The following is a 126,650-nucleotide window of genomic DNA, read 5'->3' on the forward strand; positions in this document are numbered from 1 at the left end:
ATGGAATCACTTTGCCATACACCTGAAACTACACAACACTGCACATTAACTATACGTCAAAAAAAAAAAAAAAAGGTTAAAAAGAATATGTCCAGGGAGTTCCTGCCGTGGCTCAGTGGTTAACGAATCCGACTAGGAACCATGAGGTTGCGGGTTCGGTCCCTGCCCTTGCTCAGTGGGTTAACGATCCGGCATTGCCGCGAGCTGTGGTGTAGGTCACAGACATGGCAGTGCGTTGCTGTGGTTCTGGTGTAAGCCGGCAGCAAGAACTCCGATTGGACCCCTAGCCTGGAAACCTCCATATGCCACGGGTGCGGCCCTGAAGACAAAAAAAGAAAGAAAGAACACATCCTGAAATTCGGATTCCTTTTTCAATATCCTGCTATTTGCCCTCATTTTGACCTCTCTCTTGATGTGACTGAACTTACTTCTATGAGACAGGCACCTCTTGTCCCCTCTTCCTCTCCTCTCTTTATGAGAATACCCTGGGGTCCTGAAATATGCCAAGTACAATATTTAGACACAGTATCATTCGGGTTAGTGCTTTATTTCATCCCAACACCAGTCAACTAGAGCAACAGCTCCGGTGCTGCCTGTGTCCTTTATTCCACCTCCTCGTCCTCCCCACCCCCACCACCATTGCTTCACTCGACTCCTTCCTCAACCGCCTCCTTTTCTAACTTCTCCTTCCTCATTCTCTAACACCTACGGAGAAACTGGGAAGGTTATTCTGGACCAATGGTTCCAGAACTACCGTATACATTTGCTAAAGTTTGGTAGAAATTCCTAGAGGTTCCTTCCCTCCCAGGGGGCTAGACCTTACAGGGGGGTGAAAAAGAAATCCATTTTTACTTGGAGGCAAGGATCCCCTGAGGGGAGGGTGGGAAAGAGGGCGTTATGCCTGCTGGAGGTCCACAGAATTGTGCAGGGTCAAGACGCTGACAATGTGCTTTGAGAGTTTCCCCTTCTGAACTGACCATGAGCGGACCTTTGAATGTGGGACACAGAAAAATGCAGTTCTCACCCATCAAAAGCCTTTAGTTAGTACACCTGAAACTCACACAACATTGCAAATCAGCTATATTCAAAAAAGAAAAAGAATAGTGAATCTCATAGTTTGGGGGTCTGCAAATGCCTTACGGAGTCAGACCAAAAAAATGTGGGCTATTATCTCAGTGTTCCCCTCTTGCTATAATTAATAAAAAATAAAAGACTGCATTATAATAGAAAAAAAAAAAAAGACATTAGTTAGAGTAAGATTTGACAAATCCAAAGCTGAACCACAAGGAAGAAATTTGTTCTGTTTTTTGAGAGTTCTGGTAATTCTCTAATTTTCTGAACATCAATGTTTTAGCCACTGGAAGTGACTGCTGATTCCTTAACTTGAAAATATGCATTGAGGAGTTCCCGTTGTGGCTCAGCAGAAACAAATCTGATTAGCATCCAAGAGGACGTGGGTTTGATCCCTGGCCTCACTCAGTGGGTTAAGGATCTGGGTGTTGCTGTGAGCTGTGGTATGGGTCTCAGACTCCGCCTGAATCCCGTGTTGCTACGGCTGTGGTGTAGGCTAACGACTTCAGCTCCGATTCTACCTCTAGCCTGGGAACTGCCATATGACAAAAGTGCGGCCCAAAAAGACCAAAAAAAAAAAAAAAAAAAAAAAAATGCATTGAGATTTTTTTTCCCTACTGCTAAGCACTTCATTCTAAACCAATGCTCCTCAAACTTTAGGGTGCCTGTTGTTGTTTTTTTTAATTGAAATATGGTTGACTTACAGTGTTGTGCTAGTTTCAGGTGTTCAGCAATATGATTCAGCAATATATATATATATATTCCCTTTCTTTAGAGAATCAGATTCCTGGGCCCCAATATCAGATTCTGGGATAAGGCCCAGCCCAAGAATTTGCATTTCTTTTTTTTTTTTTTTTTTTGCCATTTCTTGGGCTGCTCTCGCAGCATATGGAGGTTCCCAGGCTAGGGGTCGAATCAGAGCTGTAGCCACCAGCCTACACCAGAGCCACAGCAACGCAGGATCTGAGCCGCGTCTGCAACCTACACCACAGCTCACGGCAACGCCGGATCGTTAACCCACAGAGCAAGGGCAGGATCGAACCCACAACCTCATGGTTCCTAGTCGGATTCGTTAACCACTGTGCCACGACGGGAACTCCCAGAATCTGCATTTCTAACAAACTCCCAGTTGAGGCTGATGTTATTCGAAAGCAGAACCATGCTTTGAATAGCATTGCACTAGGTTATAGTAACAAACCAGATCTTCAAAGAGTTATTGTTCCAGCCAGGAATCCAAACACAAAAAGACCCATAACTGACATACAAAGTGACAATGGCTTGTAGGAGGGGTTTGGTACAGAAGTGGAACACCTAAGCCACTGGGAGAAGGGGTGCAGCTGACACCCCATCAGCATCTTGAAAGATAACTGAAAATGAACCAAGCAAAGAGGGAAGAAAACCATTCAGGGCAGGGGATTGCTTGGGGAGAGCAATTTGCCAAAGCTTGAAATTGGCTGGAGACAGGCAGAGAGTAGACTGTGCATTTACTTAGCAAAGACTTAAGCAGAGGGATAACACGGCTGTACTGAAGGGAAATCACTCTGGGACACAGTGGGTTCAAACATCCAGGGGACAGACTGGCCGAGTGTTAGCAAATAATATTATCATGACACAGTTATTATTAACTACATCAAGTTTCAGACATTGGAAAAAGGACTCAATGAGCTCCCACATACTTTCTTGTTAGATGAGTCTTTTATTGGACTCCAAACTTTTTTTTTTTTTTTGGTCTTTTTTAATCTTTTTTAAGGCCGCACCTGCAGCACATGGAGGTTCCCAGGCTGGGGGTTGAACTGGAGATACAGCTGCCAGCCAATGTCTCAGCCACAGCAATACCAGATCCGAGCTGCATCTGCAACCTACACCACAGCTCACGGCAAGGCCAGATCCTTAACCCACTGAGTGAGGCCAGGGATCGAACCTGCAATCTCATGGGTAATAGTCGGGTTCGTTAACCACTGAGCCACAGCAAGAACTCCCGGACTCCAAACTTGCACTCATGGTGAGGTCACTGATTAAATAAAACTGGCCATGAGTAATTTCATTACACTGGGTTTTGAGGGTCTATCATATTGTCCACTGTGTAAGAAGCTTCTTGGTGGGGGGGAGTGTTTGTGCTCTTATAGTTTTAACAGGCAAACTAAGTGAAGAATATATGTGTAATTCCATTTGTAATCTCTAAACCAGTGGTTTTGGTGGTTGTGTGGTTCATCTTTACAACACAAGTGATTTAAGAGTAATCTAGCTCCCAGAGGAGCCAGAAGGATTATTTGTTGCAAATTAAAGTCAAGTCTTTTCCAGGAGCTCCAGCTCATTGAATTCAGTTTAGGGAACCTGAGGCAAAGAGCATTGTTGTTTTTTAAGGGTTATTTAGTACCTCACTGAAATTGTTGAAGTACAATTAAAGATTTAAATGTCAGGAAATGGATCCTGCCCTCTATTTACTTACAAAGTGCTAGATTTTTAAAACCCCACTCCTTCATCAACAAATAATGGCCAAGATCACCTGCTATTTGCCTGTTAGGGTTCTCCAAGAAAGCGCAATGCTCAAACAACAGCATGTGAAAGATTCGCCTGGAGAACTTCTAAAACTTCCATTCCTAGTCATCCCCACCAGAGAGTCCCACTCAGCAGTTCTGTAGTAAAGCACATCCATTTCTGTCCTGCGCGCGCGTGCAACTCCTAAGTGATGCTGATGATGTGGCCAAGTCCACTCTTCTAGGACTGGAAATACCAACTAAACAAAAGAGACAAAACATTACTGCCCTCAAAGAATTTATGCTTAGTGGTAGAAGGATATAAAAGATGATCACAGATAGATGATGATAATAGACAAATAGAACAAATATTATGCAAGATGATAAGTGCTATAAAGAAAAGTCAGGTGGAACTTGGGGAGGGGCAGACATTTTTGAGAAGACAATTTTTTCTTTCTCTTTTTAGGGCTGCACCTGCGGCATATGGAAGTTCCCAGGCTAGGGGTCCAATCGGAGCTACAGCCGCCAGCCTATGCCACAGGAGCCATGAGGTTGGGGGTTCGATCCCTGGCCTTGCTCAGTGGGTCAAGGATCCGGCGTTGCCGTGAGCTGTGGTGCAGGTTGCAGATGCAGCTTGGATCCTGCGTTGCTGTGGCTGTGGTGGAGGCCGGTGGCTCCAGCTCCGATTCGACGCCTGGCCTGGGATCCTCCATCTGCTGCAGATTCGGCCCTAAAAAGAAAAAACAAAAAGAAGAAATAACCATTTCTTGCTGTTCTGCTGGTTCTCTAATCCCCAGTCCACATGATGATCAAAAACTCACTCAAACAGTGGTAAAGGGAAACATACAGAGGAAAAAGAATTACAAGAAAGAAGCAAGTGGATTCTGCTAGATTTTGATGGCATTTGTCAACAAAGATGGCTGTAGGATTTTTCCCTGAGCAACTAGAAAGGTGGAATTGTCATACACTGAGATGAAGAAGACTACAGGAGGAGCCTGGGTAGGTAGGCACACTGACCGTTTGATTTGGGAAATAATTACTGTTGTGATGCCTACTAGAAATTCAAGTGGAGATGTTAAGCAGGCAGTTGGCTATTCGGAGACTTGAGTTCGGGAAAGAGATCTGGGCTATAGACATACTTGAAAAAACAAAGCATATAGATGGTCTTTAATGTCCTAAGAGAGGATAAGATCACCAAGGTATTGAGTGCAGGTAGAGAAGAGGTTTGAGGACTAAGCTTTGGTCACTCTGATTTTTAGCTATGCATGGGGGTGAGGAAGAACCAGAAAGACTGAGAGAACCAGGAGGAGGTTAGGGAGAGGAGCACCTTATCCTTGACACATGAGCAAAACCCAATAGAAATCAGCAGGACCCAGCTCCCTTGAAAGATTGTGTGGCTTCTCTGTAAATGAGGAATAAATCATATCTGTAAAATATTGTCTTTCTAATATTCACCTTTTTTTTTTCCCTTCTCCTTCCCAGATGTTGCTCTTAGGACAATGTGATTTAAAATCAGGATTTCCCTGAATCACTTTTGCACTTCAGGCGTCTGGGCTCTAGCCCATCGCCACACACCCCTCCTCCACCCACACAGCCCACCCCGGCAAACCCAAGGTCTCAGACGGCTTCCGAGGCATTCTAACCTTATTCAAATTGCTTTCCTGGGCAAAGAATGTAGTAAGTCTGCCTTCCAGCTACCAGCCCCCTGCCCTTTGGTCCTTCTCTCCGGAGGCTCTTAGCCTGGATACAATGGGACACAGGTGGGGGGATGGGGGAATTCGTCTCAGGCTTTCAGGCAAAGACCCCCATCAGCAAAGAACAAAGATTCCCCTTACCCGCAGTTTATAGAGCTGGAGGCAAACCAAAGTATTTGGTGGCCTTGACTTCCCTCTTTTACCAAAAGACGCTGATTGAGAGCCAGCAAGTCTAGTTCCCCCATGTTCGTTTTCTTTCTTTTTCTCTTTCTTTCTTTCTCTTTCTTTGTCTTTCTTTTTCTTTCTTTCTTTCTTTCTTTCTTTCTTTCTTTCTTTCTTTCTTTCTTTCTTTCTTTCTTTCTTTTTTTCTTTCTTTCTTTCTTTCTTTCTTTCTTTCTTTCTTTCTTTCTCTTTCCTTCCTTCCTTCCTTCCTTCCTTCTTTCTTTCTTTTCCTGTCTTTTTAGGGCTGCACCCAAAGCATATGGAGGTTCCAGGCTAGGGGTCCGATTGGAGCTATAGCTGCTGGCCAACACCACAGCCACAGCAACTTGGGATCCGAGAGCATCTGTGACCTACACCACAGCTCCTGGCAATGCCGGATCATTAACCCACTGAGTGAGGCCAGAGATTGAAACTGTGGTTCCCCTATTTTCTTTTATTTTCACTGTTTATTGAGATGTAATTGACACACAAGGTTGTTCAAGGCATACGATGTAATAATTTGATAGAGGTATGCGATACAAAATGATTACCATGAGTCTAGTTAATATCCACCGCCTCACATTCCCATTTTTAAATTTATTTTTGCATTCCCTTTTTAAAAGATTCGAATCCTATTATTCTATTTCCAAGACAGACTATCTGTCTGAAGCACAATATTCTACCCACCCTCTCCTTAACGCCCCATTCCAAACTCTTTCCCCCTCCAGAATGATGGTCTAAGAAGACAAAGAAGAGTTTACATAGAAAAAATAAATCTAAAAAAAAAAAAAAAAAATGGTTACATAGCATTTCATCCCCTTATTTGGACCCGACATCATGCCTATGCTTGCAAGTTAGCATCTTTGTATTGTCAACACATATCAGCTTTCCTGGGAGCAAAACCAGCAGGTGGAGACCCACACAGCAGAGTGCATGGAAGGACCAGTCAGGAACTGTATCCTACACAAAAAATATATAACGGCAATCTGCTAAGGGTTTACTTCTAGGAATGGGAGACTGGAAAAGAAGACGAAATCTCAGAATTCTTGAATCTGGAATTTGGGAATGGAGAAAATTGAAAACTGTAGATGTTATCTTATCCATAAATATGTTAGTGCTCAAGTCCAATATTAAAAGTTATGCCTTTGGAAGAGAAATTTAAAAAAAAAAAAAAAGTGAGGATGGAGTGGAGTTTGACAGGAGTGCCTGGACAGAGAAGGAAAAACCAATTAAATAAAGAGCCAGAGAGGAGTTCCTGTCGTGCCTCAGTGGTTAACGAACCCTACTAGGAACCATGAGGTTTCAGGTTCGATCCCTGGCCTTGCTCAGTGGGTTAAGGATCTCGCATTGCTGTGAGCTGTGGTGTAGGCTGCAGACGTAGCTTGGATCCCGAGTTGCTGTAGCTCTGGTGTAGGCCAGTGGCTATATCTACGATTAGACCCCTAGCCTGGGAACCTCCATATGCCCTGGGAGTGGCCCTAGAAAAGACAGAAAAAGAAAAAGCCAGAGGGGGGAAAAGCAAAATGCAAGAGGAAGATGACCAGCTTGGGAAGGCGGGACAGAGGGACAGACAGAAGGGCCAACATCAGTTCTAAATTTTGAAACTGTCATATTTGCTTTGGCAGGTCCATTACAGGAATATCAATTGCCAAGAGAATGTTCTTTTTTCCCCCTCTTTTCTTTCTTTTTTTTTTTTTTTTTTGAGTTTTTTTTTTTTTTTTGCAGAACACATTCTAGTTTTTATTAGAAACCTCCAGCAAGGCAAGTTACCTTTAGTGCAATCTGTGATGTTATCCATATTAGAATCTAAAATGTTTTTGCATACAAAATGGAGTTATCAGTGACATTAGAAGAATGCATTAAAGACAAATTTCCTGGAAACAAAGTTGAAGGGTGTTTTGTTCTTGATGAACATAGAAAAGGCAGGTGACAGTACAAGCTGGCTCAGGACATCAGTCCATTGCCATATATTTTGCTCTTGAAAAATAACAGTTTAAAGAATTTTATTTTGTTTGTTTGGTTTTTTTTTTGTTTTTTTTTTTATCTTTTTGCTATTTCTTTGGGCCGCTTCCGCGGCATATGGAGGTTCCCAGGCTAGGGGTCCAATCGGAGCTGTAGCCACTGGCCTACGCCAGAGCCACAGCAACGCAGGATCCGAGCCGAGTCTGCAACCTACACACACCACAGCTCACGGCAACGCTGGATCATTAACCCACTGAGCAAGGGCAGGGACCAAACCCGCAACCTCATGGTTCCTAGTCGGATTCGTTAACCACTGCGCCAGGACGGGAACTCCTTAAAGAATTTTATTTTACACGCAAATGAATTTTGAATGTACTCAATTCATTAAACAAGGTCATTTGTCAGTGTGAGAATAATATAGTGGCACAAAAGGGAAATTTAAATTAGCATTTTATAATTGTATCATTGATAAAGAAATTAATGCTATATCTTGTTTTAAAGAATTTTTTTATATTACTCAATGATTTTATTACCTTTATAGCTGTACAATGATCATCACAACCCAGGTTTATAGCAGAGATTTTTTTAAATATAATGATTTATATTTTTTCCATTATAGCTGGTTTACAGTGTTCCGTTGATTTTCTCCTGTACAGCAACGTGACCCAGTTACCCATACATGTATACATTCTTTTTTCTCACATTATCATGCTCCATCACCATCACAAGTGACTAGACTGAGTTCCCAGTGTCTCCCTCTTTTCAATTGGGTTGGTTTATAGGTCAATAAATTTTCTTATTTTATATTGATTAATCTAATAACGTCCCAGGTCAAAGAAGGAGATGGTGCTCTCATTCTATCACGAACTGTTAGGTTTCATGTTTGATGGATTAAAATAAAAAGCAAACCAGGAGTTCCCAGCAGGGCTCAGCAGAAACAAATCTGACTAGCATCCATGAGGACACACGTTCCATCCCTGGCCTTGCTCAGTGGGTTAAAGATCCGGCATTGCAATGAGCTGTGATGGAGGTCCAAGCCTCTGTTCAGATCTGACATGGTTGTGGCTGTGGTGTAGGCCAGTGGCAACAGCTCTGACTGGACCCCTAGCCTGGGGACCTGTGGGTGCGGCCCTAAAAAGACCAAAAAAAAAAAGCACAACCAAAGGGTAATTTCAAAACTTAGAGGTAGGTCACAGGCATAGGATCATTGAAAGAATTTCTATTAACAGCTACCATTTGTAGCTCGCTGATGTGTCAGGTGTTATGAGTTTCTAGCACTTTATTCGCCCTGATTCTTACAACACAGAGAAGGAAGGTACTGTCATCTCTATTTATTTATTTTTGTCTTTTTGCCATTTCTTGGGCTGCTCCCTCTATGGAGGTTCCCCGTCTAGGGGTCTAATCAGAGCTGTAGCCACTAGCCTATGCCAGAACCACAACAACACGGGACCCAAGCCGAGTCTGCAACCTACACCACAGCTCATGGCAACGCTAGATCCTTAACCCACTGAGCAAGGCCAGGGATCGAACCTGCAACCTCATGGTTTCTAGTCGGATTAGTTAACCGCTGAGCCACGACGGAAACTCCTGTCATCTCTATTTATAAATAAGGAAACTGAGACATTAAAATGGCTGAGCCGAGCTGTTATCCAGTACTGTGTGTACAAAAGCGACTTAAAAATCCTCCAGAGTAATAATGGTTTATATGTAATGACTAACCGGACACCTAGGGTCCTATGTCTGCAAGTCCTTTCCTCTGGCTTTTGTCCTGCTGAAAAGACTTGCGTGTCTTTCTGAAAGCTAAAAACACGAGAAAGAAGTAAAGTGGGAGTTAAAAACAAGTATTATTTTTACCATCACCTGATGCACCAACATTCAACATGTGTTTTATTGTTACCTTAGGGTGAATCAAAGAGAAAAATGGAGCTAACATGTTTCTGCAGAATAAGCCTGAACTGGAGACCCAAAGGAGTCTCAGGTCAAGAAATTCATTGTCCCAGCGGGAGTTTCAGTCACCGGAAATAGCCTCAGGAACTGGAGGTGCATCTTCCATTTGATCTGATTTTTTTTTTTTTTTAATTTTAAAAAAAATTTTTTGCATCTTTGATTTTAAAAAGTGGAAACACGGTGGACCTGCAAGTAGTTCACTGCGGGGTTTATTTTGTTTCCAGGTTCCATGGTCCCAGTTCCCCACCCAGTCTGGGTTACTCAGCAGCCCTCTCTTTGCATTACAATGGCCTTGGTGAGGCTGGCAGACGGGATTAACTGGGAATTCGCAAGGGTGTGTGTGGGCGTGGGGCTGCCAGGAGGGGCGGGCTTAAGTATGGTCGATCCTTCCTTATAAATCTAGAGCCTCCAAAATTTTTCTCATTTTGCTAGATTGGGGTGGTTAGCTCCTGTTCTCGTAAGGGTGACTCACTTCATCCCATTTTTTGATACTTTTAACACCTGGAGGAGATCTTCATGATTCTAAGCTCTTCTATCTAGACACTTAAGCCTGGACTTTTCCTACAATCCAGCTCTTTGGTGGTTTTTTTTTTTTTCCCCCTTCTTCAACTCAACATGAGTGTGGATCCAGCTTGTCCCCAAAGCCTGCTTTGCCCCGAAGCATCCATTTCCAGCGAATCTTCACCAATGCCTGAGGTTTATGGGCCTGAAGAAAATTATGCCTCCTTGCAGATGTCATCTGCTGAGACCCTCGACACCGAGACTGGTAAGAAAATCTTGAATCTTGACGATCTTGAAAAATTGAAAAGCTAAGCTGCTTCAGGGAAATAGAAAGAAGGAAAGGGGCCGAGGGTCGCCTGTTTCACCTTGAGCCCATCAGTATAGGCAGGTGTCCTTATCTATTAATCCTCTCGTCACCTCTTTTTCAACTGTAACTTGATAAGGTCATGCCCTTTCCCCTGTGTCCCAGGCATCGGGAACTGTGGACAGAGAGACGAGGGATTCTGCAGGCCACCTGAATTTTTTTTTTTTTCCTTCCCTTTTAGGGCCGCACCCACGGCATATAGATGTTCCCAGGCTAGGGGTCAAATTGGAGTTCAGCTGCCGGCCTACACCACAGCCACAGCAATGCGGGATCCAAGCCGCATCTTGGACCTACACCACCGCTCACAGCAACACTGGATCCTTGACCGACTGAGTGAGGCCAGGGATCTAACCCGCATCCTCACGGATGCTAGTCAGATTCGTTTCCTTGGCACCACAATGAGAACTCCTGTATGGAGTATTTGAAGGCTGACTGCACAGGCACTGAGGAAAGGAAATGTGTTGTGATCGACTGACGTGTAAATCTTACATGGTATCACTAAGTCCAAGTCCTGACATCACGCTTGAGGCGGTGAGGGTCACCTTTTGGGTTTGTCTATTTCAGGCATGCCGGAAATGGCTTCGCTAATTTAATCGTGTGAAGCGCACCTTGTAGAAATGGTTTGTCTTTCTATTACAGTGGCAACTGGCACTCCCAACCTATGAGGGTATTAACTGGGCAGCTTGCGTTTGTGAGCACCTGTTATGGTCAAGTCGCCTAAACCCCAAGGAAGTGTTCACCCTGTTGCATGGTAGATGATTCCAGAAGATGGAATATGCTGACAGCCAAAGTGGCTCTTCAGAAGAGCTCAGATTTGAAATTAAGTTTGGCTTCAGGAGTTCCCGTCGTGGCGCAGTGGTTAACGAATCCGACTAGGAACCATGAGGTTGCGGGTTCGGTCCCTGCCCTTGCTCAGTGGGTTAACGATCTGGCGTTGCCGTGAGCTGTGGTGTAGGTTGCAGACGCGGCTCGGATCCCGCGTTGCTGTGGCTCTGGCGTAGGCCAGTGGCTACAGCTCTGATTGGACCCCTAGCCTGGGAACCTCCATATGCCGCAGGAGCGGCCCAAGAAATAGCAAAAAGACAAAAAGAAAAAAAAAAAGTTTGGCTTCAAAAATTTATACTCAAGTGCTCAGGCTTCTAACTGGTAACTGCGGGTGTGCAGGGTGCTCGGCATACTATAAAGGCAGGACTACCTCTTATTTTTTTCTTTTACATTTTTGGTCACCCTGTGACCTATGGAGTTTCTAGCCAGGGGTCAGGCTGGAGCTGCAGCTGCAGCAACGCCGGATCCTTTAACCCACTGTTCTGGCCTGGGAACAAACCTGTGCCCTGACCCTGCAGAGACACCACCAGTTCCGTGTGCCATAGTGGGAACTCCACTATCCCAGCACCACCTCTTTTGGAAATCAATTTGGCAGAAGTTGTTAGAAATAAAAAGGTAGGCGTTCTCTAGTGGCTCAGTGGGTTAAGGATGCATCGTTGTCACTGCTGCGGCTCGGGTTTGAACCCTGGTCCAGGCACTTCATATGCTGTAGGCTTAGCCCCCCCAAAAAGGTAGTAATTACAAATAAAAAACATATGGGAGTTCCCTCACGTAGCTCAGCGGTTAACGAACCTGACTAGGATCCATGAGGGAGGGGGGTTTCGATCCCTGGCCTCGCTCAGTGGGTTAAGGGATCCGGCATTGCCTTAAGCTGTGGGGTAGGTCACAGATGCTGTTTGGATCCTCTGTTGCTGTGGCTGTGGCGTAGGCTGGCAGCCATAAAAGGCAAAAATAAACAAACCAAGGTATGGAGTTCCCGTTGTTCTGGCTCAGAAGGCTGAGAATCTGATATAGTGTCCCTTTGGCCTCACTCAGTGTGGCTTGAGGGTCTAGCATTGTCGCAAGCTGTGGCTGCGGTGTAGGCCAGCGGCTACAGCTCCCATTAAACCGCTAGCCTGGGAACCTCCGTATGCCATGGGTGTGGCCCCAAAAAGACAAAAAATAAATAAAAATAAGACGTGAGTCACTATATTGTACACCTGTAATTTATAGAGTATTATACAATTATACTTCAATAGAAAACAGAGTAACTTCCTTGGTGGTCTAGTGTTTGGGATTCGATTCTTTGACGAGGTTATGGCCCAGGTTCCATACCTTGTCTGGGAACTGGGATCCCACATCAGGCCGAGGTGTGCTGCGGGCAAAAAATAAATAGTAAGGACTTCCCGTCGTGGCTCAGTGGTTAACGAATCCGGCTAGGAACCACCAGGTTTCGGGTTCGATCCCTGGCCTTGCTCAGTGGGTTAAGGATCCGGCATTGCCGTGAACTGTGGTGTAGGTTGCAGACGAGGCTCAGATCCCGTGTTGCTGTGGCTCTGGTGTAGGCCAGTGGCTATAGCTCCGATTGGACCCCTAGCCTGGGAACCTCCATATGCTGCGGGAGCAGCCCAAGAAATGGCAAAAAGACAAAAAAAAAGTAAAAGATTATGATTGGCTTGTCCCAAATGCCAAAGTAAAACGAACCCAAAAACTCCATGAAGGAGGAATGACTTTGGAAATGAGGTCACAAAGTTAATGAAGGTAAAGTCTGGATGGAAACAGGGCTGGTCAGAATTCATATTACCCTACCAGGCCTGGTATCAGAACTGGGCAGTATGCTCTTGATTTTATAGGGTCCCTGGAATCGGGATCATGTTTTAAAATTCAGCGGGTGAAGACTGATGGAAAAAGTTATGGGGGGAACACAGGAGGTGGGAGTCAAGTGATCATTGTGACCTTTGAGAACAGCCCCGGGTGTGGGCTCCTGAGCTTAGATGGGCAGGAGGAAGTGGTTTTGAGCCCCTCTCTGCTTTCCAGCGATGCATAATATCAGCCATGTCCATGGTTTGTCAAACAGCACTGCACAAAGGCGAGCAAGGTGTTCAGGGTCACTTTTAAGATTAAAATCAGTACTTAACTACCTAGCTCTGAGGTTGTGAGAACTCTAATATTAGTGCTTTGAACACAAGACATTTTTAATATTGGAAGTTTTAGAGAAAAGTGTCATTTTATTCCCAACAGTCTCTCCTCTTCCTTCCTCCATGGATCTGCTTATTCAGGACAGCCCTGATTCTTCCACAAGCCCCAGAGTAAAACCACTGCCCACATCTGCAGAGAAGAGCACAGAGAAGGAGGAAAAGGTCCCAGTCAAGAAGCAGAAGATCAGAACTGTGTTCTCGCAGACCCAGCTCTGTGTCCTCAACGACAGATTTCAGAGGCAGAAGTACCTCAGCCTCCAGCAGATGCAAGAACTTTCCAACATCCTGAACCTTAGCTACAAACAGGTTAGGGTTGTTTTGTTGTTGATGTAATAGGAAATAAAAATAAGGCCGATTTCTATGTTCTATGTGTGTGTGCACCCCGACAAATAACTTCATGTTTCATGTGAAAATGGAAACTTTTTTTTTTTTTTGCTTTTTAGGGCTGCAACTCTGGCATATGCAGGTTTCCAGGCTAGGGGTTTAACTGACGCTACAGCTGCCGGCCTACACCACAGCCACAAGCAACATCAGATCGGAGTTGTGTCTGCAACCTACACCACAGCTCACAGCAATGCCAGATCCTTAACCCACTGAGCGAGGCCAGGGATTGAACCCGCAGCCTCGTGGTTCCTTGTCGGGTTCATTTCCACTGCTCCATGATGGGAACTCCTGAAAATGGAATCTTTTTTTTTTTTTTTTTTTTTTTGTCTTTGTTGTTGTTGTTGTTGTTGCTATTTCTTGGGCCGATCCCTCGGCATATGGAGGTTCCCAGGCTAGGGGTTGAATCGGAGCTGTAGCCACTGGCCTATGCCAGAGCCACAGCAATGCGGGATCCGAGCCGCGTCTGCAACCTACACCACAGCTCATGGCAACGCCGGATCGTTAACCCACTGAGCAAGGGCAGGGACCGAACCCGCAACCTCATGGTTCCTAGTCGGATTCGTTAACCACTGCGCCACGACGGGAACTCCTGAAAATGGAATCTTTAATGTGAAAATGGAATCAAATATTGTGTGAATGTGTTATAGTTTACTTAACCACTTTTCCTTGTTGCACAAACCAAAGTTGTGGAAACATCTTTATAATCTTTCTTAATCAAAGGACTATCTTCTGAATGAGGAGAGTCCCTAACCAACACGGGTTCTCATTAAAATTGCCCGTTTTGTTTTTCTCTGTGCATTTGGTTACTTAGTGAGGTTAATCATTTTTCATATTATTAGACCTTTTTTTTTTTTTCTTTTTTTTTGTCTTTTTGTTATTTCTTGGGCCACTCCTGTGGCATATGGAGGCTCCCAGGTTAGGGGTCGAATCGGAGCTCTAGCCACCGGCCTATGCCAGAGCCACAGCAACGCGGGATCCGAGCCGCGTCTGCAACCTACACCACAGCTCACGGCAACGCCGGATCGTTAACCCACTGAGTAAGGGCTGGGACCGAACCCGCAACCTCATGGTTCCTAGTCGGATTCGTTAACCACTGCGCCACGACGGGATCTCCTAGCCATTTTATTCAATCACATGGTTTTCTTTTCTTTTTTTTTTTTTGGCCTTTTCTAGGGCTGCGATCCCGAGGCATATGGAGGTTCCCAGGCTAGGGGTCGAATCGGAGCTGTAGATACCAGCCTACGTCAGAGCCACAGCAACATGGGATCTGAGCTGCATCTGCGACCTACACCACAGCTCACAGCAATGCCGGATCCTTAACCCGCTGAGCAAGGCCAGGGATCAAACCCTCAACCTCATGGTTCCTAGTCGGATTCGTGACCCACTGCGCCACGACAGGAACTCCCAGATGGTTTTCTTACTGGTGCCATACTTAGAAAGTCCTTCCCTATTCCATGACCTTTCTTTTTTTCCCCCGGCTGCACTCAAGTCACGTGCAAGTTCCCAGGCCAGGGAGCAAACCTGTGCTGCTGCAGTGACAACGCTGATTCCTTATCCCACTGCCCCACAAGAGAACTCCCATGATCTTATTTTACACATACATATTCTTCTACTTCTGTGATCCTGTTTTCTGACTCATAGTTTATAAATCATCTAAAAATTTTAGTGCATTCTGTGTTGTAATATAATTTAATATTTTCTAAATAGTTGTCCCTGTGGTATGTTTCATAATTCCCGAATTAAAGTAACATTTTTATATTCAATGTAAATGTGCTTACTTGGAGTGGGGTTTCTTACTGCAAACAAATAACGTGTTTTGTTGGGTTTTTTTGGCTTTTTAGGGCTGCACCTGCAGCATATGGGCTAGGGGTCGAATTGGACCTGCAGCTGCTGGCCTATGCCACAGCCACAGCAACATGGGTTCCGAGCCTCGTCTGCGACCTACATCACAGCTCATGGCAACGCCAGATCCTTAACCCACTGAGTAAGGCCAGGGATCGAACCCGCATCCTCATGGATACTAGTCTCGTTCCTTAACCACTGAGCCACAAAGGGAACTCCTAACTGGTTATTTCTGAGTCTGAGATAGTTGTAGCTGCCAGGGGGGAAAAAAAAGCCTAATATCTTTGATTTTTAGTACCCCTGTATTAGTATTTTATGTTTTTCTGTTACCTTTTCCTTACAGGTTAAAACCTGGTTCCAGAACCAGCGAATGAAATGTAAGAGGTGGCAGAAAAACCACTGGCCAAGGAATAGCAACAGTGTGATTCAGGTAACAGGAAACTTATTTTTCTGCTCTTTCCTAGCAAGGACTTTGTAGTTTTGTCCATTGCTGAAGCATGTAATCCCAACAAAAGACAGTTCTGAGTTTCCTTGTGCTTTTTCAGTTAATCCATCCTTCTCTTTCAAAGGGCTCAGCCAGTACAGAATACCCGGGCTTCTATTCCTATCACCAAGGATGCCTGGTGAACGCTTCTGGAAACCTGCCCGTGTGGGGTAATCAGAGCTGGAATAACCCATCATGGAGCAACCAGACCTGGAACAGCCAGTCTTGGAGCAACCAAACCTGGAACAGCCAGACCTGGTGCCCCCAAGCCTGGAATAACCAGACTTGGAATAGCCAGCTCAACAACTATGTTGAGGAATTCCTGCAGCCCCAGCTCCAGTTTCAGCAAAATTCTATCAGTGATTTGGAGGCCGTCTTGGAAACTGCTGGGGAAAATCATAATGTAATACAGCAGACTTCAAAGTACTGCGGTACCCAGCAGCAAATCATGGATTTATTCCCAAATTACTCCATGAACATACAGCCTGAAGATATGTGACGATCATTTTATTTTTTTAAAAAATTTTATTGGAATATAGTTGATTTACAATGTTGTGTCAATTTCTGCTGCACCGTAAAGTGACCCAGTCATACATATACACATTTTTTTTTTTTTTTTTTTTTTTTAAGGCATATGTAGGCTCTCGGGCTAGGGGTTGATTCGGAGCAGCTACAGCTGCTGGCCTAGGCCACAATCACAGCAATGCAGGATCTGAGCTGCATCTGTGACCTACATCACAGCTTATGGCAACGCCGGATCCTTAACCTACTGAGAAAGGCCAGGGATTGAACCTGCGTCTTCATGGGTGCTAGTCAGATTCGTTTCTGCTGAGCCACAAAGGCGACTCCGGTATACATTCTTTTTCTCATATTCCATCATCCAGGGACTTAATATAGTTCTCTGTGCTCTACAGTGGGACCTCATTGTTTCTCCATTCTAAATGTAATAGTTTGCATCTACCAACCCTCAAATCCCTGTCTATCCCTCTTCGCCACCCCCCCCCCCAGGCCTTGGCAGCCACAGGTCTGTTCTCTACATCTGTGCTTCTGTTTCTGCTTTGTAGATAGGTTCATTTTTGTCATATTTTAGATTCCACATGTAGGTGATATCATATAGAATTTGTCATTCTCTTTCTGATTTCACTTAGTATAAGCATCTAGTTGCATCCGTGTCATTGGAAATGGCATTATTTGGGGTTTTTTTATGGCTGGGTAGTAATCCACTGTATGATGATTCTATTCAATCTGGGAAGTGATAGTATTTTCTAGAACTTTTGTTTAGGTTTGTTTCTCTGACTTGATAAAACCTGCTCTCATACCTTCTGTGCTAATTTGGAGGTGGGGCTGGGCAGGTATAATTGAAGTCTCATCAAAGAGGCTTGAGTAGCACTGGCTTCTTACATGGAGAACATGATAAAAGAAGCGTCTGGCTATAGCGACTAGATAGAATACTATTTGCTGGATGTCTTTATGATTGAGAATCTAACCCTCAAAAACAGGAAGCAAAAATACCAAGATGTAAAATAAAAAGTACAAAGATGTGTGATGGATTATTCACGGTTTCTGGGAGGGAGAGGCTTCACTTGTTAAGGGAAAGGGTTTTTATTTTACCCTACCGTGTGCTTCACTGATTTCTTCTGCTCTGACCAACCCCTCATTTGTTCATCATCCTAGTATTTGTAGGAAGAAGTTGCGTATTTTGCCACACCATGCTCCTGCCAGTGTGACTGGTTCATTTATTAAATACAAATAAATACCTGTTTTTATCATTAGGTATGTCTACCCTGATCTCAGTGGATCAATGCATAAAAATTTTGGTGTTAGGGAGTTCCCGTCGTGGCGCAGTGGTTAACGAATCCGACTAGGAACCATGAGGTTGCGGGTTCGATCCCTGCCCTTGCTCAGCGGGTTAACGATCCGGCGTTGCCGTGAGCTGTGGTGTAGGTTGCAGACGCGGCTCGGACCCCACGTTGCTGTGGCTCTGGCGTAGGTCGGTGGCTACAGCTCCGATTCAACCCCTAGCCTGGGAACCTCCATATGCCGCGGGAGCGGCCCAAGAAATAGCAACAATAACAACAACAACAAAAAGACAAAAGACAAAAAAAAAAAAAAAAAAAAATTTTGGTGTTAGAGTTCCGTGGTGGCTCAGTGGGTTGAGAATCTAGTATGGCCACTGCTGTGTGGGGCTTTGATCCCTGACTTGGGAACGTGGGCATGCGGTGGGTGTGGCCAAAAAAATTTTTGTCTTTAGCATAGTTTTTAATATGAGGGGGTAAAATGAACTGAAATGAAACTTGAACAAATTTCTTCCTTGTGTGTGTAACTGAAACAAGAAAATGTGGTTATTAGTGGTTAAAGAACAGTGCCACATCAGAAAGGTCTGGAGCAGAGAAGTGAGATTTTTGGGTTTGTAAGGAGGCTAAGTGAGGTGCAGCCAGAGGGAAAGGCGAATAATGGGTGGTAGAGGGAACTCGGAAGAGGGAAAAAGGACAAATTGAAATCTCAACCTTTAACTCACATAGGAAAGGTTCTGTGACTGCTCTTCTGTCAGAAGTATGTTAAAATAAGTCCATGGCATGCAGAAATTGAGACCAGAAATCGAACCAGGGCCACAGCAGTGATAAGGCCAGATCCTCAACCCTCTGAGCCACCAGGTAACTCCTAAAGAAGCTTCCCCTCCACCCCTGGCCACAGCAACACCAGATCCTTAACCTACCAAGCGAGGCCAGGATCAAATCCACTTCCTCTCAGACAACATAAATCCTTAACCCACTGAGCCAGGAATGCCTAAGCTTATTTTTACTTTTTTTTTTTTTGCTAAGCTTATTTTTAAATGCCAGATTTTATTTTTTTTATTTTATTTTTTTGTCTTTTTGCCATTTTTTGGGCCGCTCCCACGGCATATGGAGGTTCCCAGGCTAGGGGTTGAATTGGAGCTGTAGCCACCGGCCTATGCCAGAGCCACAGCAACTCGGGATCCGAGCCGCGTCTGCAGCCTACACCACAGTTCACGGCAACGCCGGATCCTTAACCCACTGAGCAAGGCCAGGAATCGAACCCGCAACCTCATGGTTCCTAGTCAGATTCGTTAACCACTGCGCCACAACGGGAACTCCCCAGATTTTATTTTTTAGGACGATATTTTATTATTGTCTTTTTAGGGCCACACCAGCAGCATATGGAGATTCCCAGGCTAGGGGTCAAATCAGAGCTGTAGGGGCTGACCTACACTACAGCTCACTGCAACCCACATCCTTAACCCACTGAGCAAGGCCAGGGATCTAACCTGCATCCTCATGGATGCTAGTCAGATTCGTTTCAACAGAGCCACAAGGGGAACTCCAGGACACTTTAAAATGTATAGGCCAACTACAAAGCACGATTTAATGCATTGGTTTTTAATGTACAAGCATTAATGTTTAGCCTTTTTTTAGGGCTGCACCTGTAGCATACGGAAGTTACCAGGCTAGGGATAGAATTGGAGCTACAACTACAGAATGCCAGATCCGAGCCATGTCTGTGACCTACACCACAGCTCATGACAATGTCAGATCCTTAACCCACTAAGCGAGGCCAGGGATCAAACCTGCATCCTCATGGATACTAGTCAGATTCATTTCCACTAAGCCACATCAGGAACTCTTTCTTTTTTTTAATGACTGCACAGCCTACACAAGTTCCCAGGTCAGGGAGTGAGTCTGAGCCATAGCTGAGGCAATATTGGATCCTTAACCCACTGCACCCAACCAGGGATCAAACCTGTGCTACCACAGAGACAATGCTGGATCCTTATCCCACTGTACCAGAGTGGGAACTCCAATGTTTAACATTCCTTTAACCTCCATATGCTGAGGGTGAACCCTCAAAAGACAAAAACACAAAAAATAAAAATAAAAAAATAAAAGGTGAATCATATACCAATATACAAGTAAACTGTACTTTGGAAAAAAAATTACTTTTCAGATAAACTATGTTCTTACCTTAGAAGGAGCTAAGTAGCCATCTATGAACAAAACTAATCCCTTTTTTATTATCCTTTTTCCCATCCTGGCTAGCCCCAAGTTGATTTAATTGGGAGCCCTTTAATTTACCACTCTGTCTGCTTGCTCCATGGAAACCAGTTTCCCGAAGCTGCAGAGATGCTGAGAATAACCAGAGCAGCTTTCTTTTCCTTTTTTTTTTTTTTTTTTTTTTATGTTTTGTCTTTTTGTCTTTTGAGGGCTGCACCCTAGGCATATGGAGAATCCCAGGCTACGGGTCTAATTGAGCTGTAGCCACTGGCCTGCACCACAGCCACAGCAATGCCAGATCCAAGCCGAGTCTGCGACCTACACCACAGCTCACTGCAACACTGGATCTTTAACCCACTGAGCAAGGCCCAGGGATTAAACCCGCAACCTCGTGATTCCTAGTCGGATTTGTATCTGCTGAGCCATGATGGGAACTGCCCAGGGCAGTTTTCATAGTCAACTTCTCTCATGGATGCCTCATTTTTCCAGTGTTGCTCTATAATACTATCTAGCCAAATTATCTAGATATCTGACAAAAGGAAGTCAGAGATAATTAATTCTGCCCAGACATAAGGATAATGCAATACTCTTTAGCACTGACAGAATCTGAGTTTTGTGCCAAGCACCACATGATGAACCAAGTAATGAAAGGAAGCAGATGGGAGTCTCCTTGCTTGTCCACTTTCATCTCTCACAAGTGTCCTAACTTAATAAATCTACTTCTTGCCAAAAAAAGGGAAACAAATTATTGAACAAATTACTACATGGAATCACTAAGTCAGCACTTTTTAGTTTTGTAATTCAAGCAGATTTGCGTGTGACTTAAAAACTAAATCAGAGTATCACTGTTGTTACCACCTGGCTTTTCACTTCTATTTTCTATTTTTTAATTTTTTTAGTTTTTTTGTGTACTTTGACCATGCCTACAGCATGTGAAAGTCCCCTGGCCAGGGATGGAACTAGCAATTCTTGGGAAAATTGCTATTTTAAAATGATGGAATAAAATTTTTTTTAAAAGTTAGGGAGCCCAGGAAATTCCTAATTTGTACAACCTTGTCTTTGCTGTAAGACACTGGGCGTAGGCAAAGAATAGCTACTGAATGAAGATTAATGTGGCAGAAAGGACAGAAGCACCTACTGTGTTTAAGGCATCATGCCAGATACTGGGGAGGAATGAGGATGCCGGAAAGAAAGAAAAAGGAAAAAAATGAAAAAGTAGATGAGAAACGGATTTCTGAAGCGTATATCATTTTGCTTTCGGAAATAAGCCATTTATGGAAATGCCATTTATCTACTGTTTCTCATACGCAATAGGCAGGTAATTAGAGTAATGGTAAAGTCTCAATTTTTTTATAAGAATGGACTTTTTGGAGATCCAGCAGTGTCACTGCATAGGATTGGGTCGCTGCTGTGGTGTGGGTTCCATCCCTGGCCTAGGAACTTCCACATGCCACAGGCAAGGCCAAAAAATAAAGAATGGCTATTTTGGAGTTCCTTTGCCTCAGGCCCAGTTTAAAAAAAAAAAAAATTTTGCAAAACTAAAAGAATCTCACTATTGAAAACAAATACATTTGGAGGCTCAGCAGTTAACTAACCCGACTCGCATCCCTGAGGACGTGGGTTTGATTCCTGGCCTCACAGCAGTGGCACTAAGTTAAAGATATGGTATTGCCATGAACTGTGGTGTAGGTTGCAGATGTGGCTCAGATCCCAAGTTGCCCAGAGCGTAGACTGGTAGCTATAGCTCTGATTGGACCCCTAGCCTGGGAACCTCCCATTTGCCGCCCCCCCTGAAAAAGACAAAAGAAATACAAAAAACAAAACAAAACAAATATATGCAAGTGGGAGGAAATGGGATGGATTGGGAGTTTAGGGTTAGTAGACGAAAACTACTGCATTTGGAGTGGATAAGCAATGAGATCCTGCTGTATATTTTTTTGTTTGTTTTGAGATCTTGCTGTATAGCACAGGGAACTGTATCTAGTAACTTGCGATGGAACATGATGGAGGATGATGTGAAAAAAAGAATGTGTGTGTGTGTATATATATATATATATATATATGACTGGGTCACTTTGCTGTACCTCAGAAATTTGGTAGAACTGTGTAAATCAACTATAATAGAAAAAATAAAAAATCTTATTAAAAAAACAAATATAAGCAGAAGAAAAATACATAATGCATTTCTAGCAATTACATCTGTCCAGTGATCAACACTATTAACAGTTTAGTATATATTCCTACACCTGTTTTAGTATATATAATATAGGTGGTTTTTTTATGTGAATTTTCATGGATTCAATATTTTATAGCCAGATTGATTATACCATATATTCTCTTCTGAAAGCTATTATCTTTCAACCGCTGCATGTCAGAATTGAGAGATATATTTATAATTTCATAATTATATTAATAATTTAATAATGAATACTCTAATAGTGAATAATTTCTTGGTTTAAATAATAATTTAAATAAGCATAACAAAAATTGACAACTATATTCAAGAAAAGTAAGATCCACCATTTTCCTTAAGTGGAATAGCCAAGGTAGAGATGCTTTCTTCCTCAAATGTTCTCTATCAAAACATCTCTGAGGAGCACCCCTTGCAGTCAGAGGAAAGGAACCCGACTAGTATCCGTGAGGATACAGGTTGGATCCCTGACCTCATTCAGTGGGTTTAGGTTCACGCAGCTCTGATCCGGCGTTGCTGTGGTGCAGGCCAGCGGCTACCGCTCTGATTCGACCCCTAGCCTGGGAACTTCCATATGCCGTGGATGCAGCCTTACAAAGGCAAAAAAAAAGAGTCTGATATGAAGAAAAGAGTGAAATTCAGGCAGATGAACAAGGGAAAGATTACATTTTTGGGTTCTTCCTAACATCTCAGTGTAACTTTGTTATACCATTAAAAAGAACATCTTTACATAAAAGTTAACCCATCTTATCACCGTTAATTTGACGTCTTTCCATTTTCATACATACAAATGACGTTTAAATGGAATTATAACCCCTTTTCCCTATCCAAATAGAGGATTACATCATGAATTTTGTTCTGCAACTCACTTTTTCTACTTTAAACTGTATCACAGAGATCTTTCCACATGAATGAATTAAATTGCTCTAGAATGGTACATACCACAAATACATTGTTTTGGTTAGTTGCCATTATAAATTACATTGCTATTAACGACAGCAACGTAAAGCCTTTCAGTTATCCTTGCTTCGGGTCACAGAATACCAAGAATATAAGCCAGTATAATAGAAGGGGATAAGGCAAAAAGGAAATTATAAATTCACCTGCCAGCCTCGCCCATCTGCCCACATGCCTTTCCCTTCAAAAATCTTCCTCTCCATCCTCTTCCCAAAGGAGGTGCACGTTGCTCCAATGCCATATTTTAGTTACTTTATTATAGTTTAGCTTTTGAAATTCACACTGTCTTGCATCCCCATTTCCGTTTGTGCCTGAAGGAAAAAAGCAACGCTGGGCTGAATTTGCCCGGGTCTTCGGAATTCCACAGTTTGGATTCAAAGCCCAGAAGTGGGAGGAGTGGAAGCCTTCCTCAGTGAATTTCAAGCACCCAAGTCTCAGGGTAAAGGACAAATTTCATCCTGTTCTGAATAATCCTACTATTCAGAAAACCTGGTGTCTACAGGGAAAAGAACACCAGGACTTGGGACCCAAAGGTAAAGGCAGTCACCTGCCAGACAGAGGCAGGAAAGGGGGGGAGGGTCCTTGGTAAATACTTCTTGCCTCCCAGGCGGAGCAGGCTTTGCCTCAAGTGGGAGATAAAGGGAATTTGTTAAATAAAGAAGCAGTGGGGGCCGACAAAAGCATCTGGCACAGGAAGTTAGGTCGACTAAGGCGACCAAGGTGTAGGCATTTGAATAGGTTTCTCGGGGTGAGCTTGAAGTGAAACCAGGTTGAAAAGAAGCAGCTGCTGGTGGTGAGTTTCTGGGTGGCTGATGTCCTGGGAGAAAGTGTCCTTGAGAATTTTAAAGGGTTAAATGCCTGGGAAATTATTTTAATGCAAAGTAGCCCTACCTCCAAGTATAATTACCAAGCAGGCTATCGAACAGAAAAGCTCACAGATCAAATTGAGATGCCAGAATCATACTATGAAACTTGCATGGCACAGAGCACAGGGCATGAGTTGCGTCAGGTGGATGCACTTGGGACGGGGTCCTCAAGGGGGTAAGAAGGGTGGCAATGGTCCTATGACCATCTCTCCGATGCACAGTGTGGTTACAGTTACGGAGGATGAGAATTTGAGATTGAATTAGGGCCATTGTTTTGCAGAAGGAATTTTCACTGCCTGGGCAGAATCCACGTGAGGTTGGACTGGGTGTCACCAATGGATGGCTAGTTTAAGAGCTATGGATGTTGGGTGCCTCTGGTACACAAGGATATTTAGCACTGGATAAATAAGTATATTAGGTGCCTCTTTGATCCTTCCATCCTGTTCTGTGTTCTGTACACATGTACTCTGCTTATCTAAATCTAATATGTCGTACTTATTTATCTATAGTTAATGAGCCATATGGGTTACATGGACTTCATTTGTTTTCTATAGTCAAAGTGAACATTTTCTGACAATACAATAAATGTACTTTACACCTGACTGGCCATATAGTTCCTGTTCTCCTGCAGCTCTTTCCTAATTCTCAGCCTCTCCAAGATCCCAGATCTCATTTCTTAGGTCTCTTGTCCTGCCTCAGCCACTGAATCCTACAATCACACTTAACATTCCCCAAATTGTGTAAGCGTTTGCAGTTTATTTCAGTGCTGTCTGATGAACCACTCAACACAAGCGCACTAATTCCCACCTGATTCCCTGATCAATTTCTATCTCATTATGTCAATAAAAATGGTTCCTTTTATCTACAGAGACTTTACAGAGAAAAAGCCCTTCATTAAGTATCTGCTAAATCAGTCTCCATCAGGATAACAGAAAAATGATGATGATTCTTAGCTCCACGGATGGCTCTTTACTGTGCCTTTCCTTACTCTGTTTGCATCTTCCAAAGAATAGTGAAAAGTAAATCAAGTTTCAACTTGGAGGAAGATATATTAAAAAGTATTTACCTTCATCCAGCACTCTCTTATATGGAAAAATGTTTAAAAATTTTATCTCATATGATCCTTAAGCTACACTTTGAAGTTAACTACCATTTATATGTAAAGAAACCGAAGCTCTGAAAGTTGAAGTAACACATCCAATGTTGCTATTGCCTTCCTTTGAGAGTCTGAATTGACGATGCTGCTTTATCCCTCTAACATCCACTGTAATCCATTTTCTGTTTCTAATGCCGTTGTGATAAATCAAGCTAAAATTTTAAAATCTTCAAAGGAATTCCACTGTGGCGTAGCAGAAAATGAATCTGACTAGTATCCATGAGAACTCGGGTTCCATCCCTGGCCTTGCTCAGTGGGTCGGGGATCCGGCATTGCCGTGAGCTGTGGGGTAGGTCTCAGACAAGGCTCAGATCCTGAGTTGCTGTGGCTGTGGAATAGGCTGGCAGCTGCTCTGATTCGACCCCTAGCCTGGGAAAATACATATGCCACGAGTGCAGCCCTAAAAAAAAAAAAAAAAAAAAAAAAGGACAAAAAAAGAAGTAAAAATATACAAAATAAATAAATAAAAGTAAAAATCACTCCAAGGGGTTCTCACTGTGGCACAGTGGGTTAATCCGACTTGTCTCTGTGGAGGTGCTGGTTCAATCCCTGGTACAGCACAGTGGGTTAAGGATCCAGCGCTGCTGCAGCTCTGGCTCCGATTCCATCCCTGGCCTGGGAACTTCCATATGTTACGGGTTCAGCCAAAAAAAAACCAAAAAAAACCCAAATCACTTCAAAATTCATCCTTCATTAGTTCATACAAAGAATATTTGTTCACAGTTACTAAGTATCAAATATTCTGCTTGGTACTGAGTTAGCCAAATAATCATTGTGCTCATCTTAGAGATAACACAGACCGTTAAGTCCTCTGACCTCAGATATTACCTTATTGACTCTAACATTTACAGCAACTATGTGCCCCGTACTATGATAACTAGTTAAACTGCATTTTCTCATTTGGTTTTATAAATCAAGATGAGACATCCTTATCCTATTATAGATGCTGAGGGTTACCACATGAGCAATAATTTCCCAATGGACACACATCTAAAAGAGCTGACTTCAGAATCTCTAATCCTACCTACACTTCTCTAAGAATATCTCTCCATCTCGGAAGGTTGACATGCTTCCATTTTAGTATTTATTTCCATTTGCACTATACCATTTAAAAAACAATGTTCTATTACCTGGGCATGTGAACGCCTTTCTCATCTTTACCTTGCAGACATTTATTTTTTTATGTTTTAATTTTTTTTTTTGCTTTATAGGGCCGCACCCATGGCATATGAAGGTTCCCAGGCTAGGGGTCTAATTGGAGCTGTAGCCGCCAACCTACGCCAGAGCCACAGCAACGCAGGACCCAAGCTGCGTCTGCGACCTCCACCACAGCTCACAGCAACACCTGATCCTTAACCCACTGAGCGAGGCCAGGGATCAAACCCACAATCTCATGGTTCCTAGATGGATTCGTTTCTGCTGTGTCACCATGGGAACTCCCTACCTTGCAGACTTTTAATGGGCTTCTCTTCCTCTGCTGACTGTGAACAGTGAACCCCAGGATTCTGTCATCAGACCTGTTCTATTCTCATCTTCATGCTTCGCCCTTGCTTTTCACTAGCACCTCTCTACCTGAATGGTCCCACATCTGTGCCTAGAGTTTAAGTCTGCTGTGCCGAGACCCCAGACACATCTGTCTACTTGGTATCTCCATTCACACTAACTTGATTCCAAGACTCAGCTTCCTTGTCTGTAAAATAAACCTGAGTAACGGGTCTCATGCAGCTGTGGTGAGAATTGGTGCTAACATGTGAAAGAGACCTCCCAACAGGGGGCTGAGGTCACTGAGCACACTGAGGTATATGCAATGACTGGCCAACAGGGACCTGTTGTATAGCACAGGGAACTCTACCCAATATTCTGTGATCATCCATGTGGGAAAAGAATCTGAAAGAGAATGGATGTGTGTACATGCATAACTGAATCACTTCATTGTATAGCAGAAATTATTACAACTTTGTACATCAAATATATGTCAGTAAAACTTTAAAAAATGAAAAATGAAAGGAAAAAAAAAAAAAAAAAAGGATTCCCAGACAGGCACCTAGTAAAGGGTAACCACCAGTCTCATGGAAATTAAGCTGGCAACTCAAACCCATGGTCAAGCCCAGATCTATAGCCAAACATATCCAAATCATGTCTAAACATGTCCAAGCAAACGTGTCCCAAGTCAAACCCATTCTTCTCTTCCCCCGCTCCTCTTTCAGCATTTTCTTTTTTTTTTTTTTCTGTCTTGTTGCCATTTCTTGGGCCGCTCCCACAGCATGTGGCGGTTCTCAGGCTAGGGGTCGAATCAGAGCTGTAGCCACCGGCGGATGCCACAGCCACAGCAACGTGGGATCCGAGCCATGTCTGCGACCTACACCACAGCTCACGGCAACACCGGATCCCCAATCCACTAAGCGAGGCCAGGGATCAAACCCACATCCTCATGGAAACTAGTCAGGTTTATTTCCACTGAGCCAGAAGGGGAACTCCTCTTTCGGCATTCTGTGCTAGTTCATGGCACTACAGCCCCCGTATCATCATAGCTGGAAGCCTAGTGGTTATCTTAGGATATTTCCTCTCCTTCACCTACCATATCCAAATAGCTACTAGTTAAGTCTATCTCTTTAACAATATTCCAAACCAATTACCTACTGGTATTGAGCAGCTACTGTGTACTAAGTTTTTTCATACTCTCCCAAATAGTCATATGAAGAAGACATTATTATAACCATTTATACGTAAGGAAAAAGAAGCCTAGAGCTTAAGCAACATGTCAAAGGTGGCACTGGTTGTATAAGGTAAATAAATCTAGATTCAGATTTCATTACCTGACTCCAAAGCCCCAGCTGTTCCTTTGCGCTATTATTTTCCATGGATCCTCATCCAGACCTATATTAATAGACATAATCACTAAAATCTATGATTCTCACCTTGGCGCCTTCTAATTCCTTCCCCACATTGACAGGGAGAGTAATCTAAAATGCAGATCTCAGAGTTCCCTGGTGGCCTAATGGTTGGGATTCAGTGCTTCCCCTGCTGAGGCCTGGGTTCAATCCCTGGTCTGGGAACTGAGATACCACATCAAGCTGCTGCACATCTTGGCCACACACACAAAAACAAAACAACAATAGCAAAAAAATGCAGATCTCCTCAAAAGCTTTCAAAGGCTCACATTTGCCTATCTCATTGTGTTTCTCCAATACATCATCCTAATCAAAATAGGATCTTTGGAGTTTTTTAAAAATGGAGATTCTGGAGTTCCTCTGTGGTGCGACTCAGGTTGCTACCATGGCAAAGGTTCGATCCCTGGCCCAGGAACTTTCACATGCCACAAGCTTGGACCAAAAAAAACAAATAAACAAACACTGCAAATCCAGGGACTCATCACAAATGTACAGAATCAGGAAGTTCTCGTCGTGGCTCAGCGGAAATGAATCCAACTAGGAACCATGAGGTTGCGGGTTCAATCCCTGGCCTCACTCAGTGGGTTAAGGATCCGGCGTTGCCATGAGCTGTGGTGTAGGTCATAGACACAACTCATATCCCACATTGCTGGGGCTGTGGTGTAGGCCGGCTGCTGTAGCTCCGATTGGACTCCTAGCCTGGGAACCTCCACATGTCATGGATGTGGCCCTAAAAAGCAAAAAAAAAAAAAAAAAAAAAGTACAGAATCAGAATTCCTGGGTTTAGGCCACCCCTCCACCCCGAAATTTTTTTTTTTTCCACTGTCCCAGCACCATATGCAAGTTCCCAGACAAGGGATAAAAACCAAGCTGCAGCAACACCAGATCTTAACCCACTGTTCTCAGCTGGGGATCAAACCTGCACCTCCATGGAGATAAGCCTGATCATTAACCCACTTTGCCACAGTGGGAACTCCCAAGGCAATGCGTGCTGTTTTTTTTTTTTTTTTTTTTTGTCTTTTCTAGGGCCGCACTCGCGGCATATGGAGGTTCCCATGCTAGGGGTCCAGTCAGAGCTAAAGCCACCGGCCTACACCAGAGCCACAGCAAAGCTGGATCCAAGCCGCGTCTGTGACCTTCACCACAGCTCACCACAAGGGGGGATCCTTAACCCACTGAGCAAGGCCATGGATTGAACCCATGTCCTTATGGATACTAGTCAGGTTCGTTAACCACTGAGCCATGACGGGAACTCCTGAAGCTCGGATTCAATCCCTGGTCAGGGAACTTCCATATGCCTTGGTTGTGGCCATTTAAAAAAAGTAAGCATTTATGGTAATAAATAATTACCACTAACAGGAACCTTTTTGAAATATGAAAATAGATCATGTATTTATCTTACTGTCTTTAGGGAAGCCTAGAATCTGGAACTCTGGCTTTTGAACCACAGTTCAGTCTGCTTTGGGCAAAGCCACCAAAGCCACCATTAAGCTCATTTTGAGGGTCACTCCTCCCCCCAGTGGTCCACTGTTGCTCTGGGGACTCACCAATTTCCTGTTTTAGAACCTTGGCAAGCTTCTTGCTCATCCCCAGGTCTTCCAGGACAAGGGAATGGTTGTCTAGACATATTCCTCAATTGTGTGTGGTTCAGATGGAAATTCACGTACGATGATGGCAATGAGATGTATGCAGATAGGCTTGATGAACTAGGGGTTTCCTAAAGGGAACCAACTGGAGGGCCTGAGAGAAAACAAAACAAATGTACAAAAAAGCTTAGCAGAGTAAATGACACTTGTTTGACAAGTGACTCCCAGTAGTTCTAAACCAAAGTCGTGAAGGAAACACGTAAACGTTCTTGGCAGAGTGGGACTGGGTATTATAATGGGGTATGAATGGCTGAGGACAAGCAGAAATGAGATCTGTTGTTATGGGGTTGTGACTGAAAGCATTATCAATGCTATTCATATTGTTTCAGTGTTATCAGCAGGAAAACTGGGGGTGGAGGGAATTAAAAAAGAAGAATGGGAAAAAACATAAACCCAAATGTTCCATTCCAAAAGGTACAGGGGTTAGTTCCCTGGTGGCCCAGTAGGTTAAGGATCTGGCATTGTCACGGCTGTGGCGCTGGTCACTATTGTGGTACAGGTTCAATCCCTGGCCTAGGAATTTTTGCATGCAGGAAGAATATGCCAAACCCGCACAACGATTAATGCCTTTGTTTAATTCATATTTATTAAATATTGCTATTTGCTATAGACCTTTCTTTTTAAAACATTAACTTATTATTTGGGGGGGGGGTGTTCCCATCGTGGCTCAGCAGTAACAAACCCACGAGGATGCAGGTTTGATCCCTGGCCTCACTCACAGGGTTAAGGATCCAGTGTTGCCAGGAGCTGTGGTATAGTTTGCAAATGCAGCTCAGATCCCGAGTTGCTGAGGCTATGGGGTAGGCTGGGGGCTACAGCTCTGATTTGACCCCTAGCCTGGGAACTTCCATATGCCGCAGGTGCAGCCATAAAAAGCAGAGGGAAGGAGTTCCCGTCGTGGCACAGTGGTTAACGAATCCGACTAGGAACCATGAGGTTGCGGGTTCGGTCCCTGCCCTTGCTCAGTGGGTTAACGATCCGGCGTTGCCGTGAGCTGTGGTGTAGGCTGCAGACACGGCTCCGATCCTGAGTTGCTGTGGCTCTGGCGTAGGCCAGCAGCTACAGCTCCGATTTGACCCTTAGCCTGGGAACCTCCATGTGCCGCTGGAGCGGCCCAAGAAATGGCAAAAAGACAAAAAAAAAAAAAAAAAAAAAAAAAGCAGGGGGAAAAAAATCTCTACCGTATTTTATTTGAGAACCTCTATGAATAAAACCGTGAAACCCTTCTGAGGAATATACAGATAGTTTTTTTATATTGTGAAGATATTGGTTCTCCTTAAATGAATTTATATTCAATATTACCCCAATTAAAATACCAGGGGATGGATTTTCTTTTTTGGAAGTGGAAAAAAATTTAATCCTGGAAAATTGTGAGCAAGGAAAACGAGGAGGGAGTAGCCCAGCAGACATTTTGTCTTATTTTAATTTTTTATTAAAGTATAGTTGATTTTCTGCTGTACAGCAAAGTGACCCACTCATGTATATATACATTCTTTTTCTCATATTCCATCTATCCCAAGAGATTGGATATAGTTTCCTGTGTTGTACAGTAGGAAGATATTTTAAAAATATGTATGCAATTTGGTGCTACAGAAGAAACAGATGAACAGAACAAAGATGTCTCAAATAGCCCAGGTACATATGCAAATTTAATATATGGTAATTGTTGAGTAAATGATCTTGGCTAGTTAGTTATTGAGGAAGAAAACACCAAGATGGTTCCTTATTTCATATCACACCCACAAATTCCAGAGGAATCAAAGATTTAATCATAAATGAAAAGTACAAAATACTAGAAGAAACATTCATAAATACTTTTAATGCTTATGAAACTGGAATAAAAAAGTCCTTTTCAAGAAGGCATTAATACACAAAGGTTGTAAATGGAAAATTTTCTATATGATTAGTAATTATTTTTTAGAAGTTCTAGAGTTCCCATGTCACAGGGGATTAAGGATCTGGTGTTGTTGCTGTTGCAGCTCAGATCCCTGTGTGGCCAGAAAAAAAAAAAGAAGAGATTAGGGAATTCCAAGACCAAGTGACCTGCAGGTCCTGGTCCTGGTTCTGGGACTGCCATTTTTTGCTGTCACATGGTGGACAGTGCAAGGGAGCTTTCTTATGGGGCTCCTTTTTTTTTTGGCCACATCCATGGCATGCAGAAGTTCCCAGGCCAAGGATCGAATCTGTGCTACAGCAGCGACCCAAGCCACAGCAGTGACAACGCCAGATCCTTAACGCACTACACCACAAGGGAGCTCCCCAACCAAAAACTAAAAAAAATTTTTTTCATTCAAAAGGACATATCAAGAAAGTAAAAAGAAGAGTTCTCTTGTGGCACAGTGGGTTAAGGATCTTGTGATGCCACTGCAGCAGCTCGGGTCAGTGCTGTGGCATAGGTTCTATCTGGGAACTTTGATATGCCATGGGCACAGCCAAAAAAAAAAAAAAAAGTGGAGTTCCCGTCGTGGCGCAGTGGTTAACGAATCCGACTAGGAACCATGAGGTTGCGGGTTCGATCCCTGCCCTTGCTCAGTGGGTTAACGATCCGGCATTGCCGTGAGCTGTGGTGTAGGTTGCAGACGCGGCTCGGATCCCGCGTTGCTGTGGCTCTGGCGTAGGCCGGTGGCTACAGCTCCGATTCAACCCCTAGCCTGGGAACCTCCATATGCCACGGGAGCGGCCCAAGAAATAGCAACAACAACAACAACAACAACAACAGACAAAAAGACAAAAAAAAAAAAAAAAAAGTGAAAAGACAATCTACAGAATGGGATTTGCAAATCATATAATTGATGAGACTCATCCCGCCTATATAAAGACCTCTTACAACTCAATAAAAACAATAAATAAGAACTGAAGGAACCCAATTAAAACTCAGGCAAAGGACCTGAATAGACATTCCACCAAAGAAGATATACAAATGGCCAATAAGCACATAAAAAAATGTTCAATAGCATTAGATATTAGGGAAATGCAAATCCAAACCACACTGAGCTATCATTTCACACCCACTAGGACACATAAAAGTGTCACACTACTATATATAAAGTAGATAAGCAAAAGGACCTACGGTACAGCACAGGGAACTCCACTCTATTCTGTAATAACCTACATGGGAAAATAATCTGAAAAAGAATGGCTATATATATACATACAATTATGCACCTGAAACTAACAACCCTGTACATCAACTACACCCCAATATAAAATAAAATTAAATTAAAAAGTCACATGATAAATTAACAAGTGTTGTTCAGTATAAAGAGAAATCAAATCCCTCACACACAGAACAAAAATATCTACCTATTCAATTATATTGAATAGCTTCACAATATTCCATTACAGGATGTTGCAAAATTTAGTTTAACCAGTTTCCTACCTATTAGAACATTTAGGGTTTTTCTGGGTTTTTTTGGTTGAGCCTACGACATGGGGAACACCCCAGCAGTGACAACGGTGAATTCTTAACCACTACGCCACCAGGGAACTCCAGAACATTTAGGTTTTACTATAATCACTTAAGTCTATTACTTTCCTCTTTGTTTTGATCTTTGTAGTATATAGATGTGTTTTTATATAATTTATATATTATAGAGTTCACCCAATGAAAGTATACAATTCAATAATTTTTAGCATTTGTACAGCATTGTGGAACCACTACCATAATCTAACTTTAGAGTGTTTCCATCACCACCCATTAGAAGTCATTCCCTGTCTCTCTGTGTCCCCAACTCCCCTTTGTTTTCTTCCTTTTAGTTCTAGGTCACCACTACCTTCTTCCTCTCAATAGATTTGCTGGGTCTTTAAATTTCATATAAATTGAGTCATATAATATGCGAGCTTTTGTGACTGGCTTATGTTTTCAAGGTTCATCCACATCCATAGCATGTATCAGTACTTCATTACTTTTTATAATCATAATAATGTCACATTATATGGTTATACCACATTTGGTTATCCATTTATCTGTCAATGGATAAATGGACATATATGTAGTTTCCAGTTGGGGTTTTTGTGAACAATCCTTCAAGGAACATTTGTGAACAAGTTTTTGTGTGGACATGTTTTCATCTTTCATGGGTAATACACCTAGGAATGGAAATGTTGGATTATATGGTAACTAGTTTCTTTATACACTCAATTTTACCTAATTTGTCTTGTTTCTTTTCCAAAACATATCCTCCGCTGCTATATACATAAGGATTTTAAAAAACCCAAAGAGTGAAAAAAATGCTCAATCTCATACTAAAAACGCAGATTTAAAGTACAGGATCCCTTTCTCACTTCAGATTGATAAAGAGTAAAAGTTTCATAGTAAAACATTTTCATAAAAGTGTGTAAAAACTGGCACCCTTATACCTTGCTGTGGATTTAACGTTATTCAAGTTCTTGATCACTTAGCCAAGAGACAGGATGCCAGTTCCAGTTATGTCGATTCATTCCTTAATTTAAAAAAAATGAGATTTCAATTTAATCTCTGAAATCCATGCCAACTCAGGTGATATAATCCTACCAATTAAGTCCCAAAGTCTCTACCAATCTAGAAAGGGTAGTAAAATTTTCTTCAGAATAAGAAAAGCGGAAAATACTTGCATTTGAAGGTATGCAAGGTTCCATGCACGCCCTGAATTTTAGCCAGAAATGGAACCCAACAGTCTAGCGGGTTTCTGCGGCCGCCCACGCCTGCGCAGTGAGGGCAGCTCGCTAGTGATTCCGCTCGACGGATGCCCCGCCTCTCGAAGCGTCCGCAGTTTGGTCCTTCTCTGGACTCGCTTGCCGGCTTCCGTAGTCTGCGGTTAAGGGGAGGCGGTGGTTGCGACCTCAGGGCCACGCCGAGGCTGAGCCGGACGATTTGCGCGTTCTTCACTCCCCCGCCGGGATCTGCAGTTTCAGCGGTGCCGCCGACGCCACCGTAGCCCGAATTGCCGGTGCGGATTTGTTTCTAGACTCGTTGGTGCCACTCTTTGGGAATCCTCATCTGAGGGCTTCTAAGTGATGAAGGATGACGGAGTGGTGAAGACCCAGGGCGCAGAGCCGGAGCGGGTGGGCCCAGGTCTCACCTCAGCCTGGTCCTCAACAGCATCCCGCAACTTGGAGGCCCTGGGACCAGAGGCGCTCCTCGACCTCTCCCTTGTCTCATTTAACCAGCCCTGAGCAGATGCCTCCAACCTTGCTTCAGCTGGAGCCAGCCATTTGGAATCTTGGCCATACTTATGGAACAAACACTTTTGGTCTCTCCCACCACCCACCCCCAAATGGCACTTTTCAACTTGGATTGTATCTGAAATACAGGTGGCTTGGGAGTTGTGGAGGGAGGAAATCCTGTCCATCAAGGACCAGACACCTAACGTTTTTGGGGCAGTTATCAATGTACTGCCTCAGCTCCAAGTTTAATCTTTTTTTTTTTCTTTTAATAATGATTTTTATTTTTTTCCATTATAGCTGATTTACAGTGTTCTGTCGATTTTCTACTGCACAGCAAGGTGACCCAGTCACACATACATGCATACATTCTTTTTTCTCACATTATCATGCTCCATCACAAGTGACTTGACATAGTTCCCAGTCTTTGCTTATCCATTCCAAAGGCAGTAGTTTGCATCTGTTAACCCCAAATTCCCAGTCCACCCATCCCACTCCTTCCCCACACCTTGGCAACCACAAATCTGTTCTCCATGTCTATGAATTTCTTTTCTTTAGAAAGGTTCATTTGTGCCATATATTAGATTCCAGATATAAGTGATGTCATATGGTATTTGTCTTTCTCTTTCTGACTTACTTCCTTTAGTATGAGAGTCTCTGGTTCCATCCATGTTGCTGCAATGGCATTACTTTGTTCTTTTTGATGGCTGAGTAGTATTCCATTGTGCATATATGCATATATACCATATCTTCCTAATCCAATCATCTGTTGATGGACATTTAGGTTGTTTCCATGTCTTGGCTATAGTGAATAGTGCTGCAATGAACATGTGGATGCATGTATCTTTTTTTTTTAGGGCTACACCCATGGCATATGGAGGTTCCCAGGCTAGGGTCTAATTGGAGCTACAGCTGCTGGCCACAGAGCTGCATTTGTGACCTACACCACAGCTCACTGCAACGCTGGATCCTTAACCCACTGAGCGAGGGCAGGGATCGAACCTCCAACCTCATGGTTCCTAGTCGGATTTGTTTCCACTGCGGCACAATGGGAACCCTGTATGTGTCTTTTTAAAGGAAAGTTTTGTCTGGGTATATGCCCAAGAGTGGGATTGCTGGGTCATATGGTAGTTCTATATATATATTTCTAAGGTACCTCCATACCGTTTTCCGTATTGATTGTACCAATTTACATTCCCACCAATAGTGCAGGAGGGTTCCCTTTTCTCCACACCCTCTCCAGCATTATGTTATTTGTAGACTTATTATTGATGTCCATTCTGACTGGTGTGAGGTGGTACCTCATAGTAGTTTTGATTTGCATTTCTCTAATCAGTGATGTTGAGCATTTTTTCATGTGCTTGTTGGCCATCTATATATCTTCTTTGGAGAAATGTCTATTCAGGTCTTTTGCCTATTTTTCCATTGGGTTGTTGGCTTTTTTGCTGTTGAGTTGTATAAGTTGTTTGTAAATTTTAGAGATTAAGCCCTTGTCAGTTGCATCATTTGAAACACTATTTTGTAAATTATCCTTTTTTTTTTTTTTTTTTTTTTTTTGCTATTTCTTGGGCCGCTCCCGCGGCATATGGAGGTTCCCAGGCTAAGGGTCGAATCAGAGCTGTAGCCACAGGCCTACGCCAGAGCCACAGCAACTCGGGATCCGAGCCTCGTCTGCAACCTACACCACAGCTCACGGCAACGCTGGATCGTTAACCCACTGAGCAAGGGCAGGGACCGAACCCGCAACCTCATGGTTCCTAGTCGGATTCGTTAACCACTGCGCCACGACGGGAACTCCCTTTTTTTTTTTTTTTTTTTTTTTTTTATGGTTTCCTTTGCTGTGCGAAAGCTTGTCAGTTTGATTAGGTCCCATTGGTTTATTTTTGCTTTTATTTCTATTGCCTTGAGAGACTGACCTGAGAGAACATTTGTAAGATTGATATCAGAATGTTTTGCCTATGTTCTCTTCTAGGAGTTTGATGGTGTCTTGTCTTACATTTAGGTCTTTAAGCCATTTTGAGTTTATTTTTGTGCATGGTGTGAGGGTGTGTTCCAATTTCATTGATTTACATGTGGCTGTCCAGTTTTCCCAGCATCACTTGCTGAAAATACTTTTTCCTTTGTCGAAGATTAATTGACCGTAGGTGTCTGGGTTTATTTCCGGGTTCTCTATTCTCTTCCATTGGTCTGTATGTCTGTTTTGGAACCAGTACCACATGGTCTTGATGACTGTGGCTTTGTAATATTGTGTGAAGTCTGGGGGAGTTATGCCTCCTGCTTGGTTTTTGTTCCTCAGCATTGCGTTGGCAATTCTGGGTCTTTTGTGGTTCTATATAAATTTTTGGATTGTTTGTTCTAATTCTGTGAAAAATGTCATGGGTAATTTGATAGGGATTTCATCGAATCTATATACATTGCTTTGGGTAGCATGGCCATTTTTACAATATTAATTTTCCCAAAAAAGGAGCATGGAATACCTTTCCATTTCTTTGTGTACTCTTTAATTTCCTTAATGAATGTTTTATAGTTCTCAGCATATAAGTTTTTCACCTTCTTGGTCAGGTGTATTCCCAGGTATTTGATTTTTGGGGAGTGCAATTTTAAAAGGTATTGTATTTTTGTGTTCCTTTTCTAATATTTCATTGTTAGTATACAGAAATGCAACTGATTTCTGAATGTTAATCTTATACCCTTATATACTGCTACTTTGCTGAATTTGTTGATCAGTTTGAATAGTTTTTGGGTTGAGTCCTTAGGGTATTCTTTTTCTTTTTTTCTTTTTTGTCTTTTCTAGGGCCGCACCCGTGGCATATGGAGGTTCCCAGGCTAGGGATCTAATCGGAGCTGTAGCAGCCAGCCTACACCAGAGCCACAGCAATGCCAGATCAGAGCCGCGTCTTTGACCTACACCACAGCTCACAGCAACTTGGGATCCTTAATCCACTGAGCGAGGCCAGGGATCGAACCTGCAACCTCATGGTTCCTAGTCAGATTCGTTAACCACTGAGCCATGACAGAAACTCCACGGGCTTTCTATATGTAGTATCATGTCATCTGCATACAGTGACAGTTTTACCTCTTCTCTTCCAATTTAGACACTTTTATTTCTTTTGTTTGTCTGATTGCTGTGGCTAGGACTTCCAGTGCTATGTTGAATAAAAGTGGTGAGAGTGGGTATCCTTGTCTTGTTCCAGATTTTAGTGGGAAGGCTTTCAGCTTTTCTCCATTGAGTATTATATTTGCTGTGGGTCAAATTCATCTTTCAAGACCTGTTTTGTGGTAATGCCTGGAATTCCCTTTGAATCATCTATTTGGCTTGTTAAGCACAGTGAAGTTTTTCTCAGTAGATGGTGCTAGAAGGATATTGTAGAGGGAAGTGGGCTTCTGCTGGTGTCCGTGGCTATATCACAGGTCAGTAGTGGAGATGAGACAACATTGGGGGGGGTGTCCCCTCCCCGTCAGGCATGCACCCAGAACCCAGGCTCCCTCACCCACCTCACAGCCTGGCCAGGGTTGGCACTCACTCCACTAGGTCCCATGCCTCTCACCTGTTGCCAGCTTGATCCTTTCTGAATACTCACATATCTGGCCACCAGCCGTGGCGTACCTAAGAGTTGTTTCTTGCTTGCCTGGGGAGTGTAATCAAGCAGGACCCTGTGAGGTTTTCCCAGAGTGGACCCCCAACTCATGTCCTTCAACTGCCTTTTTGTCCATAGAAAAACTAGTCAAAGAATCAATTTAATCAGAAAAGTGAGAAAATAAAGGGAAAACGGTCAAGCAAGACAGAGGAGTAATAGTTTAGCCACTCAACAAGGTCAAGGACCTTTGATTCCTCAAGGACTATAGATTGTATTTGAGCCATGTCCTTGGAGCCGTGTTTGTTTGTCTGTTTGTCTGTTTGCCTTTCCTAGGGCCGCTCCCGCGGCATATGGAGGTTCCCAGGCTAGGGGTTGAATCGGAGCTGTAGCTGCCAGCCTACGCCAGAGCCACAGCAACACAGGATCCAAGCCGCGTCTGCGACCTACACCACAGCTCATGGCAATGCCCAATCCTTAACCCACTGAGCAAGGCCAGGGATCGAACCCGCAACTTCATGGTTCCTAGTCGGATTCATTAACCACTGAGCCACGATGGGAACTCCAGAGCTGTTTTGTTTGTTCATTTGTTTTGCTGGTGCTGAAGCTCTCAGCAGGTGAAAGAAGTCAACTCTATGCTGACTGCAAGTCCATAAACCCCAGTGGGGTAGGAACCAGAAAGTTGATGACACTAACTCCAACTACCTCACCACCCACCAATCAGGAAGTTGTTCATAAGCTGACCACGCCCTGCTCTTCAAACACTATAAGACTCCTCACTACCCCCTCAGGGGGCCACAGTCCTTAAGGCACTAGCCTGCCACGATCCCTTTCACTGACAATTAAAGCTGTTTTTTCTGTTTCCTCGAACTCCACGTTTCTATTTGGCATCTGTGTACAGAGGCAGCTGTGCAGTCCAGCAAATTCTCCTGCTCTCCAGGAAATGGCAACCATGCCTTTTCCAGAAAAAGCTGAACCTCCTCTGGGGAGATAGTCTCCCAAATTTGTCCTTTCTTGCACACTCTCCCCTCAGCTCCCGGATACCATATTGAGTTCTCTTACATCTTTTATTTATTTATTTATTTATTTAGGCCCTTAGGACCAAACCCACAGCATTTGGAGGTTCCCAGGCTAGGGATCAAACTGGAGCTGTAGCTGCCGGCCTACACCACAGCCACAGCAATGCCAGATCTGAGCCGTGTCTGTAATCTACACCACAGCTCATGGCAACACCAGATCCTTAACCCACTGAGTGAGGCCAGGGATCGAACTGCCGTCCTCTTAGATGTTAGTCAGGCTCATTACCACGGAACTCTGCTTTTGATTTTTTGATCCCTCAAAACACTTCGTTTTTTTAGTGTTCTGACTCTGCTTTGTGCCTTCCACACTTTCACAATGACTTTCTGTTCCTCCATACAGCAAACTCGCTTGATCCTGCCACAGACATTTAGGTCCCACAGAACTACCAAAGGCCCTGCTGGTATGTTTTTTGTGTGGACAACTTCCGGTCTCTCAGCATGAACCCTTCAAAGGTGGCCTGGGCATGTGCCATAGGAGGATTTTGGTGCTTTCCCATCCTTTTTGGTATAAAGTTAAATAATTCTATCATCAGAGGTTCTGGACAACCTAGTTTTATTAGTGGTTGTGTTGTAGGACAGCCTACAAGGGTATGTCAACCGCTGGACCATTCTGAATGCCTCCAGATAGCACCAGCCTCCGGGGGAAAAGCCTGGATACTATTTTAAGCGTAACTATTTTAAAACTATTTTAAGTGGAATTGGAAAGCTTTGAGCAGGGGAGCAACATGATCTGATTTTAAAAGGTCACTCTGGTCATGTGAAGAATGAATTATAAGGAAGTAAAGATGGAAAAAAGGAGCGGAGACAACAACAGTTTTGGAGAATGTGGTGTACTCTCTGAGGATCCCTGGGGACAGACAGGGGTGTTTCACCCTTTCATCTCCTCTGATACAGAGCACCACAGTTTGAGGATTAAGTTGGGTGTAAGGAAGGCTACATGGAGCTCCTGCCTGGGCTAGCAGAAATAGAAAGCAACCATTCAAGTATCTTTTAGTAGGAGTTTCCTGGTGGCTCAGAGGGTTAAGGATCCAGTGTTGTTACTGCTGTGGCACCAGCGTAACCCCTGGCCTGGGAACTTCTGCATGTCACAGGTATGGCCAGAAAAAAAAAGGAAAGCAGGGAGTGCCCCGAGATCCTTTCTTGCATAAACACGAGTTAAGGAAGTTCCCGTTGTTGCTCAGTGGAAACGAATCCTACTAGTATCCATGAGGATGCGGGTTCGATCCCTGGCCTCACTCAGTGGATTAAGGGTCCGGCATTGCTATGAGTTGTGGTGTGGGTCACAGATGTGGCTTGGATCCTGCATGGCTGTGGCATAGACTAGCAGCTGCAACTCTGATTTGACCCCTAACTGGGAACTTCCATGTACTCAGGAGGTAGCACGGACCTTGCCCTGGAGGGGTTGTTAAACTAGGGGGTTTAGGCGGTTTCCTTGTAGTTGATTTGAACCTACTGAAGGATTATAAGTAGGATAGTGATGTATATCACATGGACGCTCTGATTAGAGTCAGATGAATTTTAGAGATTAAAGATGGGAAAAGAAAAGAAGTAAGAAAGAGCAAAGAGAAAAACAGAAGAATTCTCACCGGGGAAAGCAAGCAACATAATTTATTAAGTATGCAAGGCAATCCACTAAGGCTTTTCAATTTCATCTGCATAATAAATAAGTATTGCTATTTTCATTTGTATGAAACTCTCATGAGAAACTTACTCAAAGTTACAATAGGTACCGAGTGGCCATACCAAGATTTAAAGCTGATTCTGCTGTTACAAGAAGGACCAAACCAAAAAAAAAAACCAAAAAAAAAACAGGCCTGTGATGTTTATATGTACATTCAAAATTTTTATTTCAAAACAAAGAACCACAGTAACAGTAGAAAATCCACTTGGAAATTATTCACAATCTGGTCACTGAGAAATGGGAAGTCTTCCACACTGCATTACTGCCAACTCATTGTTTTTGAGGAGCCAGAGCAGAGGTGCAATTAGAGGAAAGTCATCTGTTCTGGCAAAGCCCCATCTGATGGCTCTGAGTTTTTATCCAAAGGCTCAGCGACCAGAGGGAATGGTGAGAACCACAGAACCAAAATACTGTCATAGGCAAGGGTTTGGCTAAACGGCCTGAAATATGTAAGCACCAAAGAGGGAGACGGAGATCAAGCAACAAATGGAAAAGAGGAGAGGGGCCCAATCTCCATTTGTAAAAATACTGGGAAACTGGATGATGGTGGGGGCATCCGAGACCTGCTTAAAGGGTAGACCCCCTCATCTCGCCTAACTCTGAACAGCCCCAGAGTTTAAGTCTTCGGTTTGTTCCTTATCCCCTTAAAAGAAAAAGGCCTCCCTTCCCCATGGGCCTCTCCAGCGCCCCCAGGAGGTCACATCCTGATCTCAATCTTTCCTACATCCTCCCGTTGCCTGAGGTTGGAGCAGGTTCACCTCAATTGCAAAATCCAGTAAGGAAAAGGCAGCCTGATGAGACTGACCTCTATAAAGTGTGAAAGCAAATCAAAGATGCAAATTCCACCCAGCAGAGGCAGTGCTATTTACATACATAAGAATGAGTTTGAACACATTCTATCCAAAGGGGGGGGGGACCTTAGGAACAGAGAGGAAACAAGTTACCCATAAACTACTTCCACCCAGAGCAAAGTGACAGCACACAGACATCCACATTCAAGCGTGACCCACACTGCACAACCACTCCTACCGTCTCAAGTGTGTCTATGGGAAAGGTCAAGGCCCCTGAGAGCACTGGACATAATACTGAGATGACATGGTAACAAGGGTAACTTGACATAGTAACAGACATCAATAAGTGTGAGATGATCCTATGGTGTAACATACCTCAACTGGATAATAATCGTCCAGGAACAAACCTCTCTTATGCTGAGGTTACAAATTCCAAGCTAGCTATGAATATCTCTGAATTCTTTTAAAGCTATGGCTTCAAGAACAAAATAAAAATCAACATCTAAAGTTGTCTAAAGAACAAACTGGAGAAATAACCAACCTCTACCAAGAACCCGAGATTTTACGTTGCTCATTTGGGGGCTATCCCACCAGATGGGCAGTAGGAGTACTTAAAAAAATAATAAAATAGAGTGAGTTTACTACAAGAGAAAGAAGCTGTTTGGTCCAGTGAGGGGAGAGAGGACTTCTAGAAATAACCATCCCTTCTCTGGACTCTATCCCAAATGAGACCCCATCAACCGTTAACTACAATGCCCATCTAAGTAATAATCCTAGATTTCAAGTAATACTACATATAATCTTAAAGAAAAAAGTTCCAGAGGAAAACTAGTAGCATCTTTATACAGGCACGTGACTTTTCTGAGAAATTATTAACCTTCAGAGTTTTCATCTGAAGGACAGAAACTGTTAAGAGGCCATGTGCAAACCTCACACACACCACACACCCTCTGATGACGCATCACCTGAATTCACCCCTTCTTATTGCACCTTAACCTCTTCAGAATTAAACCGTTCATCCTCTAACCTCTCTTTAAGTACCTCCCTCTAAACCTCAATTTCCTTATGCTTTCATTATTTGGTAAATTACAGTTAAAAAAATATATATTTATGCAATAAAACCAGACGATAAAATAAATAAAAACAAGGTAATTTGCTCTGCCGAGCTGTATGGAAGTGCGGAAGGTGCTCTTAGGTACCCCTCTCTGCCCTCCACACTCTTATGTGCATCGGCTTCCTGCTAAGTCTGAGGTGGGAGGAAAGGCACCCTCACACGTGCTCCCCTGAACGCCTGCGGGAGGCAGGATTAGAACCTAAGGGAGCAAGAGCTGGCAAAGCTGTCATTCGCCAAGCGGCCAATCCCTCCGGAAATGAAGGTAGGTTCCCTTGGTCTCTCCTTTAACAGAAGAGAATGTCCAAGAAATGAAACTGTAAAGAGCCACTGGAGAGAACGACCCACCCCGGCGCGGGGTCCTCTGCGTGCCCATCGAGCATGGGGGATGAGAGAGGGAATCAAGTAGCAGCATTCAGAAAACAGTCCTGGGTAGTAACAACCTGATGAGGGCTCGCCCTTGTTCAGGGAGAGGTTGCTTTTCCTGATGCGAGGGAGGTGGGAAGGAGGCCCGGCCTAGACGGCGTCCTTGGAGGGCGGGATGCTGCTCATCTCCACGATGGGGCCTTTCTCAGCGCGGCTCCCTGCCGGCACCTGCACTTCAAACGCCCGCGTAATTTCCTCAAAAGTCCTGCCGCGGGTCTCAGGGACTTTGAAGAAGGTGAAGACCCAGAAGACAACGAGGAAGCAGGTGAAGACAATAAAAACGTAGGCTCCTAAATAGAACTAGTGAAAGGACACACAAAAAGGAGAGTCAATGAAAACATCTGATCACGGACAAGCCCCAGTTTCTCTCACGCTCAGATTTCCAGGGGGCCTCAAGGCATAACGCTTCTATAGTTAATGAAAACATTAAGATTCCTTCAGAGACTCATTTATGACTTCATTGATGAATTACTAAATTTCTTGGCAATTTTGTGTCTTTTCTTTTCCTAGTCATTAAAGGGAGCTGTGAACAAATATCTAGACTATTTTAGGACTTTTGCTTATTACCTTTGAAATCTGGGTTTCTTAAAGACTCTTGGAAATAGGAAATGCCATTTCGCTGAGTAAGTCAGCTCTAGGCCATTTTTTTCACTTTTCAGCTGCGCCCACAGCATGTAGAAGTTTCCGAGCCAGGGGCTGAAGCCGAGTCACAGCTTTGATCTATACCACAGCTGTGGCAACACCAGATCCTTTAACCCACTGTGCTGAGGAGGGGATCGAACCCATACCTCCACAGTGACCAGAGTCACTGCAGTCGGATTCTTAATACACTGCACCACGGTGGGAACTCCCTGGGCCATTTTATTCTTTACTTTTTTGTCTTTTTGTCTTCTGAGGGCCGCACCCGATCCGATCCGCAGCTGCGACCTACACTACAGCTCCCAGCAATGCCGGATCCTCAACCCACGGAGCGGGGCCAGGGACCGAACCCACAACCTCATGGCTCCTAGTCGGATTTGTTTCCGCTGCGCCACAACAGGAACACCCCTGGGCCATTTTATAATAATAGGACCTCCCTCACTAACATCCTATGCTTGGTTAGCCTTTAGGATGATAAAGGCATTAGCGCTAATCCAAATGATGGATTTTAACTGGTTTGGAATCCCCTGAGGTTTATCATTACCATTCTCCTAGGCTGGTTTCAAAATGGGCTGGGTGAGTGAGTTTTCAGTTACTTACTGCAGCTGAGGGGAAGAGCAGTCCAACCAAGAAGTTGGAGGTCCAGTTGGAACAACCAGCCACTGCCATGGCAGCCGGGCGGGGTCCCTGGCCAAAGAGCTCAGCCACAATAAACCAGGGAATGGGGCCCGGGCCAATTTCAAAGAAGGCCACGAAGACCAAGATGGCCCCAATACAGATAAAGCTCATCCAGGTATGATTATCCTACAAGAAAGGAACACAGTAAAGTTAGCATTAAAGACAGCAGGACCTAGGCAGCATCCAACTTCTCAGAGATAAGGAGCAGTGACTGATAATGAAAAATTCCTTCTGTCCCACGGTATAGGAGTCACTGGATCTAGAAGCCGTGGGTCGTTGAATCCTAGCTGTGTGACCACACATGTCATTCTGCACTGAGATCATTTCACTCTATAAAATGGGAAGAACTACCTCAAGATTTCTTTAAGCATTAAATGAGATCGTGTATTTTAAAGGCTATAGGTTATATAGAGATACAAAGATTATAGCAGTTTAATGATCTATCTCTTGATAATCCACTTTTCTGAAAACTCTGGGCATGTTGCTTCTCCCAAATTTCATCTGTATGATCTCCAACTTCAACGACCCACCTCCTCTCCCCCCAACACTCCTCTTTCTTCACAAAGAGCACTCACCTTTAGTAACAGAGAAATTGTCATGAGGAGGGAACAAAAAGCCATGCCTCCAAGGCCTATCAGATGCAGAGTCCTCCTCCCTGCCCTTTCCACCAGGAACAGCTAAAAGAACAAAATCAAACAAACGAACATGAAAAGGCTGCTTTCCCTTTCCTGAAAACACTGTATGAGCTCCTGGATCTGCCTTACCAACAGCAGGACACTTGTAATAGTTACATTTTCCCTTGTCCAGTTAAAAGCATCCTACGCAATCCCTTGTGCACCTCCTCTTGCCTATCCATTCCCTATTTGCTTAAAGAGACTGCCTCACGCATCATTCAATCTCTTTTCTCCAAAAGGAATTTTGAAAAGGTTTAACTACATGACAGAAAGGAGCTGAAAGATATGCGACTTTGCACCCTTGAACTACGTGTGCAGCAAGAATTCTTCTCCTGCTTCAAGTGATCAAAACATTGGACTTACAGAAACCACAGTGAAGATGGTATTAACCACGCCAGCCCCAATAGTGGCATAGATTGGCTCCTGAACACCGGCATCTTTGAAGATTCCCGTTGAGTAATAGAACACCTAAAAGGGAACGAAAGATGCTGCTGTAAAATACAACTGCATGGCAGTTACAGCGAACCCTCAAAAACTCGACAAAGTCCCAGGATTTGGGTCCTTTCCACCGTTTTTCGCTCAATCACAGTATCTTTTCTGCAAATAAGTAATCTTCAGTATCTTATATCTAATCTCTTCTTAATTTTTTAAATTCTGACTTATTCCCATTTTTTTCTTCTCCCAGGATAGGGGTCCAATTGGAGCTGCAGCTGCCGGTCTACACCACAGCCACAGCCATGCAGGATCTGAGCCCACCCTCTGCCACAGCTTGCGGCAATGCTGGATCCTGAACCCACTAAGCAGAGCCAGGGACTGGGAACCTGCATCCTCATGGATACGAGTCAGGTTCCTAACTCGCTGAGTCACAACAGGATCCTCCAAGGGCTTTACAGATTTTAGGTTGTAAAGTTCTTTTTCCTGTTTTTCTTGTCTTTTTAGGGCCGTATCCATGGCATATGGAGGTTCCCAGGCTAGGCAGTCTCTCCGGAGCTATAGCTGCAGGCCTACACCACAGCCATAGCAACGCCAGATCTGAGCCGCGTCTGTGACCCAGGTCATGGCAACACTGGATCCTTGACCTGCTGAAGGGGGCCAGGGATTGAACCTGAAACCTCATGGTTCCTAGGTGGATTGTTTCTGATGTGCTACGATGGGAACTCCTAGATTGTAAAGTTTTTAGAAAAAAAAGAAAAGATGTGTCAATTCTCAGATCTACCTTATTATTATTATTTTGTCTCTTCTACGGCCGCACCCGCGGCACATGGAGGTTCCCAGGCTAGGGGTCTAATTGGAGCTGTAGCCTCTGGCCTACACCACAGCTCACGGCCATGCCAGATCCTTAACCCACTGAGTGAGGCCAGGGATCGAACCCAAAACCTCAGGGTTCGGATTTGTTAATACTGACGCACAACGGGAACTCCAGATCTACCTTATTATTGATGACATCATATAAGATAGCTCAGAGTCAAAAAGGACTGAAAATTTAAAAAACGGGTGGTCAAAAAACCAAGAATTAATAAAAATCAGATAAACTGTGATACCCTTTATACTGAAAAAATCTGGAAGTGGACCAATATTAACTCTAAGTTCCAAGGCTAAGGGTGACACGTTCTTTTATTCTTTGATCTTTCTACATGGAACACATGTACAGATATAATTTTAAGAAGCAAAAACCAGGAGTCCCATTGTGGCTCAGCCGTAATGAACCCAGACTAGTATTCATGAGATTGTGTGTTCAATCTGTGGCTTTGCTCATTGGGTTAAGGATCCGGCATTGCTGGTAGCTGCAGCTCAGATTCAACCCCCAGGTTGGGAACTTTCAACTTCCATATGCCACAAAGATGGCCCTAAAAAGCAAAAACAAAACAAAACAAAACAAAAAGCCCACCAAAAGACCCAAAACAGAGTTCCCAGTGGTTCAGTGGGTTAAGGATCCAACGTCTTTACTTCAGCGGCTTAGGTCGCTGCCATGGCAAAGAATTTCCACATGCCAGTGTGGCAAAAAAAAAAAAAAAAAAAAAAAAAAAAATCAGGTAATGAACATCTTCTCAGCGGTTACCCCGAGGCAAGCATTGTGAGGGATACTGCATGTGTAAGAAGGTGAGCTGCTGGCTCTGGTGTTTCAAGGGAAAAACTGCAGGACGTGTTTGGCGCAAGGGAGATACTCACGGCGTTGATGCCAGAGAGCTGCTGGGAGAGCTGGAGCATGATGGAGATGATGATGGGCTGCCGGTAGTTGGGTGCTCTGAAGAGCTCCAGCACTGTGACTTTCTTTTCCTGGGCCATCCTAAGGCTCTCATCCTTCATCTCCTGGATGTCCTGAGCCACATCCTGTGTGCCCCACAATCGCTGGAGGACTGGTGGAAAGAACAAAGGGGAAAGGTTAAAGATAAGGGGCTGTCCTGAATTCCTTTTCCCCGTAATTAAGCTGGGAAGAAGCCATTCAGATGAGCCCTGGGCATGGCTGCTCACTCGGCATCGGATCTAGCCTTCATGTGCCTTCTCACCCCATTCCTCGGGGGCTGAGCGTTCCTGACTTACGAGTAATCAGACAACTCCGAAGGGCAGGGAAAGGAGAAGACAAAAACCCGATCCAATACCTTCAAGCTAAAACAAACCGCAAGCCTAGAATTCCTATAGTGAAGATGTGAGGGACACTCACTCTCCTTAGCTCTCTCCTCTTCCTTTCTGTTAATGAGCAGGAACCGAGGACTTTCAGGGCAAAAGGGAAGGGCGGCACACTGCAGGACAGCTGGAATGATGGTGAAGCCCAAGAGCAGGGGCCAGAGCAATTCAGTGCCCAAGATGAGTTTCAGACCAAAGATCTAGAAGCCAGACAAAAATACGACTATTAAATGCCATACAGTATTGGCCACAAGTTGATTAAAAAAAGTTTCAGAGAGCCATCTACTCCTTTATCATAGAAAAAGATAGTTTCTTCCGACTTTTCCTACTCTGCTTCTCTAGCTTCAGCTTTCTTCTATGAGCTACAGTAATTTTAATAGCTGAACCATAAATTGCCAGACATTTTTTGTTAATGGCGCCCCCATGACATATGGAAGTTCCCAGGCCCAGGATCAAACCCAAGCCTCCATAGACACCCAATGCATTCAGATTCTTAACCCACTGGGCCACAGTGGAAACTCCCTTGCCAGACCTTCTTTTGATCGCTTTACCTACATAAACTCATTTAATGAGCCAGGAGAAACTCACTTAAGTTCTAGAGTACCTGGGCCACCAGAATCCCGATGACGATGCCCAGCTGGTTGAGAGTGCCAAAGGCCCCCCGCAGGGCCGTGGGCGAGATCTCTCCAATGTACATGGGCACAAATCCTGTGCAGAGTCCGCAGAAGAGGCCAATAACCAATCGGCCCAGGATCAACATTTCAACCGACCGTGATATTTTGCAGAATCCCATAAGGCAGCCACCAGTGATGGCCAAAAGGTTGACAATAAGCATTGAATTGCGCCTGAAAGATTAATCGAAGGTAAGTGATATGAGCAAAACAGACCCAATCTCTCCTTTCTTAATCATTCTACCCTTCTCCAGATTCATCTATCTTTTGTTCTAATGTTTCCACTTTCTATGATCAGGACTATCTGGCTGAGATAAACAGGGCCAATTGTTCTTATACCTCTGTATGCTTAAGACCCACCTAGAGAATTTGTTTTAAGATTCTCCCCTCTCAGTCTTAGCTGTAGCTTAGAACTTTTTTTTTTTTTTTTTTTCTCTTCTCAAAAGTGAACCACAAACATCTAGAAATTAAAACCGCCCACCCAATCTCAGATTTATTAATCATCAGGCCTAAATCTAGGGTGAAGCCCAGCAGTCTGTGTTCTAAAAAGGCCTCCAGGTGACTGAATGCAAGCTAAAGTTTGAGAATACTGCCCAGAGGCAATTCTGAGTAGCCCTTCCAAGAACACACTCCAGAGAAATTCAGACCAGTGCTGATTCTTTTTTTTTTTTTTTTTTTTTGTCTTTTTGCTATTTCTTTGGGCTGCTCCCGCAGCATATGGAGGTTCCCAGGCTAGGAGTTGAATCGGAGCTGTAGCCACCGGCCTATGCCAGAGCCACAGCAACGCGGGATCCGAGCCGCGTCTGCAACCTACACCACAGCTCACGGCAACACCAGATCGTTAACCCACTGAGCAAGGGCAGGGACCGAACCCCCAACCTCATGGTTCCTAGTCGGATTCGTTAACCACTGCGCCACGATGGCTACTCCTGATTCTTTTTTTTAAACTTATTGCATCTTGTTACAATGTAGTTGCTTAGAAACTTAAAAACTCTGGCAGATGTTGGAGGATCAGCATCCTGATACTTGACCATGACTCTGACTTGAGTGGGCTCAATGGAATTACCCTGGGGAGCTCTGAAAAATACAGACACATGGGTTCTATCCCCAGAGGTGCTGGTATAATCGGTTTGGGGTGTGGCCTGGCACTGGGACTTTTAAACCATATTTGCCCAGAGACCAAGGATTATAAAATATCTCCTCCCAATCCTGCGGTGTAAAAATTATGAAATGACTTGCATAAACACTCCTACCCCCCGCCGAAACTGTAATAAAAGCTTTTGACCTCGTAAATAAAGTACGTTTCTGGGGAAACGCCACCATGGGCTTTCCCAGAGAATAACTGAATTGGGTTGGACTGAACAGACAGACCCATCATTCACAAGGCCATCGCGGGAGGGGTAGGAGAGCTCCAAGCAAGGCAGTCACGCTGAGCTTTGGACGAGCTTTCCCTTGATCAGAATTTGTGGTGCTCTCATTCAAATGCATCATCACCCCCCTGCTCTAAGTCTCAACACTTGCCCCCACTACAACCACGACAGCCCCCATTCCTTGCCCAGTGTCTGGTCAATACCTGCCAAACCTGTTGACAAAGAGTCCAACGGAAAAGGAGCCAATCATACCACCAACGGAGAATATGGCCACAGACAAGGACCACAGGGACGTGAGTAACACCTCAGAGGGCATGCTTTTTGACTTCTCTCTCAAAGTGTTGTTGAGAAAGTCCTTTATGATCTGTGAATCAAAATGGGTGGTGGGAGAACAGACGACTGTTACAATTGGATGAGAAAAGAGACAAGCATTGGGGCTCTTCCTCTCCCTAAAACAACAGCATTAGTTACTTCACAGGTAAACAATCAAGGGAATGAATCGATAGTAAGGAAAGAGGCAGATAACACTGAAGTTAATGTTACCAGCTTGGAAAAGAACAATTTTTTATTGTCCTGAAAATGCCAGTAGGTGGTAGTACTGAAGTTCAGTGACTACCCCAGCCCTCCCCCACCAGCTGGTGACTTTGTGACTAACGCCTAAGGGATAATAAGGGAAGTGTGTCACCCCTCACAGGATGAGAGGAAGAAGGGATGATACAGTCCAGGGTACCGGGAGCACCTAGACTCCACCAATATCTTCCCCCGCCCCAGTCTTTGCCAAGCGAGGTACCAAGTTTGTCTAAACTTGTTAATTCTGGAAACCAGACCTAAAGGAATACTTTCCCTAGTCCAAACTCTGACTCTAGTTGCCTGGCACTCACCGCCTCAGGAGCATTGATGACTCCAGTGTTGTAGCCAAACTGGAAAGAGCCTATTGTAGCAATCGTGATGGCAAAGACCAGAGGTGTAGTGACCTGGGGGAATGGAGGGAGAGAGAAGAAACAGTCCTTGAGACTCTTGATTGATGAATGTCTCATTATTTACTTAGATGTATATACTAGGAGAACTTAGCCTGTAAGTGGGATGAAAACAACATTTACGTCATAAATGAGGAACACAAAATAGAAAGGCTTATCTGGAAATACAGATAAGCAAGTAGAGCAAACTTGGGCAAGGTGGAAAGAAAATTTGGGAAGAACTGGGTTAGTTGGCTTAAAAGCAGTCAAAAAACCGCCCCAGATAAAAGCGAGCATAGCATTGTACTCAAGAATAGAAAAAATGTGAGGGCTGAGTAAAAACCCTACAGATCGCTAAAAACAGATGTTTCTGGAAACACCTAGATCTAGGCGCACTGTACCCAGATTCCACAGAAGCCCGAGTGGAACTGGTGTATCTTCGTCACCAGGCTGCTCTTAACTCTGGATCAGGTAATCTACAGTATCCACCAGTGGGTGTCCTTGGTCCCCATTTGAAATTCTTCCCGTTCACTTAATACTGAACGGCTCTCCTCCACCCAGCCAGCAGGGGGCGATCACAAGCTCACGACAAACCCAAGATGCAGACATTTTGTGAGAGGTAGGGGTATGTGAGCAGAAATTAACCCAGTCATCCCTCACTTTTCTGGGAATAATTTGTGGGTGTTGTCTTAATTTTCACCTCAAGATAGCTCAATTTTTATGCCTGAGGCTTTCAACCTTTCTTAAACTCCTTCCCCCTCAGGTCAGACTAATTTTAGTTCCCCAAACTGACCTTGCCTCCCAGGCGACCAGGCTTCAGTACTCCGGAGGCCCCACCAGGGCACCGGATTTCTGTTTAATCCTCTCCTTTTAGTGGAAACCTTTTATTTTACTAATCTAGAAGGCCTTCTCACTTCTTCATCCTTTCTCTTCCCAAATTTTCAAATAAGTTTAGTGAAAATGCCTTTCTCCCTACAAACACGGCATCCATCACACACAATAATACATTAATAGATTATGCGCTCACAATTATAATAACTGCGACAGGAGGAAAACAGGAATTTAGCTCCTTATGTCCAGGGAATCCCATAGGGCACAGAACAAATGCCTGGACACCCACCCACGCCCCCAAACAAATCTCAGGTGCTTTCAAGGTCTAAGGCTTCAAAATAAATAAGTAAGTAAGCAAGTAAATAAATAAATAAATAATTTTTGTTTAAAAAAAAAAAAAGTCTAAGTCTTCCAGAGACATCCATCCTCATGCTGGCTCTCAGACCCACACGCAACACAACCAAGCGGCCCCAGATCTCCTGAAATACTCAACCAGACTCATCCTTGCATCCTCAGTAGCATGTAATTGTGTTTAAAAAAAAAAAAATCCACAAAACACAACTCCTCCAGGTGACATTCCCTGTCACAGGAGGGTGAATGGAACTAGGATAAATCCCTTATAGGATATAACATTCAAAGAGAACTGGTGAAGCTGTGGAATGGCAGCCTGGGTTAGAGATGGAAAGGCTTTAAGATGGCTAGGGGATCTCGTATGAAAAACGCTGTTATCACCATCAAGGCTTGCCTTTCTGAGTGTTAACCCCAAAAGGCAAAAATAACGAGTAATTGTATCGTTCTTACCTTCGCTGTCCCCATGGCCCTGCTTCTTTTCGAATCCTCAATAAAGATCCAGGAGGGATTCCAGAGACCTCCCCTCTTCCAGCGAACAAAACCTTCACAGTGTCCTTATCGCAGGCAGCAAGTTTCCTCCCGGTCCTCGGTATCGCTCTAATACCTCACTCACAACTGCTCCGAGCACTAACTACAGTCTTTAGAGAGGGCGGAGCCTGGGCGACAAGCCCCCAGCTCCAGCCCCACCCCCAACTAATCTCTGAATCTCTCGGAATTTTGTGACCTCAAACCCATCCCCCACCCTAGGCAACCTCCCCCAAACCACATCCTCCACTCTCCTCGCTCCTTTTTTTTTTTTAAAAGCCCGTCCTCCTTCCCTCTTTGGAGAGCCTGTTTCACTGACAAAATTCTACCAGAAAAGCCTGAAGGGAGGGCAGAGACTATTTTTGGCTCTGGCAACTGCTGGGAATTGAATCAATCGGTAAAGAGAGGAGGATAAACGCTATATCTATGTCAGGCAAAGTCTGTATGAGAGTTAAAACACTCTTTATCCTATGACTTTATCTGCTGCTCTTTGATGGTGGGCTGTGTCTACAGTCTTGAAGGAGAGGGAGGAACAGACTGAGAGAAAGAAATCAGAGAGGGAAGAAAACCTAGACATCCAGGAGCCAGGGCTGCAGGATGGAGAGAATCACCTGCCTTTGGGACACAGTCCAAACTCCTTCGAAGGCATTCACCACACCCCAACCATTTGGAATTCTACCCATTCTGCAGGGTTTTGCCCCTGGTTTTCCAGCATCCAGAGAGAGAACAATGATCAAATTCCGTTAAACAGGTATTTGCACAGCAAACATGCTGATAGTACTTGACAAGTTGGAGATTCATCAGTCTAGAGGACAAAAAAGTCCTGGCCCTCAAGCAATTCATAATCTTCCACTTAGGAAATTAAAAAGGGACAAGGCCAACTGATTCTTACACAACTGGAGAGAAGTATCAATATCCTGTTTCTTCTAGGCTGTGAATTTCTTGAAAGACAAGGGTGAGATAACTGATTTCTAAGCCATACAAGAAAACCGAGCAAGATAAGAAGGAAAAACAGCAGGAAAATGAACAGAGGAAGATGAAGGATAATGAAAGGAGAGAGAAGATGCGCCAGTGTGACGGGAAAGGAAGGAAGTCGTAGCTTAGTTTAGTTGTAGTGACAGAGTTGGGTGAGAGATAATATGGCTTTGTGGGGGGAAATATCAACAGTCAAATTCCTGATGCCTATTAATTTGTAGTCCAGCAAAACCCCTGCAAGGGAGGAGGCTGTGAGCTGGGAGACGTTCCATAAAGAGGTAGAATTTTGCTGGACGGTTGACTGGAGGAAGTGCATCTTTCTTTGGGGTTTTGTTTGGGGGCCTAGAATTCAAATTGACACTACTGGACCTGAAACAAGCCGCATTATGTGGTTTCCTTTCCTTAAATGGGGATTTTGATAAAATTAAAGTATAATTGCTTACATGATTATACTGCTTTTGGGGGCACCACAGAGGGATTTGCTATTTTTATGCATTACAAAATGATTGCTGAGTGAGGGTTATCTTCTAAACGTGACTGCTGGCCGAACACTGGGGATGTGTGAAACGTGACATCCAAGAAAACCTCCCCAGAGGGCCCCCTCCCCTCCCCCACTTTACCCGCCTTCCTGGAAACTCTGAGCCTAGAGGCCCCTTAGTTACCACAGCAACTGAATTTAGCAGCCTAAGGACAAAGAATATCCTGTCTGGCAGCACTGTCCAATAGAAATTCAATTTGAGCCACTTATGTAATATTACATATTCCAGAGCCGCATTAGAATTTTTAAAAGAAAAAAAAATGTTTTAAGGAACAAGAAAAATTAATTGCAATGCTTATTTTATTTGACCTGGTAGAGCCAAAATAATTCTATTTGAGTACGTAATCAATATAAAGATTATTAAGATAGTTTACTTTTTTCTCCTAAGTCCTCGAAGTCCGGTGTATACCTTACATTGATGACACTTACCCAGTTTAGAGTCTAAGTTTTCTAAACTTAGTTTAGTTCAGCTAAAGTAATAGAGCATTGTAATCAAAACAACAAAGCTGTGTTTAAAGGGCAACTATTTTAAACTAATGAAAATTAGCAATTTGGTTCCTCTGTTGCACCAGCCACATAAGTACTCCGCAGAACAGGAGGCAGAACACAATAAGAGGTGCCCAGGCCAGTTTTCTCCATTCTTCTTTATCTTTGACTTATATTTATTATTTGTCTCACAATGTCATTCTTGGCTCTAAATCACTTTGTGTTTTCTTTCTTCTCCCTCCCTCGCCTTAGAATAATTATTCTTTAATGTGTGGTGAGAGCTTTGGCACCACTGAAAGTCAAAAGCAGGTCTTTCTGCCCCCTCATTTCTTCAGAGCAGGTTCCACTGTAATTCCAGAACACACTTATATTTCTTTTTTTTTTTTTCCGCTTTTTAGGGCCAAACCTGCATCATATGGAAGTTCCTGGGCTTGGGATCGAATCAAAACTATAGCTCTGGCCCATACCACAGTCACAGCAATGCCAGATCGGAGCCACATCTGCAACCTATATCACAGCTCACAGCAACGTCGGATCCTTAACCCACTGAGCAAGGCCAGGAATCGAACTGCAACCTCATGGTTCCTAGTCAGATTCATTTCTTTTTTTTTTTTTTTTTTTTTTGTCTTTTTGTTGTTGTTGCTATTTCTTGGGCCGCTCCCGCGGCATATGGAGGTTCCCAGGCTAGGGGTTGAATTGGAGCTGTAGCCACCGGCCTACGCCAGAGCCACAGCAACGTGGGATCCGAGCCGCGTCTGCAACCTACACCACAGCTCACGGCAACGCCGGATCGTCAACCCACTGAGCAAGGGCAGGGACCGAACCCGCAACCTCATGGTTCCTAGTCGGATTCGTTAACCACTGCGCCACGACGGGAACTCCCAGATTCATTTCTGCTGTGCCATTACGGCAACTCCTCAAAGGTCAAATTTTAAATGTTTGAAATCTGTACGTATTTCCTTCTTGGTAAGAAAGGAGGGAGAGTGAAAAGGAGAGGGATCTGAAACTTGTTTTCTCTCGCTAAACTCAGTCTGAGAAAATTACCTTTAGGAAAGCTAAGCAGGCTGAAGGGGAGAAAGAACATTATCCTTCTAGTAATACATATATTTTAAAAAGGTAATGACTGAAATTCAGCTGGATTTTAAGAATCTAAAAGTATGCTGAGTATGTTCCCGATGTAGCTCTGTGGTAACTAACCCAACTAGTACCCATGAGGACTCGGGTTCAATCCCTGGCTTTGCTCAGAGGGTTAAGGATCTGGTGTGGCTGTGGCTGTGGCCTGGGTGGAGAGCTGCAGCTCCAATTCGACCCCTAACCTGGGAACTTCCATATGTCTTTGGTATAGCCCTAAAAATAAATAAATACATAAAATAAACAGAAATCTGCTGAATATCTTGAGACAAATGCTCCTTGAGTAAGTGGGACTTAAATAAGGCCCGTGCTTCTCAGAAAGGCATTCAGGAACATGACTTGTCCCCAAGGTAACAGGGACCTCCAAGTTAGGCAATCCTGTTGCTCAATACAACTGTTTGCTCATGTGTTGGGGGACTGGCTGGGGGACCAGGGTGCACTTGGGAAGAAGGTCCCACTAGACCCAGCTCCATTTGGGGGCCACCGCTCTGGTGACTGGTCTCAAGGGGCTAAACCAGGAGAGGTCTGCAAAGTGTCCTAAAGCAGGTCTCATTTGATTCCTGTGAAATGTTCTTCCATCTTTACTGCAAACAGGGGGAGGAAATGTGGTGGATACATTTCAAAATGGAATAGGTTGGGGAGGAATGTTATGAAATCCCCACCTAATCGTTTGACGTAGGTAGCTCTCTTTACGAGAACGGGAATGAATGGAATCAAGATCTGAAATCTCTTAGATCTAAATGCAGGTGCCACCATGAATCTGAACCTCAGCTTCGTGTTGCTCTGCGGGAGGATGTTTGGTAAAGTGATAACCAAGGAGGAAAACAAACAGATCCAAAGTCTTAAAATCAGGGAACCAAAGGACTATAAACATTCCTATGTGTCAAGGTAAAGACAGGAAAAACTACCTCTTTCACAGAACAATGCAAATGGCATTCCCAAGCAGAAAAACGAGTGACAGCTCTAAAGAGGTTCCAAGTTAATTCTACTCTTTGCTCAGATTTGTAATAGTTCTCATAAAGAACAACTTTTGCATGGGGATATTAATTTGTTTTTTTTTCTTATTTTATAATGATTTTTATTTTTTACATTACAGCTGGAAAAATCTGGACCACTTCATGAATTTGCGTGTTATTCTTGCACAGGGGCCGTGCTAATCTTCTCTGTATCATTCCAATTTTAGTATATGTGCTAAAAGTGAGCACGGAATGTTAATTTGTTAATCTTCTTTTATTAGATGGAGTTCATTTTGAATTTGAAAACACTGTAGAAAATAAACTCTCAAAAAAACAAAAAACAAACCCTTTCAGGTGAAGAAAGAAAAAATTTGAGAAATGATTTTCCCGTCCAAACTGGGTTTCAACTATTCATCAGTCCAATTGATCCTAAAGGACCTAATCCCAGCTCTCAGATCTTTATTACTTTATTCCCTCCTCCAATATCCTTCAAAAGGTAATCTATCACACACAAGGGCTGGATGAATTGCCCTAAGTCAAAACTGTAGGAATTCCCGTCGTGGCGCAGTGGTTAACGAATCCGACTAGGAACCATGAGGTTGCGGGTTCGGTCCCTGCCCTTGCTCAGTGGGTTGACGATCCGGCGTTGCCGTGAGCTATGGTGTAGGTTGCAGACGCGGCTCGGATCCCGTGTTGCTCTAGCTCTGGCGTAGGTCAGTGGCTACAGCTCCGATTGGACCCCTAGCCTGGGAACCTCCATATGCCGCGGGAGCGGCCCAAGAAATAGCAAAAAGACAAAAAACAAAACAAAACAAAAAAAACTGTAATCACATCATCTCCTGATCAAAAAACTTGAACAGGTTATTGAATAAAGTCTAGATCAGCGCTGTCCAACAGAAACAATGTGAACCACATAGGAGATTAAAATTTTCTTAGTAAAGTCACATTTAAAAAATAAAAAGAAGAGTTCTCGTCAGGTGCATCAGAAACGAATCTGACTAGGAACCATGAGGTTGTGGGTTCGATCCCTGGCCTCGCTCAGTGGGTTAAAGATCTGGTATTGCTGTGGCTGTGCCGTAGGCTGGCAGCTGTGGCTCCGATTTGACCCCTAGTGTGAGAACCTCCATATGCCATGAGTGTGGCCCTAAAAAGAAAAAAAAAAAAAAATATATATATATATAAAATAAATACAAAATAAAAAGAAACAAATTGTCACTTTTATGATTATATTTTATTTACCTCAAATATATCTCAAATATTCTCATTTTAACATGTAATTTAAAATTATTAATAAGGTATTTTACTCTTTTTTTGGTACTTGATCTTCAAAATCCAATCTGCACTTTACACTTAACAGCGTACCTTAATCTTAGATGAGCCTGAAACATCTTAATGTGTCAGGAAACAAAGAAGTTTTCAAAGATTGGTATTGTCATGCCAAAGGACACAGGAGCCAATTTATAAGGAACTCCTACTAGCCAAAGTTAGGATAATTTGTCATCACAAAGAGAATACTGTAGAACTGAGAAATCCATAATAGTACCAAAAAGAAAAAAATGTAGCAGCAAAGAGTCTAAAAAAGGAAGTGAATAGAACAGATTTCTGTTAAATCTCATTTAATCATATTTACTCACTTATTTTATTCATGAACAATAAAGAAACAACTAAATGTACCAGGTTTTTTTGAACCTGTCCAAGGCATATGTAAATTCCCGGGCCAGGGAATCCCAGGAATTGGGATTGAACCTCCCTAAAGCAGTGACCCAAGCACTGCAGTGATAATGCCAGATCCTTAACCCCCTGTGCCATAAGAAACTTCCTCATTTTCTGACTGAGGAAGAATACTGGTAGAATGGTTTTCTACATATAGCCTCAAGTCAAAGGCAGAGGTAACACCCTAAACTTGAGTGGATGTAATTTTAACTATTCTTAGAAAGTGTACATTCCTGAGCATATGAAAGACTGAAAAATTCTGGAGTCCCCACTGTGGTGCAGTTGGTTAAGTGTCCAGTGTTTCTGAAGCTGTGGCATAGTCACAGCTATGGCTCAGATTTGATCCCTGGCCAGGGAACTTCCATTTGCCAAGAATTCGGCCAAAAAAAAAAAAAAAAAAAAAAAAAAAGAAGGAAAAAAGAAGGAAAGGAGTTCCTGTCGTGGCACAGCAGAAACGAATCCAACTAGGAATGATGAGGTTGTGGATTCGAACCCTGGCCTCAATCAATGGGTTAAGGATCGGGCGTTGCCATGAGCTGCGGTGTAGGTTGCAGATGCGGCTCGGATCCTACGTTGTGTGGCTGTGGTGTAGGCCAGCAGCTGTAGCTCCAATTCGATCCCTAGCTTGGGAACCTCTACATGCCACGGGTACGGCCCTAAAAAGCAAAAACAAAATAAGAAAGAAGGAAAGAAAGAAAGGAAGGAAGCTATGAAGGCCAGGAGTATTTAAAGATATATTTCTTTCTTTCTTTTTTTTTTTTTTGTCTTTTTGCTATTTCGTGGGCCGCTCTCGCAGCATATGGAGGTTCCCAGGCTAGGGGTCGAATTGGAGCTATAGCTGCCAGCCTATGCCAGAGCCACAGCAACGCAGGATCTGAGCCTCGTCTGCGACCTACACCACAGCTCACGGCAACGCCGGATTGTTAACCCACTGAGCAAGGCCAGGGATCGAATCCACAACCTCATCGTTCCTAGTCAGATTCCTTAACCACTGCACGACGACAGGAACTCCTAAAGATATATTTCTTAGACTCTCGAGAAATTCAAAGCCTTGAAGTTAAGGGCTTTGTGGCTGTCAAAACTGAAGTTTGATTTGTTTGTTTTCTTTTTAGGGCCGCACCCATGGCATATGGAGTTTCCCAGGCTAGGAGTCCAATAGGAGCCTTTAAAAAAAAAGAAAAAAAAAATTCCTCAGACCAGGAATCAAACCCAAGCTACAGCAATAATCTGAGCCACAGAAGTGACAATGCTGACTCCTTAACCACTAGGCTACCGGGGAACTCCTACAAAATGTTTAAATAAACCATCTGTATTTGTTTTTGAGGGCTGAGTGGTTTAATATGAAATATATTTGGTTTTTGTCTAATGCCTGGCATAAAAAATCTCCTAAACCCCGTGGAATTTCCTGAGTGGCAGGAATGTGTGTTGTTTGGGTTCACCTAAATTCATGCTGAGGAAGTGATTTAGGGTGTGGCCTAAGGATGGGACTGGTCACCAGAGAGAGACCACGTGATTGATTAGAGGGTTGACACTTCTAGTGCTACCTGCTGACCTTTAAGAAGGGGAAAGGAGAGCTACCGATTGGATTTTATAACAACTCTGGAACAAAAAGACTTGGTGACTTTCCAGGCTGGTGAACATATTCACATTTGGAGAGGGCGGTTCCATGGAAACACGTTTCTGCTCTCAGTATCTTTCCAGACCTTCCTCTATATATCTCTTCATCTGCATACTTTATAAGAACCTTTATAATGAACTGGTAAATGTAAGAAGACATTCTCTGAGTTCTGCCAGCTGCTCTGGCACATTAACAGCCAGTCATTCAGAAGAACAAGTAATAACTCAGACTTCCGATTGGCAGCGGAAGTGGAGGTGGTTTTGTGAGATCGAGCCCTGAGCCTGTGGGATCTGATGCTATGGTCAAGTAGACAGGGTCAGGATTCAGTTAAATTGTTATTTTCGAGGGGGAGGGATAAATTAGGAGTTTGGGATTAACATATAGACATTGCTATCTATAAAACAGTTAATCTGCAACAAGGACCTACTGTAGAGCACAGGGAACTCTACTCAATATTCTCTAATAACCTACATGGGAAAGGAATCTGAAAAAGAATGGATATACATATAACTAAATCACTTTGTTATTCACCTGTAAGTAACACAATGTTACAAATCAACTATAATCCAAAATAAAATAAAAATTAAATTAAAAATAAATAAATAGGCATTCCCTTGTGGCTCAGTGGGTGAAGGATCCAGTGTTGTCACTGCTGTAGCTCAGGTCACCGCTGTGCCAAGGGTTCCACCCCTGCCCTGGGAACCTCCACATGCCATGGGTATAGCAATAAACAAACAAACAAACATGCACACATTGGAGATATTGCAAGATTGGTTTCAGATCACTGCAATCAAGCAAAAATCTCAATGAAGTGAATACTGCAATAAAAATTATATTTATTCTCCCACAGTTCTGGAGGGTAGAAGTCCAAGATCAAAGTGTTGACAGGTTTGGTTTCTTCTGAGGCCTCTCTCCTTGTCTTGGATGTGTCCTCATACAGCCTTTTTCCCTATGTGCATGCAACCACGGTGACTTTTGAGTGTCTAAATTTCCTCTTATAAGAATATCACTCAACTTGGATTGAGGCCCACCTGAGGGCCTCATTTTAAATCAATCACTTCTTTAAAGGTTGTATCTCCCAATACAATCATTCTGATGGACTAGAAGTTAAGATTTCAAGGCAGTAAACCAGCTATAATGGAAAAAAAATCGCTATATATACATATATATATATAAACTGCCTAAGTGGCTCCAAATCCTAAAAAAAAAAAAAAAAAAAAGATTTCAAGGTAAATTTTGAAGAGACACAATTGAATTTATTCTATCACGCTATTGGAGACTCATTCTTTCATACTCCTCCATCTTAAGTATCCTTTCCAACTGGCTAACTCTTGTTCATACTAAAATAAGCAATTTCCGGGAGTTCTCTGATGGCCTACCGGGTTGAGGCTCCTGCCTTCTCACCGCTGTGGCTCTGGTTGCTGCTGTGCGGTGTAGGTTCAATCCCTGGCCCAGGAATTCCCACATATTGCCTGTGTGGCAAAAAAGAAAAAAAAACCCCAAGAGAGAACCTGAAATAAACATGGCAACACTCATTTAAAAATAAATAAATAAATAAATAAATAAAATTAAATAAGCAATTTCCCCTTTGTAAAATATTCTCAGAAAAATCTAAATAGATATACTTCCTTTGTGCCATAATCTATCTCAAACATAACTGTATATATCGTTAGGACTGCTGAATATCTAAACAAGCTATAATTAATTAGTAAACATGATTATAGGAAAGATTTTTTCTTTCTTTTGTAAGACCACACATACGTAAATTCCCAGGCTAGATCCAATTCATTACCGATGAGCCATGACGGGAACTCCAGGAAAAATTTGTTAATAAAGGTAGTGATTCATGGTGCAGGATTTCCCTGATAGCTCTGTGGGTTAAGGATCTGGTGTTGGGGGCAGAGTCTTTTTTTTTTTTTTTGGCTTTTTCTAGGGCTGCAATCCTGCGGCATATGGAGGTTCCCGGGCAAGGGGTCGAATCGGAGCTGTAGCCGCCAGCCTACGCTGGAGCCACAGCAACGCGGGATCCAAGCCGCCTCTGCAACCTATACCACAGCTCTCGGCAACGCCAGATCCTTAACCCACTGAGCAAGGGCAGGGACCGAACCCGCAACCTCATGGTTCCTAGTTGGATTCGTTAACCACTGCACCACGATGGGAACTCCCAGGCAGAGTCTTTATTTAAGGCATTAGCCTGCTGTGGCTCCCTTTGCCTGGCAAAGTAATAAAGCTAACTTTTTCTCCTTTATCCAAAAACAAAACAAAACAAAAAAAGGATCTGGTATTGTCACCGCTGTGGCTCCAGTTACTGCTGTGGCACAGGTGCCCTCTCTGGCCCTGGAACTTCTGCAGCAGTGGGCAAGGCCGAAAAACAAAACAAAACAAAACAAAAATAAAACTGGAGTGATTCATAGAAGTCTCAAAAACGTGTCTCTTAGATAAAACATAATCCCTTTAATGGTGTAGGTGGGTGGAACTTCATAAACTTGATTAAAGTGCTCCAAGCTCCTTTATTTCCCAAGAATCATTCCTTAAGGTATTTGAAAATTACAACTATACTAGAATCTTTCCATCTTTTTTATTGATAAAGTGTAAAGCCAACATAAAAAAAAAGTACAATCAGTCTCTTGTCTGTTTTATTTTTTTTTATTTTTTTTTGGTCTTTTTGCCTTTTCTAGGGCCACTCCTGCGGCATATGGAGGTTCCCAGGCTAGGGGTCTAATCGGAGCTGTAGCCACTGGCCTACACCAGAGCTACAGCAATGTGGGATCCAAGCCACATCTGTGACCTACACCACAGCTCATAGCAACGCCGGATCCTTAACCCACTGAGCAAGGTCAGAGATTGAACCCTCAACGTCCTGGATCCTAGTCGGATTCGTTAACCACTGCACCACAACGGGAACTCCTTTTTAATTTTTTTTGAATCGGAGCTGTAACTGCTGGCCTACACCACAGCCACAGCAACTTGCTATCCGAACCACATCTGCGACCTCTAGCACAGTTCATGGCAGTGCCGGATCCTTAACCCACTGAGCAAGGCCAGGAAATGAACCATCATCCTCAGGGATACTAGTCAGGTTCATTTACCACTGAGCCACGACAGGAACTCTATCTCTTGTCTGTGTAAACGGCACCAGCCTTCTCTGAAGTTCTGTCTAATCTGTCTAATCAATCTCTCTGTTTAACATTAAAAAACAAACGGGAATTCCCATCGTGGCATAGAGGAAACAATCGAGCTAGTATTCCTGAAGATGCAGTTCCATCCCTGGCCTTGATCAGTGAGTGGGTTGGGGATCTGGCGTTGCTGTGAGCTGTGGTGCAGGTTGCAGACGAGGCTCCAATCCATCATTGCTGTGACTGTGATGCAGGCTGGTAGCTGTGGCTGTGATGCAGGCTGGCAGCTGTAGCTCTGATTTGACCCCTAGCCTGGGAACTTTGATATGCCAAAGAGGTGGCCCATAAAAGAAAAAAAAAAGAAGCCCTCTAGTAATAGTCTAGTCCAGTGCTTACTTTACTGGTAAGCACATAGTGTTGAGGACTTGTTATCCTTACTCTTTAATGCTACAGGCTATACGCCTAATCTAAAAAGATGTCTTGTGTGCGTTTGGCCGATATTTTATCTCTTAGAATATCTCCCTGCCTCTCTCTCCCTCTCTTTTTTTGGCCACCCCTGGGGCATGCGGAAGTTCCCAGGCCAGAGATCAAACCCTAAGCCATGGCTGTAACCAGAGCCAAAGCAGTGGCAACACCAGATCTTTAACCCACTGAGCCACTGGAGAACTCCAGAACATTTCTTTTTATTTGTTTAGGTAGGTTGTCAATTTTATTTTATTTATTTATCTTTTCTTTAGGGCCGCACCTGCAGCATATGGAAGTTCCCAGGCTAGAGGTCTAATCAGAGCAGTAGCCACTAGCCTACACCACAGCCACAGCAACATGGGATCCGAGACTTGTCTGCGACCTACACCACAGCTCCCAGCAATGCTGGACCCTTAACCCATTCATCGGGACCAGTGATCGAACCCGAGTCCTCATGGATACTAATTGGATTTGTTACCACTGAGCCACCTCAGGAACTACTAATCTTCTCTAATCTTGAAAGCAAAAGCTGCGTTCATTTTGTTTCTCTATCTCTTCCTCCAACACCATTTCCATACCCTCTCAGTACTTGGCACATCACATTATTTAAATAGACCTTTGGTGGAGTTCCCGTCATGGCTCAGCAGAAACGAATCTGACTAGTATCCATGAGGACGCAGATTTGATCCTTGGCCTCGCTCAGTGGGTTAAGGATCTGGCGTTGCTGTGAGCTGTGGTGTACGTCGCAGATGCGGCTCGGATCTGGCATTGCTGAGGCATAGGCCAGTAGCTACAGCTCCGATTTGACTCCTAGCCTGGGAATATTTGTATGCTGCAGGTTTGGCCCTCTAAAAAGACAAAAACTAAAAAAAAAAAAAAAAAAAAAAAAAAAAAAGTAGACACTTGGTAAGTATTTGTGGGGAATTAAAAAATTTCATTTTGGAGGCAAATAGTTTGGTATGGGAGAGGACACATTGAGTACTGACTGAACATAAACTCTTTATTATTATCTGTAAACCACCATGACAACTAAAAATTTATAATCTGTCTTGTGTCGGTTTCATCAATACCTCTCACCTTTTAAGCCCTATGGAATAAGCTGAATAAGTCAACTAGGCTTGCTTCTTGTCAATTCTTTAATGAAATCCAATTATTAATTTCTACTGAAGAGTTAATTTGTAAGAATGTCCTATGAAAAGAGCAATGAACTTTGCTGCTTGATACGACACCCCTACACTTCTTGGAACAGATGCCCTTATTTAGTACTATCACCTCAGAAACTTCATTTCATGCTTTTTAGTCTGTTGCCAAAGCCAAGTAATTTTTTTGGATCAACTACTTTTTAACACTTGGCAGAGATTAAGCTGATTCTACCATGCCACAGCATCATGCAATTATAGTTATTGCTAACAATCAATAAAAATATGTCAGAATATGCCCTAAACAATAACTAGAAAGATATATATATCATTACAGTTGACAAAGGCAGAGCTGAAGAAGAAGGAAGAGCTAGGTTACTAAAAGGGGGAAGTGAGTGTCTGTCACAATTAAAACCAAAAAAAAAAAAAACCCACAAAAAACCATTACCTTATAAAGCAGCTACCCCCAATTCAGCCCCAACCTTTCCCCAATGCCTACAAACATCCCACCAAAGATATTAAATGGAAAATTCCAGAAATAAGCAATTCATAATTTCAGAACTGCAGGCTGCTGTAAGTAGCATAACAAAATCTTGTGCTTGTCCCACTCATCCCACTCGGGGGAGTGACATGCCAGACTAATTCTGAAAGATAAGAAGCACGGAGAAAAACCCTGGGTTTATATTACAGAGACCCTCTGAAGTGTTTTTGTAACTGGCCATCTTCTTGGAAAGGGACACTCTCTGCAAAGCATCTCAGTGCTTCCCAGACACTCACTCACCACCAAGCAGAAGTTGACACCGCCCCTGACACCCATGGCCCTCACTCTGCTGCCTTGGGTGGGGCACAAATATCCTCCTGTCATTGTTTGCCCTTTTTAACACTCAGCAGAGACTTGCCATTATCAAGTTATCTATTTCCTTTTATCAACACTAGGAAGAATAAGTAAGGCAGAGAGAATAATTACAGTTGACTAAGCAGAGAATTAAAGTCAAAAGAGTGAAATATGAGTCCCAGCTCTGGAACATGAACCAGAGTTTAAACATTTGAACTGGTCATTTGTTTTCTATCTCCATTTCAGTATTTAATTGGAGGCCAAAATACCTAAAGAATTACTGGCATAGGAATTCCCGTTGTGGCTCAGCAGAAATGAGTATGACTAGAATCCATGAGGATGCAGGTTCGATCCCTAGCCTCGCTCAGGGGCTTAAGGATCTGGGGTTGCCACGAGCTGTGGTGTAGGTTGCAGACGCAGTTCAGATCCGGCGTTGCTGTGGCTGTGGCTATAGCTCTGATTCAACCCCTATGGGAACTTCCATATGCCACAGGTGCAGCCCTAAAAAAAAAAGACAAAAAAAAAAAAAAAAAAAAAGAGAATTACTGGGATACTTACATGTGATAATGCAAGTGGGAAAAAAAAAACCTGATAAACTCTAAAGCTCTAGTAAATATTTATTTATTCAGTTATTTATGTATTTTTCATCAACTGTTTAGTAAGTACCTTTTGAGGGCTAGCTACAGTTTTAGGCACAAGCAATGCAAATGTCCACTAAGACAAAGCTCCCTACCCTCACAGAGCTTATATTTTAATATAGAAAGAGTGTTAATTTTATGTGTCAGCCTAACTAGGCCACAGTACCTTGATATTTGATCAAATATTATTCTGCATGATTCTGTGAGGATGCTTTTGGATGAGATTTACAGTTAAGTGATGGATTTTGAGTGATGCTGATTGTCTGCCATAGTGTGGGTGGGCCTTGTCTAATCAGGTGAAGACCTAAAAAGAATGAAGACCTGACACCTTCGTCCCAGCTTTGCCCCCACCTCCCCTGGCAAGAAGGATTCTACCAGCAGACTGCCTCTGGACTTCAATTGCAACCCCAGGTTTCCTTAGTCTCCAGCTTGATGGCCTTTGTACTGTAGCAGTGATTTTTCATTGGTTCCCAAGCTGCCAACCCGCCCTGCAGATTTTGGACTTGCCAGCTTCTATAAAATCAGGAACAAATCCCTTAAAAATATTTTTCTATATACAAGTATCCTCCACTTTTTGAAAGTCTGCTTTATATCACTTCCCCCCCCCCCCCCTGCCCTGAGGCATGTGGAGTTCCTGGGCCAGGGATCAGATCTGTGCTGCAGTTGTGACCTAGGCCACAGCTGTGGCAATGCTGGATCCTTTAACCCATTTAGCAAGGTCAGGGATTGAACCTGTGTCCTGGTGCTGCAGAAATGCTGCCAATCCCATTGCACCACAGTGGGAATTTCTACCAGTTCACTTTGTGTGTGTGTGTGTCTTTTGCCTTTTCAGGGCCGAACCTGCGGCATATGGAGGTTCCCAGGCTAGGGGTCTAATTGGAGTTACAGCTGCCGGCCTACACCAGAGCCACAGCAATGCCAGATCCGAGCCTTATCTGCGACCTACACCATAGTTCACGGCAACGTCAGATTCTTAACCCACTGAGCGAGGCCAGGGATTGAATCCACAACCTCGTGGTTCCTAGTCGGTTTCCTTTCTGCTGCGCCACCACGGGAACTCCCCAGTTCACTTTTATGAAAGATCTACATTAGTACCTATTTTCATTAACAACAACAACAACAAAATCCAAAGAGGATTTTCACTTTTAGGGGAAAAAGTGAAAAGTGAAAATAGCTTGAAGCAACCATTTGTTTTGCAGCGAGCCATAAATGAGCTTGGCATGGCCAAACTGCTTCCCCAGGATCAACACTCGGCATTTTAGCGTCAAGCTGCCATTGCTTTACTCTGCCTCTAAGCACCTCTGCTTTATCTTGATTTATTTTGTGCACCCATTAGTAAGATGTATTCTAAGGTAATTAAATTTTTTTCTTATGTCATTCAGCTTATGAAAGGTCTCATAGGAATGCTCTGCTGCTGGAAAACTGGGAAAACCTGTATATACACATTCTATCGGTTGTTTCTTTGCAGAACTCAAACGAATACAGATTTTGGTACCAAGAAGTAGGGTGCTGCTATAACAAACACCTAAACATGTGGATGGAGGCTGGAGGAGTTTGGGGATACACACTAGAAAAAGCCTAGGTCACCTTGAAGAAATTGTCAATAGGAGTATGAGTGTTAAAGGTGATTCCGGGGGTCTCAGGTGGACATGAGGAACACGGTACTGGAGAACAGAGGAGAGTTGATCCTTGTTATAAAGCATCAAAGAACTTGGTGGAACTGTGTTTTAGTGTTTTGTGAAAAATAGAATGTGTTTGTGATAAAATAGGCTATGGAGCTGAGATTTCTTTTTCTTTTTTTCTTTTTCTTTTCTTTTATTATTATTATTTTTTTTGGTCTTTTGTCTTTTTAGGGCCACAACCTTGGCATATGGAGGTTCCCAGGCTAGGGGTCCATTCGGAGCTGTAGCCACCAGCCTATGCCACAGCCACCAGCCTATGCCACAGCCAACAGCCACGCCAGATCCGAGCCGCATCTTCGATCTACACCACAGCTCATGGCAATGCCGGATCCTTAACCCACCGAGCACCTCGTGGTTCCTAGCTGGATTCGTATCTGCTGCACCATGATGGGACTCTCTTTTTAAATTTAATTTAATTTAGTTTTTTTTTTTTTAGGGCCACACCTGAGGCATATAAAAATTCCCAGGCTGGGGGTTGAATCTCAGCTGCCAGCCTACACCACAGTCACAGCAACAGAAACTCAGGATCCGAGCTGTGTCTCAGACCTACATCATGGCTCACAGTATCACTGGATTCTTAACCCACTGAGTGAGCTAAGGATGGAACACACATCCTCATGGATACTAGTTGGGTTCGTTATCACTGAGCCACAACAGAACTCCCCCCCCATTTTTTTTTTTTTTTTTTTTTTTTTTGCTTTTTAGGGCCATACCTGAGGCATATGGAAGTTTCCAGGCTAGGGGTTGAATCTGAGCTGCAGCTGTTGGCCTAGGCCACAACCACAGCAATGCCAGATCCAAGCTACACGACAGCTTACAGCAAAGCCAGATCCTTAACCCACTGAGTGAGGCCAGGGATCCAACCTGCATCTTCATGGATGCCAGTCTGGTTTGTAATCGCTGAGCCACAACAGGAGCTTCAAGTTGAGGAAGTTTCTGAGCAAAGTGTTAAAGGTATAGCCTCCGCTTGCTGCTTATAGTAATGTGAGAGGAGAGAGATACATTGAAGAAGGAATTGTTAGGTAAAAAGGAACTAGAAATTGACGATTTAGAACATTCTTATCCTATCCATATCGGAAAAAAAAAAAAAAAAAAAAAAGGAACTGTTTGTTTTGGAGAGGAACCAAGGGTGTGGCTATAAAATCATCTGAGAGAGACTAGGAGTAAAATTCCTGGATTTAATCAGCCACCTTAGCAGAAGCTAGGAATATAGAGAGTGTTATACCGGCAGAAACACTGCCAGAGTAGACTAAAAGGTAAAGAGATAAGACAAATTGAAGGAAGGCTATCAGATTTCTGAGATCTATCAACAGGTATTATTCTACAAGTAAAAAAGAGTGGCCCTGATTGCTGATGATATCATGAAAATGGTATCAGAGAGCTGCCACTCCCACCACAGAGCACATGGCCTTCAAGGCAAGGCTACTTTGCCTGTTTCAGTGGGTCAGGCTGGTACCCAGGATTGAGGGCTCAACAAGGCCACCTCCATGGGCCTGGAGGTCAGAGCACTGAGCCAATGCGAATTACTTACTCCTGAGACTTAAAATTTAATGGAATATTGATTTGGGGAATATGACACCAGAAGTACAGGTAACAAAAAAGTAAAAATAGACAAATGGGACTACATTAAACATAAAAAGTTTTGTTCATCAAAGGACACAGTCAGTGGAGTGAAAAGGCAACCTTTGGAATGGGAGAAAATATTTGCAAATCATATATCTGGTAAGGGCTTAATATCCAGAATACATAAAGAACTCATCAACAAAACAATTGAATAACATGATTTAAAAATGGGCAAAGGCCTTAGAACACACATTTCTTCAAAGATGATATAAACATGACAAGAATATGAAAAGGAGTTCCCTTGTGGTGCAGTGGGTTAAGGATCTGGTGTTGTCTGCAGCAGCTTAGATGGCTGCTGTGGTGTGGGTTCAATCCCTGGCCCGAGATCTTCCACATGCTGCGGGGGCAGCCAAAGATGGTGCAGGGGAGGCATGTGAAAAGATGCTAAATACCATTAATTATCAGAGAAATGCAAATTAGAATTACAATAAGATATCTCTTCACACTCATTAAAATGGCTACCATGAAAAAAAAAAAAAAGCCCAGCAAAAAATAAAATGAGGATGTGGAGAAATTAAAACTGTTGTGTACTGATGGTGAAATTATAAAATAGTGCAACTGCTATGGAAAATTGAGTATTGCAATTTCTTGAAACAATTAAAAATAGAACTACCAGAGGAGTTCCAGTCATGGGTCAGTGGAAACAAATCTGACTATTATCCATAAGGATGCGGGTTCACTCCCTAGCCTCGCTCAGTGGGTTAAAGATCTGGCATTGCTGTGAGCTGCGGAGTTGTGATGTAGGTCGCAGATGGGGCTTGGATCTGGCATTGCTGTGGCTGTGGCAATAGGCTAGCGGCTACAGCTCCAATTTGACCTCTAGCTTGGGAAACTCCATATGCTGCAGGTGTGGCACCCCCCTTCAAAAAAAAAGACACACAAAAAAATAGAACTACCATATGATCCAGTAATCTCATGTCTAGGTAATGACAGTACTGAAACTGAGGACTTGAAGAGATGTTTGCACATCTATGTTCACAGCAGCAAATAGACAACAGCCAAAAGTACAGCAACCCAAGTGTCCATCAATAGGTGAACAGATAAACAAACTGTGGTGCATCCACACAATGGAATAGTATTCAGTCTTTTTTTTTTTTTTTGGTTCTTTTATGGATGCACCGGAAGCATATGGAGGTCCCAGGCTAGGAGCTGAATCAAAGCTGCCAGTCTACACCACAGCCACAGCAACACTAGATCCATCGCCTACACTCCAGCTCAAACTGCATCCCAGCTCATGGCAGCACTGGATCCATAACTCATTGAGCGAGGTCAGGGATTGAATGAGCATCGTTATGGATACTGATTGAGTTTGTTACTGCTGAGCCACAACAGGAACTCCAGTATTCAGTCTTAAAGAAAAAGGAAATCTTGTCACATCTTACAACATGAATGAATCTCGAGGACATTATGCTAAGTGAAATAAGCCAGTCCAAAAATAAAAAATACTGTATAGGAGTTCCAGTTGTGGCTCAGTAGTTAACAAATCTGACTAGCATCCATGAGGATGCAGGTTCAATCCCTGCCCTTGCTCAGTGGGTTAAGGATCCTGTGTTGCTGTGGCTGTTGTATAGGCCGGCAGCTACAGCTCCGATTCCACCCCTAGCCTGGGAACCTCCATATGCCGAGAGCACGGCCCTAAGAAAGCAAAAAACAAAAAACAAAAAAACAAAAAAACCCAAAAACCAAAACCTCAAAAATACAAATACCGTATAAGTCCACGGAAATGAAGTATCTAAAGTTGTTAAACTCATAGAAACAGAAAGTTGGATGGCGGCTGCCTATGGTTGGTGAAAGGGAGGAAAGGGGAGTTGTTTTCATAGGTTCAGAGTTTCAGTTTTTTTTGCTTTTTTTGTTTTTTGTTTTGTCTTTTTAGGGCCCCACCTGTAGCATATGGAGGTTCCTAGGCTAGGGGTTGAATCGGAGCTGTAGCTGCTGGCCTACGCCAGAACCACAGCAACATCAGATCCAAGCCTCGTCTGTGACCTATATCACAGCTCACGGCAAAACCAAATCCTTAACCCACTGAGTGAGGCTAGGATTGAACCTGCATCCTCATAGATGCCAGTCAGATTCTGCTGAGCCACGACAGGAACTTCCCTTGGTTTCAGTTTTGCAAGATGGAAAAGTGCTAGAGATTTGTTTCACAACGATATGAACAGATCTAACACTACTGAACTATACACTTATAAATGGTTAGGATGGTGAATTTCACGTTATGTGTTTGTTACCACAATAAGAAACAAAGGGAAACAAAGTCCAATGGAATTTACCTTGCCAGGTTTTGGACTGGTTTGGGACTCTTCACCCCTTGTTTCTTTCAGATTTCTCCCATTTGTCTATCCTACACCTGTCCCACCATTGCATTTGGGAAGCACATAACTTGTCTGATTTCACAGGTTCATAGCTGGAGAAAAATTCTGCTCAGGTTGAATCATACCTCTACTCTCACCTACACCTGATTTAAATGATACTCAGAGAAGACTTCATACTTGGAATTGACACTGAATGGGTTAAGACTTTGGGGGCTGTTGGGACGGAGGTAACCGTATTTTACATGTGAGAAGGACATGAATTTTGGGGGTGGTGGTCAGAGGGTGGGGTGTGTAGACTGTACTGTGTCCTCCTAAAATTCATACATTGAACTTCTAAACTCCAGAACCTTAGAATGTGACTGTCTTAGGAGACAGGGACGTTCAGAGACATTACACTAAATTAGGGGAGGTCATAAGAAAGTGACCTTAATCCAATGACTAGGGTGCATTTTTTTTTTTTTTTTTTTTGGCTTTTTAGGGCTGCACTTGAGGCAGCCGTAAAAAAGGCTAGAGGTTGAATCAGAGATGCAGCTACCAGCCTACGCAACTACAGCAATGGCAGGATCTGAGCCTCATCTGGGAACTATACCACAGCTCACGGCAACACCAGATCCTTACTTAATTAACCCACTGAGTGAGGTCAGGGATTGAACCAGCACCCTCAAGGATACTAGTCAGAGTCTTAACCCACTGAGCCACAATGGGAATTCCTGACTAATGTTCTTATAAGAAGAGAGATACCAGGAGTTCCTATTGTGGCTCAGTGTTAATGAAGCTGACTGGTAACCATGAGGACATGGGTTCGATCCCTGGCCTTGGATCTGGTGTTGCCATGAGCTGTGATGTAGGTTGCAGACATGGCTTGGATCTGGTGTTGCTGTGGTGTGGTGTAGGCTCTGATTCAACCCTTAGCCTGGGAACTTCCATAGCCACGGGTGTGGGCCTGAAAAGACCAAAAAAAAAAAGAGTGAGAGAGAGAGAGAGAGAGCTCGAGACACCAGAGTTCCCTGATAGCTCAGCAGGTTAAGGATCCAGTGTTGTCACTGCCGTGGCTCAGGTTGCAGCTGTGGCATGGGTTCGATCCCTGACCTGGGAACTTTCACATGCTGCTGGCGTGGCCAAAAAAAAGAGAGACACCCAGGCTGTGTGCCGTGTGAGGACACAGTGGGAAGGCAGCCATCTGCAAGAAGAGAAATCAAAACTGATCACGGACTTCTAGCCTCCAAAACTGTGAGATAATAAATTTCTCTTATTTAAGCCACCCAGTCTGTGGTATTTCGCTATGGTGGGCCTAGCAGACTAATGCAACCGACAACAAACAAACAAATAATGTCCAGTCATGATAAGGGAGCACTTGAAAGACTAATATAGATAGGAAGGTAAGGTGATAAAGAGCTGGGAGGAGGGTTGTTTAGAATAGGGTAGGTTAGGGAGTTCCTGTGGCATAGCAGGTTAAAGATCCAGTTTTGCGGCAGCTGTAGTGTAGGTCACAGCTGCAGCCTGGATTTGCTCCCTGGCCTGGGAACTTTCTTATGTTGCCTGTGTGGCCCCAAACAAAAACAAACAAAAAAAGATAGGGTAGTTAGGGTTGATCTCAGTAGAGGTGACATTTAATCAGAAACCTGTTGAAATGAAGGAACCATCCTTAGGAGGATTAATGAGAGCAGCCTTCCAAACAGAAGGCATTTCAAATACAAAGCCACCCAGTGAAGGATGTGTGCTTGGCATGGATCTAAAAGGCTGATGCGCAGGAGAGGAGGGCACCAGCAATTGAAAGGCAGGAGAAAGGAGGCTGGGGAGAGAAGAGTCTGGTCATGCAGGGCATTGGAAGCAATGGCGAGGATCCTGGGCTGTATTTTAAAAGTGACAGAAAGGGGAGTTCCCATTGTGGATCAGCGGGTTATGAACCCGACTAGTATCCACGAGGATTAGGATTTGAACCTTGGCCTTGCTCAGTGGGTTAAGAATCTGGTGTTGCTGTGAGCTGTGGTGTAGGCTGCAGACATGGCTCAGATCATGCACTGCAGCAGCTGTGGTTTAGGCTGGCAGCTGTGACTCCTATTCTACCCTTAGCCTGGGAACTTCCACATGCCGCGGGTGTGGCCCTAAAAAGCAAAAACAAAACAAACAAACAAAAAAAACAAAGTGCCAGAAAGCCAGGAAGCTACGAAGCATTTTTGGTTTTGGGGTGAAGGAGCGACAGTAGTGGATTTATGTTTTTAATTTTTTTTTTTTTTTTTTGTCTTTTTTCCATTTCTTGGGCTGCTCCCACGGAATATGGAGGTTCCCAGGCTAGGGGTCTAATCAGAGCTGTAGCCACCGGCCTACGCCAGAGCCACAGCAACGCAGGATCCGAGCCACATCTGCAACATACACCACAGCTTAATGCCAGATCCTTAACCCACTGAGCGAGGCCAGGGATAGAACCCGCAACCTCATGGTTCCTAGTTGGATTCGTTAACCACTGTGCCACAACAGGAACTCCAGTGGATTTATGGTTTTTTTGTTTGTTTGTTTGTTTGTGTTTGTTTGTTTTGTTTTGTTTGTCTTTTTGTCTTTTTTGTTGTTGTTGTTGCTATTTCTTGGGCCGCTTCCGCAGCATATGGAGGTTCCCAGGCTAGGGGTTGAATCGGAGCTGTAGCCACCGGCCTACGCCAGAGCCACAGCAACGCGGGATCTGAGCCACGTCTGCAACCTACACCACAGCTCACGGCAACGCCGGATTGTTTACCCACTGAGCAAGGGCAGGGACCGAACCCGCAACCTCATGGTTCCTAGTCGGATTCGTTAACCACTGCGCCACGACGGGAACTCCGATTTATGTTTTTAAAGAAGTTATTTGCTGTTGAATTGAGCAGATGCAGAGGGAGAGCAAGAGTGAAAACAGAGACCAACAAGGAGGCCACTGGTCCAGGGCAGAAAAGATGAGGGCTGGGATGACAGTGGTAGTGGTGGAAAAAGTGAATCTCTTGATTTGAAATCAACAGGACTAACTAACAGGCTACCTGTTGTGCATGAGAGAAAAAAAAAAAAAAAGAGTCAGGAAAGATCCTAAGGGTTTTGGCATGAGAAACTGGAGAAGTAAAATTGCCATTTACTTTAATCAGGAAAACAGACCAATAATAGAACACTCTCCTTGTCTTTCTTCCCCAGATTCTGGGAATATAAAGATACAAAAGATACGGATCCTGCCTTTATGGTCTCATGGAAAGCGTTTTGTAAATTAAAAGGCTTTATTTGGGGGGGTGCGGTTTTATGTTTACAGAAAAACTGAGCAGACAGTACACAGAGTCCCATGTATTTCCTCAACTCCCATCTTACTAACATCTTGCATTACTGTAGTATATTTGTCACAAACGACGAATAGTCACTGACAGACCTTAGTCATCCCAAATGCATAGTTTACATTAGGGTTCACCCTTGGTCTCGTACATTTTATGACTTTGGACAAACGTACCCCCATCACTACAGTAGCATATAGAATAAAAAGCTTCTGTGCTCCAAATATTCATCCCCACCCCCCAATCCCTGCCAACTAGTGATTTTTTTTTTTTTTTTTTTTTTGGCTGCCTCGAGGCTTGTAGAAGTTCCCAGGCTAGGGGCTGAACCCGTGCCACAGCAGCACCAGAGCTGCAGCAGTAACAACGCCGGATTCTTAACCCACTGGGCCCCACAAGAGAACTCCATAAACAAGTATTTTAATTGTCAGTTTCTACACAAGTGCCAAAAGGTGACAGAGACTATTGCTGGCAGGAAACAAAGAGCTTTCTTTGTGTTAAGTTTATCTAATAGTGCTGCCCAACTATAACTGTCCTTCATTCTCCGTGTGACTATGAGTCTGACACTGTCACCAGGATACCCCCGCCTCGTCCATTTACAGGAAGGCAGCCAACGAACACTGATAACTGAAGTGCTCATGCTGACTCACATCCACCCTTTCAAAAAGCTATATGCAAATGGAAATCTGCTGAAAAGGTTGGAAGCAAGGCCCACCTTTCAGTACAATGTTTCATAATTAAAGGTCTATGTTCCTTTAGCAGGGCTCTTTCCTAACTCTGGTAAGTCCAACTCTTCCAGAAAAAAAAAGAAAAATTGGTCAAGTTCTCTAGGAAGAAAAGGGCTACTGAAGATCTAGGGTGGTGTTTACATATATGGGGTCTTAAAGATGGACCAAGCAGATACACAAACCCCCTAACAGTGAAGGCAAATAATGTATTTCAATGCACTTTTCTGAGGGCAACAGGGACCATAAGCTCTTATCACGAGCTCAAAAAAAGTGCAAGACCAGAAAACAGCCGAAGAAGCTGCGGGAACCTGGGCTGTGTAGGAAGGGGGAGGAGAAGAATCTGACCTCTCCTGCGGCATCAGATGAACCACAGTGTGGAGGCTGCATGCATTGTCTTCTTTCACAGCGGTTCTCCTCCCACTCTTAGAGAAGGTCTGGGCTCTAATTCTCTCCTGGCAGGGGGGAGGATAAGAGCCTGAAGTCCTCGGAGTGGTGGGACAGGGCTCCTCATTATCAGGGTAGTTTAGCAAGAAGTGCAACCAATCCTCAGAATAGGCCATAGTTTGAAGAGACTACAAGTCTTCACCTTTGCTCATCCAAATGGTCACTGCGGTATCTTAGCGTTGCTTTAGCAACTCGAAGAGGAAGAGCTGTGAAACAGTAAGGGTGTCAGCTAAACTCCAGCTCTGGGGCTAAACTGAGATGTGGTCTCAGCATCAAAACTGTCCAAAACTACGTGCCAACAGATTTGTCCAGTGCCAATCAGGTGCCATACAGTGTTCTAGCCACCGACCTGGTAATCTTTCTGTCTCCTGTATAAGCATCCTTTACAAGTGCCATGTAATCTTTCTGGGCAGTGAAAAATCAGCTTTCCTAACTGACACATCTTTCTTACAAATAACCAAGGCCACTTGGACGTCTTGCTTTCAGCCTCAAGCTGAATCAGACAGTCACAGAAATATCCTGATGAGCGGGCCCAGAAACCAAAGAATCTCTTCTGGTCTGAGTCTACCCAGTGGGCTAGCCCCGCCTGCCCGCGATTATTTTAGGAGGCTGCTACGTAAGAAAGTGCAGACGTGCTTCGTAGAACGTCAGCCAAATCTCTGTGGAAACCAGTTCCATCACTCAAAGCTGACCAAAGCCTCCCAACCCTTTATTCTTCTGCTTCTCCCCTCCTCCAATGATATTTATTTCATGCTGATGCTACCCAGGGATGCAGGCAATGTCTTTATCTCCCTCATTATCCTATTTTTCCTCATCCTTTTTGTTCTCCTGCTCCAGTGGACATGAATCGTGCACAATCTCATGGTGTAAAACCCTGAGTGCTTCTTACATGGTGAGATATAAATTTATTGACTTAATATGTACCTATTTCAAAAACGTGTGCAACAGGTGTCGTTGACCTGTAACTGTTTGTGTCCAAATGGAGGGAAGTGACTTTGATTACAATCACAATCTAAATTCTTTAAATATTAGATTCCAGGTGGACTTTTTAATCCATCTTAATTCCAATTACATATAAATGGCTGTTTTAAGCTACTTGGAAATAAACAAGTTTATACATGTTTTTTTACAAAATTAAGAGGAATGAGATAATCCATTAAATCTCATACTCTTGATAAGTGGCCCTTTAAGGGTTTTAAGGCTTAGCTTGATAGTTTCTGGCCAGCTCCCTCTCAATACTATTAATAAGCAGAAACAGATCAACATACTGACAGCAAGGGTGAAGAAGACAGACAAGTGGTCTGAAAAACCCACAATGGGATGTGGATCTGAGTTAATTCATTTTTGCATTCATTTAGATCTACATGTTGTCAGGCCTAGTTTTAGATACTGGGAATACTGTGGTAAATAAAGGTAGTAGGAAAACTCCATTCCCTGCTTGCATAGAGCTTAAATTCAAGTGGGTTAGGATTATGTACATGTTTTTACGTTTTATTTCTAATTAAAAAAAAAAATTATTTTAGGAGTTCCCATTGTGGCTCAGTGGGTTAAGGACCCAACGTTGTCTCTATGAGTTTACAGGTTCCATCCCTGACCTCACTCAGTGGGTAAAGGATCTGGCATTGCCACAAGCTGCTGCATAGGTTGAGGATGTGGCTCAGGTCCAGTGTTGCTGTGGCTATGGTGTAGATCTCAGCTGCAGTTCTAATTCGACCTGGGAACTCCCATATGCAGCAGGTGTGGCCGTAAAAAGAAAAAAAAAAAAAAATTAGCGCAAGTGTAGCTAAGGGCATGGATTCTGGAGCCAGACATCTTGGGTTTAAATCCTAGTTCTGGAGTTCCCATTGTGGCTCAGCAGTAACAAACCCGACTAGCATTCATGAGGATGTGGGTTCTATCCCTGGCCTAGTTTAGTGGGTTAAGGATCTGGCATTGCCATGAGCTGTGATGTAGGTTGCAGATACAGCTCAGCTCTCACGTTGCTCTGGCTGTGGTGTAGACTGGCAGCTGCAGATTCACCTACATATGCTGCAGGTGTGGCCCTAAAAAAAAAAAAAAAAAAAATCCTATCTCTGACACTTAGATTGTGTGATTTGGGGAAGGTCATTTAGCCTCACTGTGCTTCTATTTCCTCACCTGTAAAATGAAGGTAATAACAGAGTCTGCTTCATAAAATTTGTTAGGAGAATTAAATCAGTTAATATGAGTAAAATACTTAGAACAGTGCCTGTATATGTGCCATGTAAGTGTTTGTTAAATTAAAAAAAAAAAAAAAAAGAAACTAGAGTTCTCTTTGTGGCTCAGCAGAAATGAATCTGACTAGTATCCATGAGGACACAGGTTCAATCCTGGCCTTGCTCAGTGGGTTAGGTCACAGACACTGACCTGTGGTGTAGGTCACAGACACAGCTCGGATCTGGTGTTGCTGTGGCTGTAACATAGGCCAGAGGCTAAAGCACTGATTCCACCCCTAGCCTGGGAACCTCCATCTGCTACAGGTGCAGTCCTAAAAAGACAATAAAATAAAATAAAATAAAATAAAATAAAATAAAATAAAATAAAATAAAGTAAAGTAAAATAAAATAAAATAAAATAAAGTAAAATAAAATAAAAATAAAATGATAAAAAGAAACAAACATAGCTATTTAATTTCATAGCTGTATATATATGCTCAGAGATAAAGAAGCTACTGCAGTTCATGAATTGAAGTCTAGTCCCAACTTTTTTTTTTCCTAAATGAACGTGAAGACTTTTCCAAAGATTCTCCACTTACATGGGAGGAGAAATTCAAACCATCATGGGAACATTCTTCTCTGTAGTAGTAATAATTCCTGGTAAACTTAAGCTGTTTTTTTGTTTTTTTCTTTTTATGGCCCCAACTGCAGCATAAGGAGGTTTCCAGGCTAGGGATCAAATTGGAGCTACAGCTGCCAGGCTACCACAGCCACAGCAACTCGGGATCCCGACCCCACTGATCGAGGCCAGGGATCGAACCCAAACCCTCAAGGATACTAGTCGGATTCATTTTCGCTGTGCCACAACCGGAACTCCAAACTCAAGCTGTTTTTATTAAGTGTCATGTCCTTATCATGTTATATCATTTAAAATTCACAACACTAGTTATCACCCTGATTTGCCATGAGAAATCTATAGGCAATCTGCTCAAGGAACCACTGTTTGGGGTGGAACTAGTTGCCTGACTGTACTATATTTAATTCCTGTAGATTAAGGGAAAGATATAGATGAGTTTCCCTATGGTGCAGTGGGTTAAGGATCTGATGTTGTCACTGCAGTGGCTTAGGCTGTTGATGCGATGCAGGTTTGACCCTTTGTGCAGGAACTTCCACATGCCACAGGCGTGGCCAAAAAAAAAAAAAAAAAAAAAAAAGATAGAGCGAATGTAGATTCAGTAAAAAAGTATCTAGGATAGCCAGTGTTTCCCTATTTTCACCCCCACCCCTTTCCTCCTAGATATGGGGCCTGTCCTTCCCCTCTTAAGCAGCTGGTCATAAACAGGAAGCACACTTGGTGTAAAATCTGGAGGCTGGAGAGAGACATCCTCCCAGGTGGAGGCTACCTGACAGAAGAAAAGCTCCTGCTACTTGTCAGTGTTGTCTTTGTCAATGAGACATACCAAAAGGAAAAAAGAGAGGGGTCTCCTTCAGGAAGGATGGATTTGGAGAGCCCAATGCCTATTTTTGTACCAGCCATAAACTAATTAATCACTTCTCTATATATTTTTTTATTTTTTGTCTTTTTGCCTTTTCTAGGGCCGTTCCCACGGCATATGGAGGTTCCCAGGCTAGGGGTTGAATCGGAGCTGTAGCCACCAGCCTACACCAGAGCCACAGCAACGCCAGATCCTTAACCCACTGAGCAAGGCCAGGGATCGAACCCGCAACCTCGTGGTTCCTAGTCGGATTCGTTAACCACTGAGCCATGACAGGAACTCCAAACACCTCTATATTTTTTAATGGTCGGAAAAAATCAAAATAAGAACAATGTTTTGAGACTTGGGTGAAGTTTTATGGGTACACAGCCAGGCTCACTTATTTATGTATTGCTGATGGCTGCTTCTGTACTACAATGGCAGAGCTGAGTAATTGTGACAGAGACTCTATAGCCCCCAAAGCCTAAGATATTTAGTATCCAATCCTCTAAAGTTTGCCAACTTCTGAGTTAGGCGGTTGATGAATCCAATGGAATAGGGTCATAAAAGTTGTGAAAATCCAAAGAGTTATACCAGGTCCAAGTTAGGGGAATGGATGGGAATGGGGCAGTGCAGCAGGAGGAAGGGTAAAGAGAGAAAGATGGAATACATTGAGGTGGGACATAGACGTCTTGAGTGAAAAATCTCCGAGGACGTTCCCTTAGAGAATGCAACAAGGTGGGCCCACCGAGACGGAGATGCAAAAGGCTGGAGACTAGGCAACAGGAAATTATCCTCCAAATTTCTCCAATTCCATATAATAGGGACTGGGAAATCTCTTATCCTTGTGGACAGCGACCTCCCAAACCCGTTTCTTAGGTTCATTGAAGGCTGATAGGGTCACCTGTTGTTTTACTCATCTAGAAACTCTGTATAGATACAATAACGTTTACATCCCTAAGCAGCTAGTTTGAACACAGCACTGCCCTCCAAATAGTTTTTCCATTTTACTGAGATATAGCTGCCATGTGGCACTGTATGCCTAAGGTGTACAGCAGAATGACCTGACTTATATACATCACGAAATGATCATCATAGTAAGTTGTGTGAACATCCATCATCTCATATAGAAACAAAATTGAAGAAAAAAAAATTTTTTTTTTTGTAATGAGAACTCAGGATTTATTCTCTTAAAAACTTTCATCTATGACACACAGCATCATTAATTATACTTACCATGGAGTACATTACATCCCCACTACTTATTTATCTTATAATTGGGCATTTATACCTTTTGACCATCTTCATCCAATTCCTCCTCCCTCTACTCCCTACCTCTGGGAACCACAAATCTGATCTCTTTTTCTGTGCATTGGTTGGTTTTTGTTTTTTGTTTTTTTGTTTTTTGGCCTCGCCCACAGCCAAAGTTCCTGGACAAGGGATTGAACCCTCACCACAGCAGCCACCCGAGCCGCTGCAGTGATGACACGGGATCCTTAACGCGCTGCACCACAAGAGAACTGCATTCTACATCAATGCTGAGGATGGTATAGACAAGAGGACTGTAAAGACGGCTGAAGTGTACAGTAACGCACTGCTAGACTATTGCCAGGGATTCCCTTGTCTTCCAATACTCCTTTTTCCAGTTGGAGAAATGGAAGTTACAAAAGTTGGGGTTGGAAACTGGAGCCAAAAGATTACCATTTCCATCATTCATTTACCTAATAAAATCATGGGTGAAGAAATGGGATACGGAGACTAGCAGAGGAATAAGGACCTCAGAGAAATTAGAAATGAACCTAATTTTAAATGATCTGCATTATTAAACAGATCATTAATTTGTTTATTCTACACTTACTGATTTCTCTAACTGCTAGTTGTTGAGTCATATTTTAAAATACATTATGGGAGCCTTTTTAAAAAATAAAGTCAAACTCTACATAATATTTTAAAATCCTGCATAATTCTATCAATATAAATGGTTGTTCTAGTTCATTTCTTTCTTTTTTGCTTTCTAGGGCCACACCTGCTGCATGGAAGTTTCTCAGTCTAAGGGTCAAATAGGAGCCACAGCTGCTGGCCTGCGCCCCACACCACAGCCACAGCGAAGTGGAATCCAAGCCGCATCTGCAACCTACACCACAGCTCACAGCAATGCCAGATCAACCCACTGAGCGAGGCCAGGGATCAAACCCACATCCTCACGGATATTAGTAGGGTGTGTAACCCACTGAGCCATAAGGGAAACTCCCTCTAATTCATTTCTTAACAAATTTAGATTTTAATGTGGCATAAAAGGTGTGTTTAGGGTAGAACATGCTTGGGAGTTCCCGTTGTTGTGCAATGGACATGAATCCAACTAGTACATTCTCTCCACAGTACAAAAAGGGTAAGGAAGATCAACACCCTTGGATAATTTATTTACATCTCAACAGAAGGTAAAATGAGGCAGGAAAAAAGTCTTTCATTTGGAGTTTTTCCTTTTTTTTTTTTTTTTTTTGGCTTTTTTGGGCCACACCCTGGGCATATGGAGATTCCTAGGCTAGGGGTCACATCGCCAGCTGTAGCTGCTGGCCTACCCACAGCCAGGGCAAGGCCAGATCCTCAACCCCCTCAACCCACTGACCGAGCCCAGGGACTGAACCTGCGTCCTCATGGATGCTAGTCAGATTCTTTTGGGCTGAGCCACGAGAGTAACTCCGCCTCCAGTAATTCCTAACTGCGTTTGAAGCATCTTTCAGCACATCTTGCTTCGATCCAAATCATCTCTTCTCTAGGTACCAGCTCCGCTCACCCCTTACCCTAAGAGCGTTCTTTCCCTCTCCTGCACACATACATCCCGCCATTCAGTTTCTAAGCACCTTTCCCTCGACTTGCGCGCCACTCTTTTTCTTCTAAGCCCTCCCTGACCCTTTCCCCTGCGCTCTCTCCGGCTTTGACCAAAATTGGCCAGGCGCTAAAACACCGATTAGAGGCAGAAGGGGGAAATGTGGGCAAGGCCGTGGGGGCGGGGGAGCAGAGAGACAGGGCGGGATTCCCGGCAGAAGGCGGGGACAGGATGCTGCGCTAGGGGCACCGTGCCTCCCATCACGTCCGCGCCTACGCCCCGCCGGGCCGGACGCTGAGTGGGCCGTCAGCGGAGAATGCTGTAATTTCCTGGAGTTTGAAGCATCACTAGGGAGATGCAGCGGATTCTGCCTCTAGGGCAGAAGTTTTTGTTCTAGGCAGTTAATCCCATACCGCCCTTTCAGTGCTGTTCGGCAGTGCCCGGCTGCATCCCTCTGCTCCTCCATCTGACCCCGACTGACTGCCTGCTTAGCCTCAGGCTTGGTCTGGTCTTGTTTTGTTCTTTTCTCTCCCTTTTTTCGTTCTTTTCTTTTTTCTTTCAGGTCCTGATTTTTTTTTTTTTTGAAACTTAAATGACTTTTATTTTTTCCATTATAGCTGGTTTATAGTGTTCTGTCAATTTTCTACTGTAGAGCAAAGTGACCCAGTCACACATACATATATATATTCTTTTTCTCACATTATCCTCCATCATGCTCCATCATAAGTGACTAGACATAGTCCTCAATGCTATACAGCAGGATTTCATTGCTTATTCACCATGCGTTTTTTTAAATTCGGTTTTTTACATGCTAGGTGTACAGATGGATGACTTGACAGCGAGCTGCACTCACCACCTCAGATTTGCAGCTCAGAAAGTTCCCTCAGCACCTGATTTCTGCTGCAGTTACTCTGTCACTTCAATCACTTGGTATAGTTTTAGTCTCATGCATTCACCTTTTCCATATAGTAGCAGATATTTATTAAGTACCTTCTAAGAAACAAACATTAAGGTTATAGAAATCAAAACCCAGAACTACTCAGTTTAAAAGGGAAGGCAATAAAATTCGACTCATGCTTTCTGCTCCCCTCCACTAATTTTTTTTTTTTTTGACTTTTTAGGGCCGCACCTGAGGCATATGGAAGTTCCCAGGCTAGAGGTTAGAGTTGGTCTACACCACAGCCACAGCCATGCCATGCCAGGTCCAAGCGGCATCTATGACCTACACCACAGCTCACGGCAATGCCGGATCCTTAACCTTCTGTGCAAGGCCAGGGATCGAACCTGTGTCCTCGTGGATACTAGTCAGGTTTGATACCGCTGAGCCACCCCGGAATTCCCACTAATGTATTTCAGATACCCACCCACCCCTCCCCCTTTTAGACCCTCAGACAATTTGGTCAACTGACTACTGTTTCCTGAAAACTAAATGATTTCTTTTTTCCTAAGGAAGGCTGAAGGTGAACAACACACTAGATGCAGAATAGCTGCTGAGGAACAAACAGGATGTGAAAGCCCTAAAATGGGGAGAATTCCCTGGAGGCCTGGATGAGAGTCCTAATGAGAGTGGGAACTGTCACAGGCACTGTTCACAAAGTCTGAGAATGCAGCTGTAAGGCCTGCTGGAAGGTTCTCTGGGCAGGGGGACAGCAGGTGAATTCCTGGACTAGACTCATAAAAGCAAATGTGTTTTTATACCATTGTGTTTAATGAGACACATCTAGAAAAGGTGGGAAGTAGGCTACCGACCAGAGGTGAAAATTTGAAGACCGCCCCCTCCATACGAGGGGAGGGTGAAAAATCAATCTTAAGAAAAGTTGTTATAAGGACACAAAAATGAAAATGAGAAAAGGAAGAAATGACAACGTTTGTTGCAATGCTGATGTAAATCTAGCCTCTTCCTCAACCAGTGACACAGGGTTTCCACTTCCCTTTACTGTCACATGTTGCTCAAGTCTAGAAACTGAGATATCTGACTACCAACTCGGAAAGAGGGGATAACCTCAGATCCACGTAGCAGATAATTAACTTAGAAAACAGAGCCTCTTTAATGGTGGTGAGCTGAAACATTTGAGAAAAAGAATTTGTCTTCTGGTGGTGTTAGAATTGAGGTAGTTTGTTTCTCCTTTTTATTTTATATCTTTTTCTTACTTTTTTCTTGTTCTTTTGGCCATGCCCATGGCATGCAGAAGTTTCCAGACCAGGGATGGAACTCATGCCACCACAGAAACCAGAGGCACAGCACTGACAATGCCCGGATCCTTAACCTGCTGAGCCACCAGGGAATTCCCCTTTTTTCTTTTTTACTGAAGTATAACACACATACAGTAAAGCAGGTAAAAATGCATTAATGTTCAGTGTACACATGGGTGAATATTTACATCTGTAGTCACCTGTACAATCCAGATCCTAGAACACTTCTAGCTCCCCAAAAGGTTTCCTTGTGCCTGTTCCAGTCTATTGCTTCCCTCCCAGAGATAACCATTATACTGACTTCTATCATCATCATTTAATTTTTTGTTCTTGGAGTCCCCGTCGTGGCTCAGCGGCAATGAATCTGATGAGCATCCATGAGGATGAAGGGTCAATCCTGGCCTCACTCAGCGGGTCAAGGATCCAGTATTGCCAGCATTGCCGTGAGCTGTGGTGTAGGTCGCAGACATGGCTCGGAGCTGGCATTGCTGTGGCTGTGGTGTAAGCCAGCAGCTGCAGCTCCAATTTGACCCCTAGCCTGGGAACCTCCATATGCCATGCGTGTGGCCCCAAAAAGACAAAAAATTTTAAAAATTAATTTTTTCCCCTGCTTTTTAGGGCCGCAGCCGTGGCATATGGAAGTTCCCACCCCAGGGGTGAATCAGAGTTATAGCTGCCGGCCTACAGTACAGCCACAGCAATGTGGGATTAGAGCTGCAACTGTAACCTACACTGAAGCTTATGGCAATGCCGGATCCTTAACCCACTGAGCAAGGCCAGGGATTGAACCCGCATCCTCATGGAGCCTAGTCGGGTTTGTTAACCACTGAGCCATGAAGGAAACTCCAATTTTGTTGTTCTTGATCTCTATATAAATGGAATCATGTATTCTTGTCTAGGATTATTTTTCACTCAGTATGAGTACTATGTGGTGTGAATCATCAATTTGTTCTCTGTTACCGCTGAGTAATATTCCATTTATGGATATGCCAAAATTTATTTATCTATTCTCCTAGTGATGTACACAGTAACGCTCCACCATTATTGTAGTTTTGTGTTTGTTTGTTTTTTTCTTTTTAGGGCTGCACCTGCGGCACATGGAGGTTCCCAGGCTAGGGGCTGAATTGGAGCTACAGCTGCCAGCCTGTGCCACAACCACAGCAACGCCAGATCCGAGCGGCGGCTGTGGCCTACACCATAGCTCATGGCAACGCCGGATCCTTAACCCACTGAGCGAAGCCAGGGATCGAACCTGAGACCTCACGGTTCCTAGTCGGATTTGTTCCCGCTGTGCCACAATGGGAACTCCTCTATTGTTTTTAGTTTTGAGCTATTATAAAACATTCCTGTCATTTGCCATACGTATGAGTTCTTTTCTCTTGTGTTTACACTTAGGAATCGGATTGCTGTGCTGCCATTCTGGGGCAAGAAATAATAAATTCTAAATGTAAACAAATGAGCTACAGCTTGTCTTAATATGTGTAGGGTATCTTAATTAAAATCTTTTATATACACTGTTTCAGTTGATCTTCAAAACATTTTTTATGATGTAGGGTTGGTAATGCTATCTCCATTTTACAGGTAGAAACTGAAATACAATTTAAATGCCCAATTTAAAGTCATAAAATTAGTAAGTTAAAAGTTAGGACTAGAAACCACATTTTCCTGGAGTTCCTGTTGAGGCTTAGTGGTGATGAATCCAACCAGTATCTATGAGGATTTGGGTTCAATCCCTGCCCTCATTCAGTGGGTTAAGAATCTTGTATAGTTGGAGTTCCCGTCGTGGCGCAGTGGTTAACAAATCCGACTAGGAACCATGAAGTTGCAGGTTCGATCCCCGGCCTCGCTCAGTGGGTTAACGATCCGGCGTTGCCGTGAGCTGTGGTGTAGGTTGCAGACGCGGCTCGGATCCCCCGTTGCTGTGGCTCTGGCGTAGCCAGTGGCTACAGCTCCGATTCGACCCCTAGCCTGGGAACCTCCATATGCCACGGGAGCGGCCCAAGAAATAGCAAAAAAAAAAACAAAAAACAAAAAACAAACAAAAAAAAAGAATCTTGTATAGTTTACAAATGTGGCTTAGATCCCAGGTTGCCGTGGCTATGGCGTAGGCTGGCAGCTGCAGCTCCAATTCGACACCTAGCTCAGGAACTTCCATATGCTGCATGTGTGACCCTACGAAACCACATTTTCCTCATCAAATTCATTTTTTCCTTTTATATTCCTCTCATTTCACTGGCCGTTTGTGAATGGCGAGATCACCCAAATGTTCAGTTTGCCCTGGACTGTCCCAGTTTAGCACAAAAAAGTCTTGAGCAAACTGGGATGGTTGGTCACTCTACAGACTGAAGAAAGGAGTCATGGGTATCACGGCTTGAAAATGGGCAGAGAAAAGCAAAACCTTACAATCCTCCATTCCCAAAGCAAAAGATATTTTTAATCAAAGAGCAAAGCAATATCCACACATTTACATACAATACATAAATTGTATTCCCTGACTGTGAAAATAATTTAGACTAGTGTTACTCAAATTGTAATTGATGGTTGAGTAGCATCAGCATAGAAACGCAAATTAAAATACACCCCATCCCCACGTACACTCCAGCTCTCCTGACCTAAGAGGTGAATTTCTAAGGGGGGAATTCAGAAATTTGTGTTTAACAAGCTCTCCAGGTAATGGTTGAGGGAAGCAATGGGAATGGGGTGTCCAAGTCTGAGAAGTACCTATCTAGCCTTTTTTTTTTTTTTTTTGTCTTTTTGCCTTTTCTAAGGCTGCTCCTGCGGCATATGGAGGTTCCCAGGCTAGGGGTCCAACTGGAGCCGTAGCCGCCGGCCTACACCACAGCCACAGCAATGCGGGATCCGAGCCACATCTGCAACCTACACCACAGCTCACGGCAACGCCAGATCCTTAACCCACTGAGCGAGGCCAGGGATCGAACCTGCAACCTCATGGTTCCTAGTCGGATTCATCAACCACTGAGCCACGACGGGAACTCCAATACCTATCTACCCTTTACAGACAGATGCATACCTATTTAGTTTTAAAGTTATGTCTGGGGCAGAATAATTCCATTACCTCACTGAGTTAAACTTTCTTTCTTTCTTTCTTTTTTTACTGAGTAAACTTTTCTTAATAAACCTCACTGTTGATAGAATCTTTGTTCTTTCTTATGAAATCTCTTATCTAACATTCTGGTCCTAAATGAGAGTGCACTGTATCATTTCCCAATTGACTTTTTGTTGTCCTTTTCTAAGGTCATTCCAAGTGTTCTTCATTATCATTTAAATTATGGGGTCCAGAACTAATCCGAGAGAAAAATTAGAATACATCAAAAGAAAGACCCTGTGGTTCCAATGTGAATATTCATGGGTCTTTAAGGAAATCACTTTTCAAGGTACAATATACCCTAAACCACATATGTATAAAAATCATAAAGCTCAGAAACAGAAAGAAAGAGTAGTTAATCTGGATCACAGAAGAGGGAATAAAAGATGATAGACTAGCATAAAACAGAACAAATTTGCTGAATGAGTTTTGCTAGGAGCTGGATCTGGACCCCCAATATGCATTCCTTTAGGATTTTGTGTAACCTGGCCGGCACCCATCGACATAGTTTGTCTCCATACTCTGCTCCAGGACTCAATCTAAAAGGTCACCCTCCAACTCCAATCCAACTTCTCCTCGTTCATCTAAATTCTAGGCTTTCTCTTCCTTTCTCCTTCCCTGGGGAGGGGTTGCTATGGGGATGGGACAACTGGAAAGAATGTGACGGAAGCAGATATGGAGAGAGCACAGAGAGAAAGTAAAAGACCAAGGCGAAAGGAAAAGGCACACACATACTTGAGGCTTGAGACAGTCAAAAGGGGAACCCCACAAGTGATAGATGCCATAAGCAACTTAAAGAAATGCATGGAGACATACTGCCCACAGTGAGAGAGAGGAACAGAGCAGAGGCACTAAGGCAATAGACATAAGCAAACCTAGGGATCTGGAATAGATGTAGAAACGCAGGAGGGGAAGGACACAGTAAGGGGTTGAATCGGGTCATGCAGGATTCTGCAGAAAACAGCTGCAGATAGAACCTTGCTAAGAAAAGAGACAGTTCCTAGGAAGTGTTTATTTATTTTCATATATCAGAATCATTCTGATTTCCAAAGAAGGAACCAGTAAGAGAGGTTATAAAGAGGATACTCCTACATCAGTAATGTTTTCCACTTCCTTTTCTTGCCTGTGTTTTTTTTTTTTTTTTTTTTTTTTTTTTTTTTTTTTTTTTTTGCCATGCCCACAGCATGCAGAAGTTATGGGGCCAGGGAATCAAACTCGAGCCATAGGAGTTATCATGCTAGATCCTTAAGCTGCTAGGCCACCAGGGAACTCCTTGTCTGTAGTTTTCTGATGCATATGAAAGGAACGTCCAAAGACAAGCAAAAGCTTAGGTCTTTCCCTTAGACATAACCCTTTTAGTTTCTTGACTGTTCCTCTGTCCATCACCTCAACACCTGTATCTCAAATTTTCTACAATTCCTTCTCTTTCTTTCTCCTTTTTCCTTTCTTTTGTTTCCCCAGGTTATAAACCACCACCTTCATGCTCTTTTTGTCTCTCCTACTCTCTTTTCCAGTATTTTCCTCTACCTGAAGTCATACTTGTCCCCACATTCTAGCCAGAAATTTTGCTTCTTCCAAATCCATTCTCTATGTCCACCCATTAGCTGCATTCTTGTACCTCTCAATCTTTGGATAAGATAACATCTAGACATTCCCTCTATGGTACAACAGGATCAGCTGCATCTCTGCAGCGCTGGGATGCAAGTTCAATCCCCCGGTCGAACACAGTGGGCTAAGGATCCAGCAACTGTGGCACAGGTTGCAACTGTGGCTCAGATCTGATCCCTGGCTAGAGAACTCCATATGCCATGGGGTGGCAAAAAAAAAAAAAAAAAAAAAAAAAAAATCTAATGAAAACAATAAGAAACAATAGTTTCCTAAGTCTGAGCAGATTCTTTCATTCTTTCTTTTTTGCTTTTTTGCTTTTTAGGGCTGCATTTGTGTTATATGGAAGTTCCAGGTTAGGGGTCGAACTGGAGCTACAGTTGACGGCCTATGCCACAGCCACAGCAACTCGGGGATCTGAGCCGCGTCTGCAATCTACATTGCAGCTCACAGCAACTCCGGATCTTAACCCACTGAGTGAGGCCAGTGATCAAACCCGAATCCTCATGGATACTAGTCAGGTTCGTAACCCACTGAGCCACAAAAGGAATTCCCTTTAATGAGTGTTTTTTTAAGGCAATGTTGAGAAAAATTAAAAGGTATATATACATATATACTGAGAGAGCCTACAAAATGCTCAGCATGCTGCTCAATAATGCAGAGGTCCCCAAGTCTCTGCCTTTGGGTTGATTACAATCTAGTCTATGGGATGAGGGGGTGGCAGAAAAGCCAGTGCTGAAGGAAGTCAAAAACATAGATTTGGAGTTCCCATTGTGGTGTAGCGGAAACGAATCTGACTAGTATCCATGAGGAGGTGGGTTCCATCCCTGGCCCTGCCCACTGGGTTGGGGATCCGGCGTTGCTGTGAGCTGTGGTGTAGGCTGACAGCTGTAGCTCTGATTCGACCCATAGCCTGGTAATTTCCACATGTCGTAGATTTAGCTCTAAAAAAAAAGTAAAAATATGTAAATAAATAAAAACAAAAAAAGCTTTAGAAACAGATTTTATTCATCTGGGAACAATCCAGAAAGGCTTCTGAAGTTAGAATCTTCAAGAAGTTAGAATTTGGAACGGGACTCCAAGCCGCATCTTCAGCTTGCAGCAACAGATCCTTAACACACTGAGTGAGGCCAGGGATCGAACCCTTGTCCTCATGGATATTAGTTGGGTCCTTAACCCACTAAGCCACAACAGGAACTCCCTGGAATAGGTCTTGAAAGATGGGTAAGATAAGAGCTAGGCAGCGATTAGAGAAGGGCATCTCAGGAAGAAGGGACAGTCTGGGCAAAGGACTAGTGCTAGGAATTTTGTGCAGAAGACTGGGGCATAGTTCAATTTTGCTGAAGAGTGGGGCACTCACAAAAATCTGGTCTGAGATAATATTTCTCTAAAAGCAAGTTCAGGCTATGCTGCCACAGTTTATAAATACCAGACATGCTACTCCAACTGTAAGCCCTTAGGTGAAGGATGAAGCAAAATCTTACTGCATGTTTTTTTTTTTTTTTCTTTTTTATAGCACCAACATACCAGTGCTGTATTCCAGAGACACCAAGTGAATCACTTCTATCTTATATGCTTTGCCACAGCTAAAGTATGGGGGTCCTCTTCTTGTACTTTTTCTTTCCTTCCTCCCTTCCTTTCTTCCTTCCTTCCCTTCTTTCCTTCCTTCCTTCTTTTTTTTTTTTGCTTTCCAAGGCCACACCAGAGGCATATGGAAGTTCCCAGGCTAGGGGTCAAATCCGAGCTACAGCTGCCATCCTACACCACAGCCACAGCAATGCTGGATCCCAGACCCACTGAGCAAGGCCAGGGATTGAACCCGGATCCTCATGGATACTAGTCAGTTCATTACTGCTGAGCCACAACAGCAACTCCTGTACTTTTTCTAATCTCCCTGCTCCATTGCTTCCCTCCACCCCAACCCTGAACCCCAAGCTCTGTTCTTGCTTCATTTCATTATTCTATCTATTGTTTCAGCCAGAAGGCTTTCTGGACAGAAGCCAACCTGGTACGGAGGTGGAAAGTGTTTTCTGCAAACAATCTTCTCTCACGTCTATTTTTAATACAAAGACAAGGATGAAAGTTAGAAGACTCAGGAGGCAGCTCAGACTGTGACACTAACTTACTGAGCTGCACACTATGCTAATAACTGGTTGTTAAGCCTGTGTCTTAGTTCTCTAATCTTTCTTTTTCTTTCTTGGCCACACCCCTGGCATATGGAAGTTTCCTGGCCAGGGATCTAATCTGAGCCGCAACTGGGACCTACACCACAATGGCAGCAATGTCAGATCCTTAACCCACTGTGCCACAGGGGGAACTCCCACAGTTCTCTAATCCTAAAAGGTGGTCTTAAGGCTGAAGGAGAAAGACCCTTAGCTGATCTGTTCTCTGCAACCTCAAGCACACTGCCTCTACAAATATTTGGTGATTCATGCATGTAGAGCAATCATTATCCCATGGAATAAAGAAGAGAATTATGTAAATATTTTGAATACTAATTAGGTATTCACTTATCATTCCTCTTTCAAATACACACTTGAAATTTCCAAATGTTTAGAAGTTTCCCCAGTTCATGTTTGTGCCAGGGACATACAAGACACATTCAATAAATATCTGAATGAATGAATGAATGAATCTCTAGCCCTAAAACATGAAAGTAGAGCGGAAGAGTTATTTTTGCCACTGGATTTTGAGTGGTGACACAGTTGTAATTTGAAAAATCAGAAGCATCTGTCAAGAGCTACGTAGCTGCTGTCTCTGGATACAGCTCAAGAAAGAATTTATTTCTCCCCTTTCACTTCAAAATCTCCATCAGCCTTTGCTCCTTTCAAGGTATCCTGAGAATGAAGCTATTTACTCCTGTCTCGTTATTTTCTCTTTGATCTTGACAGCTGCCATTAATACCAAGAAATAAAACAGCCCCAGGAAAAGACTGGACCTGTTCCCACTGAGGAGGACGTGCAGTAAAGAACATTTTTCTTGGTTCCCACCCCTCCACCTCTAAGTACAACTAGTGACAGGATAGTGACTCTGCCTCCACCTCTCTCTAATGGCAAACTAGTGAACATGTCAGTACAGCCACTTCCCAAAACAGCTGCATGCCTTACTGGGGCACCTTTGAGATAAGGAGAACAGAGCTTCTGTTTAAGTTGGGTGGTATTTAGCTAGTATTAAGAAATGAAGGGGGAAAGCAGGACCACTCCTATTCTCAAGAAGAAACATAACTTTTCAACTGGACACAATGAGTAAAATATGAGGAAGAGAAAGGGCAATGAAATAAATGAGAACGTGATTTTGCTTTTTTTTTTTTTTTTTTTGTCTTTTTGCCTTTTCTAGGGCTGCTCCCGCAGCATATGGAGATTCCCAGGCTAGGGGTCTAATCGGAGCTGTACCTGCCAACCACAGCCACAGCCACAGCCACAGCAATGCTGGATCCGAGCCGTGTCTGCAACCTATACCACAGCTCATGGCAACGCCAGACCCTTAACCCACTAAGCAAGACCAGGGATCAAACCCGAAACCTCATGGTTCCTAGTCAGATTCGTTAACCACTGAGCCATGATGGGAACTCCTGATTTTGCTTTTTAAAAAAAACAAATAAGAGGAGTTCCCATTGTGGCTCAGCAGTTATGGAATCTGAGTAGCATCCACGAGGACGCAGGTTCCATCCTTGCTCGGTGGGTTAAGGATCCAGCATTGCTGTCAGCTGTGGTGTAGGTCTCAGATGCGCTTGGATCTTGCACTGCTGTGACTGTGGTGTAGACTGGCAGCTGCAGCTTCGATTCATCCCCTAGCCTGGGAACCTCCATATGCCTCAGGTAGGGCCCTAAAAAGAAAAAACAACAACAAACGAATAAGAGCATATGAAAAGACTGTCCAAATGCAATTATTGACATTGGTAATATTCAAAAAGGATGAAGATTGGGAGCAGTGACAGAAAAGTGGAGCTATGAAAACATTTACTTGGGTGAAAATAAGTTGCGCTTCAATATTGTCTAATTAAATTACAGAAAGATTATTAAGAGATGGTTGGTATGCAATAAAGAGAGAGGAATGATTAGTTGGAAGCAGAATTAACTCATTAAGTTTAAATTGTGTCAATTTTTTTTCACATAGGTTTTACTAAATTTTTTTTTTTCTTTTCTTTTTTGGCTGTACCCATGGCATGTGCAAGTTCCCAGGCTAGGGATAGAACCCAAGCCACAGCAGTGACCTGAGCTGCTGCAGTGACAACGGCTAGGTCCTTAACCTGTTGAGCCACAAGAGAACTCCCTACTAACCTTTTTTCAGTGAGGTTAGTAAACAAGATTAGGGAAACACTACAATGCAAGGTTTCTAAATCTAGGTACTGTTGACATTTCGGGCCAGATAACTCTGTCTTTGGGGCTTGTCCTGTGCATTGTAGGATGTTTCAAAGCATTCCTGGGCCCTGCCCACAAGATACCAGTAGCATTCTCTTTGCAACAAGTCACAGGAACCGAATACGTCTGCAGAAACTGTCAAATGTCCCTGGGGAGCAAAATCGATGTTGGCTGAGAACCATTGCTCTAGACTGAGAAAATTTCTAATGAGATCCTTTTATGCAGGACTCACCCATCTGGAAATCAATTATCTGAAAAAGTCACTTGCTTTGAATATAGGTTAAAAAAAAAAAAAAAAAAAACCTAAGGAAAAGGAAATTTTTGTACTAGAGTTCAAAGCTTTCTTTACTCATGAAGGGCTCAGATGGCCCCTCTCAGAAAGCACATACTTTTCTCCCTTTTTAAATTATTGTAAAATATTCCAAACATACAAAGCAAAATGTTAATATCTGATACAAAACATGAGTTGGTTATTTGATTTTCAAATCAACAACAGATTAGAAGAAAACTAGAAGAAATGCCATATGCCTCAGGCAGGGACCCTAACACACCAACGACAAGACAGAAAACAGGCAAATTATTAAAAGTGAAACAATAACAAACCAGAGAGACAACAGTCCTGTATTCTGGGTGTGTTATTCAGGTCACTTTAGTCCTTGGCATCCTACTGTGAAAAAGATATGACCAGGATGTTGAAGAATCAGGAAACATGCAGAGCAGCTGGGGAACTGGGATTATTTGGTTGTGAGAATACAAAACATTAAAGGAGAACATGATGGTTTTCTTTCAAATATTTGATGTGCTTCCAAAAATTTTTTCAGAAACCCCAGATGGAAATGGGCATCATATTTATATTAAAAATTCATAATCATCTTAATCTAATAGAAAGACTTTTCTGGTAAACAGAGCTATCTAATACATAATAGGCTGTCTAGAAAGGTAGTTAAGTTCCTCACTGCTGATTTACCTCCCAACTTCCAGGGTCATAAATCTAGTCTGTCTGTTAGCTCCACTTAAGTGGCTAAAGGCATCTCAAACTAAGCATAGCCAGAAGGGAAGTACTGGCTTCTCTTTCAACTGCCCCAAATCTTTTCCCTCCTTAGTCTTCTCCATCTAGTAAACGTTATCACTACTCGCCCCTTTTCCAAAGCCAAATGCTAAGAGCTATGCAGGACGTCTCTCTTTCCCACACCTGCCACATCAACGCCAATAGCAAGTACTGTCAGCTCCACCTTCAAAATAGACCCAGATTCCTCCATTCCTCCAAAGATGGGAGAGCACCTTTGACAAAACTATCAAAATCTGTCACTTGATCTACTGCATTAGTCTCTTAATTAGTCTTACTGACTTCACTCCCATTCTTCTAGAACTCATTCTTCCGAGAAGCATCGAAACTGTATCCAGCTTCTACGTCTTTTTCCTGATTTATTATCCAGCACTATTCCCCTGATGCCCTCAGCTCTAGCCTCTAGGGTTGTTTTGTTTTCGTTTTTGGAGGGATAAGTACAGCAAATGACATCTTTATACAGATGCACACGCAAGGTTTTAGGGAGCAGAGAAAATACTGCAGTCAGAGAAACAAAAGTATTCCCAGCCTCTTCAAATTCCAGTCCCATCCCTGTTTTCCCCATTTACCCAGGTGACAAGACTCCAGGCTTTTTCAGAAAATAGATTTTACTAATTTTCATTCCTGACCCTCACTTCACCTTTAATCCATTCCTTGTAGGATCCTGCCTGTTTTAGAGGTTTCCATCCTCCTTCCTGCTTATCTATCCCTGCGGCCCATGGGATTCAAAAGTACCACTGTCCTGAAGCACTCTCATTTCTCCCAGGCTTCTGCTTCCCATAAGCACTCTGACCTTCACTGTCAAAGTCCTCCAAGGAGTGGCCTATGCTCTCTGTTTCTATTTCTTTCCTTCCCATTCAGCATCAGCGTATTTCAGAATGTCTAGTGGTCCACATCAAAGTCACAGCTCTATATGAAACTGCTACTAACAATAGCTTTTTTTTTTTTGGTCTTTTTAGGGCCGCACCCACAGCATATGGAGGCTCCCAGACCAGGGGTCGAATTGGAGCTGTGACCCCCGGCCTACGCCACAGGCACAGCCACGCCAGATCCGAGCCACATCTGTGACTTACACCACAGCTCACAGCAACGCCAGATCCTTAACCCACTGAGGGAGGCCAGGGATCAAACCCGCAACCTCACGGTTCCTAGTCAGATTTGTTTCTGCTGCGCCATGATGGGAACTCCAACGATAGCTTTGGTCTGACTGCAGTTCTTACTTATTTTATTGAAATGATTATCCTCCTATGGTTACAGCCTTGAGAGAAGGCATAGTTTCCCTGAGAAAAGTGGACATTCCCATATCTAGAGAAAAGAGGGGAGCCCACAAAAAGAAAGCCAGAACTCTTACACACATGTATAAGGAAACTTGACCTTGCTTCTTTAGGTGTTAGGTATGTTTGGGTTTAGATGTGTCTGAGGACCTTCCCACAAGATACAAGGTAATACTGGCCTCTGACAAATGGAACTAGGTCAGGAGCTTGTGAGGAAGATAGCTCTGTAGTGAACCACCTGGCTAAAAGAGAAACATCTATTTTTATAACTCTTGTAATATTCTTTTTCTCTTCTTTCATCTCCTAGCCTTTAGAAAGTCTTGCTACAACATTCCAGACTTATCTCAGCTGTGTTAAGTACTGGAGTATGGAGTCAATTAAAGGAGAAACATTCTGCCTTCTTCTTGCTCCTTCTCTTAGGCTACCAAGATGGTAGTTATAGTGTTTAGCAATCATTTCCAAGGGAAACATGTTTTTTGCTTGAAGGTTTGAGCACGTTTCCCCACATTCCATTGCAATCTCTCCGCTGAAGCTTCAGTTGCAAAAAACAAGAAAGACCTAATTGCAGAACCAGTGATCACCTTAGCTATTATCCAAACCAAACTCTGTTTTGGGGGGGTGGGGGGCCATGCCTGTGGCATATGGAAGTTCCCAGGCTAGGGGCTGAAATGGAGCTGCAGCTGCCAGCCTTACCACAGCCACAGCAACATGGGATCCGAGCTGCGTCTGGGACCTACACCACAGGCTCACGGCAATGCCGGATCCTTAACCCACCGAGGGAAGCCAGGGATCGAACCAGCATCCTCATGGATCCTAGTTGGGTTGTTAACCACTGAGCCATGAACTCCCTTGATGTTATTCTTTGATGCACAGAAGTTTTTATATTGATGAAGTCCAATCTATCTAATTTTTCTTTTGTTACTTGTACTTTTGATGTCATATCACAAAGGCTTTATCTACCTCAAGTCAGAAAGGTTTACATTTAGATCTGTTATCCATTTTGAGTTAATTTTTATTTACGGTGTGAGGAAGGTATCCAACTTCATTCTTAGGCTTGTGGATATCTGTTACAAAAGCACCATTTCAAAATAAAAATTGGTTTTGCCAACAACTAGTCAGGTACTGAGGGAATTTTTTTTTCTTTTTTTTTTTTACTTTTTAGGGCCACATCTGAGGCATATGGAGGTTCCCAGGCTAGGGGTTGAATCAGAGCTACAGCTGCTGGCCTATACCTACAGCCACAGCAACATCAGATTCAAGCCGCATCTGCAACCTACACCACAGCTCACAGCAATGCCAGATCCTTAACCCACTGAGCGAGGCCAGGGACGGAACTGGAAACCTCGTGATTCCTAGTCGGATTCCTTTCTGCTGCGTCACGACAGGAACTCCTTGAGGAACATTTTTTTAAAGCAGACTTGAAAGGACTCATTGCCATTAGCTGTGGTGCAGGTCACAGACATGGTTTGGATCCAGAGTTATTGTGGCTGTGCTGTAGGCTGGCCAACTGTACCCCTAGCCTGGGGAACTCCATATGCCTCAGGTAAAGCCCTAACAAGACAAAAGACAAAAAAGAAAAAAAAGACAAACAGAATGTTCATAACAGCCAAAAATGGAAAAAATCCAAGTATCTAGTAACTGATCAGTGGATAAACAAATGTAGTACAATCGTCATACAATGAAATGAAGTATTAATACATGCTACAGCGTGGATGAAGCTTAAAACATCATGCTAAGTCAAAGAAGCCAGTCACATTAGGTCATGTACTTTATTTCATCCATGGACTGTCCACAACAGGCAAATCCATAGACAAAAAAGAGTTTAGTGGTTGCCAGAGGCTGGATGTGGTTAAGGAGGAATGCAGAATGACTGCTAATGGTTATAGGGCTTCTTTTTGTGGTGATGAAATGTTCTAAAATAATTAGTGGTTACACATCTCTGTAAATATACTAAAATCCCTTGAATTATAACTTTTTTTTTTGGCTTCGCCTGTGGCCTGTGGAAGTTCCCAGGCCAGGGATTAAACCCATGCTACAGCAGCAACCCAAGCTGTTGTAACAACCATGTAGGATCCTTAACCTGCTGTGCCACAGCAGGAACTCCTATAGTTGCCCTTTTTTTTTTTTTTTTTTTTTTTTTTCCTAGGGCTGCTCCCAAAGCATATGGAGGTTCCCAGGCTAGGGGTCAAGTCGGAACTATAGCTGCTGGCCTTGCCACAGACATAGCAACATGGGATCCGAGCCATGTTTGTGATCTACATCACAGCTCACGGCAACACCAGATCCTCAACTCAGTGAGCAAGACCAGGGATCGAACCCGTGTCCTCATGGATACTAGTTGGGTTCCTTAACCACTGAGCCATGATGGGAACTCCTATAGTTGCCTTTTTAATATAGATCTGCTTTAAGCAAAATATGTAATATGTTAATTATAAAGGATAAAAGTTATAATTATGATCACACAAAATTAAAACTTTCTAGGAATTACTGCGGTGGCTCAGCAATAACAAACCTGATAAGTATCCATGAGGTCAAGGTTCAATCCCTGGCCTCATTCAATGGGTTAAGGATTCAGCATTATGGTGAGCTGCAGTTTCGGTCGCAGACGCAGCTCAGATCCAGTGTGGCTGTGGCTGTGACCGGGGGCTGCAGTTCCAATTCAACCTGTAGCCTGGGAACTTCCATACGCTGCAGGTGCAGCCCTAAAAAAAGCAAAAAAAAAAAAAGAGAGAGAGAGAGAAAGAAACAAAGAAAATAGACCCTTGGTTTGCTTTTTTTTTTTTTTTTTTTTTTTTTTTAAAGGGCTGCAAGTGTGGCATATGGAAGTTCCCAGGCTAGGGGTCAAACTGGAGCTGCAGCCACCAGCCTACACCACAGCCACAGCAACACTAGATCTGAGCTGCACCTGTGACCTATACTATAGCTCACGGCAATGCCAGATCCTTAACCCACTGAGCAAGGCCAGGGTTTGAACCCTCATCCTCATGGATCCTAGTCAGGTTCATTACACTGAACTCTTGACACTTGGAATGAATATAAAATGGTGAACCTTTTAAAAAGGTCATTTGGTAATATCTATTGAAATTCAAATATTTCATACTTTCTGACCCATCACTTCTACTCTGGAGGGATTATACAAAATACTGCCACAGCATATACAGATAAAAGTACAAAGATGATCATTGTGACATCGTGTCATAGGAAAAATTTGGAAACAACAAAAATATCTAAGGTAATTTGTTTAAAAAATGTTATCTGCAATCTCACCTGCACTATTACTCTCCCTGCTTACCAGTTACAATCTCATTGATATTTCTTTTTTTTTTTTTTTTTTTTGTCTTTTTTGTTGTTGTTGTTGTTGTTGTTGCTATTTCTTGGGCCGCTCCCGCGGCATATGGAGGTTCCCAGGCTAGGGGTTAAATCGGAGCTGTAGCTGCCAAGCCTACGCCAGAGCCACAGCAACGCGGGATCCGAGCCGCGTCTACAACCTACACCACAGCTCACAGCAACGCTGGATCGTTAACCCACTAAAACCCACTGAGCAAGGGCAGGGACCCAACCCGCAACCTCCTGGTTTCTAGTCGGATTCGTTAACCACTGCGCCACGACGGGAACTCCCTCATTGATATTTCTTAAATTCCTCCAGAAACACCAAACTCCTCTGCACCTCAGGGTCCTATATGTATGTTCCCTCTGCCAAGAATGCTGTTTTCTCTCATAGCTAGCATGTTCTTTTAGGTCCCAGTTTTAATGTCACTACAGAGAAAGCCCTGCTCTAGCCACCCTTCCAAATGAAGCCCTTTCTCTGTTAATTTCTATTTTAAGTGTTTGCTATTTCTTTCAACACTCAGTCTGGGAACTACTGTGGGAGGTGGGTCTCAGTAACCGTGGAATGAACACATGGTGTAGTTATTAAATACATCTGAAATACTATGTAGTTATTAAAAAGAATGAAGTACAACTATATATATATATGTATATATGTGTATATATATATATATACTGACTTGAAAATATGTGTAGGTACATATATTTAAAATAATATTGGAGTTCCTACTGTGGCACAATGGGTGAAGAATCCGACTGCAGTGGCTCCAGTTGCTGCGGAGGTGCAGGTTCTATCCCCAGCCTGGTGCCGTGGATTAAAGGATCCAGTGTTTTGCTGCAGTTGTGGCATAAGTCACAGCTGCAACTCTGATTCAGCCCCCAGGAAACTTCCACATGTTGTGGGTGCAGCCATAAAATATAAAATAAAATAAATAATATATGTTCATTATTTAACAATTTAAATACGCAAAAGTAAAAAGTTGGAGTTCCTTGGTGGCTCAGTGGGTTGAAGATCCAGCGTTGTCACTGCTGTGGCTCGGGTTCAATCCCTGGCCTAGGAACTGTCACATGCCACAGGCATGGCCAAAAAAAAAACAAAAGTAAACAGTTAAAGTCACACTGCTATTCAATTTCAAGACTAAGCGTAATTTTAAACTTTTGGGTTGTGTATACACATATGCGAACATACATGTTATATATATACACACATAATAGATGTGCTTTTGTCCTCTGCTTGGATACATGCAGGAATTTTTAAAAGTGGTGTTATAAAAATACATACAGCATTTTAGCCCTGAAATATTTTCTCACTCAACAATAAATCACGGGCATTCTTTTTTTTTCTTTTGTCTTTTTAGGGCTGCACCCACAGCATATAGAGGTTCCCAGGCTAGGTGTCTAACTGGAGCTACAGCTGCTGGCCTACAACACAGCCACAGCAATGCAGGATCCCAGCCAAGTCTGCAACCTTCACCACAGCTCATGGCGATGCTGGATTCTAAACCCACTGAGCGAGGCCAGGGATCAAACCTGCAACCTCAGGGTCCCTAGTTAGATTCGTTTCTGCTGTGCCATGAGGGGAACTCTCATGGGCATTCTTTTTTAATTAGATATTTATTTATTTAGTCTTTTTTTTTTTTTTTTTTTTTTTTTGCCTTTTCTAGGGCCACTCCTGCGGCATATGGAGGTTCCCAGGCTAGGATCTAATAGGAGTTGTAGCCGCTGGCCTACACCACAGCCACAGCAACTCGGGGTCTGAGCCCCGTCTGCAACCTTCACCACAGCTCACGGCGACGCTGGATCCTTAACCCACTGAGCAAGGCCAGGGACCGAACCCGCAACCTCATGGTTCCTAGTCGGATTCGTTAACCACTGCGCCACGGTGGGAACTCCAGATACATATATTTTAAATTTTGAAAAGAATTGCTAGATTTCCCTTTCCTAAAGTACCAATTCTTTTTTTTTTTTTTTTTTTTTTTTTTAAGTCTATACCTGCGGCACATGGAAGTTCCCAGGCTAGGGGTCAAATCAGAGCTGTAGCTGCTGGCCTACACCACAGCCGCAGCAACATCAGATGCAGGCTGCATCTGTGGCTTACACCACAACTCATGGCAATGCTGGATCCTTAACCCACTGAGTGAGGCTGGGGAGCTGAACCGACATCCTCATGGATACTAGTTGGGTTTGTAACCCACTGAGCCACAACAGGAACTCTGAAAGTACTAATTTTTATTTCTACCAATTGTGTAAAGAGTGTCTTGTTATATCCCCACCAAAAAAGAATATTGATCACTTCTTAATTTGTCCAGTCTCATAGGTAAAATAGGATATTTCTTTTTTTCTTTTTCCTTTTGGCTGCACCTGAGGCATAAGGATCTTTAATCTACTGTGCCAGGCCAGCTGGGGATCAAACACACCTCAGCAGTGACCCGAGCCCCTGCAGAGACAATGGTGGATCCTTAACCCCACTACACCACAGTGGGAACTCCATGATCATATTCCTGTAAATAAACAGGTAACACATACACACATGCACATATGCACAGGAAAAAATATGAAGCATTACACCAAATGGTTAACTCTAATGAGTAATATTATAGAGACCTTTATCTGATACATATTTTTCTGGAATAAACTTTAAAAAAAGAGAAAGAAAAAATAAGTATACTTTGTTTTATGAAAAATTAACAGTGAAAAACATTTTGAAACACAGATCTGATTATATCACTGCTCTGCTCAAAACTCTTCAATGATTTGCTGCCTACAGAATATGTCACATTGATTAATGAAGCACTCAAGGTCTTCCACAATTCACTTTAATTTCCATCCTCTTCATTCACTCTTGTCTAATCTGATACACAGACTAACTACACTTTTTTTTTTTTTTTGGCCACTGTGTGCAGCAGTTTGATGTAGGGTCTTAGTTCCCAGACCAGGGATTGAACCCCAGCTAGTGGTAGAAGCCCTGAATCCTAACCTCTAGACTATCAGGGAACGCCCTCTATACTATATTTACTGTGATTTTTCTCTGCCTGAAATACAGTTATTTACATTTTTTCCTGTAGCCACACGTCCGAGGCCCAGCTCAAAAGTCTCTCCATTTGCATTCTTTCCAATTCTCAGAAACAATTAACTATGCTTTCCTGAATGCTTATTCAGTACCTTTTTTTTTTTTTTTTTTTTTTTTTTTTTGTCTTTTTTCCTTTTCTAGGGCAGCACCCGAGGCATATGGAGGTTCCCAGGCTAGGGGTCTAATCGGAACTGTAGCCGCCAGCCTACACCACAGCCACAGCAATGCAGGTTCCGAGCCACGTCTGTGACCTACACCACAGCTCACGGCAACGCCGGATCCTCAACCCACTGAGCAAGGCCAGGGATGGAACCCACAACCTTACGGTTCCTAGTCAGATTCATTAACCACTGAGCCACGACGGGAACTCCACTCGGTACCTTTTTATTTTATTTTTTTACAGTTCTATTATAGGACCAACTATAATAAAACATTATGGACTGTAGTTGAGTGTACACATTAATTCCTTTAGATCTCTTTTATTTTCTTTCAGAGCTCAGCTCAGGGCCTAGATTACAAAGGTTGCACTGATTGGAGGAGAATAACAGGCAATGTCACTGGAACATTGTGAACTACAGAAGTCTTGTGAACAACAGAAGCATAGGAGACTTAGGGTACTCCTAAACTCCCAGGGTGACACCGCTTAGGATTTTGCCAATTGTGTTTGCACACCCAGATGATCATTCACATCTGAGTTTATGCGATTGGCACACCTCCCCCTAAACCAGCTGTGCATGACTTCCGGTCTTGCATGAGGGACTTGGGGAGGAAGAAGGGGTGTGGTAGTGTCCGGAAAGACTTCCCCTTTGAGAAGGTAGGTTGAGAAAGACCTGAAGCTTCGGTAATACCAGTTTGTGGGTCCAGAGTGAGAAAGGGCTTGAAGGTTAGAGTACAGTATGTTCGTGATCCTGCAACGATGTCCACATGCTGACATGTAGAGGGCCGAGGGATGAGAAGATGTTGGGATGGAAGCAGGGATCATATCACAAATGGCCTAATGTGAGGCGCATTTATACTGAGGACCACAGAGAGCTAGTAGGTTAGGTAAGCCCAGCAATGATATGAACACAGATTTTAGAAAGATGACTGATTTTGCTAAAACTAATTAGAAGTTTTTGCAGTAATAGAAGACAGTGACTCAGAATATCAGGTATCAAAAAGACTTAAAAAGTACATCTTAAGCAAACCTCTGTCTTCAAGGAAATTTCCTTGACAGGCAGGTCTTCGGATTTCTTGTTTGAGTTTGTTTTCCTGAAACTACACTACATGGGAAAATAAGACATAAATAGCTGTGACGGCAGGAAAAATCACAGAAACTGACCTTGCGGTATTTGTTCAACAAACATCAACTGAGCAGCTTCTACAGATCGGGTCCTTGGCATGATTCTCTGTGTACCACAGAAAGCTATACTCCTGTGGCTTAAGGGCCACTGCTAAGCTCTAGATACGTGCTATCTGACCGTGTAGAAGCGCATTCTGAGGGCCGGGGCCCTCCTGTCTGGATAAAATCTTTTAGCAAATACTTCAGCTATTTCTCAGTTTGTTTCTCAGAACAGAGGCAAGGAAGGATACATACTACATACTCATTAGAAGATCAGGTGCTTCTCTTGAGCATTCCCGACCTTGAATTCTACTGGGTTTGGAAGAATGACCTTATGTTTATCCACTGCAAGAAGCCCCTGCGTGTTGACTTTCCCTTCTCTTTCTCCCATTCTGGAAAGAACTATTCCTATTCCTCCTCTAGCTTGCCACGGTTTGCACCAAGGAGACTTCCCCATGTTTGGGGCATGTTTATTTTCATCGCGAATTGTTCCGTATCACTTTCTCTCCCCTGCTTGGCTTTTATCATCGACACTGTGGAGCCATAGATAACAGTTCATAATTTAAGAACAAAAGGTAATTGGAATGTTGGGTACTCAGACAAGGAGAGATGTCCAGGACGGAGCCCCGGCAAGAAAAGGGGAAAGATGAGGTGGAGTGACATTTGGCAGTAGGTATAGGAATCCCCATCTACAAAGTCCTCCCATTGCCTGGGAACACTGAGCCTTGCTTACGATTCGGACTTAAGTTCTAGAAACTCTAATAATTAAATCATTTCTAAGATCCCTTCCAGTTTAAAAATCTTACATTTCTCAGTGTAAGATTTCAACAAAGTATCTTTTCACAAGGTCCATATGTAAAGAGAACTAAAGAATTCTTCATTAGGATTGAGGACCTGAGACACAGAGGAATCTGGAAACAGAAGTTAAATTCCGGGATTTTCTACAGTTCCTTCGGTAAATTTCTACGAAAGTTATCCAAAGCATTAACAACTTTGGCCTCCAACTTTTGGCCCTTCTCACAACTCAAACATCAGTAAGACAAAAGAGTATTAGCTAGGGAATGTTTAAGTTGTGCAATGTTTTTTTTTGTGTCTGTGTGGAATGTGTTTTGAAGAAAGGAATTTATTCTTAATGTGTGTGATAAAACAGAGTTGTCAGATCTAGCAAAAGCCAAAAAATAAACAGAAAGCTATTAAATTTCCAGAAACAAAAACAAAAAAATAAACAGAACATCATTAAATTTGAATTTCAGGTAAACAATGAGTACTTTTTTTTAGTATAACTATGTCCTATTAAATGTTTGAGACATACCTATACCATAAAATATATATATATGTGTATATATACACATGCACATGCACACACACATACTAGGTATATGTATATACTATATGTACATATAGTTTTTGGAGTTCTTTTTGGCTGTGCCATGGCATGTGGAAGTTTGTGGGCCAAGGATCGAACCCATGCCACAGCAGCAACCAGAGGTGCCAGAGTGACAATGCCAGATCCTTAACCCCCTGTACCATATGGGAACTCCTACCACAAATCTATTTTATATAGCACTCCTAAACATAGGTAGCTAAAATTCTGTTATATCTCATAAGTTCTTAGCAAAATCAAATCAGATAGAATGGAGGAAGTGTCTAACAGTATCAATAAACAAAAGTTCTTTCTGTTTCTTCCTAAGGCTGAAGAATATGATATTGATAATTTTCAATTATCTATGTATGGATTGTCTATAAAGAAGTTAAATCCTAATCACTCTGCATACTTCCGGCTCATCTTCCCCTGCTGTCCATCTATTTTAGCCACGGAAGTGGAAAAAAAAAAAAAATACTTAGTATTGGATGAAACATTCTTAGAAAAGGAAATCAGCTAGTGAAAATGGAGAAGTCATAAACTATCATGGTTTGGTCATACAGTAGCTTCTATTAACACAAAGAACTAGCTTTACATTGGGCAGCTTCAGATAACAGAAAAACTTATCTTAGAAATGAAAGGCCTATTACAAAATGCATGACCTTGGATGCACTGGGCTTCAAGGTTCAGATCCACAGCATGGTGATAGGCATGGAGTTATTGGGAGGAATTAAATAATACAAATTGAAGTTCTTTGGAAATTGTAAAGCACTAAGTAGTCACCATGCTGAGTCCACGCAGTTCAAGAGGTGAGGATTCTTTGAGCTAGAGGCCATGCAGAGGCTCATTCCACGGGCAGAGTTTCCTCAAAGGCCTTTCTATACGCAGCTTGGGAAATCAGTGTCATTTGCCAAGTAACATGACTTCATCACTTCCCAGGGTGACTGCCTAACTATCACTCTGGACATTAGGCAACCTATCTTTTTTTTTTTTTTTTTTTTTTAGGCAACCTATCTTTACATCCTCTTAAGACACTTGTGTCAATTTCAGTTCCTATTTGTTTTCTGATGCCTGCCCCTGACCCTTACTCCCCAAATGGTTGTATCAGCAATGTTGGGACCATAAGAATGAGTCTAAATACACCATGTACTCATATTCACGTATTTATATTTATATTCATATTCTCCTTCATCTGACTGTGGTGCTTTCCTGACCCTAAATATTTACCACTGTTCCTTCCAGTCCACAAACGTTCCTTTTTTTTTTTTTTTTTTTTTTTTTTTTTGTCTTTTGTCTTTTGTCCTTTTAGGGCTGCACCCGCAGCATATGGAGGTTCCCAGGCTAGGGGTCTAATCAGAGCTACAGCTGCTGGCCTATGCCACAGCCACAGCAACGCCTGATGCGAGCCGCATCTGTAACCTACACCACGGCTCATGGCAACGCCAGATCCTGAACCCACTGAGAGAGGCAAGGGATCGAACCTGAAACCTCATGGCTCCTAGTCGGATTCGTTTCTGCTGTGCCATGACGGGAGCTCCCACAAACGCTTCTTAAGGCACCAGCCTGATAACATGAAGTAGACTTTTAAAAAAGTTATAATTAATTAGCCACATCATTTTGTACATACTTGTACATTTTTTTTTTCTTTTTATAGCCACACCTGCAGCATACAGAAGTTCCCAGCCTAGGGGTCAAATCAGAGCTGCAGCTGCAGGCCTATGCCACAGCCACAGCAACACCAACACCAAATTTGAGCCAAGTCTAAAACCTATGCCACAGCTTGCAACAGCTCCGGATCCTTAACCCACTTAGCGATGCTAGGGATCAAACCCACATCCTAATGGATACTAGTTGGGTTCATTTCTGCTGAACCATGATTGGAATTCCCACTTTTACATTTTTTAGTGTAAAATCTGACATGTAAAATCATCTGATTACCATAGTCACATGATTTTTAATCTAGTAGCCTTCAAACTGGGCTAATTTTTTTCTTTTCTCTTTTTTGGCCATGCTCGTGGCACGTGAAATTTCCCAGGCCAGAGATTACACCTGTGCCACAGCAGGGACCAGAACCATAGGAATGACAATGCCAGATCCTTAATCACTAGGCCACCAGGAAACTCCCAGGTTTGCTCTTTTTTCTTTCCCATCTTTTTTTTCTTTTTTCTTTTTAGGGCAGAAAGTGCAGCATATAGATGTTCCCAGGCTAGGGATTGAATCAGAGCTGCAGCTGCTGGCCTACACCACAGTCACAGCAAGGCAGGATCTGAGCCACGTCTGTGACCTACATCAGAGCTCACAGCAACACCAGCTCCTTAACCCACTGAACGAAGCCAGGCATCCAAACTGCATCCTCATGGATATTAGTCGGGTTTGTTACCACTGAGCCACAACAGGAACTCCTCTACTCCTCTTTCCCATCTTTCTTCCCACAGCTTTCTCCTACTCCGTAAAATAAAACCTTAGCTCTAACCCATCTTAAATTTTTACCGTGGTGCACCGGCACAATTTGAGAGTGCACAGTTCCCGAGGAGGAGCCTTGTGACAGTCCATAGGGCCTTGGGGGCAGCGCTTTGAGTGCTACTCAGAGTGTGATCATCATAGATGATCCCTATCAGCATCTCCTGGGAGCTTGTCAGATATGAAAATGTATAGCTCCACCCCAGACCTTCCAGGTCAGCCTCTCTAAAGGGTAGAACCAACAAATCTGTATTAATAACAAGCCTTCCACGTGACTCCTAAATGTGCTAGTTTTAGAAGCATCAACTGGTAAAGAGACACTAAGCAAATTTCCATAGAATCGATTTGTCTTAAGAATTGAGAAGTAAGCTCGTTGGTGCGGGGATAGAAGTTAATTTTATTTGAAATAAGCCCAAGTCTGATTTGGCTTCATCATTTAGTTTACAGTTCCACTGAATGAGCTCTGTCTAAATTCAAAGGCTTTCACCAAATAAATAAATAAAGTCTACAAGGCCTGTGGGTAAAGTTGTGGTTTCCAGGCAAGGGAAGCCTAAACTGAAGCCCACAATCCACTGGCCAGCCCTGCGCCTCAGCCAGAGAAGGGGTACCTTTTCTTTGCCCAGGGGGACTGTCCTTAGCAAACCTGTCCATTCTGCTTCTTCCCAGAGGGACACCCTTTCCTAATTTGTACAAAAGCACCAGAGAGCTAACAATTGCCCTGAAAACATGTATGGGATATTTGAGATAGCAGAAATTAATCCCTGAAAGTTATTTACACATTAAAAAAAATCGTGGATGTCAGTTTAAAAACGTGTGTGTGAGGTGGGGAGGGGAACATAGTTTTTCAAAATTATTTTGTGAGTGAACAAGCCGAAAAGGTGATCCCTGCTTCGGTCTGTCTTTCCTTGCTGCTCTGGTGCCCACTACCCACCCTACTGGCAGGTCTGCAAGTCTTCCTTTCTCCGTGGTTCCATCTTTCAGCCTCTACTTCTTACCCCTCATCATACCCCATCGTACTGCAGCTTCCTTTCCTTTTACCTGTTTCCTGATCTTTTGCCAAATGTTCTCAGGTTTATTCTCTTCTCTTGAGGGCTTTGCCGACTCACTGCTAGGACAACACTTTCAGGCCTAACGAAGACCACAAACCAACGCTTGGCCTCACACTCAGTTGGATTTTCATTTCCATCCCTGTAAACCCACAGGACTAGCAAGGGTGCCCCAAAGGCACATACTGCCACCTGGTGGCCCATGGCTAAGGAGAGCTGGCGACACCAGGGCGCTCTCAGCCACAGGGCAGACAGGCCTGAAGGCGGATTGGCAAGAGCACCAGTCTTCTGTGGAACCCCAGTGGTAGCTCCTTCTGCTTTGGAAATAGCATTTTCTCAGGCTGGAATTATCTTTTTCTCAAAATTAAGTCCGGTGTAAATGCCACGATCCTTTTTTTCCTCACTCCTCTAAAAGTCCCAGAGTGGGTTCAACATTTCATTTTAACTCAGCTCCACTCTGCCTATTCTTATTCCAAACTATTTCTCCTCCTCTAGTCCCTCAGACACAGATCCTTTGAAGTACATGCCATCGGGATATTGCAATAATCTGCTGATCCCCTGGCTCACTTCCCTTCTCATTCCTTGGAAATTTAAAAACCTGATTCATTCTCTTGATTACACAACCTGTGCTGTCATCCATGGAAACGCTCCATCCCATTTGCTGGCCCTCAGTTCTTTCTTTTCTTTTTCTTTTTTTTTTGTATTTTCTAGGGCCGCACTGCGGCATATGGAGGTTCCCAGGCTAGGGGTCTAATTGGAGCTGTAGCCGCTGACCTTCTCCAGAGCCACAGCAACGCCAGATCCGAGCCGTGTCTTGGACTTACACCACAACTCACAGCAACGCCGGATCCTTAATCCATGGAGCGAGGCCAGGGATCGAATCCGCAACCTCATGGTTCCTAGTCGGATTCATTAACCACTGAGCCACGATGGGAACTCCATTTTTTTTTTTTATTACTCGATGAATTTATTACATTTATAGTTGTACAATGATCATCATAACCCAATTTTATAGGATTTCCATCCCACAACCCCAGCACATCCTCTCCCCCTCCAAACTGTCTCCTTGGGAGACCATAAGTTTTTCAAAGTCTGTGAGTCAGTATCTGTTCTGCAAAGTTCATTCTGTCCTTTCTTCAGATTCCACATGTCAGTGAAAGCCTTTGATGTTGGTGTCTCATTGTATGGCTGACTTCACTTAGCATGATAATTTCTAGGTCCATCCATGTTGCTAAAAATGTGTCTGGCCAATTCTAAATAAACATTTTTTTCACCATAAAATATTCTTGTAATATATATATTCCTTCATAGTAATGAAAGATGTAATTCTTCCCTTGACCTTAAGTCCCTCTCAGGATAAGCACTTCACATCTGTGCTAGCTTTATTTTTTTTTATTTTTATTTTTTTTTTGGTCTTTTTGTCTTTGTTGTTGTTGTCGCTATTTCTTGGGCCGCTCCCGTGGCATATGGAGGTTCCCAGGCTAGGGGTCGAATCGGAGCTCTAGCCACCGGCCTATGCCAGAGCCACAGCAACTCGGGATCCGAGCCGCCTCTGCAACCTACACCACAGTTCACGGCAATGCCGGATCGTTAACCCACTGAGCAAGGGCAGGGACCGAACCCGCAACCTCATGGTTCCTAGTCGGATTCGTTAACCACTGCGCCACAACAGGAACTCCCATCTGTGCTAGCTTTAAAGGAAAATGTCTCAAACTCCTCAAACCATTCTCTGCTAAACCTACTCCAGGAGTTCCCCAGTGGCTCAATGGATTAAAGATCTGGTGTTTCGACCACCATGGCCGGTTCCATCCCTGGCCCCGGAACTTCCACATGCCGAAGTCCTGACTGAAAAACAAACAAACAAACCTACTCCAACTAGGCTTTTGTCCCTTCTGTTTTGTTTAAACTACTCCTGTCAAGGTCATCAACAAACTCCATTGCACTAAAACCAGTGGTCAAATCTCTGTCCTTCTTACATGACCACTAAAAACAGGTGACAACACCTAACACTCTCTCCTTGTGCGAATAAATTTCTTCCCTTGGCTTCTGATACACCAACCTGTCCTGGTTTCCTATTTATCTTACTGTCTTTTCTCAGCATTTCGACACATTGGAATGTCCCCAAGGTTCAATCCTTAAAACTCTTTTCTATACACAGTCACTCCATGGCTTGTGTCCTCCAGGCACATGGCTTTAAACACTATTTATATCAAATATCAGTCTCCAACTTGGACTGGGTCTTTAGGCTGCAGACTTGGACATCTCCACAGGTAGGGCTAAAGAGAATCTTAAACCCAGGAGTGCTCCAGGGTCCCGATCCACTCCCTCCTAACTTGTTCTTCTTCCAATTTCCTACCTCAATTGCTTAAGCTAAAAATAGAGGACCTGACACATGCACCCATATGTTCATTGCAGCACTATTCACAATAGCCAAGACATGGAAACAACCTAAATGTCCATCCACAGATAGATGGACTAAGAAGACGAGGTATATATATACACACAATGAAATACTATTCAGCCATAAAAAAGAACAAAATAATGCCATTTGCAGCAACATGGATGGAACTAGAGACTCACATGCCAAGTGAAGTATGTCAGAAAGAGAAAGGCAAATACCACATGATATCACTCATATCTGGAATCTAATATATGACACAAATGAACCTTTCCACAGAAAAGAAAATCATGGACATGGAGAACAGACTTGTGGTTGCCAAGGGGGAGGGGGAGGGAGGAGGAATTGAGGGTTAATAGATGCAAACTATTGCCTTTGGATTGGGTTAGCAATGAGAGCCTGCTGTATAGCCCTAGGAACTATATCTAGTCACTTATGATGGAGCATGATAATGTGAGAAAAAAGAATGTATATATGTATGTGTGACTGGGTCCCCTTGGTGTACAGTAGAAAATTGACATAACACTGTAAATCTGCTATAATGGAAAAAAATAAAAATAAAAATAGAGGACCTAGTATCGATTTCTGAATTACCTTCGCACTCCATGCCCAATGCATTAGCAAGTCCTGCCTACTGAATCTGACTATTTTCCCTACCAGTTACTACCACTGCTGCCCAAGTCACCTTTATCTCTACCAATTCAACAGCCAATAACTGATCTCTGTTTCTACGTTTGCCCCCATACAGTCCATTCTCCCACTAACAGGAACAGTGACCTCCTAAAAACAAATCTGCTCTTATTTCTCCCCTGGTCAAAACCCTTCCAGTGGCCTTCCATTATATTTAGAAAAAAAACTTAAACATCTCATCTTGGGCTACCGGGAACTCTGTGACCTGGTCTGGGCTGCCTCCCCAATCTCATTTCCTGCCCCTCTTCTCCCTGATGCACCACATGCTTCCCTGCTGTTTTTTGAACACCAGGGCCAAATGCAGCCTGCCCCCTGTTTCTGTTGTTAGCTGTTTTGTTTTCATAACTTTTTTTTTTGTCCTTTCAGGGCCACACCCGTGGCATATGGAGGTTCCCAGGCTAAGGGTACAGTCGGAGCTGTAGCTGCCTGCCTACGCCAGAGCCACAGCAACACAGGATGCAAGCCACCTCTGAGACCCACACCACAGCTCACAGCAAAGCTGGATCCTTAGCCCACTGAGTGAGGCCAGGGATCGAACCTACATCCTCATGGATCCTAGTCATGTTCGTTAATTGCTGAGTCATGAAGGGAACTCCCTGACCTCTTCTTATAAAGACTCTTATCCCATCCTTGACCGCTCCATCCTCATGACCTAATCACCCCCCAAAGTCCCTATCTTCAAATACCATCACATTGGGAATCAGATTTCAGATTTCAACATATGAATTTTGTGGGAACACAAACATTCAGTTAACAACAAGATAATATAATAAGTAATCTTTTGAGGATGCTTTTTTTGGCAAGGGGTCTTTTCTAGTCACTTATGATGGAGGAGGTCTAATAGGAGCTACAGCTGCCAGCCCAAGCCACAGCCACAGCAATGCCAGATCCGAACCGAGTCTGTAACCTATACCACAGCTCACGGCAATGCCGAATCCTTAACCCACTGAGTGAGGCCAGGGATCGAACCTACAACCTCATGGTTCCTAGTCGGATTTGTTAACCACTGAGCCACAGTGGGAACTCCTAATACTATTTCATTAACACAAAGTTTCACTAACACTGCTGGCCATGCCTTATGCTCAGATCCTTGAAATAATTCATATGCACAGAGCTTTAAGAGTGCAATGTGATAATATACTAACAAAATCTAAGGGGTGGCATAACCATACCTCTGTAGGCAAGTATAGGGAAAAGCCCTGCAATGGGAAGAAAAGCTCAGGACTGAACAGAGAGGTCCTGGTACCATATCTTTTAATAAACTGATAAACCTAAGTGTTTCTCTGCATTCTGTGATCCACTTCAGCAAATTAACCAAACCCAAGGAGGGGGTCGTTTGTAATCTGGTCCATAGCTGGTTGGCGATAACAGGTGATAACCTGGGCTTGCAATTGGCATATGAAGTGTGTGGGTCTGTGTGTACTGGGGAGGGTGGCAGAAGAGAAGCAATCTTGTGGGACAGAGCCCTTGACCTGTGGGATCTGCTACCTCTGGTTCCTGTCAAAACGGAGTTAAACTGTAGGACATCCAACTGGTGTCCTACAGAGACTTTCGTGGTGTGCAGAAAAACAGATGTTTCCTTTACAGCAAAATACTTTGCTAAGTGCTTAGAATATACTATCTAATTTAATTGTCATACTAATCAGCAAAGATAGATGTCATCCAAAGAGTTAACTACAGCGACTGGCTAACGGGTACGAGATAGGACAAACTTTCATGTGCATTTTTAATCTGGCTATGTCAAAATGGCCTTGTCAAAAGTAAAATCACTGTGTTTTTGGTTTGGTTTGGTTTTTGTCTGAGCCTGTGGCATGAGGAAGTTCCCAGTCCAGAGATGGAGCCTTTGCCACAGCAGTGACCCATGGCAGTGACAATGCCAGAAATTCCACCTGCTGGGCCACCAAGGAACTCCCTTTTTGTTTTGTTTTTGTTGTTGTTGAGGTACAGTTGAGGTAAAATCCTTGTTTTTAATGCCAGTAACAAGAGCAACAACCATCTTAAACCTTTGTTTATCCTTAATTCCCACTAAAATTCAGGAGACTTCGTCTTTTAATTTTTCTATTATTGAGGCAGAAGTACAGGCTTATACTTCTTTTTATTTATTTATTTATTTTTCTTTTCTAGGGCCGCATCCACGGCTTATGGAGATTCCCAGCTAGGGGTCTAATCGGAGCCGTAGCCACCAGCCTATGCCAGAGCCACAGCAACCAGGGATCCGAGCCGCATCTGCGACCTACACCACAGCTCACAGCAACACTGAGTGAGGCCAGGGATCAAACCTGCAACCTCATGATTCCTAGTCAGATTCATTAACCACTGAGCCAGGACAGGAACTCCTACTTCTTTTTAAATATATCAACAACCACAACAATGATACAGGATGTCTTAATAATGATAAGGTTGGCATAATTAGGAAGCCTACAAATAATAGCAGTAGATTACAATATGATTTTTTTAAATTTTATGGCTGCACCCACAGCATACGGAAGTTCCCAGGCCAGGGACTGAATCCAAGCAGCAGATGTAACCTACGCCACAGTAGCAGCAATGCTGGATCCTTAACCCACTGGATTGGGCCAGAGATTGAACCCCAGTCTCCACAGGGACTCAGCTGCTGCAGTCAGACTCTTAACCCTCTGTGCCACAGCGGGAACTCCAAACCTATGATTTTCGAAATGGAAAACGGTAGCTCCTAGTCTTAAATAGTCAAATCTATTAAATTAAATAAATACGTAGTAGGGGGAGCTTGGCGGGGAAATGGGTGGGTAGGGCACAGCAGCTCTGCTCACCATTGGTAGAGGAGTGAACACATTTTTAAAAAGGATCACTCTTGGGAGTTCCTGTGTGGTGGAGCAGAAATGAATCTGACTAGGAACCATGAGGCTGCAGGTCTGATCCCTGGCCTCGCTCGGTGGGTTAAGGATCCTGCGTTGCTGTGACTGTGGCGTAGGCTGGCAGTTGCAGCTCCAATTTGACCCCTAGCCTGGGTATCTTCGTGTGCCGCAAGTGTGGCCCTAAAAAGCAAAAAAAAAAAAAAAAAAAGAGGATCACTCTTGGAGCTCCCTATTGGTACAGTGGGTTAAGGATCTGTTGCGGTGGTGTGGGTTTGAGCCAAAAAAAAAAAAAAAAAAAAATCACTCTTTTGATTAAGTTCTGTGTTTCATATCTTGTTCTCATAGTGCTTGCCCTAATGTCTTTCCAAAATAGGCTTGGAGTTCCCATCATGGCTCATGAGCATCCATGAGGACATGGGTTCAATCCCTGGCTTCACTCAATGGGTTAAGGATCTGGAATTGCTATGGCTGTGGTGTAGGCCGGAGGCCACAGCTCCAATTGGACCCCTAGCCTGGGAACCTCCATATGCCAAAGGTGCAGCCCTAAAATAAAAAATAAAATAAAATAAAAATGGGCTTAACAATTGTCATGTAAACATACCATCTTTAAAAGGGTGTTGATTTTTTTGAATTTTCCAAAAGATGCGCTTTTTTGGAAAATGTGCTAAGAGTAATTGCTCCCCTTGCTCTTCTGCCAGCTCTGCTCCCCTTAGTATGGCCATTAAAAAGATCAGGGAAAAAATCTGGCCATCTGAGAAGATCACCATTCAAGATATCAATGAATTCCCTGAGAACAAGCTTCTTTCTTTCTTTCCTTCTTTTTTTCTTTCTTTTTAGGGCTGCACCTACGGCATATAGAAAAAGTTCCCAGGCTAGGGGTCTAGTCGGAGCTGTAGCCTCCAGCCTATGCCAGAGCCCCAACAACACAGGATCCGAGCCGTGTCTGAGACCTACACCAGAGTTCACAGCAACGCCGGATCCTTAACCTGCTGAGTGAGGCCAGGGGTTGATACCGAAACCTCATGGATACTAGTCAGATTTGTTAACCACTTCGCCATGATGGGGACTCCTAGAGCAAGCTTATTTATTTATTTTGTCTTTTCGTCCTTTTTTAGGGCCGCATCCGCGGCAGATGGAGGTTCCCAGGCTAGGGGTCTAATCTGAGCTAGAGATGCTGGCCTATACCACAGCCACAGCAACGCGGGATCCGAGCCACGTCTTCGACCTACACCACAGCTCACAGCAACGCCAGATCCTTAACCTACTGAGTGAGGCCAGGGATGGAACCTGCAACCTCATGGTTCCTAGTCAGATTCGTTTCTGCTGTGCCAAGACGGGAACTCTGAGCAAGCTTATTTAAAGTCTTTCTGGATGTGACCGCATGTGGTAAACCCTGACCTCTGGCAATTTGTAATTTAGCCATAAGATAATGGCTGCCCTATCCTCATCCCAGTCCATAGGGCCACAAATTCTTTAACACTTTTTTGTGTATCTTCATCACAATGCCTTGCAAGTGATGACTATGTTACACTCTGATAATATGACTCAGTTACACTCAAGAATCTGATAGCAATAATAATAATAACTTTTTTTTTAGCCGCATCTGCAACAACGGGAACTCTGAGCAAGCTTATTTAAAGTCTTTCTGGATGTGACCGCGCCAGGGATCGAACCCGTGCCACAGCACCGACCAAAGGGAGCCACAGAAGTGACCCAAGCCACAGCAGTGACAATGCTGGATCCTTAAACGGCTGAGCTAGCAGGTAACTCCAGGATGAGTTCTTATTGCGCACATTCAGACATTACTCTTCACACCTACACAGTCATGGATGGCAATTTTCAAGGAAATTCCCTCTAGTGCAGTCATGTGTAATTTTACTGAGGCCTGTTTGCAATTACAGCACTGAACGTGAATATTTTTATCATTCTTATTATTCCTGATGTTAGAGCACAAAACACCACAAATAGCAAATACTAATTAATTGTGAGTAAAAAGAACGTAGGACAAGTCTATAGGCTGTAATTGTCTCTCCCACCACCACTTAGGTAAGTCCACACTAAAAAGACAACAAAAGTTCAGGAAGGTGATCAGTATTGGTATTATTAACATAACCATGACAAAACAATTTGATAGCAATCTGACAAATTCTTAATACTCACACCCTGTTTGCTCCTCTCCATCTCTCTGCTACACCAAGAATTGACTCTCTCTCCAATTCTTCAAGGTATTGCTTCCTGTAAATTGTAATTGGCCAGTTATTTATTCGTTTTACCTACATAAACTCCTTGAGAGGCTGTGACTTAGCCCCCTGGCCCCCTGGCACACCCAAAAATACTTGTGGAAGGAAGTGAAACCTCATATAATTCTAAGGTCTTAGATTCACTCAATTCTGAGGTCCTCAGCAAAGTACTTTCCACTTGTTCAGTAGCCAGTGGGAAGAATTTTATCAAGTCAAGGGAGAAGAAGGGGAGAGCAGAATATGGTACATACAGACCCTCTATGTTTTGAGTCATTGCTCTGTCATCAACTAGCACAGTTTCCCCACCAGCAAAAGAAGCAGGGATAGGTGAACTTGCTGTTAGAAAATTGTGATTTTATATGGCCAATATTTCAGTTCCAGAGCCTGTTTTGCCAAATAAAATTATAAAATATTTCAGTTCCAGAGCCTAAACTGTGTCAGTGAGCTGCAGCGCCATCAGAAATCATGATTCTGCTTAACCAGTTATCAAGTCTGAGTGATTCCTCCTCGACCAGCTCTCCTGACTTGGATGCATAGTTTTGAGGATTAGCTGAGACATACACTGAACTGCTAGGACTATTTCCCGAGTTTATTAGGAGGCGGGGGAGAATCAGGACAGACAACTCCTTTGACTATTCCACAGCCTCCTTATACCCTTTCCTTTTCACTTCTCTGCAACCTTCCCACGCCCATCTTCATCTCTCTCCTTTCCTCTGTCCCCTGGTTCTTGTCTTCCAGTCATCCTCACTTGGGTAAAAAACAAAAACAAAAACAAACCCCACAACTCTTCTAGCTCAAATTAATATGCTTTTCTTTAAAAGTGAGGTGCCGGAGTTCCCGTTGTGGTGCAGTAGAAATGAATCCAACTAGGAACCATGACGTTGCCGGTTCGATCCTTGGCCTTGCTCAGTAGGTCAAGGATCCAGAGTTTCTGTGAGCTGTGGTGTAGGTCACAGACACGGCTTGGATCCTGCATTGCTGTGGTTGTGGCACAGGCCGGCAGCTGTAGCGTAGGCTGGAAGCTCTAGCTCCGATTCGAACCCTAGCATGGGAGCCTCCATACACCACAGGTGCGGCCCTAAAAAGCAAAAGGCAAAAAAAAAAAAAAGAAAGAAAGAAAGAAAGAAAAAAAACTGAGGTGCTACTTGCACTGAATGAATGAGCCATAATTTTCTAAGAAAATGCTAATTTTCATCTTGCAAAAATCTACAAAGCTACTCATCTGTATAGCACTTAAACTCTTGGTAGATACCTTTCAAGACTAGCATAGTTTTCTCTAAATGGTTTTCCTATGGCTCCCTCACTTTCTTCAGGCCTCGGGTCAAAAGACTCTTGGAAGTGTCACCCCTTCTCCCTTCCCCAATTTAATATGCCAGTCCCCTCTCCATTTCTGTGTATTTTCTTCATAAGATTTATCACCGTTTGGCATTTTGTTATACATTCACGCTTTTTTTTTTTTTTTTTTTTTTTTTGTCGATTATCCCTTCCCTAGAATATAAACTTCAGGGCCATTGCCTGCCTGGTCACAGTGGGATCCCCAGCACGTGGAGCAGGGCTCCTCCATGGTAGGTGCTCAGGAAATAACAAAACATTCTCTCCAATACTCGGAGGCTACATGCTAGTTTCTCCAAAGCCCCACCAGCCCTTCTCCCTTAGGCCAGCCCAACAGTGAGTCACCACCCACCTCTACCCGAGCCCAGCTGGGAGGGTCGTCCTCACGGCGGCCGGGCACAGGAACAGCGCTGCTCGCTCAACACCTGGACCCGGCAAACTGCGACTGGGCCCAGCGGCTCCGCTCAACCGCCCATGTCCAGGGCCACCCGCGTCGCTCCGTTGGTCCCAGGAGGCTGTGCCCGGGGTGGGGGGTGGGGGGTGGCGGTGATGCTGCCGCTGCGCTTCCGCCCGTCCCCTGAGCGGCCGTTAGGACCCCAGCGCATCTAGGAGAAGCCCAGGATTCCGTTTTGAGGGATCCGTTGATGTGGGAATAAAACGTGACTCGTGTGTCCGGCTCCCGCGGTGTAAGCAGGGGTCGCCTTCACCAGTCCCTCCAACCACGGCCGCAGCCTTACTTCTCACCTTCAAGCCAAACTGACCAACCGGACCGCCGCCCACCGGCTCCCACCCCGCGCCCCCAGTGCCTCGGCGGAGAGGCGGGGAACCCTTTACTGGGAAATAGCTGTGGGCCCCACCATCCTTAACGCCGCGGTTAAGAGCGTGTTAACATTTCTGCTTTAAGAGATACCGTTTTCCCCCTCAAACCTCCTCACTCCGAAGGTGATGCCCCCAGATATATCCGCAAGGGGGGGCCAGAATCGGAGCTGAGAAGGCAGAGAGCCTTCTTTTGAACCCCAGTAGCTCTTTTTCCGAGGAAAAGCCCCATCTGTCTTTCCCTCCACCTCTTGAAAGGGACTCTTTAAAATTTAGAATTAGGAGTAAAAGTCACCCCCCCCCCATTTGCGCTTTCCGGGGAGGGGCGGGGCAAGAGAGGAAAGGGTGTTTTGGAGAGCGTGTACTCATAGCTTAGCTTTAGTAAGGGATGAGTCCAGAGTGACAAGGTTTTATTTATTTATTTATTTTTGTCTTTTTAGCGCCCCACCCGCAGCATATGGAAGTTCCCAGGCTAGGGGTCGAATTGGAGCTGCAGCTCCCCACCTACACCACAGCCACAGCAATGAGGGATGTGAGCCACCTGCACCGGAGCTCGGGGCAATTCTGGATCCTTAACCCACAGAGCGAGGCCAAGGATGGAACCTGCTGTCCTCATGGATACTATTCCGATTCCTTTCTGCTGAGCCAAGGGAACTCTGACAAGGGTTTTTTAAAAAGGTCTGTGCTACACTTCTCAAAAGAGAATATCCTAGTGAGCAATAAACTCATGAAAAGATATGCAACTGAACAACCAAATTTATGGTTACCAAAAATTAGGAGTTTGGGATCAACATCAACACACCACTCTATATAAAATTAATCATCAACAAGGACCTACTGTACAGCATAGGGAACTATGTTAGATATCTTGTAGTAAATGATGATGGAAGAGAATCTGAAAAAGAGGGGAGTTCCTTGGCAGCGGAGTGGTTAAAGATCCAACACTGTCACTGCTATGGTGCAGGTTTGACCCCTGGCCTAGGAACTTCAGCATGCTGCAAGTGCAGCCAAAAAATAATAATAATCTGAAAAAATTATGTATATTCGGAATCACCTTATTATACACCTGAAACCAACACAACGTTGTAAACCAATTCTACCTCAATAAAGTTTTTTTTTTTTTTTTGACTTTTTGTCTTTTTGTCTTTTTTAGGGCCGCACCCATGGCATATGGAGGTTCCCAGGAGAGGGGTTGAATTGGAGCTACAGCTGCTGGCCTATGCCACCGCCACAGCAATGCCAGAGCCAAGCTGCATCTGCGACCTACACCACAACTCATGGCAATGCTGGATCCTTAACCCACTGAGCAAGGCCAGGGATTGAACCCACAACTTCATGGTTCCTAGTCAGATTCATTTCTACTGCACCACGACGGGAACACCCCACATGTTATACTTTAAATTTTTTTTAATTAATAAAAAAAAGAAGCCTGAACTATTATTATTTTTTCCAAGTTCTCCTCTATTCAACTCAACATACATTCATTTTAGAGTCACTATAGAGTATATGAGGTATCATTAGGCACTGTGGAGCCCTGGAAAGATGTCGCTGTCTTCCAGGAGTCATAATCTAGAAGGTGGTACAAATATAAGTCATTGCTTGGAAGAAGTCTTTTGAAACTGTGTTAATTGTTAGGGAAGTCCAAATTAATTTCTTCAGAAGAAAGCTAGGGAAGAGGGTATGCATCTGGGCAGAGTTTCTGATATTTTTTAATTAAAATTTTTTTTTGCTTTTTAGGGCCGCAGCCACAGCATATGGAAGTTCCCAGGCTAGGGGTTAAATCAGAGCTGCAGCATACACCACAGACACAGCAACACGGGATCCCTAACCCACTGAGTGAGGCCAGGGATCAAACCCACAACCTCATGGATCTTAGTAGGATTCATTAACCACTGAGCCAGGAAGGGAACTCACCAGAGTTTGTGATCTTAAGAGACTCATTAATTTCCTGTGGGCCGGAACCAGGGTGATCAGCTGTCTCAGTTTTCCCAGGACTGAGGGGTTTCCAGGACAGGGGACTTTTAGTGCTAAATCCAAGATAGTCTTAGGGAACCTGGGATGGTGGTCACTCTAGCAGCATCTGAGCCTGATTCATCTTTGAACTTAAAGTTTGTTTCTTTCTTTTTTAATAATGATTTTTATTTTTTTCCGTTATAGCTGGTTTACAGTGTTCTGTCAATTTTCCACTGTACAGCAAGGCAACCCAGTCACACATACATATATAATTTTTTTTCTCACATTATCATGCTCCCTCATAAGTGACTAGATAAATGAACTTAAAATTTCTAACACAAAGTCTGGCACATAGATGATTAATAAGCTCAATAAATACTTGTTGAAATGAAATGGGGAAAAAATCATAACGGAAATAAAGGCATCGGTTTTTTTCTTTGGCTACATACAAGGCATACAGAAATTCTCTGCCAGGGATTGAACCAATGCCACAGCAGCCACCTGGGCCACAGAAGTGACAACACCAGGTCCTTAACCTGCTAGGCCACCAGGGAACTCCCAAGTCACCAATTTAGGTGATGCCAATCATTGGGGGCAATGGAGGCAGGAATTGCGGGAAATATGGGTTAGGAATAAATTGAGGAAGCCTTGAATGCCAAGCTGAAGAGTGAGTATTGTATTTATTGATGATTGGTAGTCATAGAATGCTTTTGAACAAATAGAGTGACATGAAGGAGTTCCTAGCGTGGCTCAGTGGTTAACGAATCCAACTAGGAAACATGAGGTTGCAGGTTCAATCCCTGGCCTTGCTCAGTGGGTTAAGGATCTGGCGTTGCTATGAGCTGTAGTGTAGGTCGAAGATGTGGCTCGGATCCCGAGTAGCTGTGGCTCTGGCATAGGCTGGAGGCTACAGCTCCGATTAGACCCCTAGCCTGGGAACCTCTATATGCCTCGAGTGAGCCCAGAAAAGACAAAGGAAAAAAAAAAGAGTGACATGAAAAAAAAATATGTGCTTTTCCTTATTAAATCTGGGTCACTGAGCAGGACTAGTTGGCACAGCAGCACTTACGAGTTGAAGTTTAGGTAGAAGTTTGTTATGAGTCCAGAAAAAAAGTTAAATAATAGATTTTCAGAACTATAAGAGAACCAGAGCTTCATTGATCTAATGCCTTCTTATTTATTTATTTTTTTTGCTTTTTAGGGCTGCATATACTGCATATGGATGTTCCCAGGCTAGGGAACTGCAGAGCTACAGCTGCTGGCCTACAACACAGCCACAGCAACGTTAGATTCAAGCCTCGTCTGCAACCTACCCCACAGCTTACGGCAACACTGGATCATTAGCCCCACTAAGTGAGGCCAGGGATCGAACCCCAATCCTCATGAATACTAGTTGGGTTAGTTACCACTGAGTCACGACGGCAACTCCACTAATCTCATTCTTGGAGCCATTTCTGGGACATGGAAGAGATTCTATTCTTCCAGCCCTTGCAGTGATTTTATAAGCAACTGTGTCCATGGAGTTTCTTTTGTTTTGTTGTTTTGTTTTGTTTTTTGTCTTTTTAGGGCTGCTCCCGTGGCATATGGCAGTTTCCAGGCTAGGGGTCGAATCAGAGTGGTAGCTGCTGGCCTACACCACAGCCACAGCACCACCAGATCTGAGCCACATCTGCAACCTACACCACAGCTCACAGCAATACCAGATCCTTAACCCACTGAGCAAGGCCAGGGATCGAACCTGTGTCCTCATGGATACTAGTCAGATTTGTTTCCTCTGAGCCACAACAGGAACTCCTGTGTCCATGTTTTAAGGCCTTTTCTTCTTAATATAAAGTGTTTCTCTTTGCTGCAATCAACCCTGACAGAGATGATATCTGAGCCGTAAAAACATTATCCCTTCTATGCCCTACCAGCAAATCCTAAGCCCCTGCTTTCTCTTTCCTCTTCTTTCCCAAAATGCCCAATGGGATATAAGCTGGTGTTTTCATCTTTAGTCTTTTGAGGTCTCCTCACTGTTTCTTGTTCCTTTCAGAGATGAAAGAAATTCATATCCTGTGTTTTACATGGTGGGTGGGAAGCCAGGTGGTGGGAGCAGGAGAAGCTAGCCCCGGGAGGTTGAGGACTTTCCTAAGGCCCAAGGGTTTTCTGACTCAGTGTCTCATGATCTCACTAATCAAGATGCCAGTGGTTTATCTTTACAGAGTGGAGGGCTCAGTCTGTGATGAAGAACGAGGGCAGTTTTGTCCTTGGGCTCTAGGTCTCCTCAGAGACAATTTCTGCTCTGGTTTATTGGGCCTCTTCTCCAGGAAAGTGCTTTAGTGTACGGATTATTAACCTAAAAACAATATTGTGTGTTTCCACATAATTTATTTAACATTACAAGAACAAATGAACTTTTCTCTCATAAACACTGTTTTTTTTTTTTTGAAGGTTCTAATGTGTTTTCATTGATTAGAATTGTAGATAGTTGTAATCCTTCCATCATAACACATAATATACAGTAGTAACCAAATATCTGGTACTAAAATAACTTAGTGACAAATTCTAAAAGCGAACACAGGATAGTTCCATCTCTATTAACAACAACAATAATAACAAAAGCCCACGGAGTTTACCTCAGAAAATTTAAATTCTGGCCATTCTTTTACAAGTTGAGTAATCCAGCTCTGAGATGACTTTCTCATTGGAGAAATTTGCTCTGTCGAGGTACAATTTGGGACTCCCTCTTGTCTCAAGCCTTCTTGTATATGGCGTCCTTTGGAGATGGGACCTTGCAATTGACCTGGCGCTGTGCCCTGGTCAGTATTCTGGACCCGGACTCCCAATCCCAACTTTTTACCCTCAGCCTGAGTATATTTGCAGAAAAACACCCCTTGCATTGAAGTGGGAGATTTAACTAAAAGACATAACCCCCCTGGTCTGAAAAAGCAGCTGCATGCCTTTTCACTTTTGCTGGCCTCATACCATCCTTCTTGTAATTATGTACAACTGCGCGCCCTATGTCCAAGCCAGCAGCCCTGCTAAGAGTGCTCCAAGCATTGCTTATCAGTTTCACTTTTGTAACCTTGCTTGCTCAGTTTCTTAGGCAGGATCACTGTGTGCTTGGAAGGGGGAGGTTGGAGCTGCTTACGTGGGAAACACAAGACCCCATATGGTATAAAAACTGCTGAGAACAGGAGTTCCAGTCGTGGCTCAGTGTTTAACGAATCTGAGTAGGAATCATGAGGTTGCAGGTTTGATCCCTGACCTTGCTCAGTGGGTTAAGGATCCAGCGTTGCCGTGAGCTGTGGTGTAGGTCACAGACATGGCTTGGATCCCGAGTAGCTGTGGCCCTGATGTAGGCCAGGGGCTACGTCTCGATTTGACTGCTAGCCTGGGAACTTCCATATGCTGCGGGTGTGGCCCTAGAAAAGACAAAAAAAAAAAAAAAAAAAAAAAAAAAATTGCTGAGAACACAGTCCTTTATTACCAGCTCTTTTCCACACAGACCTCCTCCACTGGAAGTATCATACTTCCTCATAGTCTGAAAAGCCTCAGGCACTGATCGACTTTTTTTGTTTGTTTGTTGTCTTTTTAGGGCTGTACCCTCGGTATATGGAGGTTCCCAGGCTAAGGGTCTAATGGGAGCTGTTGCTGCCAGCCTACACCACAGCCACAGCAACATGGGATCTGAGCCGCGTCTGTGACCTACACCACAGCTCATGGCAACGCCAGATTCTTAACCCACTGAGCAAGGCCAGGGATCGAACCCGAAACCTCATGTTCTTAGTTGGATTTGTTTCCGCTGTGCCACAACAGGAACTCCTGACCGAGCGCTCACCTGGATGAGACTCCCACAAGGATTCAAAAACTCTCCCACTTTTTTCAGCAGCACCCTGGCGCTCACCTGGCTGAATTTCCTGGACAAAAACTAGACTGTGTTTTGCTGCAGTACATTGATGACCTCTTGCTGGCTAGCACCATGCAGGCTCAGTGCCTAGAGGGAGCAAGAGCTCTCCTCTCCCTACTAATGGAAGCAGGGTAACAGGTGTCAAAGAAAAAGGCATAAATCTGTAAGAAACAAGTCAAGTATCTGGGCTTTAACATTATGCGGGGGCTGACAAATGCTGGGGACTGAAAGAAAGCAGGCCGTTTCAGCCTTTTCTGTCTCTACCACCTGCTGGAAGGCTTGTGAGTTCTTAGGGGCAGGAGGGTTCTGCCGGATATGGATCCCCGGGTTTTCAGACCTGGCCAGACCTCTGTATGAGGCTCTAAAAGGGGAAGAAAAGGCTCCCCTTGAATGGGGACCAAGCCAGGAGGCAGCATTTCAGGCAATTAAAACCAATCTCACTGAGGCTCTAGCCTTAGGACTTCCTGATGTAACCAGAGAATTTAACCTCTTTGTTCATGAGAAAAATGGGATGGCTTTGGGAGTCCTAACCCAGGAGTTTGGGCCCTGGCAGAGGCTGGTGGCATATCTATGTAAGCAAATTGACTCAGTTGCAGCCAGATGGCCTCCCTGCCTCCGAGCCCTGCAGCTACCACCTTGTGGGTAAGGGAGGCTGACAAGTTGACACTGGAACAGAACCTCAACATTAAAGTCCCACATTCAGTTGTAACCCTGATGAACACTAGGGACCACTGCTGGCTCACACATGCACGAGTGACTTAATAGCAAGGGTTACTACCTGAAAATCCTCGGGTAAAACTGGATGTTGTGTGAACTCTGAACCCAGTCAATTTTCTGCCAGATGAACAGGCCCCCCCCAGACCATAGCTGCTTCAAGATACTAGATGAGGTGTTTTCCAGCAGGCCTGACTTGATTGATAAACCTCTCCAAAATCCAGACCAGGTTTTTTTTTTGTTTGTTTTTTTGTTTTGTCTTTTTGCCATCTCTTGGGCTGCTCCCACAGCATATGGAGGTTCCCAGGCTAGGGGTCAAATCAAAGCTGCAGCTGCTGGCCTACTCCAGAGCCACAGCAACGCAGGATCTGAGCCACATCTGCAACTCATACCACAGCTTACGGCAATGCCGGATCCTTAACCCACTGAGCAAGGCCAGGGATCGAACCCACAACCTCGTGGTTCCTAATCAGATTCGTTAACCACTGCGCCATGACAGGAACTCCAGATGTGGTTTTATATACTGATGGCAGCAGCTTCTTGGAGGATGGAAAAAGGATGGCAGGCTATGCTGTGGTGTCTGACTTAGAAGTGATGGAAGCAGAGGGGCTTCCTTAAGGTTAGTCAGCACAGAGAGCAGAATTATGGGCCTTAATCAGAGCATAGGA

At 43.6% G+C, this 126,650-nt stretch overlaps 2 protein-coding genes and 1 pseudogene across 4 annotated transcripts; 1 reads left to right on the forward strand and 2 right to left on the reverse strand.

Moving 5' to 3' along the window:
• Nucleotides 9,035-16,479, forward strand: NANOG (Nanog homeobox). 2 transcript variants are annotated; one of them, XM_021092389.1, is made up of 5 exons: nt 9,035-9,445; nt 9,577-10,118; nt 13,263-13,525; nt 15,789-15,875; nt 16,015-16,479. In XM_021092389.1, exons 2-5 carry the CDS (start codon nt 9,968-9,970, stop codon nt 16,426-16,428), a joined length of 915 nt encoding a protein of 304 aa, XP_020948048.1. In that variant the 5' UTR covers nt 9,035-9,445; nt 9,577-9,967; the 3' UTR covers nt 16,429-16,479. The 2 variants fall into 2 exon arrangements, with proteins under 2 accessions (XP_020948048.1, XP_020948049.1); XM_021092390.1 differs by lacking the exon at nt 9,035-9,445 and having other exon boundaries at nt 9,486-10,118.
• Nucleotides 39,606-40,902, reverse strand: LOC106507524 (annotated as a pseudogene).
• SLC2A3 (solute carrier family 2 member 3) lies at nt 41,028-119,348 on the reverse strand. 2 transcript variants are annotated; one of them, XM_021092391.1, is made up of 11 exons: nt 118,963-119,348; nt 117,199-117,273; nt 50,990-51,082; nt 50,312-50,472; nt 48,672-48,912; nt 48,105-48,267; nt 47,612-47,799; nt 45,806-45,910; nt 45,344-45,445; nt 44,691-44,894; nt 41,028-43,751 (listed from the first exon to the last, which is right to left on the reverse strand). In XM_021092391.1, the coding sequence occupies exons 2-11, from the start codon at nt 117,217-117,219 to the stop codon at nt 43,542-43,544; spliced, it is 1,488 nt and encodes a 495-aa protein (XP_020948050.1). In that variant the 5' UTR covers nt 117,220-117,273; nt 118,963-119,348; the 3' UTR covers nt 41,028-43,541. The 2 variants fall into 2 exon arrangements, with proteins under 2 accessions (XP_020948050.1, XP_020948051.1); XM_021092392.1 differs by lacking the exons at nt 117,199-117,273; nt 118,963-119,348 and adding an exon at nt 52,697-52,976 and having other exon boundaries at nt 41,035-43,751.

Source organism: Sus scrofa, chromosome 5, assembly GCF_000003025.6.
Source record: "Sus scrofa isolate TJ Tabasco breed Duroc chromosome 5, Sscrofa11.1, whole genome shotgun sequence".
Taxonomy (NCBI): Eukaryota; Metazoa; Chordata; class Mammalia; order Artiodactyla; family Suidae; genus Sus; species Sus scrofa.

Coding starts and splice junctions, on each gene's coding strand:
- NANOG (XM_021092389.1), top strand. CDS start 9,968: ATGAGTGTGGATCCAGCTTGTCCCCAAAGCCTGCTTTGCCCCGAAGCA. Junction 13,526..15,788: donor TGAACCTTAGCTACAAACAG/GTTAGGGTTGTT, acceptor TTTTCCTTACAG/GTTAAAACCTGGTTCCAGAA. Junction 15,876..16,014: donor ATAGCAACAGTGTGATTCAG/GTAACAGGAAAC, acceptor TCTCTTTCAAAG/GGCTCAGCCAGTACAGAATA.
- SLC2A3 (XM_021092391.1), bottom strand. CDS start 117,219: ATGGAGAGGAGCAAACAGGGT. Junction 45,446..45,805: donor CCATCTTCACTGTGGTTTCT/GTAAGTCCAATG, acceptor TTGTTCTTTTAG/CTGTTCCTGGTGGAAAGGGC. Junction 43,752..44,690: donor TGCTCTTCCCCTCAGCTGCA/GTAAGTAACTGA, acceptor TCCTTTCACTAG/TTCTATTTAGGAGCCTACGT.